The sequence below is a fragment of the Puccinia triticina genome, chromosome 7A (assembly GCF_026914185.1).
Source record: "Puccinia triticina chromosome 7A, complete sequence".
NCBI lineage: Eukaryota > Fungi > Basidiomycota > Pucciniomycetes > Pucciniales > Pucciniaceae > Puccinia > Puccinia triticina.
This window is the reverse complement of record NC_070564.1, coordinates 6331362-6473485: the sequence shown is the minus strand read 5'-3', so window position 1 is coordinate 6473485 and position 142124 is coordinate 6331362. Positions and strand designations below refer to the sequence as shown.

The 142124-nt window shown below is 47.9% G+C and overlaps 16 protein-coding genes across 16 annotated transcripts; 7 read left to right on the top strand and 9 right to left on the bottom strand.

The window, feature by feature from the left end:
* Positions 1–30023: 30023 nt before the first annotated feature.
* Positions 30024–33149, top strand: PtA15_7A721 (uncharacterized protein; the record flags this gene model as incomplete). The annotated part of the gene is made up of 4 exons (XM_053171358.1): positions 30024–30072; positions 30177–32233; positions 32310–32867; positions 32979–33149. 4 exons carry the CDS (start codon positions 30024–30026, stop codon positions 33147–33149), a joined length of 2835 nt encoding a protein of 944 aa, XP_053022547.1.
* A 5459-nt stretch (positions 33150–38608) lies between these two features.
* Positions 38609–40406, bottom strand: PtA15_7A720 (uncharacterized protein; the record flags this gene model as incomplete). Its single annotated transcript, XM_053171357.1, has 5 exons — positions 38609–38988; positions 39072–39462; positions 39627–39828; positions 39918–40212; positions 40292–40406. The coding sequence occupies 5 exons, from the start codon at positions 40404–40406 to the stop codon at positions 38609–38611; spliced, it is 1383 nt and encodes a 460-aa protein (XP_053022546.1).
* A 193-nt stretch (positions 40407–40599) lies between these two features.
* PtA15_7A719 (uncharacterized protein) lies at positions 40600–42209 on the top strand (the record flags this gene model as incomplete). The annotated part of the gene is made up of 3 exons (XM_053171355.1): positions 40600–41091; positions 41176–41550; positions 41646–42209. 3 exons carry the CDS (start codon positions 40600–40602, stop codon positions 42207–42209), a joined length of 1431 nt encoding a protein of 476 aa, XP_053022545.1.
* A 698-nt stretch (positions 42210–42907) lies between these two features.
* Positions 42908–46539, bottom strand: PtA15_7A718 (uncharacterized protein; the record flags this gene model as incomplete). Its single annotated transcript, XM_053171354.1, has 6 exons — positions 42908–42994; positions 43064–43426; positions 43496–43579; positions 43648–44366; positions 44445–46083; positions 46192–46539. The coding sequence occupies 6 exons, from the start codon at positions 46537–46539 to the stop codon at positions 42908–42910; spliced, it is 3240 nt and encodes a 1079-aa protein (XP_053022544.1).
* A 418-nt stretch (positions 46540–46957) lies between these two features.
* PtA15_7A717 (uncharacterized protein) lies at positions 46958–48510 on the bottom strand (the record flags this gene model as incomplete). The annotated part of the gene is made up of 2 exons (XM_053171353.1): positions 46958–48362; positions 48467–48510. 2 exons carry the CDS (start codon positions 48508–48510, stop codon positions 46958–46960), a joined length of 1449 nt encoding a protein of 482 aa, XP_053022543.1.
* A 1330-nt stretch (positions 48511–49840) lies between these two features.
* Positions 49841–51620, bottom strand: PtA15_7A716 (uncharacterized protein; the record flags this gene model as incomplete). Its single annotated transcript, XM_053171352.1, has 9 exons — positions 49841–49882; positions 49952–50179; positions 50259–50444; positions 50523–50624; positions 50732–50849; positions 50921–51179; positions 51261–51366; positions 51461–51469; positions 51567–51620. 9 exons carry the CDS (start codon positions 51618–51620, stop codon positions 49841–49843), a joined length of 1104 nt encoding a protein of 367 aa, XP_053022542.1.
* A 957-nt stretch (positions 51621–52577) lies between these two features.
* PtA15_7A715 (uncharacterized protein) lies at positions 52578–54376 on the bottom strand (the record flags this gene model as incomplete). The annotated part of the gene is made up of 8 exons (XM_053171351.1): positions 52578–52625; positions 52714–52941; positions 53013–53198; positions 53273–53374; positions 53467–53584; positions 53654–53912; positions 54014–54119; positions 54323–54376. 8 exons carry the CDS (start codon positions 54374–54376, stop codon positions 52578–52580), a joined length of 1101 nt encoding a protein of 366 aa, XP_053022541.1.
* A 747-nt stretch (positions 54377–55123) lies between these two features.
* PtA15_7A714 (uncharacterized protein) lies at positions 55124–56931 on the top strand (the record flags this gene model as incomplete). The annotated part of the gene is made up of 9 exons (XM_053171350.1): positions 55124–55177; positions 55300–55308; positions 55396–55501; positions 55582–55840; positions 55936–56053; positions 56125–56226; positions 56296–56481; positions 56583–56810; positions 56890–56931. The coding sequence occupies 9 exons, from the start codon at positions 55124–55126 to the stop codon at positions 56929–56931; spliced, it is 1104 nt and encodes a 367-aa protein (XP_053022540.1).
* A 1300-nt stretch (positions 56932–58231) lies between these two features.
* PtA15_7A713 (uncharacterized protein) lies at positions 58232–59995 on the bottom strand (the record flags this gene model as incomplete). The annotated part of the gene is made up of 5 exons (XM_053171349.1): positions 58232–58416; positions 58493–58499; positions 58562–58674; positions 59544–59726; positions 59833–59995. The coding sequence occupies 5 exons, from the start codon at positions 59993–59995 to the stop codon at positions 58232–58234; spliced, it is 651 nt and encodes a 216-aa protein (XP_053022539.1).
* Positions 59996–60928: 933 nt separating this feature from the next.
* Positions 60929–62199, bottom strand: PtA15_7A712 (uncharacterized protein; the record flags this gene model as incomplete). Its single annotated transcript, XM_053171348.1, has 4 exons — positions 60929–61327; positions 61399–61491; positions 61570–61933; positions 62024–62199. 4 exons carry the CDS (start codon positions 62197–62199, stop codon positions 60929–60931), a joined length of 1032 nt encoding a protein of 343 aa, XP_053022538.1.
* A 185-nt stretch (positions 62200–62384) lies between these two features.
* Positions 62385–63703, top strand: PtA15_7A711 (uncharacterized protein; the record flags this gene model as incomplete). The annotated part of the gene is made up of 5 exons (XM_053171347.1): positions 62385–62480; positions 62833–63033; positions 63107–63340; positions 63512–63565; positions 63638–63703. 5 exons carry the CDS (start codon positions 62385–62387, stop codon positions 63701–63703), a joined length of 651 nt encoding a protein of 216 aa, XP_053022537.1.
* An 11925-nt stretch (positions 63704–75628) lies between these two features.
* On the top strand, positions 75629–77921 carry PtA15_7A710 (uncharacterized protein; the record flags this gene model as incomplete). Its single annotated transcript, XM_053171346.1, has 6 exons — positions 75629–75818; positions 75889–76472; positions 76565–77134; positions 77212–77278; positions 77355–77513; positions 77602–77921. The coding sequence occupies 6 exons, from the start codon at positions 75629–75631 to the stop codon at positions 77919–77921; spliced, it is 1890 nt and encodes a 629-aa protein (XP_053022536.1).
* Positions 77922–79318: 1397 nt separating this feature from the next.
* PtA15_7A709 (uncharacterized protein) lies at positions 79319–81703 on the bottom strand (the record flags this gene model as incomplete). Its single annotated transcript, XM_053171344.1, has 7 exons — positions 79319–79584; positions 79673–80132; positions 80223–80849; positions 80938–81090; positions 81219–81252; positions 81357–81436; positions 81512–81703. 7 exons carry the CDS (start codon positions 81701–81703, stop codon positions 79319–79321), a joined length of 1812 nt encoding a protein of 603 aa, XP_053022535.1.
* Positions 81704–108276: 26573 nt separating this feature from the next.
* PtA15_7A708 (uncharacterized protein) lies at positions 108277–108969 on the top strand (the record flags this gene model as incomplete). Its single annotated transcript, XM_053171343.1, has 2 exons — positions 108277–108282; positions 108700–108969. 2 exons carry the CDS (start codon positions 108277–108279, stop codon positions 108967–108969), a joined length of 276 nt encoding a protein of 91 aa, XP_053022534.1.
* A 25715-nt stretch (positions 108970–134684) lies between these two features.
* Positions 134685–135396, bottom strand: PtA15_7A707 (uncharacterized protein; the record flags this gene model as incomplete). The annotated part of the gene is made up of 3 exons (XM_053171342.1): positions 134685–134871; positions 134983–135110; positions 135190–135396. The coding sequence occupies 3 exons, from the start codon at positions 135394–135396 to the stop codon at positions 134685–134687; spliced, it is 522 nt and encodes a 173-aa protein (XP_053022533.1).
* A 244-nt stretch (positions 135397–135640) lies between these two features.
* Positions 135641–137321, top strand: PtA15_7A706 (uncharacterized protein; the record flags this gene model as incomplete). Its single annotated transcript, XM_053171341.1, has 8 exons — positions 135641–135839; positions 135923–135948; positions 136009–136209; positions 136301–136449; positions 136539–136579; positions 136651–136741; positions 136829–137135; positions 137229–137321. The coding sequence occupies 8 exons, from the start codon at positions 135641–135643 to the stop codon at positions 137319–137321; spliced, it is 1107 nt and encodes a 368-aa protein (XP_053022532.1).
* Positions 137322–142124: the final 4803 nt, after the last annotated feature.

Below are 142124 nucleotides of genomic sequence, written 5' to 3'. Positions count from 1 at the left end.
GAGGACCGTGCCCGCGCTCGACCATGCCCTGTCCCTCTGGGTAGTAAGGTGTAGAGACTCTATGCTTCCCTGGCAAGGCTCGCAGCATCTCTGCTAGTGCGCCACCGAATTCGGAACCTCCGTCAGTCGAATATGCCTGCGCCAATCCGTAGCGCATCGTCCAATGCTCCTGAAGGAAGGCGGCGACCCCCTCCGAAGTGAGATTGTTGATGATTTTCGCCTCAACCCAGCCCGAGAAATCATCTCAAGCGACAATCAAATACTTGGCGCCACTCCCCTTCAGGTGAACCGCATCCATGGATACTCGCCCAAAAACCGTCGCCTCGCCCGTTGGGTAGCGTATTTCCTGAGGGTGTCGCAAATCCTTCTTCTGACACGCTTCGCAAGTTTGACACCACTTGACCACCGCTTCCTTCAGCAAAGGCCACCAAAAACGCTCGGCCACCCGCCGGTACGTTTCTGTGGAGCCCCTATCAACACTGGGTCGCTACGCTACGCTACGCTATTTCAGCGCTACGCGTTAGCGTAGCGGCAAAAAGCGCCCATCTATTTTGCATAGCGTTAGCGCGCTGTTAGCGCCGCTACGCTGCGCTAATTTTCAGCGGCGCTAACAGCGCGCCAATTCTTTGTTAGCGTTAGCGCGCCGCTATAGTCGCTACGCTACGCTGCGCTGCGCTACAGCGCTTTTAGCGGAAAAAAGCCCTTTTTTCCCGCTAGAGGCGCTGTAGCGCAGCGTAGCGCGCGCTCTTTTGCGCCCTGCATGTGTAGTGTTAGCGCAATTGCGCGCATCTGCGCTAACGCTACGCTATCAGCTAAAATAGCTGCGCACCGCGTGCGCGTAGCGTTAGCGCATATGCGTGCAATTGCGCTAACGCTACGCTAAAAAATAGCGCATTTGCGCTGCGCTACGCTACGCTAACCGCTATGGTTAGCGTAGCGACCCAGTGTTGCCCCTATGGCCCAAATCCTCATGAAGCTTCATCAGTATTTCGTGCTGCTTTGACAGGATGGTCACCACAATTCTAGGCAGGGGACTTCCCCTCTTCATCAGACGTCCGGCTTGTAGAAAGAAATCCGCAGACCGCCGCTTCAGTGCCCTAAATTCTTTGGGACCCATTCCCTCTGGCTTGAGCAAGGTGCCCAGAAAGCGTTCGAGATCGCGCCAATACCCTTGCTGGTATCCCTCGTAGCGACCCTCCTTTTCCAGCGCAGAGTATGAATGCCTTGCCCGGATATTGGGGGCCTCCTCGTCGAAATCCGATGGCGGGTCTGAGTCGCCATCCTCCCACGGACCGCGCGAGAGTCCATCTGGCCTAGTGAATGATTTTACCGGTTTGTGGACGATATCGAAGGAAAAGAGCTGAATAAAGGCTACCCAACGAGTCATGGGGGCGTTGGGAAGACTAGGAGCATTGATCATTTCAATCAGTGAATGGGCATCCACCTGTAGTTCGAAGCACTGCCCCCATAAGATTGTCTGAAGCTTCTTGAGCACCCGGGCGACGCCGCACAGCTCGAGCTTGGGCTGAGAATAGCGGGATTCCACATCCGAAAAGAGCAAAGATTCGTAAAGGGCGGGCCTGTCTAAGCCGTTCTCATCTTCTTGGGTAAGTACTGCACCTGCCGTGTGAAAACTCGAGTCCACGGCCAGCTTGATCTTGCCTGCCTCAGGCCCGTATTGAATCTTAATCAAAACTATATCACGGCCTACCGTGACCTTAAGCTTCTGAAACGCTGCTTCGCACTCCGCCGTCCAGTCCCAATCAGTGTCCTTGCGCGTCAAACGTCGTAATGGCAGGCAAATCTCAGATAGAGACGGGATAAAAATTCGCACGTAGACTACGACTCCCAAGAAGCCCCGCACCTCTGTCGCGTTTACTGGGGTTGGCCAGGAGAGAATCTTGTTAATCTTCGCTTTCGCCATTCGTCTCCCTTCCTTGCATACTACATGCCCCACAATGTCCAATGCTGGCACACATGCGGCCAGTTTCGACGCCGAGACCGTCAACCCAGACTCTTCGATACGAAAGAGGACCCGCTCCAGTGTTGTTGCGTACTCCCATATAAAACGCCGAATTCCCGGGTGCCAAGGGAGCCGCTCGTTATCATAGTCAGACGGTGGGCCCTTGATGCCCCCATCGTCTATGAAGATTCCCGCATGATCTGGAATCTCCTCCTGGAGGATCCACACCATCTGTGCCTGGTAGATGGCTACAGAGTTGGTGGCTCCTTGAGGTAGACGCGTGAGCTGGAATCATCCGAGTGGTGTATCAAAAGTCGTGAGCGGTTGAGAAATCGGGTCCAAGGCGCGCTCGTCGTAGCCGCCCATCATGTCCCCCAAACCGTAGCAGGACCTTCCAGCAAACAACTCCACAAATTCCTCCGTGGCGGGTGGCACACCCGCGTCTTTGATAGTCACTTTATTAAGGGCTTGGAGGTCGTGTACTACTCGAATTTTGCCGTTGCTCTTCAGGACACAAAAGACCGGACTTGTGTAGCTTGATGTGGATTGCTCGTACAATCCAGTCTCGACGCGTTCCCGGATGACCCTAATGTACTCTTCCAGTTTTGCGGCCGGTATTGGAATGCGCTTCTTCTGCCAGGGTAAGTGCTCTACTACGGGGATGATGTAGGGTAACCCATAAGAGTCCTTTAACAACCCCCGCTCTCGTTCCGTGAATGCTATAGCGCGGTTCCTCTTGGCTAAGACGTTAAGCTTGTCGGGGTATAACCACCCATTGGGTCCAAAGTTCACGACCCGCAGACGCTCCTCGGTTACGCGTCCCTTAGGAACAAAAGCTCCCGCCATTGATCTCGGCAATTTGCGGTACGGGTCCCGGGACAGTGGCGGCCTACGGAGCGGCGGGTTAATTTCCTGGGGCATCGGTTGGTTGACAGGCCGGACCTTGCGAGCTACCGGTTTATATTTGGCCGCAAACACCAGGAATTCTCCCGCCCTCCATGAGTCCAGCAACGCCAACTGCTCCTGATAGCGCAGTCCGCTCTCCATCAACGCCCAAGTTCGATGCTCCCTCCAATCTTCAAACGGCGATTTATCTGAATAGAAAAAGCCGGAATTTTGGGGACCGCTCACGACTGTGGCACGTGATAGTGTCTCGAAAGCTTTGGTAGCAAGTACCCTCGGAGGTGCATATTGGTAAGAACTTACTTCTATTCCAATATCTCCCCACGGCAACCCAAACTCCAACCTTCCTCTGTCACAATCCAAGACTAAGGGCAATAGTTTACCCTCTTTGCGGAGAAAGTCCTTGACCGCCAAGCCGGGCTCCGCATCTGCAGGGGGTACATGGCAAAAGCGTCCAAGGCTCACATGTGTGGCGACGTAATGTTTTTGACTTGGTGTAGAAGGACCCTCGGAGGTGCATAACTGGGAGGAACTTACTTCTAGTTCTCCCAACCTCTGCACCACTACTCTTCCCTCCTCCGTTGTTCCATAATTTGCTAGTTTCACCTCATTGCGGAGGATCTTTAGTTTTCCCTCGTTGCAGAGGCTCGGGAGTTTAGACTCATCGCGCAGTATAACTAGATTAATCTCATTGCAGAGGACGTCATAGGACGTATATAGTTTATTCTTGTTACGGTGTGGTGTTCTGTGCCTGTTGCAATGCCAAGAGCATGTATACAGAGGTATTGTAACAGTACAGTTACATATATGTGAAACCCATTAAAAGAGGAGGAGATAATCTTACACAACAGTTACAACATTTACATACATACACTCTTTGGTAGCCACAGCGGATTGGACGGAAGAATACACGACGTGGATACAAGGACAAGGGAGGAGGAAGGAAGGAGGAACAGAAAGAGGCTTTGACCCCCAAATCCTGGAAAGGAGGAGTATTCTAGTTGGGTGCAGAGTGCATGGAAGGTGGCTTGGTTACATAGCAACACATTCTGAAGGATATGGAAGGTGGCTTGGGTACATAGCAATGCATGAAATCAGGCAGTGCAATATATGCAGGCAGATAAGGTGTACAAATAGTGTCACTGCAGCATAATTCCCTCATTGTTTGTGTGGCTGTGCAGTACAGGTGTACATATGCTGTGCAACTGAGATTCCCTGCAGCTAAATTCCCTCAAACACATTCCCCTGGAGCTAAAATCCCTCACTCTTCAATATAAAAGAAGCTCTTCTCCCCCCCATAATTTCTCTTTTCACCATCAGCCTACAGAGGTTTGGTCACAGTAGTAGTTTAGTAGTAGTAGTTTGGCAGTAGTAGTATTGAGTAGCGTAGAGTCAGTCAGTCAGTAGAGTGTTAGTGCAGTAGTAGAACCAACAATCAACAACCAACCAACCAACCAACCAACCAACAACCCATTCTCCTTATTAGCATATTAGTAGTAGTAGTAGTAGTAGAAGTAGTAGTACAAATTATAACATCAACAACAGTAGAGGAACTTCACCATAACAAACCACGTTATCCTTAGTTATAACCGGTCTAAAAACACATTGAATTAGATATTTAGGTCTGATAGAGATTACTATATAAAAGTAAGAGCTATCTTGGAATCTGCCACATTTTCTTAAATATTGATTACAAGACTCTTGGTTATTTGCATAGTACTATTAGAGGGGCAGGTCTTTCAAACCACCCGTAGATTGTAATAGCCTTTCAACCTATCATACAATTTATTTCCCCCTCAAAGGAACTTCGATTACCCATCCATCCCTGGAGTCCTACAACGGAGCCGTGAAAGAACTGAATCCGACAATAGTTTTCCCTCATTCCGGAGGCGTGAGGTAGCGGCTAGTTTATTCTCGCCGCGGAGACGTGTCGACTGAATGGCCGAGCCATCTAGAAGCAAAAAGCGCGAAGGAAAACCGGTGGGGCTCACAACTGTGGCGCATGGTAGAGTTTTTGACGAGGATGTGGCATCTTGCCCGGAGGTGCACAACTGGGAGGAACTTACTTCTAGTTCTCCCTGCCTCCGTGGGCATCCATCCTCCTCCCTTTTTCCCTTCACCATTGGAGCGGCGCCCAAACCACCGGAAACTTGAATAGACTTGAGGGAAACTTGAGGTAACTTGAGAGAGTCGGTTGAAAGAGCTGAATCGGCCGCAGGAAATATTTTTGCTGAGTTTTGAGTAATTTTCAAATGTTTTTTGAATTTTCCGGATTGGTTTTCTTGTTGAGCATGGGAAGACAAAGAGAAATAGGGCCTGTGAGTTCCTTGAGAGGAAGTTGATCCAGCGGCAAGATTTCGGAACTTTAGATTAGATCTGCCGCCTCCCGGATCAACCGTATCTACAAAAAATGACGGCCCTCCGAAGGGTCGTCGCGAGCCTTTCCTTTATGGGAAAGAACCGCCTTGCGTCCGTGGCCAGGAAATTCGCGCTCCCAGCGTCCGGAGTCCACCGAGCATAAAGAGACTTCGATCTTGTGGCCCATCGAATCCGGCAAAAGGATCCGCTTGCCCGTTTGGTTGTCAAAATTCAAGGTTGCATTGAAATCCATGAGAAACGGTCGACCGAAAATGAGGGGCCCATCCATACGTGTGATCCAGAAATGACACGAGCCAACAATTGTCTTTCCCACTTGGATTGGGACATCTTCCGCGACCCCAACGAGTTCACACGCCTGGTTTCCGATCCCGTACCCTGCAGAACTGAAATTCACGCGAGGACTAATGTTAAATTTATTAGCCATGGCGTCCGAAATCAAATTTAACTGGGAACCCGAGTCGATTAACAGAAGGGTGTTACTCTCCTCGTCGCCGACCAAACACGGCATATAACCTAGTGGACAGGAATAAAGCCTCATCCCGTCGATCCGCCCTTCGCCTTCCGAGTCCTCTGCCAGCGTTCCAGACGACACCCTCATCTCATCCGCCCCGACCTCGACGCGCCGTCGCGAAACCCACTTCTTCATACCTTCGGCTACTGACGGAGCCACGGCCAACAACTCGGATACAGTGACGTTTGGCACGTTGACGTCAAACATCTTCTTGAGTATCACGTCCGCCGCATTGGGGTGATCCTTGGAGATGCCACACTCAAAGCGCACCTTGGGGGGCGGCGGGATCATCTTGGACGCTTCCGGAGCGGCTGGGCTGTCCTTCGGCGTATCTTCAGTGGGAGGAGCCGCAGGCACCCGCTCAAACAACTCGGATTCAGCATCCATTCCATCCGTATCTGACCCTGATTTCGGGGCTGGAACCTTACGCATCGGTCGCTGCGCCGCAGAGGGAGGGACCGCTGGAGCCTTGAAATGCTTGGGAGCCTCGTGCTTCTTCTTTGCGGGATCAGACTGATACGTTCCCAAGAACGACTGAGAGGAAATTGAAGGTGGTTGCCATGGGTCCAGAGAACCGCACGCCGCTCGAAACTCCTGGTCTGGGGCGCTAGCCGTTGCTGCCTTTGGGTTGTACGAGGCTACCACATGACGGATCGGGCGCGATGAATCGACGGGAATAAGCGCGCCATTGGGGAGGAAGAAACTGCCCCCCCTCTGCTCCACCAATTTTTCTTCCTTGTCCTTCTGTAGTTTGACACAACGGCCAAGACCGTGGCCCTCCCTATGACAATAATAACAGACTATAGGGCCGCGGGGCGTCGAAGGTCTTGCCTGAGCTGCAAACTTTTGCTCCAACCGCTGTTCAAAGGACTGGAGCATACGTTTGATCTCGTCCACCGTAGCGGGTGCCCTTACTTGACCCGGGGCCTCCTTAGGACGTCGATCAGACTCCATCTTCTGCATTACATCGTTCGCTTGCTTGAAGGAGCCGACTAGAACGGGAACTTCAGCACGCGAGCCTTTGAACGTAAGCGCCGTCTGAGTCTTCATCACCTCCTCGACGGCTTCCTTCAAGATCTCGAAGGTTGGTAACTTGAATCTGTTATCCTGAGTCGTGATCATGGTCTTGTCCTTGATTAGCTGATCGCGAATCCTCTCCTGAACACCGGCCAAAAACGATTGATAGTAGAGACGTTTAATTTCTTCTACCGAGTCAATAGGGTCCTTGCGCAGTAGATATGACTGGATTGGCTGCCAGGTTTTGCGAAATCCCTGAAAGTCCACAACTGACGCGACTCCGCCCTTGGCCTTCCATCCCTGAACCAACTCCTCCAGATCCTGCGTCGTGAAGCGGGCCGTATTGATCCTGCCCCAGTGCGACAACATGGCCGCCTTCAGCAGTGTCCAGTTTGGCGGCTCAAAGCCATCAAGAGTCTCGACGATGTCCTTGACCTCAGCTCCTCAAATAAAGAAACGCACTTGTTGCGCCATGTCGAGCTCAGAAGCGCCGTCGAGCCTAGCCGCTAGCTGATAGTCGGCCAAGAAACGTTCTACGTTGGTACCATCAAATCCCAGAGTTTTATCCTGGGGTTTGATCTTGATCATCCTAGAATCTTCGGCCATCGAGGGAATCCTAAAGAGAAGGTGGAATTTTCTGGCTCACAGGTGTGGCGGCGTAATGTTGCGACTTGTAGTAGTGAGAACCCGGGAGGTGCACAATTGGAGGGACTTACTTCTAGTCTTCTTGCCCTCGCCAAAGAACCCTAAAAAAAAGAAAAAGAAAAGAAACCAAAAATTGAAAACAAAGACTGCCAAGCGTCTTGAAAACCGTCCAGATTGGCGACTGTAAATCTTGAGGTCGCTGGTTCGATCCCGGCTCGGGGGACCAAATGAGGAACTCTGTCCGGTGCTAGGCCGGCAGCAGTTTGGGGAGGGGAATGAAAAAAGAAAAGGAAACTAGTAAGTATGCCCTCCGGGGTGATTGGCCGATAAAGAGCGCGGTGTGTCGTGTAGCGTTGGGGGGGGGGATTGATTTTACGACGGCTGGAATTGCGCGTCGGCGGTGTTTGAGTTTGAGATGGAGCCGGGGATACTGCCGGCGGGGTTGTGATCAAAACCAGAAGCTGGGAGAGATTGGTGTTGCGGAGTAAAACAAACTTAGAAGCTGTGAGATTCTGAGAAGTACGGGCGGAAGGCGCCAAGAAAAATAAACTTTTGAACTTTGATGGATGACTGAAAATTACGGTTCAGAGTAGGTCCATGCCGCTCCAAAGCCGGAGTTTGAACTGAACTCAAACTCTGGAGCTTGTGACATCTAACAGACAGCTCATCACAACCTAGCGCGCACACGCGCACTACAATAAGACAAGAAACAGAAACAAAACAAAAAGAACACAAAACAAACAACAAAAACCAACCCTTCTCATCCAAAACCCTAACCAACGCGCGCAGAATGGAAAACAAAAATTACAACACTTGATGAAAAGAAAATTAACAGGAAAACCAAACCACTAGCACAGAAACAAAGAAAAGAAAGGAGGAAAGAGAAGAAAAACCTGAAACGCCTTGAGGATGCGCGCCACGCCGCGTCACTGAATCTTGAGGAAGCCTTGAGGGCTGGGAACTTGATGCCTTGATGTCTTGAATCCTGACTTCCTCCGGCCGCGCCATGCGCGGCAAAAAGCTTGATTCCTCCACGTGTACCAGATTGTCCACCACACCGTCCGCTGCGCTACCGCTTTTTGGGTCGGGGAAAAAGCAGCCCCCCGCTATTTTCAGCGGTAGCGCAGCGGGACTGGCGTCGCGCTACCGCTTTTTGGGCTTACCGCGCAGCGGTTCCCCGCTGCGCTGCGCTAAAAGACCGCTTTTTTGTAGCGCAGCGCAGCGTTTCAGCCTTGGTATGTGGCTGTCCTTGGCGTGGGGTTTCTTGCGGGCTGAAACGGAGGGGTTGATGGATGTGGCTGGTGGGCAGGGTGATGTGTTGTGTGCTTGGCAACAGTGAGTATGGTCGAGTTGTGAGGGGGGACCTGAGAAGGCTATATAACACGGCCACAAAGCAGTGGCAAATGTCCTTCAGGGCATCCCCCGTTGCACTTGCGCGGGTTGATGGCCTCACAGCCCCGACTTTTGCTTCTCACACTTGTGCCAGGCTGAGCGGGTTAACTCCGGTCTCTTTTCACCTGTGGCATGTCACAGGCTGGGAGTTCGTTAAATCTTTGGGACTTCTTGTAAATACTTTCTTTTATAATTTGTATTTTTTGTTTGTTTATAGCTTGTATCTTTTTTTTTTTGTTATTGCATGTCTATAGGGGAAACCCTTGATTTTTTTCTTGGTGAAACTGTGGTTTTAATAAACTTAGATTTCCCTGACTCTGTCACATGACATGTTTATAACCAATTGTCATGTGAAAGAGCTTCAGTAGAAGTCTACATAATACTTTCACGGAGTATTTTTACACAAGTAATATTACTCTTTAATGTACAACAGTTTATTTTTATGTACTTTGTTTATTTTACTAATTTTTTGTATGTAATACTATTTTTGGGCGCTTTCTGGGGCCAATTCTTATTAGGGGGGTTCACAATAGGATAAAAATAAAACTTTAGAGCTAATTTTAAGGCCTTTATGAACAATGTTTTAAAAAATGAAGAAGTTGCTCTGATTCTCAGGGGACACCCAGTCCTGCAGATCTTGCCAGATTTTTGGAAATTTGTTTATAAAGGCCTTAAAATTGACTCTAAAATTTTATTTTTATCCTATTGTGAACCCCCCTATTTATACAATGTCTCACATGCATTTCCACCCGTGCTACAGACAAGTGGGAATTCCATCAACCTGTGCTCATATAAACCATCACACCAAGTACAGGTTGTGGACTGTACCACGCATCCCAAAGTCTTGTAACCTGGCGCTCCGGGTATGGGTTCCAGCACTGGTGGGGGAGAGAAATGAATCACCGTGATGCATGCAATGCTGTGCTCTAAGAACTAAGGACTGATGCCTTGGTTGGATGTGACAGCCTTATGGAATGGGCTCCATTTGAATTTGGTAAGACACATCTGTCTGTCTATGGATGGAGCAGTGGCATAGAAGTGTGCCAGAGGATATGAAGTTGAGCCAAAGATTTTGGCAAGTTAAGAGCACGTGACATGACTATCAACGGTGAAACAGTACAGTACATGTATTGGTATTTTTTTTGAGTCCAATACACTGTATTGGTATTGGATCAAGTCACCATGGTATTGCATTGCCCATACATTCTGATACAATACAATACAAGTGTATTGCTGGGAGGGGCCATTGGATTGAGCACCAATTTCCCAGAAAAGGTGTTGTTTTTTTAGATACAATACCATATCCTATCTTTTTTTCAATACAATACATGTATGGTGTTCAAAGTTGGTTTGCATAATTTTATGCATGCATAAATCATAAAATCATAAAAATATTTTGGTGAGGAAATTTTGTATTACATAATCAGACAGTCATATCCCCTGCAAAAAAGATTTTATGATTTTATGATTTATGCATGCATAAAATTATGCAAACCAACTTTGAACACCATAATGGTATTGAATTCTGATCTATCAAAAAAAACAATACTATATGCAGTATTGGCCAATGCCAATCCTGTATTGTATTGGTTCACCTTTGTGACTATAGATGAGCCAGCGTAGCTAATTTTCATTCTTCCTGATGTTAAAGCTCACCCATTTGCAATGCCATGTCTGATTTTTCTCCAGGCTCCAGAGTGGGTGTATGATACCATTGACCCCAGTTTTCTAAATACACAGGCCAAGTTTGTGTATACAAAGCTGTTTGTTACCATCATAAGGGACCACCAAGGCATTCACAGCAGATTAAGTATGAGGACATTCTTGGTCACATTGCTTTTTCTTTCCCAGGGCGCAGAAGCTATATTTCATCTGATCAATGAGATTAAAACGCTGTGGAATGTGGACCATTTAGTCCTTCACTTCTTGGTGGCCCTTTCATTATTCAGATAGAATTTGTCCCATCTGAGCTCCAAACATGACAAGAACTGCCCTCTGGATGAGGAAGCTTACACCCAACTTTGCCCAACCTCAATTGTCTCTGCAGCATTTGCAAAATATAGCTGAACCTGCTGTGAAAATAGTACTAACAAAACATGGTTTGGGGCGTTGCTGTGCATTGCCCCTTCTGGGCAAGAATGAAAAGGAGTTGGCCGCCGTTTGTAAAACATCATCAAAAATAGGGGGTTTCAAAGTTGGCCAGATACAACTTGCATACACTTTTGCAAGTTGGTGTTCAAAATTGCATAAGATTTTTTTACATAAAATCATAAACTGCAATTTTGGCTGGGAGATGTAAGAGTCCGCTATAGAGGGGCGGAGCTCTTCACTGGGACAGGGACTCAGGGGCACAGAGGCAGGGCCTCAAGCGGTTTCTAGAACCGCGGTGGGGTGAATTGCTGGCTCGGGAGAGATGGGAAGGCAATCTCTCGTCAGACTATTTACAATGAGGTGAGGAAAAGGAAGGGAAAAGAAGAAATTGGGATGAGAGCTTACCTGGCTCGGGAGAGATGGGAAGGCAATCTCTACCGAGCCAGAAGGGGCGGGGGCGTGACTGAGTTAAGTAGGGGATCCTTTGGGATCCTGTGATCCTGCTTGTGACACCTCCAAGGGGAGGGGTTACAATCTCCTCCACTATGAAAAAAAAGGGAACAACGGTTTAGAGGGGCGTTGTGGAACTACTCAAAGGGGAGAATAGAGCTTGGAAGGGAAATGGATAGCAACAATAGTACTAATGTAAGCTATGCAAGGGTGCTGATGAGGCTGCCTTCCTGACTAATGCTGAGGGGATGAGAGTAACACTAAGAAAAAGAAGAAAAGGTGTGGCTGATTTCTACTTGATCTTAGGAGCTAGTACTATGAGCTTAACTACTGACTACTGAGGGTAAGAGAGTTGGAGGAGTGATGAGAGAGGGGAATGCAATGGCAAGATTCAATAGCAATGGGTTCAGGAGCAACTGCACTGATATCAATGGGTGATGAGTAATTTCTAACTTATAATTTCTGTATATAGAATTCTGCATAAGGTACAAGTGAGGGGGGGGGAAAGACAGTTCTTATATGAAGGAAGGATGAGCACAGACAATGAAGAGTTCTGGCTATGGGAAGAAAGGTTGTACAAATAGGGAAGAGTGATGTGAACATAGTAACAACTTGTAATGATGAGCACTACTGGAAAGGGTAAGCACAGATCCAAATGAGGTAATGTATACAATAGCCATAGTACATAATGAGAAATGTATGTAAAGGGTTTAGTATGTGAAATTAATTATGTAAAAGGAATTTACTGTAATGATTCAAGTAAGTTACTAATGAATTGAGTATTGTAACTAATGAAGACTGTAGGTTATCTGTAAGTCTTATATCCTCTATAACTACTGAACCATTGAAGATAAGGGGGTACTATGTAGGAGTGAATATATGTGAAATTTGATGTAGAACCTGAATATGTAATAATAATGAGGTATTTGTGAAGGGTGAAGGGGAGATGGGATATGTAATGATGAATATATGTAAAAAGAAGCAATAAAATACTACTTATGGTTTGGAATGGAGCACCACAGCGTTCTTGGGCGATACTGATGAGCAGGGGTGGTCGAGGGCATTATTTCCCAGTGAGGTCCGCGGATGAGGGAGTCTGTGTTTTGCTCCTGTTGTCGATATCTTGTTAACATGCGAAGCTGGTGAGTCCAATTTCTGGCAATTATTGGGTCGCGGTACATGTTTGAGTGGGGTGGAGGCGCATAGGAGGAAGGAGGGGAGTGTCAAGTGCACGGGAATGAGAAAAACGTGATTTGCGGGCAATTTTTGTTGATGTAGAGTTTGGCTAAGCTGTGGTTGCTGGTCCTGAGGTCGTCTTGCTTGTGCCTGAGGAACTCGCACTGTGTGTATGCGACCCCGTAAGCACCTGCCTCTGTGGAAAGAATGGAGTCGGCCTGCAGTTGAGAGTGAGGGTTGTACGTACAGCTCATCCGACGGGGGGCCTAGGATGGCTGCTATACGGGCTTCAAGAGCCGGGTCGACGAAGGGCGCGGAGTTTGTGAATTCTTGTACTGCGGCCGCTTTGGTCTCCTCAGTGATCAGGGCCTCAGTCTTGTCGGCGGTGTACGGAATGTGCGCATCGATGTCTTGCAGCGCTGCGGCGGAGGTTAGATCTAGATGCGGTGTAAGACTCAAAAGTGGTAATGAAACCCTTTTGCTGAATGGTGAAGGGTATGGTGGAGTTGCAAGCTCTGCCCTTCTGTTATCAGTCAACAAGACCCACCAAGCTCAGCTTGGCAAGTTTTATTAAGTGATAGGTCTGGTCTGTTCCAGATGAAATCTGTTTGACTGGCAACGTGTAAGTGTTTCAATTACTTTGTTATAAGGGTTGAATTGTTGTTAAAAGGGTTGATTTATTGTTATAAGGGTTTTAGGATTTGAGTGTGGATGAGTGTTGGGTGACTTGTGAGTTCTGGGTGAGGAACTGGGGAGCAGACCACTGGGGGTGGAGAGAGCTCCTTTTATAGACAAAAGTGGAGCCCCAAAGGGGCTTGTGGGTTAGGGTTTCAGCTAATCTAGACAACAGGGTGAGAGATTTTAGCTGGTGGGAGTAGATACAAATGATGTCATAACCCCTCAGGGGCGCATGAATGGTGTCAGAATATACAACAGAACATTCTAAACATGCCAGGGGTGCATACATGATGTCAGAATATACAACAGAACATTCTAACGCATGCATAAGGTGACAGTAGACTGCATGAGCTGTCATACAGGGGGAATTAGTGTATACACAAAGTCTGAGGCTGCAGAAACAGTGTAAATGATGTCATACTATGTATATAAACGAGTGTATTTAGCTAATATGTAATGAGTGTAGCCTGACAGGGAGATGTATGTTTGTATCCTGTGATATGTATAAGTGTACTACTGTGAAACTTGGTCCGGGCAGGTGACAGCTGGGTTACTGGGGCTGGCCATGTGATAGGTGTTTGGTGGGGTCCACAGAGGTGTAACTTCTTATCCAGTGGGGTTGTAATGACCGTTCCAGTGGTGACTAGGGGTGAAATTGGCCGTAGAATCCATTTCTGGGGTCCATTTGATGGTATCCTGAGGCCTAGTATGAGTAATTATGTAGCATAGAAAAAACTTTTTATTTTTCCACTTTTCCGTCTACCACAGCGGGAATAAGTGTCAGAATACAGAGGCTGATGCTCTAGGCGCCAAAAGGCGCAGGGGAAAAACAGACTCTGATTCAACGCATCGTAAGCCCCGAGTTTCATCCCTTCAGACTTAAGCCACAGAAGCTAACCCTGCTGTCTTGTCATCCCTACAAACAGATGAAACGAGCAGCAACTCCCCGAGGGCGCAAGGCACAGACAGACAACGTAGCAACATCAGGGCAGCTCCGAGTTCCAAATCTTTGATCTTGTGAGTATTTAAGAGGCAGCTCCCAAGCTTCAGTCGAGACATCAGACTAACACTCACTTGATCTCATAGCTCACTGTCACACAGAATATCCACCAGCCCCACAGACCTAGCATCTCGAATAAGTCCTTCGACTAACGAGTAAGCATAGCAGCGTTGAACTAAAACAGCAGTAAAGCAAATCGCTGATAAATAGATGTTGTCTCATAACAGCCGCAACAGGACCAACCCAACATATCGCCAAGACGCTCAACACTGCTGAAGCAAGCGTGCGGAACACAAGAGGTACTTGTCCTCGTGCAGCATTAGAACATATCAAGGCATAAAGCTAACGCAATGCATACGCCATTGCAGTTACCCATTCTCATTGTTCCTAGCCGATCCCTTCTTCATTTGCCCTCTCAAAGACTTCGTGTCCAACCTTTCACATCACTTTTCTCACTTCATCTTAATAACTCAGTAGCGCAGCAATCTTGCCTGCTCTTAGGTGAATAGCCTTTTCACTTCTTCATCAGTCAAGACTCTAAGACCAATGCACTTTTCATTGTATATAATTCTGGATATAAATTTTCTAATCTGAAATCAATCTTAGTTGTCACAAATTTTACAGATTTACAGTCTCGAACGCTCAAAGCAACCTCACCGATAATATCAGCAACTAGGAGCAGGAACGAACGATGCCGTCTGCCACTCGACAAGGATCTCTCCCACCAGTCTCCACCTCAAACACTGGAACGGCAATCACCGCCGCAAAGAAGGAGGAAAAGGAGATTATTGTCATACCGACGTTCAACGGGAGCAATTACGCGAACTGGCAGAACACCATTAGTGCGTATCTTGAATTCAAGAAATTATGGCCTGTCGTCAAGAAAGACACCAAAGGCTCAACCAATGAGAAAGTCAAGGAACAGAAGCTCAAAGCCTGGCTCATCCTTAACTCGAAAATTGTCCCAGAAATCCTCACAAGCTTAACCAGTACCTGTGGCCGCGATCCACACAAAATATGGACGAGATTGAAAACCAACTATGCCACCGCAACAATCTACGGAATCTACCGAGTCTGGTTGCAATATCTTCGAATCTCTTACAATGACGACTTACTGAACTATGTCATCAAGGTTGAAGCCGCTCTTGCCGAAATTAGCACGATTGGTCTTAACGTCATGAACGAGCTCATCAGTGTCAGCATAATTGAAACCATCACTGAAAAGCGCCCTATAGTTATGGAAAGAATTTTAGGCGACATGGAAACGCTCGCCAACCCATTTCTCCTCTTGGATAAACTCAGACTCATTGCTAATCACGAACAAGTCACCAGATTGAAAACCATCACCGCTTCGCCATCAGGAAATCCAGAAGGAAACCCGCCTTCAGGGACCGCGTTGGCCACCACCGCCGGTAGAAAACGCCAGTACATAGCGTGCAAGAACGGGAGACACAACCCCAATGCGTACCACGAAGAGCACCAGTGTTGGACACTGCACCCTGAATTGAGACCAGCCAAGAAGCAAAGAGCCACTAACCTCGCCACCACCACGGGAGGATCATCCGAGCAACCTAGCGCGTCTCAAAGCTATGCCTACCAAACCTCGGCGCAGCAAGTCAGAAAGAACGCAGTCATTCTTGACTCGGGCGCTAGTCAGCACATGTTCAACTTGCTCAAATATTTCACCGACTCAACTGAAACTAGCGTCTTCATTGTGACCAGATCGGGTAAAGAGACGTCTGAAATGGTGGCAACTCGTCAAGGCACTGTCAAGCTTGAATTCGACAATGGCCCATCAATAATTCTTCGAAATGCGCTCTTTGTTCCTAACCTTTCCACGAATCTCGTGTCGTTTGCTCAACTAATTAAAGAAAAGGCCGAGATAACAAATCACAAAGGAAAGATGGTCGTGCGGCTGAACGGAGAACACAGTCTGAGGATCAACACCAAACAAAATCTCTTCCAGATCAAAGGTGTCAAGCGCGTTGAAGAAACTTCATTGAGCACCACGGTTACAGCGAACTCACTCATGACCTGGCATTGTCGGCTCGGACATGCAAGCGCTGCACGCATCAAAGCAGTCATTGGCACTGAAGAATTATCCAGAGAAAAAGTCGCATGCTCCCCCTGTATGCAGGGCAAGATGGTAAAATTACCATTCAAAGGGCACTTCACACCAACAGAGGTGGCACTTGAAGTTATCCACGGCGACCTGGTCGGACCCATTTGACCTGCAACAAACAGCGGCTTCAGATATTTTCTCACGATCGTGGACCAACACACCGGATTCATTCACATCAGCCTCCTCAAAGAAAAATCCGATGCCTCCGCATTCATACTCGAGTTCAAGACAAAATTTGAGAAACAGACCGGACAGACTATCAAGAAGATTGTTACCGATGGAGGCGGCGAGTTCTGCAACAACTCACTAAGTGAAATCCTGTTGCAAGAAGGTATACAACACAATATCTCACCCCCTTACACGCCACAGCACAACGGGATTGCGGAGCGTGCAAACAGGACGATAATTGAAATGACCAGATGTATCCTTCTCCAATCCAACCTTGCCGCCAAATGGTGGGGAGAGGCAGTGATGACCGCAGCGGCAATCACCAATTCTCTTCCATCTCTTTCCAAGTCTCGCACTCCGCCCATCACCCTTCTTTTGAAAACTCGTCCCAATATGAACTTCTTCAAGCCATTCGGATGCAGGGCATGGATCCTAAAAGACAAAGTCAAGAGGGATCAGAAATTTGATGCGATTGCCTGGGAAGGAACTTTGATTGGATACACCAACGACTTCTCCGCCTACCGTGTTCTCAGGCATGAAGACAAAGCAATCATCGTGTCTCGACATGTTTGCTTTGAAGAAAATGTATTTCCAACGTGTGCGGCAATCAACAAGGGCCTGAACAACGCCTTGGATGCTGAGACGGCAATTCCCATCTTCAAATCCGAACCTATTCTTCCTTTTGATGAAACCTCTGATCTGAATCAGGAAGAACCCGCAGCGCTCGAAGAAGTAGACGAAGACCTCTCCTCGTCTCCAGTTGACACGCATCCCATCAGTCCAGAAACAGGCAAGCGTTGGGTCTACGTCAAGAACTTTGAACCTTCCGACAACATTGACAGCACCATCTCCGCTGACAACATTGTCACTGGCAAGCAAACAAGAAAACCGGTCTGCTACATTGCAACTTCAACCGATCCGAAGTCTCATCATCATGCAATGAAGAGCCACGACTCGCAGCACTGGATAGAAGCTGAACTCAAAGAAATCAACAACATGCGCAAGTACAAGGTATGGACCGAGCGCAAGCAAAGAGCTTCTGACAACCCCATTGCGTCAACCTGGGCCTACAGAAAAAAGCTTGGTCCCAACAACCAAGTAATCGAGTACAAGGCAAGGATCTGCGCCCAAGGCTTTCGCCAAACATTTGGCGTCAATTTCGAGCTCAAATATGCGCCTGCTGGGAAAGCAGCGTCGCTACGGCTTCTTCTTTCTTTTGCAGTCAACTGCGGTCTCCAAATCCATCAACTTGATGTTCGAAGTGCTTTCCTCACCTGTCCACTCGAGGACACAGTGACTCTTCTACCGCCTCAAGGTTACAATTGCCCCACGGGAACGGTCTTTGAGCTAAAAAAGGCTATCTATGGCCTCAAACAGGCCTCGCTCGTTTGGTACAAGCGCCTCAGTCAGTACCTTCAGAAGATCGGATTCAGCATCTCCGTGTCCGATCCTTGTGTATTCTTTTGGCTGTTGACCCCGGCAACATAGTTATACTGCCATGTAGATGACATTGTGATTGTCAGCAGTGACCTGTCCGTCTTCAAAACTGAAATGGAAATCGAGTTTGAAATCAAGTACCTTGGAGCAGCCGCCTTCCTTCTCGGCATGAACATCGATCGATCCGACAACTACCTCCATATTCATCAAACTCAGTACATCGAGAGAAAGCTGCTTGAATTTGGGCTTGACACGGCGACACCAGCGTCGTGCCCAATGAATCCAAAATCACACCTCAAGGCTGCAACAATCACGGAAATCGAGGAATTCTCAAAACTGGATGTGAACTACCGAGCGCTCATAGGTTCACTCAACTGTCTCAGCGTCCTAACCCGGCCCGACATCTCATACGCCGTCAGCGTACTCTCGCAGCACCTTGAAAAGCCCGGAATTCAGCACTTTCGTGCTGCTCAACAGGTGTTTCGTTACCTGCTTGGCACGAAACATGTGGGCCTTGTATTCACTAAGTCACCCAGCCTAGAGATCCGAGCGCATGTCGACTCCGACTGGGGCGACTGCCCGGACACGAGAAGATCAGCAACTGGTTATGCGGTATTAACCCGATCTCAGCTTCTCTCATGGAAAGCATGCCAACAATCGACTGTTTCCCTTTCATCGACTGAAGCCGAATATAAAGCACTCTCGGACCTTGGCAGAGAACTGGCCTGGCTGAGCAGTCTCATCAAGGAGATAAACTTGGACTACATTCCTCATCAGATCTTTGTTGGTGTCGACAATCAAGGAGCTATCGACTTGGCAAAAAGCGAGATATCTCAGAACGGATTTCGAACAAAGCACATGGATATACGACTCCATTTCGTTAGGGAACTAGTCATCTCCAAACTCATAGCCTTACAATACATTCGGACTATCAAAAACTTTGCAGATTTTCTGACCAAACCAACTGGAAGATGCGGCATCAGAAGATCCCTTCAAGCAATCGGAGTAACCACTGCTCCTTCCTCTGCCTCGAGCCTAGCGGCTCAAGGCAACCCAGCCTGTCAGAATACAGAGGCTGATGCTCTAGGCGCCAAAAGGCGCAGGGGAAAAACAGACTCTGATGCAACGCATTGTAAGCCCCGAGTTTCATCCCTTCAGACTTAAGCCACAGAAGCTAACCCTGCTGTCTTGTCATCCCTACAAACAGATGAAACGAGCAGCAACTCCCCAAGGGCGCAAGGCACAGACAGACAACGTAGCAACATCAGGGCAGCTCCGAGTTCCAAATCTTTGATCTTGTGAGTATTTAAGAGGCAGCTCCCAAGCTTGAGTTGAGACATCAGACTAACACTCACTTGATCTCATAGCTCACTGTCACACAGAATATCCACCAGCCCCACAGACCTAGCATCTCGAATAAGTCCTTCGACTAACGAGTAAGCATAGCAGCGTTGAACTAAAACAGCAGTAAAGCAAATCGCTGATAAATAGATGTTGTCTCATAACAGCCGTAACAGGACCAACCCGACATATTGCCAAGACGCTCAACACTGCTGAAGCAAGCATGCGGAACACAAGAGGTACTTGTCCTTGTGCAGCATTAGAACATATCAAGGCATAAAGCTAACGCAATGCATACGCCATTGCAGTTACCCATTCTCATTGTTCCTAGCCGATCCCTTCTTCATTTGCCCTCTCAAAGACTTCGTGTCCAACCTTTCACATCACTTTTCTCACTTCATCTTAATAACTCAGTAGTGCGGCAATCTCGCCTGCTCTTAGGTGAATAGCCTTTTCACTTCTTCATCAGTCAAGACTCTAAGACCAATGCACTTTTCATTGTATATAATTCTGGATATAAATTTTCTAATCTGAAATCAATCTTAGTTGTCACAAATTTTACAATAAGTCGTCATCGTCTTCCTCCCAGCCGTCTTCCTCCGCTACTCCCGCCACGCCTGCCGGGCCTCCTGTGGGTCGTTCTGGTCCGGTGTTGGTCCGCGCTCCTTGGGCGGGTCCTTGGGGGCCGCTCCACGCCTTAGGTCTCGTGTAAGCGGTGGGTTTTGGTGGGGGTTTGAAGTTGGTAGGGACATTGACGCGTGCGCGATCCATCGGCCCGGGGCAGTTGCCCGGCGCTGTGCCGCAGTGGCGCTTGCAGAAATGAAAGAGTCCCACGGAGTCGAGGTACGCATGGATTCTCCAGAGGTACTCCTCTCTGGATACTCCATTGTATCTGCTTTCCGTGGTCCCGGGGGTGTCTGTGTTTGCAAGATGTGCGGCTGTTGTGGTCCGTCGAGGCATGGCATCGTAGATTGTGCGAGTCCGCCGGGCGAAGTGGTCGTAGTCGAAGGGGTCTGCCTCGAGGAGTTTGAACATGTGCACTTGTCCTCTCAAGTTGGCCGGGAGTCCTTGGACGATCCAGTCCGCTAGCTCCTCATCCGTCATGACGGGGGGGTCGACGCCGAAATTGACCATCCGTTGGAGTGTGCGTCCCCAGGACTCGAACTGAACGAAGGTCTTGTTCTCTGCCATCCGTAGTCCTCTGATCTGGCTTTTTATTTCCCTGCGCCAACGAAGGGGCAGCGCCGCAGGGAAGAGAGCCGATTTAAAGGCTACCCAGGAGCGGGAAAGGTAGCTGGCGGCCTGGTTTGAGTAGAAGGATAGCAAATTTGCTTCCTTGATCAGTGTTCCGGCGATGCGGATCTTGTCAGAGTCCAGCGTGACCGCCTTGGTCTCGAAGAAGACCTCGAGGCCGTAGATCCAGGTTAAGAAGACTTCGATGTCTTGGAATGGTCCCGTGAATGTGGGGCCGTCTGACGTCCGGAAGCGTTGTAGGTCGATCCTCCCGTCGCAAGGGGGAGCTATTGGTGAGGGGTTCCCAGTTGGCGTGTTAGTCAGAGCGTGGGTGACTGCCTCTTCCAGCCGTCGCAAACGGTTACGGTCCGCGGCTTGTCGGGCATCGAGGTTGGCCTGTTGCATTTGTAGGGTCATCCTCTGCATTTCCATGAAGATCCCCAAGATGGATCTGTCGGTAACTGTCCCCGGAAGGATAGGAACTGCGCTGTTTGTTGGGTGGCCGGCCGTTGGTTCGGGGGGGTGTGTTCCTCGAGGTTGGTTTGGGTGGTTGCGGGATCGGCATGTGTAAAAAATGGTAGAAAGTTACTTTGTTGAAACAGTTAATTACAAAGAACTCAATAAAAGTAAATACACTTTAAGAATATAAAGACAATAGTTAGAGCTCGTTATCGGTTTGATTGTTTAACAAAGATAGAAAAAATACCTGAAAGAAAAACCCAGATCGAAAAACAAATCTTGAACAAGGTCAACAGACGACGATAACAAACACGAGGAATTATCACAACGAGCTAGCCTAGAGTAACAGTTAAAATAAGATGTCAATACATGTGATCTATTAACAATTTTTAGATAGAATTATAAATTAACTACCTGCCCAGAGACTAGTTCTAGCTCCTCCTGAGTGTTTGAGATTGACGATGGTTGAGATTGATCTTTGATCTGATCAAAAGGGTCCGAAGGAGACTGTCTTCGAGTAGTTTTAGTGGTTGATGATTTGGTGAATGTGATTGACCAGTTGAGTAGTGATGAGATGGAAAAGATACGGAAGGGGGAAGGAAGGGGAAAGAAGGTTATCGGCGAGTTGAATGTTGATGATCAGAGTTTTTCAGGAGCGGAGCTTGATCGATTGTCATAGCGCATGCACATCGGTTACATATGCATAACTGCATGCATGGACAATTATACTCAATTGTACGAGTTTAAAACTCGACACTCCTCCTAAACACGCACATTGAGCAGATGTAATTGTTTGTATACCGCTTGAAGTTTGATTTTTCCGAGTGGTTTTGTTAAAACATCCGCAATCATGTCATGCGTTGATACTTGCTCAATTTGCAGAACCTTCATGATCATGAGCTGCCGGACATATTGAAATCGAATTTCGATATGTTTTGTGTTTGGATTGAGCTGTGCCTCTTTGCTTATAGTCACTGCACCAGAGTTATTGTTGCATATAGTCGGAAGATCAACGCTTATGCTCAGCGAAGTGCACAAATTCGACATCCAGCGTAGCTGTTTTGAGCATTTGTTGATAGAAATGAACTCGGCCTCAGTCGTAGATTGCGCTACGACAGATTGCTTTTTTGTTGTCCAAGAGATCGGATTGCCGAAAAAGGTAATAACATAACCGGACATAGATTTTTTTGTTACCAAAGAAATTCTGTAGTCAGCGTTGGCCCATCCACACAAAGCATTCGAATGTTCCCCTTTCATGAAATGAATCCCGAGTTCTGTTGATCCTTGAAGATAACGCAAAAGATGCTTGATCAAGGACCAATGCGCAAGAGTGGGAGAAGACGCAAACTGTGCCAAAACGTTTACAGTGAATGCTATGTCTGGGCGAGTGTGGAGAGCAAGGTAATTTAGCATTCCAATAGCCTTTTGCATGGTCTTCACATCAAATGGAGGCGATTTGGAGGATACAATTCGATGGAAATTCAATGGAGATGGAGCTTTCACGGCCGTTGAGTTGGCCATGCCGAATTCATTGATGATCTTGTGCTCAAAATCCGATTGATGAATTATCAACGATCCATCAGTTCGCCAGTCGAATGTGTATCCGAGATGCTGATTTGGGTGTTCCTTTATCTTCAAGACATATGACTTCTTTAAGTCACCGAGAAATGCCAAAATCTTGTCTCGAGATTGACCAACAATCAATCCGTCATCAACATGCATGTGTAGAAGAATTGAGTTATTGGCGTTGTGGAACAGAGCATCGTCCAAAAGCAATGGTTCAAAACCAATGGACCCTAGCGTAGAAACGAGATGAGCCTTCCACATCCTTGGGGCTTGTTTTGTGCCATATAGGGACTTGTTCAGCTTCCAAACCCAACCTTTCTTGACCGGATTGGGATCTTCAAAACCAAGCACCTGAGAGACGTAAATTGAAGCATCGATGTCGCCGTATAAAAATGCAGTTTCAACATTGAATTGAAACACAGACATTCGCTTGTTGACAGCAAGAGACAGAATCATTTTTAGTGACTCGTTCCGCGCCACCAAAGAGTAAGTTTCAAAGTAGTGCAACATATGTTCTTGGTGATTGCCAAAAACGACCCAACGAGCCTTGTAACGCACAACCTCGTTGAATTCGTTGAGTTTTTTGGTGAGCAACCACATCCCGCCAATGGTCTTGTCGTCAGATGGAGGTGGAGCAAGGGTTCCGGTGTTTTTAGACTGAAGAGAATTGAACTCCGATGACAGCGCTTCTTCCCAGTGTGGCAAGGCGCCCTTGTCATTCATGGCCTCGTTTATGCTTACTGCCTGATTTAAACTGAGCTCTGGAAATTCAGAAAGTACAATCAATAGATCCGGCAAGTTCGGGTCACGTTGCCTTGAGCCTTCCACAATATTTGAGGGATCAATTGTCGAGGTGATTTTTTTCGGAGCAAGATGATCTTTTGATTGCCACTCATAAGTGAACCGCTTGGTTGGAAGCTGTTTCGAGGTTGAAGAAGATGAGTCAGTCTGAGCAGTTGGTACATTCAAAGCGGGAGAGGAAGGAATGGGCGGAAGAATCGGTGGAGAGGAAGGAACAGGCGAAAGGATCGGTGGTAAAGATGACGGTGATGGTGAAGACGGAACAGAGAGTGAAAGCGGACAAGGTATGGCTAGATTCAAAGAATGTTTTTTCTGTTGATTTCCATACATATTGATGGCAACATGTTCGTCTTTGGGAACCAAATTTGTACATGATGTGGGCAAAGTTGAAGGTAACTTCATCATGGCAGATTTGGATTTATAAGGAAAGGAGAGTATGGAAGGTGTAAAATCCCGACTAATTATTGTTTTGCGAGATACAGGATCGAAAAAACGCATTGCATCTGATCTGGGTTCATAGCCGAGAAATAGCAACGGTTTCGAGGGAGGAAGAACTTTGGAAGAGGGGGACTGGGTGTGTACGTAGACCTTAAGACCGAATGGCAATAGCGTATGAACATGTCTTACCTGTTCAATTTCAGCTTGCGCATCAACTAAGACTGAGTTCAGAGAACACCAATCAAGTGCAGACGTCGGAAGCATATTGATTAAGGATGAGGCGAATTTAGCGGCTTTGTCCCAATAGTTTAAAGGAACAGCGCACTGAGCAAGCATACATCTCATTTTCATGAGGAGTGTCTGATTGAAACGTTCAGCTAGACCGTTTGTTTGAGGAGAGTTTGCTGGTCCTTGCTCCAGGCATATGCCACGTTGGGATAGGAAGGCTTTGAAGATGGTTGAACTAAATTCTCTGCCGCAATCAGTATGAAGGATTGCTGGTGTCACGTTGAGTTGATTTTTGATCTCGTTTATGAAAGACATAATTTTCGATTTGGACTCCAATTTCTTCTGCATTAAATAAATGCAATTGAACCAAGAGAAATCGTTGATTAACACCAGTATGTAAAGAAAAAATCCTCGAGAGTTTGGAGAAATCTGTAACACGTCCATATGAATCATTTTGAATGGAGAAGCAGCTGATGGAAGAGGATTGCTATGTGAAGAACGCTTAAGTTTAGCCATTCTACACACCTCACAATTTATCAAAGATACAGATTTTTTGTTTGGCGCAATCTTCATTAAAGCAAAAAACTTTTTTAGATAAACGTCCGATGGATGACCAAGAATAATATGCCAGTCTTTCAGCGCGTTGCTTTCGTTGATCAAAAAAAGCGTTCTAGAAGTAATCACGCTCGATCCAGAAGAAATGTACAGATCTCCAGTGCGTGGAAAACGCTCGATAATTGTCATTCCCATATAGACCAAGAACAATTTGTTCTTGTGAACGCATCAAAACCCGTGATCTTCTAGTTGAGACACTGATATCAGGTTACACTTTCCTGATGGTGCAAGGTAAACCGGAAAGATATTGTATTTTCCGAATTGCATTGAACCAATATGAGTGATATCAACTGATCCAGAATAAGTTTGCATTGACTTGGTTATTGGTTGGAGATTTGACAACAATTGAATGTCGGATACGGTTGACTTTGAAGCACCGGTATCAAGGACTAAACAAATTTTCTCATTATCGATTGGGCCCACGTGAAACGTATGTTTGTCTTCAACAAAAAATCCAGTATCTTCAGCTTCTGCATTTGAGATCTCGGAGACAGCCTTGGCAACGTCTTCATCATCCGATTCCTCAATTGAATTTAAACGCTGAGTTCGAAGCTTTGTTAAGGATTGAATTAACTGATCAATCTCTTGATTGGTCATGTTGACTTTAGAACTCGAATTGCTTGATGAATTTGAACGGTTTTTTTTTCGGTACAACATTCCTAAACTTTTTGTCGATAGCCTTGAATTTGTCGTTATTAGGACAAACAAAAGGTTTGGAGGACAACGCATTGATTGACGCAGCAGAACCAGTTTGTTCAATTCAACTATGTTCAAGACTCATTCGTGTAGCAAGTTTTTCAAATGTAAATGGATCGATATTGTAGAGATTTTGAATCAGACCATTTAACAATTTGTCAAATCAAAAACTTTTGAGGAAGAAAATTCCAGCCATCGCCGTGTTGATTTGCGTATTTGGTGTAGATATTTGCGCAGATTTTAACGAAGTGTACATAGATTGAAATTTACCAATGTGATCCGCAATTGAGGAACGGGGAACAAAATCGAGATGAATGAGTGCATAAAGCTTATCACCGAGCTTAATTAATGATTTTTCGCCACAGGCATCAGCTAGATTCACCATTGCTTGAGAGAATGTATTGACTGCTTGTACGACGGGGTATAAATTGGGAGAAACACATAGCTCAAGTAGAGTATATGCGTTCGAGGTCTTCTTGCGGAATTTCTTTTTGGTCTTGTGCGCTTTGCACCAAATCGGATTAAAAACCTCTTCATCACCACAACCAGTGACAAGATGATTGAATGATTTCTTCCACTCCGGCCAGTTGTCGCGGCGAAGCTTAGTTATTTGAATTTTGTCACTTCGATGATTGTTATCACTTGACAATGAGTCATCGACCTTAGGGACTACCGGAAGGTTTTCCATCTCATTCGTATTTATCTAGAGTGATTTCTTATTTTGAGCTCTTTATAACTGTCAAGTAATGACTCTTGCTACCATGTAAAAAATGGTAGAAAGTTACTTTGTTGAAACAGTTAATTACAAAGAACTCAATAAAAGTAAATACACTTTAAGAATATAAAGACAATAGTTAGAGCTTGTTATCGGTTTGATTGTTTAACAAAGATAGAAAAAATACCTGAAAGAAAAACCCAGATTGAAAAACAAATCTTGAACAAGGTCAACAGACAACGATAACAAACACGAGGAATTATCACAACAAGCTAGCCTAGAGTAACAGTTAAAATAAGATGTCAATACATGTGATCTATTAACAATTTTTAGATAGAATTATAAATTAACTACCTGCCCGGAGACTAGTTCTAGCTCCTCCTGAGTGTTTGAGATTGATCTTTGATCTGATCAAAAGGGTCCGAAGGAGACTGTCTTCAAGTAGTTTTAGTGGTTAATGATTTGGTGAATGTGATTGACCAGTTGAGTAGTGATGAGATGGAAAAGATACGGAAGGGGGAAGGAAGGGGAAAGAAGGTTATCGGCAAGTTGAATGTTGATGATCAGAGTTTTTCAGGAGCGGAGCTCGATCGATTGTCATAGCGCATGCACATTGGTTACATATGCATAACTGCATGCATGGACAATTATACTCAATTGTACGAGTTTAAAACTTGACAGCATGTGTCGGCGTGTCTGATTGCGAGTCTGTCGGTGGTGGCGGCTCAATCAGATGTGGCGCCGGTCCCCGGGGGGCATTTGAGGTGTCCATTTCCTTCTGGGAAGTCAGCGGTTTGTTGGGGGGCGGTAGCGCGATGGGGGGTGAGATCAAGGGGTATAAGGGTTCTTTCGGGGGAGGGGGTGGTCGAATCTCGTGCGGAGGAATGATTCCCCAGGCTCAGACAGTTGAAGGGTCCGGAGGGGTGGAGGAAAACAGAGATGATTTCGGAGGGGCTCGAAATCCAATTGCTGGAGGGAGCACAAAGGAAGACGCAAGCGACGCAGGGCAAGAGTTTGTCTCTCTAGGCTTGGTTGGTGTGGCTGATGCGCCCGAGGTCGTGGCGATAGCGGTAGGGGCTGGCTGAGTGTTCTTTGCCGCGAGACGCTTTGCTTTGTTTGCAGCTCGGATGAGGGCCTCGGTGTCAGTGAGCGCAAGCAGTTTGTCCAATGAGACAGTGCGCCTCGTGGACATAGGAGTGCAGGGTTCAGGTTCAGATTTGGTTCAGGGCAGGGTTCAGGCTTGTTGGTTCAGGGCAGGATTCAGGCTCAGGTCAGGGGCAGGCTTAGGTTGTTGGGTCAGGGCAGGGTTCAGGTTCAGATCAGAGGATGTAGTCGAGCGTTAGGTGTATGCGGTCCAATCCGTATCGGTGTGGGAGGTTCTAGAAAAAAAAAGTGTAAGAGTCCGCTACAGAGGGGCGGAGCTCTTCACTGGGACAGGGACTCAGGGGCACAGAGGCAGGGCCTCGAGCGGTTTCTAGAACCGCGGTGGGGTGAATTGCTGGCTCGGGAGAGATGGGAAAGCGATCTCTTGTCAGACTATTTACAATGAGGTGAGGAAAAGAAAGGGAAAAGAGGAAATCGGGATGAGAGCTTACCTGGCTCGGGAGAGATGGGATGGCAATCTCTACCGAGCCAGAAGGGGCGGGGGCGTGACTGAGTTAAGTAGGGGATCCTTTGGGATCCTGTATCCTGCTTGTGACACCTCCAAGGGGAGGGGTTACAGATGTCACTTTAAGTTTTATGCACGCTGACATCTCCCAGCCAAAATTAGCTTTATGATTTTATGTAAACCGTGACGTATGCAATTTTGAACACCATAAAAGAACTTGAACACCAAGTTGCAAAAGTGCATGCAAGCCACACTGTCCTAAGCCTGCTTGAATGTTTTTTTGAAATTTGGCAAGTTGTGCATGGCCAACTTTGAATCCCCCTTCATGGCTGTATGAGTAGAGCTGCAGCCTTGGACACATAATATTGAAACAAGGGAAGAAAGGACAGTTGTCTCCTCCAGCTGTTGCATTGATGCAATACATGCAACACGTACCGCTCATGACTGGGGCTATGGGAGGTTGGTCTCGACTCTCGACGGCTGGAGGGACTCTCATCCTCCGGGAGACCAAAGCAAGCCATTATTGGAGACGGCGAAATCGTACGAAGATCTTGCGGAATTCGGCCTTCTCCATCCGACGTTTTCTCGTAGTTGGAGTAGGTGGAACTTGGCGTGACTCAAATCTCATCTTCAGATCGGATCGCCATATTTATATTGACCTCGGTCCTCTAGCACTGCGCCACCAGATACAGGCACATAATTTGTGCTCTTGTGCTCCTTTGTGCTGAGATTCGGTACACATCCGATAGGTTTCATGACTCAAGTCCCACTCCGGCTTCCCAGCCGCGGAAGGGTCGTTTTCGGAGATAGGCATGAGGCTCGAGCCTGTCTACGACCAATCATGAAGAATACATATAACGTCACGCGTAGACGGTAAAAAATCTTTTCCTTATGTATCTGATTCTTGGTCAGCCCGAGTTTTATCCGCATACCTCCCAGCTGGGTAATGTTATACACGCTACATGCGGAAATGTCGATCTTGCGTGTTAGGCTTTTGCAATGCGGCATTGGCTGGTAGTTTTTCACTTTCTCAGAATATGTACTCACAGGCGTGTGCTAGCCTGCCAGGAGAGGCCAGGAGTGAACATTTATGTATCACTTGAGTCTACAAAGGGAGACACGGGTTGGCCAACCGCTAGGGTAGAAGCTAAAATCCCCCCTTCATCGGAACAGCTTCGGCGAATTCGCCAACTCGGTGCAAGCTGAAGCCGACGGCAGACTAATTTAGCGCTGAAGCCGACGGGAAACTATAATCTATTAGCCTGTGTGGTACTGGTAATCCTGGAATGTGAAAATTCAAGATTGACATGTTTGTAAGCTTTGGCGCTTCTCTGCCGATCGGGTGCCTCGAATACCTTCCCATTATCACTTCTGCCGGTAGCTTCGATGGCCTAAATTTTATATAAAACAACATTCTACAACCAGCGATGGTTTGATGGAGCGAGCGGGGTCGGAGCGTGTAAATTTTCCTCTTGTAACTGTTGGCCCGCCCAAGTTTGCGAGCCAAATAAGCTTCGTCGGCTGACTCGGGCGCATCGCCTGTGTTGTTTTTCTAGTCTTGTTTTCTGCAGTTCCTGCTCTACTCCAGCCACAGAGCGAAAAAGAATATGCTTAGTATTATGTATCGCTTTCGCGGCGGCAGAATGATGCATGGAAAGCCTTAGCGTAACTCGTCAAACCTTCCGGTTGTCAATTCTCACTCTTCTGTATGAGATAGGGGCCAAAATCTATGCACTTGGAGCACTGAGAGATTGCCATCTTGGTCTGACGCTGCCTGCCAGCTCAGGAGGGAATCTTCACTACCACTGATGTTCGATCTTATTCCTCTTGAGCGAACCGTGTATGTATACAAACCAGACCCCTTCGCGATGGACGGCTCCCTGCTCAGTCAGGCAGTTTCCCCACGTCGTCGCCCCTTCAGTTTTCAACTTTTCGCTGCGTCTTTAACTTTCCCAATGAAACTTAGATGCGAGTAATCTTTATCGTAAATACTTCCAAGTGAAATATCCTATACTCCTTGTCACCCGGAGACCGACGGGTGCTTCCCGGCATTCTCTCCGTAACACCCACTGATCCCCCATCGTATTTCGCATCCTTTCACTCCGCGACCAAGGGCTGGTAACGTGGTAAATAGATTGAAGTATGAATTTTGGTTCCATTGCTTGGCCCAATGTTCAAGAAATGATAATCTTGTCGCTGACTTAGCTTCCTCCTCCCGCCAGCTCTTTGCAAGTATCCAGTAGTGTTATTACTGATAACATCCTTGTGCTTGGTCACTCGATCTGTTTCAACATCGTCTATATTCTTGAAATAAATTCTTCCACGGCCGTATCGGCAACTTCAACTTCACCACCATCCCCACTTCCATTCGGCCGCGCGCTTAACGCAAAATGGCAGAGCTTCAGATACATCTGACTGAACCCTGTCTAATCTTACCCGGTAAGGCTATTTTCTTGCTGTCTCTCTCTCACAACCTCCACGATATGTATGAGGGTCCGCTGTGTGCTACCGTCACTAAATCAGTCAATTGTACTTCGCACAAGGTGCCTCTCCCAATGAGGCAGTTGCAGAGCCTCGAAATGATGTCGACAGCATACGGACATCGTCTGGTACTGGTACTGCTGGTTCAAATCTGATCAACCTGATAAAACAGCGACCAAGATTGAGCAGTTCCACCAGTCAGTTTTCTAATCTGTGCCCTGCCGACGTGCCCGTTCAGCTTCCCGGGGAAGGCGAAGAAAGCTTTCCACCTATGGTCGAGTTGAGCTCAGGAAAGACTTCAATGATCCGTGGCTTTGTGGTACTTCATGTCTCACAGGCCATCAATCTCAGCCGGCTTTCAATTAAATTTTCGGGCAGCACTCACACCACCGGGCCAGATTCCGCTGCCTTGGCTCCGTCCGGCAACAGCACAATCCTTATCGCCGAAGAATATACCATCACGGATGCAAGTCTGATCTCAGCCGAAACATATCCCCGGGCTCCCCCTTACAAATCGGATTCCAGCGCTTCATTGAACCCCAGCTCGAGTCGTGGTCACTCACTATTTTCAGTTCACCTGAGCCAAACAGAAAACAATGAACTGGATTATGGCCGAGGAACTGGGACCCCAAACCGTATGGATCAAGCTTTATCCGGTACATCTATTAGCCATTGCAATGCAAAAATATCTGCCCTCACATTTGAGAATTCAGTACAGCCACTAGAACTGGAGCGCGGAAGGCGACCGCGCAGTGCCAGTAACCCGAGAAGCTCGTTATTACTAAGCGCGAGCGTTTCGCACTATTTTCATCGTCGAAGTCGTAGCGCCAGCTCGTTGGACAAACGCACAACGATTCCTTTAGAGGCAGATACGCAGACAGGCAGTCCCACTGAGCGCAGTAGTTTCGTCATGGTCAACAAAATTCAAGAGCCTGAAGATTTGTACCCAATGTATCAAGACTCAGTTTTTCACGACATGTTGGCCAACCAGTACAACTTATTGTCGGAGGAGGGCTTCATCTCCAACGAGCAATCGAAATCGCCCTCTTATGAAGCCCATTATCACGCCCCACTCTCACCAGAAGCCGTTGGAAAAGACTCTCCGGGGGCTGCTGATTTGAGTATCAAACCCCCGTCCAAGAATAGGCTCCAAAGCAACGAGCGGAGTCGAAACTCAACGTCCTTCAAGAATAGCATCGCTCAATTCATGGGTGCTTTCAAATTGAAGAGATCCTCTTCGCTCTCCAACTCGCTCAATCTCCGAAAGACTACTACTTCCATCGCCTCCAGAAAAAGTGGCATTCCCTCTGGCGAATCTGCCCGACCTTGCCGACCGCATTCGACCATAGGTCAACCATCAAAAGAGGTGTATAAGTACAATGGCGATGCTAAGACTGGGTCAGATTTGGCGCGCTCAAACTCAAATTCATTTGGATTACAAAGATTTGGATGGGGTCGATCGAGTTCCAGGAGGCGTAGCTCCCCATCAAGCAAGGTCAACAACACCTTGAAGAAAGCGGATCCTAAGAAAAACAAGAGCGAGGCCAAGGAAGCATGCTCTTTTCCGATTGCCGCTTCCGATGAACAAACGAGCGCCAAAAGGGATTCGTTCGTAAGCGAAGACCCCTTTGGAGTTTCTCACTCTTCGAGTATCATAAATGTTCCCGATTTACCGAAAGCGACTTTCTTGAAGCCCGGAGTTTATAAGTATCCTGTTGTCGTCCCAGTTCCCAACCATCTCCCTCCCAGCATGACTTGTAAACATGGATCTATTTCTTACTCTTTGGAAGCACGACTGGCGTACCAAGACGTACAAGATTCAACTTTGCTTGCCACTCATCAGCAAATCCCAATCGATCTGGTAGACCCATTGGCCGGCAGTCCGAGTTTGAACCCTTCCTACCGAGCTCAACTTTCCGGAGAAGAAGATGCGGTCAACGAAGTCTATAGTAGCTATAGTGGTGTCAACATTGAACGAACATGGGAGGACCAGCTTTACTATCAAATTCGAATGGATAGCAGGAAATTCTTGGTCGGCGGAAAGATTGGATTCGAAATCCAATTCAATCCTCTCTCGCGCATGAAAATTTACAAGTTCCAAGCGGACATTGAAGAGAAGGTGCGTGTTTTTGCTTTTCTTTATCTTCTGTGATGCATTTATGTGGCAAATCCACTCATCCAACTTATTCAAACAGACCCAATACTTTATGGATCACGAGAAACAGTACTTGAGGCATTGCGATAGCCAATCTTTCAACCTCGTCAAACTAGAGCAAACTTCGCCGATAGTCATCATCAAAAAAGAAGCCGAGGATAAATTTGCTGCTTCAAAATTACGGGCGAGCGATGTTCCATTGCTGCCAATAATCTCAGCGGACGATTTGTTTGTCAGCAAATCGCCGCTGCTTCCGTACATCCAAGCGAACCCGACGACTCGGAGACCGAATGGAAATGGATCATCAAACACACCGAAAGCCGATGCGATTTCAGAACTGTCGAGCTGGTCCGACCAATCCGGTCCGTGGAATCTTAGATTTGATCTGAGGCTTCCGCGATGTCATTCCTCCTCCAAAACTCCAGACGGAGATAAGAGCCTAGAAAAGCATCCAAAAGGGTTGAACTTCACTTGTCAACATTCTAGAAGTCCGATCGTAGTCAAACACTATCTGAGACTTCGTATGAGGGTCGAGCGCGGGGACGATCTAGCATTGGATAAACGAGGTCGTCGTAAGAAATATGACATTATCCTATCTGTGAGCATTTTATTTCAGATTATTAGACCCTTTGCGTCTGTCTTCCATTTGCTTGTAGTTCTACTATTAGGACTGACCCCAACTCGTTTTCTTTTGGCAAAATGAATGCAGAGCCCGATACAAATTCTGAGCTGCCAATGTAAACCATATAGTTTACCAGCATATGCGTCGTCTGACCCCACAGACATGACGGAAATACTCAACATCTTCAAGGAAATTAATGCCGCCAAGGAAAGCTCAACGCCTTCGCTTCAATGTAATTGCATTGCAAGGGTTGAATAGGATATCCAATTCGAAAATTGGCCATTGACCACCTGCTCGTAAAATTAGTCTTGTCCACCACTCGTAATTCCAATGTAGTTATATCGAAACCCGTATATTCTCATTTTTTCCATCCATCCATTTTGTTAATATGTGTACCAGTTAACATAGTATAGTGACATTCGATGTATTATGATATGCTAAATTATCTAATTTATTTTAATAAGTACAGATTTAATCCCTTTTGGCATTTCATGCATCAGTTAATTTGTTTTTAATCTTCAGACATCCAACGTGGTTAATATTAGCCTTCCCGACTTGACACAGTTCTCCCGCTGCGGCGGGTGCACCAGCAAGCAAAGACTACTTACACGTCCAAGCACAACTTCCATCGACATTAGCCCGACAAATTCTGATAGTTTTCCCTCTCATTCCTTAGCTTGGTTTCTGTTTGACACACGCCTAGGTGTTCTACTAGATGGAAAGTGGCCTTTCATCTGCTGTTCCAGTGCAACATCCAAACATTTTTCCTCTAGCAGGGCGGAAGGTAACATCAAAAATTCACCAGTCAGATCAACTTTGGAAATATGTATGTGAAGATACTCAACCTGTAAGCGAGGTTGACTTGGGGTTAGAAGGACAGTAAAACAGTAGGATCTCTCAAACAGATAGCTCGGGATCCAAGGAAAAGGACGATGGGGTGCATACATGGGCCGAGAAAGCTATCTGGCTAGAGATAGGATGAGGGGGAGATAAGGAAAGAGTGGAATGGAGAACCAGGTGGGAGGGTGTAAGTTGGCTCCGCTTGAACTCACAACAAGAGTCGTGGCTACTGGAATCCACTTGCAATCTGGACCGGAGCGGACTTCCCCGCCCGTCACATCTGGGAACCTTGCAGTGGTGGATATGGAGGACTTCCCATCAATCTGGAAATCCAGATCTGAACCAGATTTCAGATTTCACAGTGAAATCTTGGTCCCCAAAACTCCCCAAAGTGATCCAGAGTTCAAGATTCCAGATTCCCCTGCAAAATGTATCTATTCAAATATGGTGTTCAAAGTTGGTTTGCATAATTTTATGCATGCATAAGAGCATCCACCACCGTCTCTGTAAACCCGCTCGGTAAGGCATATTTACCAAGTATGTAAGCAATTTTCTACCCCCGTGCCCTCTTTAGGGCTCTTTAGCTAAATAGTTGTTTGGTAAATCTTTAAGGCTTGCTAGATTTACCAACGGCTACAGAGCCTCTGTAAGGAAAAAATTGATGAGCCTCCCAATGCTAAACACAAGTACATACCGCGTGTACAAAACATATATAGTACCAACCCCTCTCTACCCCCCACCCCCCACCAACAAAAACATAAGCAATAATAAAAAAATTTGATTGACCGGTCCTTGATCAACCGGTCAATGATAGGATGGCGGGACATCAATAGACCGGTCATTGTTCAACAGGTTAATGATAGGATTGCTGGACATTGATAGACTGGTCATCAATGGGATGGGTCATTGATCAATTGGTCAATGATGGGATGGCCGGACATTGATAGACCGGTCATCAATGGGATGTCTGGACATCAATAGACCGGTCATCAATGGGATGTCTGGACATCAATGGACCGGTCATTGGATAGGACGACCGGACATCAATATGATGACGTGTCTATAAGATGATCAATAGGATGACCAGTCATCCAATAGCACAACCGGTCATTGGGTTGTCCTATTTCCGAATATGTGGGCTGTGTTGTGTTGCTTAAATACATACATACATATTTAAGTAGACACAAGGGTGGCGGCGGTGTCTTTATCTAAATCTGTGGAGGCTTAGCCTACCAAGCGGCTACCTAGCAATGAGGGTGGGTTTTTTCTTTAGCTAAGCAACCAAGCCTCGCAGGACTTGCTGGCTACCTAAAGATTTACCGCAACAAGGGTGGATGCTCTAAATCATAAAATCATGAAATCTTTTTTGCAGGAGATATGACTGTCTGATTATGTAATACAAAATTTCCTCACCAAAATATTCTTATGATTTTATGATTTATGCATGCATAAAATTATGCAAACCAACTTTGAACACCATAAAAGTCAACAGGAAGTCCTTCATGACCCAAAAAGTCTAGATTTCCACAGGGAAAACTAGCTTTTGGGGCTCTGAGTCCAGATCACTTCTGGGAGGCCCTCAGATCTTGACAAGAAGTCACCCAGTCTGGTAGCCTCCCAGATCTCAATTCACACACCCAAACTGGAGGACTTCCCGTTGAGTCTGGGAACCTCCCAGATCTCAATTTACATAACCAAACTCTTAATTTCCAGGATAAAGGAAGATGTTTTCCTAAGCCTGTAGCAACAATGGGCCTTTACTTTACAGTTATTGGTAAAGTAAAGATATAGTAGATGTTTTTGGCTCAATACTATAACAGATAGCTCTCCAATCAGTAAGGAATTTTTCTTTACTATAACACATATTTGATTTTTTAATTTTTTTATACAGGTACAGTATCAGTTAAAGTGATTTGTTTTGTTTTGTTGATGGAAGCTTACAAAATGCTTATTATAACCACAAAAATGACATTTGCACCTAGTTTTGCCCCTTTGTATTTCAATAAGCAGGGGTAAAAGTACATTTAAACCTGCTTTTACTCCTGGTTATTGAAATAACTAGGGTTGAAACATGTTTAATAGGGCTCTCTACTACATCAGCCCATTGGAAAAAATTCCTTTACTATAACCAGTCAAGTAACAGAGATGATAAAAACATCTATACTCTACTGGAAGGGCCTGGTTATAGTACAGTATAGTAAAGGCCCACTGTTGCCTGTAGTTTTTTGCTCCATGTGTGGAATTAGAGGGGCATCTAGAGCTCTCTAAATGCCAAAGGGAAGTCCTCCATTTGTAATTTTCAGCAAAAAAAGGACAGTATTTTCATAAGCCTGTGGTTCATTGTGTTCATTGTGGTTTTGGCAGGTGTTGTAATTTGGGAGTTGAAAAATCGACTCCCAAGAGTTAATAAATCGACTCCCAAAAGTCGTTTACGTTGCGCGGACCGTCTGAGGACGTCCCCCCTGGGTCCTCGGGACCTCGCGCGGCCCCAAAAGCATTTTGGGAGTCGATTAATTAATTCCCCTCTCGAGAATGGGAGTTGATATATTAATTTAACAAAAAATGACGGAATATACAAAAAAATTTATATCTTGTCACTGTTGTACCCAAACACCCTAAAAATTTTACAGAAATCTAAATAAACTCTTTAGAGGATATTGTGAGCTTCACAGCATTATTAATCCTCAGGGATAACCTGTGTAGCCGGGGGCGGATTTGGCGGATTTCCTACTAAGGCAAACCGCCAAAACCTTATCTACAGTGCTCCAAACAGCCCTAAATTTTTTCTGCTATAAGAATAAACTCTTTGAAACATATGGTAATCTTCACGGCATTAGCCCTCCACAGGGAGACCCTGTGTAGCCGGGAGGCGGATTTGGCGGATTTCCTACTAGGGCAAACCGCCGAAACCTTATCTACGGTGCTCCAAATGGCCCCAAATTTTTTCTGCTAAAAGAATAAACTCTTTAAGACATATGTTAAGCTTCACGGCATTAGAAATCCTCAGGGAGACCCTGTGTAGCCGGGGGGCGTATTTGGCGGATTTCCTACTAAGGCAAACCCCCGAAACCTTATCTATGGTGCTCCAAACAGCCCCAAATTTTTTATGCTATAAAAATACACTCTCTAGAAAACATTATAGGCTCCAAGGAGGTATTACACATCAGGCACACCTTCTATCAACCGTGGTGTAGCATAGCGCAGCGCAAACACACTATTTTTTAGCGTAGCGTTAGTGCAATCACGCGCATCTGCGCTAAAGCTACGCGCACATGGTGCAAAGCTATTTCAGCTTTTAGTTTAGTTTTAGCGCAGATACACGCATTTGCACTAATGCTACGCTAAAAAATAGCACATTTGCGCTGCGCTACGCTACACCACGGTTGATAGAAGGTGTGCCTGATGTGTAATACCTCATTGGATCTTATCATGTTTTCTAGGGAGTGTATTCTTATAGCAGAAAAAATTTGGGGCTGTTTGGAGCACCACAGATAAGGTTTTGGGGGTTTGCCTTAGTAGGAAATCCGCCAAATACGCCCCCCGGCTACACAGGGTCTCCCTGAGGATTTCTAATGCCGTGAAGCTTAACATATGTCTTGAAGAGTTTATTCTTATAGAAGAAAAAACTTGGGGCCGTTTGGAGCACCATAGATAAGGTTTTGGGGGTTTGCCTTAGTAGGAAATCCGCCAAATCCGCCTCCCGGCTACACAGGGTCTCCCTGTGGAGGGCTAATGCCGTGAAGATTACCATATGTTTCAAAGAGTTTATTCTTATAGCAGAAAGAATTTGGGGCTGTTTGGAGCACCGTAGATAAGGTTTTGGGGGTTTGCCTTAGTAGGAAATCCGCCCAATCCGCCCCCGGCTACACAGGTTATCCCTGAGGAGTAATAATGCCGTGAAGCTCACAATATTCTCTAAAGAGTGTATTTAGATTGCTGTAAAAGTTTTAGGGTGTTTGGGTACAACAGTGACAAGATATAATTTTTTTTGTATATTCCATCATTTTTTGTTAAATTAATATATCGACTCCCATTCTCAAGAGGGGAATTAATTAATCGACTCCCACAATGCTTTTGGGGCCGCGCGAGGTCCCGAGGACCCAGGTGGGACGTCCCCAGACGGTCCGCGCGACGTGGACGACTTTTGGGAGTCGATTTATTAATTCTTGGGAGTTGATTTTTCAACTCCCTATAATTTAGGATTTAAAGGGGCATCTAGAGCTCTCTTAATGCCAACAGGGAAAGTCATCCAACAAATGTATCACCAACACCCAAACCTCTCTGTGACTGTCCCTGGTGTACAACATGCCCTCCTTGATTGGCCAACTGGAGGACTTTCCTTTGGTTTAGAAGACCAGCTCAATGCTATTTTTTTTTTTTTTTTAGAATAGAAACCACTTTTGCTCCTCTTTGAAAATATAAAATAGAAAACAGCATTTAGCTGGTCTTCTGAACCAAAGGGAAGTCCTCCAGTGTTTAGAAGAGTTGATGTTTGTTTTGATGCAGCTCTATAGTTTCATGGCAGTTGCACATATCGCCTCAGCCAATCATCAGCATTTGCTGGATGTGTATGAAGCCAGACACTGATCGGCTCACGTTATCGTTGGAATGCCCGAGGCATACTCCCCTCCCTCTCTCTATGCATAATTTGTATATTCTATATTAATATCTACTAAGAGAACAAGCAAACACAAAGAACAAAAAGGCCGAAAAAAAATGCAATGCTCAGGGGAAGAACAGGACACGGTGCCGGGAAAGTTTGTTTGAGACTGGTCACTACATAGACATCGAGTGGGCAAGTGTTTTTGTTTTTGTTGCTGCTGTTGTTGTTGTTTTTGTGGAGATACGCCGATCAAGAAAGGGGAGAGAGGAGGATTCTAGATGTTACCGATAGCCTGACCGACGCGAACGGGCTCTCCTTTCTTCACGGAGAACTGGAACTGTTCGGGGGCCTCGAAGACGAGGACGATGGTGCTTCCGAGGGAGAACGCGCCGACCTCAGCGCCCTTGGCCAGGATCTGTCCGTCGAGGAGGCCGGTGGCCGCATAGACCACTTCCTCGTGGCAGCGCCGGTCCACTCGGTTCGTCCGCAGCTCGCGGTCGAAGTTGATGAGGATAGAGCCCACGTTGGTTGCGCCGACCGGGGTCATCGAAAAGAAGCCGTGCCGCCACCTGCCCAGCAAGGCTACCCGCTCATTCAACACGAACAGATCCGCGAGCTTGCCCGCCATCCAGGGCGAGACGGAAAAGAGCTCTCCTGTTGGGACATATGCCACCAGTGGGAAGTGATGGCTGTTAGAATCAAAGTGAGGAGGGGAAGGAGTGTTGTTTCGGGCTGACCAGCAAAGTGACGCCGACGCTCGACCTTCCAGTCGGCGGGGGAATGGAAGCGATGGTAGTCCCCGGGGGCGAGATAGACGACGAAGAAGAACATGCGGTTGCCTGAGCTAGGCAGGTTTTCGAGCTGCCCGCGGACGATATCGGCGTGGACCTTGACGGCGGAAGCGAGCCCGGGGCCAGCGCCGACGGGCGGGGAGGAGGCCACCTGGTCTTCCTCCTGCGCCTTCTCCGAGCTGCCCATCAGCTCATCCACCGAGTACGAAATGTCGTTGATGTTCGCAAAGCGCACGTCCGAGACTTGGCTTTCTTCTGACGACCGCTCCTTCCCTGCGATACCGTCAGTTATCTGCTTCCGCTCGTTCTGCCCGAGCAACAATGCATCAACGGAATACTACGCTTTGTATAATAATAATAATAATAATAATAAAAGTGGCGGCATTGGGGACCCCATCAATCACAGATTGGAGAATGACGAGAAAAAGAAAAGGGGGGGGGGGAACTGATTGAGCTAGAATGTGCCATATGTCCAGGACAGAAAGGAGGAAAATAGCTTGCCGATAGGCCTTTGACCGAGCCGACTCGTCTGCCTTCGATCGTCCCGAAGTTGATGATTTTGCCGTCGGAGGGAGAGGTGAGGATGGCATGAGGGTCGATCGGGCGACAGTCGGCCTTCAACTTGCGCATGAAAAAGTCGTTCAGTGATTTGTATTCCTTCAAGTCCTCAACCTCGGCTTCCTCGAGATTGACGCCGAATATCCTGGATCACGGCGCACAGTGAGTGCTGGATGGTGCTGATAGCAGGGAGGGAGTAAAGTCCGAGGGAAGGGAGGCCACAGACAGACAAACCAAGAATAGAGTTTGTAGCCCGGGACGCGGAACCAGATGGGCAGGGTGTAGCTATTGATGAGGCCGTAGAGTCTGGAGATGGTTCTGAGGGGGAGGGCGCCGAGGACATGGACCTGCCATGGCCCTTCGATCTTGACGGGCGCTGGGGGTGGGCGGCTGGCGACGGCTTGCTGGTGCTGGTCCTGGCCGGAGTGTTTCTTGAGGAGGGCGAGGACTCCGAGGAGGGATGCGCCGATCCAGAGCGGGATGGGCTTCCAGTTCGTCTTGGTGTTCTTTAGCCTGGCCCGCAGCCGATCTGTGTGAGCCGGGGAGCGGAGTCCGTCAGCGCTTTCTTGTGAGTTCTTTATGTGGTTGTGAGAGAGGGGCGTGCGTACTCAGGGCGTGCTGCTGGTCCGAGTAGGCTCGGCTGGTGAGGCTGGTGTGCTGGGCGGGGCGGATCGCTGGCCGTGGTGGGGTGCGGCTGAGCTGGAGCAGGCGAGGGTGGTTCATCGTGGCCTGGTCTGCCGGCGGAGGGCGGCGGAGGGGGGGAGATGGAGGGGCACCTCCCCCGGGGCAGCTGCGGGGACCCGTTGGGGGGAAGCCCTCCCGGAGGGTCGGGGGCCCGACCCCGCCACCCGAAATCCAAAGGGAGTCGGGTCAGCTGCACCACTTCCCACTTAACACTTTCCACTTTCCTCAGACGATGGTCAACAGCAGCACCCAGCATCCCGCCAACCTCCCGCTGAGCCAGGCAGTCGCCGCCACCCAGCCAACACACTGGACGTACATCGCCGAAGGGGCCGCCAACCTGATCCTGGCGTACCGGCCGGCACCGGGCAGCCCGGCCGAGGAAAGCCTGCGCGGGAAGTGTCTGCGTCTGGCCAAGCGCATCCAGGCCCACCCGCCCGCCATCGCCACTGATCAGCATCCCACCCAGGTCTCCTTCTTCGACTTCCACCACCACATCCTCCGCGCATTGCTCCCCCAGGAACAGCTGCTCCGCTTCGACCTCGTCACTCTCGCCGTCCCTCAGCCCTGGCTCGACCAGCTCGCCGCCGCCGTCGAGCCCCGCCGCCCCCCCTCCAAGCGGGGCCAGTCCCGCATCGACTGCGCAGCCCCGCTGGCCGTCCTCATGGACAACCTGGCACGCGAGAGCGACGGCGATCAGCAGCACACCATCGCGGTCGAGATCAAGGTATAGAGGAAACACCCATCCCCCATCTGGCGCCGTCCCGAACACTAAACACCACCCTCCCTGCCTCCTCGTCACAACGATAAGCCCAAGTGGGCCTGGCTGCCCCACTCCCCCATCCTCCTCGACCCAACGACCCGAGAGACGAAGAGCCAGTTCTGTCGGACATGCGTCTTCCGCGCCGTCCGCGCCCTCGGCCCAGACACCGCGCCGCTGGATCCCTACTACCTCTCCCCCGCCCGCTTCTGTGCCCTCCAGCTCTTCAGCACCCAACACCCTGCTCACTTGCGAAGCGCACTCGACCGCCTCCGCGCCGAGTGGCAACACCAGATACCCTCCGCTTCTCTTCCAACACCCCCCCCTGACGCTGCAACCGGCCCACCCAAATCCACGAGCAGCCAGTCCCACAATAACTTCAAGATCTTCCGCCACGGCCTCCTGCTCGATCCTTCATCCGTCGAGGTAAGTGAAGAAGATCAAGAAAACCTCCCGGTGATCGTCACCGTGCCATCCAGCTAACGATTTATCCCCACCAAACCAAACCCGCCGCGGTCCAGGTAGATCCCCAGTTGATTGAAGTCTTGGCCGCCACCCTCGAGCGATCGGGCGTGTTAGGACGCCTAGCCGACCTCCAACGCCGGCTGGACATGTTCGACATCGAGGGGGTGTTCGGGGAGGTGACAGGAAGCGACCCGGCGGGGCTAGGGACGCTAGAGGCGCCGATCACGCTTGCCGAGCTGGTGGCGCTAGTCCCGCTGCTCTCCGAGCCTCTGTCGCCGACGGCTATGGCCGAGCGTGTCGCCCGGCTGTTGCCGCGGACCAAGGCGGTGATGTATGCGCTGTCGATGACCTTCAAGGACTGCTCCATCTTCGTCCGTCTCCCCGTACACCACTTCCCCGAGAACCCGGCCCGCCTCTCCCCCCTCCCTCTCGCCCCCACTCCTCCCTCATCCGACGATCTCGTCAAGATCATCGACTTGGACCTCAAGCCTATCGCCCGCTTGCATAAGTACTTCAAGGCCGACCGCGCTTCGTTTTCCGGCTTCATCAACCTCTTACGCTCCGCTCATTCCCCTCCTACAACGTGTCTCGAGCTCTGCAACAACTCTGCCTCTGCGTAGTAGACCACCTACCCACCACACTAAACTAAATGATCTTGTATCATATTCGAATTACTCAAGACATACCACAGCACAAAATCACTCTCCCCCCTTCTTGGGCTTAGTAGCCGTTGATGGTCATTGCTGGGCATGGCTAACAACCCAGTTTTATCCATTCTTTCTCATCCACGCTCATGTCATCCATTGTAGCTCTAGACCAGGAAGTCATGGAATCATCTGCCCCACCAGCGCTTGGGCGTCATATGTCACTAGGGTCGATCCAGACTCTGCATCATGTACCTTCATGTGGTCGATTGATACCTGTTCCACTGTGATGCATCTGAGAAGAGAAGGCGAAGAATGCGGAATATTCAAAAAGGAAATACGCAGTACAATTTCAGCACGCCTTGATGTTCAATTTCCGAACCAGCCAACAAGCTGAGGGAAATATATGAAAGAGCGTCTTGTTTTTCATTTTAAGTATCTCGTTCATATATAACTCAACAACAAAAAACGATATAGAATGACCAAGATTGTTATAATAGAATAAAACGAGTGAACATGAGAGATGAGAGAAAGATAAGCCTAATTTTACCGACGTGATAACGGCTTGTCGAAGATCTAGAACAAAACAAAGTCAGAAAGGGAATGCTATCAAAGGGAAACAAGGAGCGAGTTCATCTGTAAAATTTATAGAAAAAAAAGGAGGAGAGAGGGGGTCATAAGAGGGCAGAAAAGGAAGGGTCGGCAGTCGCTTCGTCGAGGCTGAACACATTCATAGCTTGAGGATTCGGAAAGCCTTCGTTCTACGTGCAAAGAAAATAAGTAAGTCCTGAGCAAGTACTTATTTTTGGAGAAGGAGACAGGAGACGAACAAGACGGTCCAAGTCGGCTGAGAACCTAACAGAGGCGCGCAAGTCGACCGGGATGATAGACGGGAAGAAGAGACAATGGACGGCGAGGCGGCGGCGGTGGTGGTGGCTTGACGGCGGCGAGGGGCCGTGAAAGAGGGGGGGCAGGGAGGAGACGGCGAGCGAGTGGGCGAGGCGCAGCGCGTTCCGGGTGTCGGCGGCCCGGGATGGCGAGGTGTTGCTGGATGGGGAGGAAGGGACAAGGACGAAGAGTTCGAGCCCGGTCCAGATCACCGACACGGATGTCCCTGAGACCCGGGCGAGGCTGGTGCCCTGGCTGTCGAGGACCATGCCGGACATCGGGACCAGCTCTTTGTATCGCCAATGCTACACATCCATCATCGCGGTCAGTCATCAGCTGCTTCCCATCACATTTGAGAGAGATGAGAGACGCACGTATGAGCGGGCAATGGTGGCGGCTCCTAGCATCGATAGGAACCTCTCCGACTCGTTTCCTTCTTCAACCATCTCGACATCCGTCTATAGAAACAAGTGAACAGGGCCATTAAGCGACGTTGAGTAAAGAGGAGGAGGAGGAGGCTCCTCACCTTTGAGGCCCCGAATTCGGTGCGGACTTGGGCGGCCAAGAGCTTGCATTCGTCGACCTCGACGGGATCGGAGGCGCGGCCTTTCCACAGAAACAGACTGAGTTTAGGGGGCTGTTGGGAGCAGATCTTGACCAGGGAAGGGTAGCCGGTGCACAGGACGGTAGAAACAGTAGGATGGTTGAGGAAGAGTTCCTCGATGACGACGACCCGATGAGGAGAGTGAGAGTGTGGAGTGGGAAGCGGGAAGCTCTTGCAGGTGAGGACGGCGTCGAGGCCGCGCTGGTAGACGGAGTCGAACCGGTCGCCGGTCCTGAGCAAGAGTCTGCCGCCCAAGGCCTGGACGAGCTCCGGGGGCTCGTAGCCCTGGTGGACGATCACCAGCCGGGCCTGGCCATCGATTCCGTACTTCTTCAACAGCCGCCCAATCCGGCCCTCCGTCTCCCCATCGTCTTCTTCCGTCCCCACATCCCGCCCCCGCCACACCATCAACACCATCCGCGAGCCCTTCATCGTGCAGATGATCAACAGACTCTCTTGGCTGTAGAACGTCCCGTACTCGTCCGTGTCGAGCATCGTCGTACTCAACTCGTCCGTCTGGTTCCGGTTCAGTTGGAATATCTCCAGTTGGACGACTTTCCCCGCCTGGCCCAGAGCCGCCAAACTCTGCTGCCTTTCGGCGTACGAAGCCCATATCTTGGACGCATCAATCTGGGAAGGCGCTGTGTACATTGGAAAAGACGATCTACGCTCAGATTCATCGAAGCGGAGGGAGAGAGGATAAGCACATCTGAACTTACGAGCTACCTGCTTGTCTTGGGCAGGTTTTGGAAGAGTAGTGGGTTCGGCTTTGAGTTGAGGGGTAGGCAGTGGCCGAGTTCTGGCGCGAGGTTCGGGACTCAGAGGGGTGGTGGCGGGGGCAACAGCCGAGGGAGGGACGGGCAAGGGGCGACTGTCGGTTGTGGTTGCGGTTTTAGGACGACCAGGGGTAATGGGAGCTCGGGGAGGAGGAGGGGTGGGCAGGGGTCTGTGAGAATTCAAAGGACTTGCCAGAGGCGGGGAAGGTTTCTTGGGAATGGAGTCGGGCTCAATAACTTTCTTGGTCGGGTTGGCGAGCTGGGTGCCCCACACCGCGGCCAGCTCGCTGGTGCCCTTCTTCATCAGGGGCGAGAAAGATGGGAGTGAGGGCAGTTGGCGGCTTGCCAGTGCACCGCCGGGCGAAGAACAGAGCTTGGTCGCCTCGGCACGCCACTTGGTCGGTGACGAGCCGGAGGGCCGGCGTGGGGTTCGAGCGCGACTCTTGTGAGACAAGCGCAAGGGGGAAGTCACGCCGGGCTGGACATCAGCAGCAACAGCAGCAGTTCGAGTGACATGGCCCTCATTCTCTTTCTTGTCCGGGGATGAGCCTCTGAGCTGGCCAATATTCTTCTTGTTTCGCTTGTTGATCCCGAATCGCTGGTCATCGTCCTCGTCGGATCGGGTGCTCTTGTTGTATTGATTGAGCTGCTTCTTAATGCAGCCTGGTTCGGTTTGCTTGGGGCCAGTATTTTCTCTGTGAACGGAATGCAGGCGTGTTTGTGATGAGCTGCGAGAGGCCGGTTCGGTCGGGGTGTCGTTCGAGTTTTTGGAATGCTCTGAGAGTACAGGGTTTTGGTTGATCGATTGGGAAGGCAAGACCGGTGAGGGGATTTGTGAGTTGAGAGCTGAGGAAGTGCTGATAGGAGACGCCTCGAGGAGCGGGCTGCCGAACTCATCCATCGTACCAAGCTGCTCTTTCTGCTTGGACCACTCCAAACGTTGTGCAACGATATTGGATCCAGCCAGCCGGGACAGGGAGGCGGTAAGTGCCTTATTGGGGACACCCAGAGTAGCCCCAGCGCCCTCTGTGGATATGTGAGGTGCATGAGGGAGAGCTGACTGGGGCCGAGTGTTCCTTTTGTAAGAAGGGCCAGTGGTGGGCTGAGATAGATCATTAGGACGGACGCTGCGCACGGGCTCCTTGGGTGGGTGGATCTGAGGTGATGGAGTAATTCTGGGTTGAGGGTTAGGGGTTGGTGGTAGCGCGCGTGGAGTGGGGTTGATGTGCAGACTGAGTGGACGCTGTTGCTGTTTGCCATCAGGCTTCTCCTCAGATGAGTTTTGCAGAGGGGTCGTGTTGAAGGTTGGGCTGCTAGCCTTGGTGATCCGGTTGAATTTCTTGGTCAGGTCACTTTGGCCGAGCTCATGGGCTTCTGGTAGTTGTTGCTTGGGCTGATCGATCGGGAACTTGTCTGCCCTTGGCGAGGAAGCAGCCAGATAGGAAGGAGTGGTGATATTGCTGGTCTTGATTGTCTGGACATCGTTTGAGACGCCGAGCTGTGCCAAGCGATCGGCCAGCGACTTTGGCTTGAGATATGAGGCGGCGTGTGAGGTGGCAGCCTGAGAGGAAAGGTTTTTGGGCTGATCGTGGTTGGATTTCGAGGAGACGGAGTGCTTGATGGTGTCTCGTTGTTGCTGTTGTTGCTGCTTTCCGTGTTGACTGTTGCTATTGATCCGATCCTGTGGTACCATCCCGGGCAGGGCGCGCTTGGCGAGGTTCCCGGCATGGCTGGATATCGCTGTATTCGATCGGCTGGCACCAGGGCCGGCGAGGAGGCTGGCGAGTGAGCTGAGGCCGGGGTTGGACTGGGCCTGCTGGAACCTCTTCTCGGCGGATTCCCATCCGTCCGGCCTGATCTCCTTCTCGTCGACGCGTTGTTTGGTGAGCACGGGTCCGTTGAGGTCCCGACGAGCGCCCATGAAGTGCGCCAGAGGGACTGGCTTGGAGGGGTCAGCTGCAGTGAATCTGGAGGAGTACTGGATGGTGTTGTGCTGGTTGGGCCTGTTCTCGGCTGGGTTGCTGATGTTGTTGTCCATGGTGGCAGTCGTCGTCGATTGGGAAAGTGGATGGTTCGTAGCAAGATAGCCGAGCAGGAGCTTGCTGACCCTCGGGGTGGCTCAAGCCGAGCACGTGACAGGGGGTGTGACAGTCACAGCCAGCCTCAACCCCGCCTACACAATCCTAATCCATTCAGTGAGAAAAAAGAAAAAAAAAACATTATTATTTCTAATTCAATCATGATAAATATATACAAGAAAAACAAAAACATCTTTACATCTATCAATGAGTGTCTATATGAGGGGAGGTATTGCACCAGGGCTGAAAGTCCCATGGATGCTGACAAAAGGACAGACTATCAAACAATGCGATAATTACAATCCGATGGAAGGGTATATAAGCAAGAATATGCTGAGTTTTACCATGAAGGCTCTGCCAACAGACCGGCGATTAGTATTACAGATTTGGGAATTCCGAAGGGTACGCGGACTGGTTATATACGTTTGGGTTATACGAGCCTCCAGTGCTGTATTGGGAGTCTGGGTAAGTAGGCAGAAGATTACCATCAAGTCCAAAGGCATTACTGGCGGTGCTGTACGACTGGCTTGAAAGGGTGCTATCCCAATTGGTGCCGAGGGAGAAATCTGAGTTGGGATCGACGGGAAGGAGCCCAGCGGGAAGAGAGCCATCCACTGGGTTAAGAGCGGGAAAGTCATTCATTTGCAGCTGCTGCTGCGGCTGCATGTTAATGTTAGCTAGTTGTTGCATGCCGGATAAGGGCGGCAAGTCAGACAAGGGCTGGAAGCCAGTCGATAGGCTCAAGTCAGGTATGAATGGTTCGTAGCCCGTCGATGGCTGCACTAAGTCAGGGTACGACAGCAAACCAGTCGGTGGCTGTGTCATGTCCGGGACTGATTGGAAGCCCGTCGATGGTTGGTAGCCTGATTGGTAGCCAGCCAAGGGCTGGAAGCCAAGGTCAGTAAACTGGGACAGATCATGCTGGGAGTAGATGCCGGCGTTGTTCTGCAAAGTGATCTCATCGTTTACGGCCTGAACAGCTGACAAGAATTTCAGATCCGCCGAGTTCTGGCTATCGGCCAAGTTGGGCAACTGGTAGTTGAAGGCGGAATTCCCCTGAGGCTGGGCGGATGGTGGGAAGAGCATATCTTGAAGGGCGCTGTAGCTCTGGCTCGGAACTTGCTCGGGGAGAGGTTCTTCCGGGATTGTGGGAAAAGTGGATGGTCCGGGTGCAGGCTTGGACTTGACATCAGATGAGACGGAGCTCTTTGATTTTCGGCTGGACCTCCTCACTCCGGACCTTCTGGCGATCGCTTCGCCGCCCTTGACTTCGTTCAAAGACTTGGCCGGCCCATGGAGAGTGATGCCCTTGAGCGCATACATGTCGACCTCCACGCCCGCCAGCTTGTACTCCTTCTTCGAAGGCCGGCCTCGTTTGATCTTACCGTTGGCTCCAGGCAGTTGACGGAAGCCGGTCCGGTGCTGTTTCCGGGGGCCTTTGGGGGGCAAGAAACGCGGCTTGGACGAGGTGGTGGACGACTCTGGCTTGGCCGGGGCAGCAGCCTGCGTGGGCGCGGGATCAAGGGACTCGGATAAGCTGTTGAACACGGCTAGGTTGTTCTGGCTGAGTCCAGTACTTTGAGAGCCCGTAGTGGTACCGGGCTGGTAATCTACTTGAAGTCCTGGCAGAGTGGTCATGGGATCCAGAGAAGCAGTGAAGAAAGACTGCGTATGGTCGTTGGAAATGGACCCCCAAAAGTCCAGGTCAAATGAAGGGGAAGCATAGTCCGGGAGGGTGTTGGACGCCACGCTTGAATTCTCGACTGTTGGCGGCGGAATGCCTCTAAAGTTCGGAAAAAAAAGATCAGTGCTTCAGACTCGGCGGGGATGCATAGCCAAGGATATAATTGATAGCTCTGTAAAAAGGAAAAGAAGACAAGTACTTACAACAAGTGGTCAAACTCGGCCAAGAAATTGCTACCACTGTCCATGCTTGAATCGAATTATGTGGATGATGTTTTGAAGAAAAATTTCTAATAAGGAAAGTTGGGTGTATGCACAGCAGTTGGTTTAATGAATGACTTGTGCCACTGGTAAAGAACCTGGTGGGTAAGATAACGATAGGATGTGTGCGAGATGATAATAAGAAAGAAGAAAGTGGGCACAGGTTTTCTGCGTCTTTGCTTATTATACTCCACTCTCTGGTCCCTTGCGAAGCGAGCAACTGGCTCTGCCGTCGCGAACAAAAGCTTTCTTTTGTGTTCACTCTTGCCAGAGGTTTTTTTGTTGTGCTCACTGTTCCCATCGTTCTTTTGCCTCCGTGAGCATTTCGGCACAGAAATGTAGATCAGCTTTTAACGGAAACAAAAGAGACTTGGGCCGATCAATTCAACCCGTGCCGATGCTACATATTGTTGCCATCGCAAAAGGAAACTCTCAACATCAACGCCCACACGTAAGGTCAAACTGAACACCAGTCCCCCGAAGCGCGAAGCCCAGGAGGGACTTGGGTAGTGAAGTTCGATGTCGGGCCCTACAGATCCCAAAACTCACCGCGCACTTGTGATTCTTGCCGTGCGTTTTGCACCATTGCAATCACCAACTTGCACAGGACTGCACTTCTTTTTGGAGTGCACGTGGTAATTATTGGTAGTGCGTAAATCCTGCCCCGTATCATATCCTCATAGATTTGAGCTGCAACCGGCCGAGTGGTTCATCCTTTCCGCCCAGAAAATCTTAACTTGTAATTCACACTGCCAAGGGGTCTGCCAGCAAGAGGTTTGTCAATGGGAGACGGAACGAGGTCATGCGAGTACTGGCCGCAATGGCTTAGAGCCACTCAATCAGACGATTCACACGACCAATGGTTTTTTGGCCAGACACCGACTTGGCACTTTCCTGGTCAATTTGGGACATCACTGCGGGCAAGGCTCAAAAACCTGTGAATCCAATAATCAAGGGAAAAGAAGAAGAAATAAATAGAAAACAAATCCATGAGTATATGTACATGTGTAGGGATGTGACGTAAGGAGGTTGTGGATTGGGATAGAATTCCGGAGCTGAAAAAAACAAGGCGCAAGATACTATTCCTTCAAGAATTCCTTAAGCGAGATGTAGCAGACAAGATAGTTAAGAGCAGAAGATGACTCGCTTCCAGGATGAGGTGTTTTGATAATAAAAGTTGAACCAAATCAATAGAGCATGAGACCCGTCCGCTTCAAAAAGCAAGAAGGATGAATTGTCATCATTGTAAGACAGGGAATCATCTCGCAGGCAATCTCAGGGATAGCAATGGATCGGAAGGCCGTTTCGATGGTATCGTCATCTCGGACTCAACTCGCTGGCACTTTGCGCCAAACGAGCCTAGACGAAAAGAGGCATGCAGCACAGTTTCAGTTAGAGCACATTCATAAAAAGATTGCTTGCTCTCACCTCCATGTTTCTAAGGCTTTCTTCTCTCGCCAAGAGTTCTTGGCGTTTCTCGCTGATTTCACGTTGGACGCGGAGCTCGATCTCTTTCAACTTTTCTTCTTCTTTCCTGAGCTGTTCTTCTTTGAGCTTAAAGGACCGATTGACGATATCATCGGGTGGGATGGACTCGTCTGCTGGATTAGCAGTCCCTCGGCTCAAAGCCTTTTCTCGGTAGTTCTCGTACAAGAACTGAAAGCCATGAGATTGTGATCAGCAAGCTGATCCTTCAGGCGAGCATACCACGGAGTAGAGAAACGAGCGAGCTCACATCAACGGTGATTTCTTTGAGATCAGTCAGATGAGTCGATAGCAGAGTGTTCCTCAATTTCAGGAAGTCCGTGTGAGCCGGGTTGTCGATTTCAACGATCCCCCACGGGTACCTCCTCGCTCGGATCATTTCGCCACCCACTTCGACTTCCTCCTCTGAGCCTACCAGTGCAAACGGTAGAGAGGCCTGAACAACGATAGTGGAATTAGATCCTCAGGTTCATCACACTCCTCAGTAGTGCGACAATTGGGGATCAAGACCCACCCTCAGCTCCGAGTTTTCTGCGATCACATCGTCATCATCCTCTTCTGGGTCGAAGGGAAAGTTGTAGATCGGGATTTCATAATGTTCAATATCTTGCATAATCTGGGTTACACGTTTCCAAAGAGAGGTCAAAATCAGTAGCTGCAACGACGGAAAGCGATTTTTCTCTTTTTTTGAAAGAAAAGCTGGAGACCCAGAAAGTCACAAACTCGTTCTTTGAAGCCTTTCAGTTCACTGAGAGTGAGGCTGTCAGCCTTCCCAATGACCGGAATGACGTTAACCAGTGGGGACAGGCGCTTCATCAACTCAATGTCCATCTCTCTCAAGCTGGGGTACGAGTTACATAAGTTGTTAAGACACACACAGCGTATGGTACGAGAAAGAGCAGGCAGTCTCACCTATGCCCCGTGGGGGGGATAAAGTAAAGCAAAGCGTGGACCCGGTTATCCTCAAGCCTAGCATTTCGTTTGATTCGCGACTCCTCGCCCAAGATGTCGTGGCATTGTTTTTCCAAGTAATCAGAGATCGTCGAAAAGGCCATTTCGTTATCGATGTTATCGCCAAATCCAGGGGTATCACAGACCGTTAAGCGCACAGGGATACCATCCTGCTCCAATTCGATGGTCTGTTTGTGGACTTTGATGAAAGGCCGTGGCTCTTGAAGGTGGGGGTGGGTTATATTTGTGAAGGTTTAATACAAGTCAAGTTTGCTCAGGTGATGAGTGATTATCGACTAACCGTGGGCTGTGGCGGGGTCACTGGGTTCGGAATGATTCAACCATCCTTTTTGCTCTACCAGGGTATTAACAAAGGTGGTGCGACCGGAACCTGAGGCGCCGACGACCTACAGACACACAAGGTTGGTTATAATGAGGGTTAACTATCTACGGATCTGCGAGCTGAGAAACGTTCCGAGTATATGCTGATAAGCTACATACCATTAAGGTCTGGAGATAAGCGAGACAAGAATGGAAGGTGTGAATGAGTGTGCAGATCGACAGTCATAAACGTTATGGAAAGAGAGAGCAAGTTCCGAAGACTAACGAATTGGATGCCCTTCTTGACCGATTTCTGACGCCTGTGAGGTGGTGGAGGCATTTCGATGATGTCTTGTGGGGGGAGGGGGTATGGTTTGACTGTTCTGAGGAGGAAAGTCAAAGGCGACGGCAGGTGGCGGCGGTCGGCTGTTGGCTGCGCAACCTCGGGCCCGGGACAAAGACCGGCGGCCGGGCGCGCGCTGCCGACAGATGAGCAGCCACTTTGCGGACTGTGCCGGGTCAAAGACTTGTACAGAACCACACGATAATTTGGAATATGCTCCAGTCCGCAATTTTGTCACAAGTGAACACATTCATCACCCACTTCTACCAAACCACTGATGACCACCTTCTATGTGAACAGCAATATCAGTCCTCCAGATGTTTGAGGGTCTAGCGATTACAACATACTTGCCAGAGATACTAGAGAAGATTTCAAGCAGAAAGAAGAGCTGATGCGGGGAAAATTGGGCGAGAGAGCACAGCTGCTTGATAAAATGCCACTCAGCCTTCTACCACAATTCAAAAGCAACACTGGCCCAGTGGTAGTTGAACGTTCAAATCGGCCACGGTCTAAACGGCCTACTATTTTCGTAAATGAGACAAAGCCAGTTTTATTTAACAGCTTCCACAATATCAATTGATTCATCCAATCCTTTTGTGGTCGAGATCACCATACAAACAATAAACAGTCACAGAATAAGTACAGGAAAAACGAGCTAAACGAGAAAGTATTCTTACACTGGTAGTTGATAACGAGATAAACTAAGCAACGGCTAACTACTACAAAACAAGATACGATTTTTTCAAGCATTCCAAAAATTGTTCCATGATGACAAGCCCAAAAATATAGACAAAAGAGAAGAAAGCGGTCAAGAAAGAAGGACGAGTGTGTGAGGGTGGGGCTATGTCAAAAACTTATGCGGGACATGTAAGAACATGAAAGAAATTGAGAGAAAAAATTGTCTGCAAGATGCGGAGAAGGCGACAAGATAATCCATAGCCCTACGTATTTTTTTCAATTCGATCGTCTTGGACTCTCGCTTAGACCTTGTGCCAGGCGAGCCTGTACGAAGCGACGAAGAGAAGCAAAAAGAAGATCAGACGAAGGCGATTGATCGAGAAGGTGGGAGTTTTGCGGCGGAGAAACTGACCTCCATGTTTCGCAGACTCTCTTCTTTAGCGATCAGTTCTTGGCGCTTCTCGCTCATCTCACGTTGCACACGGATCTCGATCTCCTTCAACTTCTCGGCCTCCTTCCTGAGCTGTTCTTCCTTGACTTTGAACGCCCGATTTGCCAGGTCGGCCGACGGAGTCGGCTCATCAATCGCGTGAGGCGCCCCGCGACTCAACGCTTGTTCTCGGTAATTCTCATACAGGAACTGCATCATGAATGATAATCATCAACACCACACTTCTGGTCAGCGGAATGAGGGCGTTGGATGGAACGTACATCATGGGTAATTTCCTTGAGGTCCGTCAGATGTGTCGCTAAGAGGGCGTCCCTGAGCTTCGCAAAGTCGGTATGGGCCGGGTTGTCGATTTCAACGATCCCCCACGGGTACTTTCGCGCTCGGATCATTCTCCCTCCGACTTCGACTTCATCCTCTGATCCCACAATGGCAAAAGGTAACAGGGCCTGGAAAACACGCACAGTTAAATTATCTGAACTGGAAGAGCGCTTGTTCCAGCTAATTGAGAAATGGTAATTACCCTCAATTCCGAGTTTTGAGTGATTACTTCATCATCATCTTCTTCCGGGTCGAACGGGAAATTATAGATTGGGATTTGGTAATGCTCGATGTCCTGCATGACCTACGTTAGATGCGGCGAAAAAAACAAAGTAAAATTAGATGGAGTCGGTAGCAAGAGAGAGAAAAAGAATATTCAGAACCGGTGCCACCAACCCGCTCTTTGAAGCCCTTCAATTCGCTACAGGTGAAGCTGTCCGCCTTGCCGATGATTGGGATGACGTTGACCCGAGGAGAGAGTCGCCTCATCAACTCGATATCCAGTTCCCTCAAGCTGTAAATCGAAAGAGGTCAATAAAACTGTGCTTGCATTCGCTGGGACCATATAGGAGGAAGGGCTCACCTATGGCCGGTGGGGGTGATGAAGTAGAGCAAAGCGTGCACTCGACTATCCTCGAGCCTGGCGTTTCGCTTGATGCGTGATTCTTCGGCCAAGAGATCGTCGTATTGTTTTTCGAGATAGTCTGAAATCACCGCAAAGGACGCTTCGTTGTCCATGTTGTCGCCAAATCCAGGGGTATCACAGACTGTCAATCGCACGGGAATACTACCTTGCTCTAATTCGACAGAGTGTTTCTGAACTTGGATGAATGGGCGTGGTTCTTCAGGAATTCGCGGGAAAAGAAATAACCATTCGTTTGCATATTAGTGATTTTTGAGATGAAGGTGGGGGACGTGAGGCAGAGTGGATGGATGAACTGACGATGTGCAGCGGAGGGATCGCTGGGGTCGGGATGTTGTAACCACGCCTTTTGCTCAACAAGGGTGTTGACGAAGGTTGTGCGACCAGAACCTGAGGCACCTACGACCTGGACGCCAGATTTGCGATGAAATAGTCAGTGGTGCTACCCATACCCCGATGTTCGCCAGATGAAGATTCTGATTGATTAAAAGACCTACCATCAGGTTCTAGGGGCGGCAAGCAAACATAAACAAGTAGTCAGTCAGTGCGCACTAGATAGTCAAGGGTCTCAAGAGATATTGTTTAGGCATGAAACGGTTTGCGACGAACGAATTGGATGCCCTTCTTGACAGCCTTGGTACGCCTTTGAGGTGTTGGTGGCATTTTGGAAGTGGTATGAGAGGCTCGAATTGTGTTTCTTTCAGGCGGGCGAAGGATGGAGAGGTGGAGTGGAGCCGAGGGGGGGTGTGGTTGATGGATTTTTATAGGACAGCCGACATGAGGTGTTGTTGACAGGCGGATGGTGAAGCTTGACAGGGGTCGTCAAGGTCGAGCCGAGACTCCCAGCCGAGACCGCGGCCATCGAGCCATGCCCCACTCCCGACGATTGCAGATGAAACTTCCCTGATCACCATCTCATGAGCAAGCCGGACTTGCCTTATCCCCGGAAAGACCCAGCAAGAGCCGAATTGAGAGATCGCTCGGGAGCAAAATCCTTGCTGGCTGGGTTGACCAGCCAGAGCACCCTCTATACGTCCCGAGCTCGAAATTGGTTAGCAAGATATCCACTCATCTTTCCTTGGGAGGTAGCAAGGTTTGGTATATGAAGACCACATCATCACTCCACAACCATCCACTGAAGCCTTAACTGACTATGCAAACCGGCCAAGTGTGAGGGGAGCTGTGGCTAGGTACTTTAACCTACCAGGATCTACACAGATGGCAAGTTACCACAAAGCTCCCGAATCTCTGTAACTCCTTGGGTCGAGTCGCACCCCTTTACTGGGAAGGTTGTTGCTGCTGACCGCTTTATCCTCTGGACTGTCAACTCTCGATCGAAGAAACCAACATCTTGTGTCCTTCTGATCGCGACCCCATCAATTCACTTCCAAGCTCATCCTTGAGAGAAAGATGCCTCCGGGACCTGCAAGACGCAAAAAGTCGGTCAAGAAGGGACTCGGATTCGTGAGTGCATACATACACCCTTCACTCCTATCCTTCATCTCCTCTTATATGGACCTGCAGTAGGCATCTGTGTAAGGAAAGCCACTGAGTAGGGTCGTTGACTTACTTTTCTGCGATCACAGACCTTGATGGTACGTAAACATGATGTTTTTATTTGGCAGTCTGCTTTGCACTGCGATCGTACGCCCAACTCAAGAGCGAATGATTTCTTTGTGTAGGTGGTCGGTGCTTCTGGTACAGGTCGCACAACGTTTGTCAACACATTGGTCGACCAAAAGGGATGGTTACCACATGCTGATTCGAGTGACCCGATCGCCGCTGCTGGTAAGCTTCACATCCGTTAGAGACAGCTGATGGCCAACGTCCGTCAAAACTAACTTAACCTGTTTTCTTTTAACTCCCAGAAGGCACCTCGCACATCAAAGTGGAGAAGAAGACGATCGAATTAGACGAAGATGGGGTCACCATCCGTCTCACGGTATGTGATGCGCCCGGGTTCGGCGACAACATCGACAATGAATCGGCGTTCTCTACAATCATCGGCTATCTCGAGAAGCAGTACGATGATATCCTTGCCGAGGAATCGCGAATCAAGCGTAACCCCAGGTTTGAAGACCAGCGCATCCACGCCTTGCTCTACTTCATTCCTCCCACCGGTCACAGGTAAGCTCCATCACTCTTCCTCCCCCGCCCTTCAGCATCGTTTTGCTGATCTGCTACATGGGTTCATATGTCAAACATCATCATATTTCACTTAGTTTGAGGGAGATGGATATCGAATTGATGAGGCGATTGTCTCCTCGAGTCAACGTCATCCCAGTCATCGGTAAAGCGGACACGCTCACTCCGAGCGAATTAAAGGGTTTCAAGGACAGAGTCAGCAGCAAATCTCGATTCATTTCCTACCCTCACAGGTAACTCATCATATCTTCGAACATTTTGCATAGATCATGCAAGATATTGAACACTACGAAATACCAATCTACAACTTTCCGTTTGATGCCGAAGAGGACGACGATGAAGTGGTTGCCGAAAACTCTGAATTAAGGGTATCACCCGAACCCATCGCATCTGAGTTTTTATTCACTGCATTCTGATCTCCAATCTTTTTCTAACAGGCGCTATTACCGTTTGCGATCGTGGGATCTGAGAATGAAATCGAGGTCGGAGGCGAACTGGTTCGAGCTAGAGAGTATCCGTGGGGGGTTGTTGAGGTCGACAACCCCGCTCACAGTGATTTTCTGCGGTTAAGAACCGCCTTATTATCGAGCCATCTAACGGATCTCAAAGAAATCACTCACGATGTGCGTATATTCCGCGATCCATTGGTGTTTTTTCTTTGTCGACCTTGACCGCCTGATCGTGATTTATGTGGTGTTTTATTTGGGTGGAATGATGGGCACAGTTCTTGTACGAGAACTACAGAACTCAAACGTTGAGCCGAGGCGACGCGGACCAATTGGACCAATCGATCCAACCAGAAGATATGGCGAACCAATCCTTCAGATTAAAGGAAGAGCAATTGAAGAAGGAAGAAGAAAAATTGAAGGAGATCGAGTTGCGTGTGCAACGTGAGATCAGCGAGAAGCGCCAAGAACTCTTGGCTAAAGAGGAAAGTCTACGAAACATGGAGGTACGTCTGCTCTCCAGCTCCACTCAACACGTTTTTTCTCTCAGAATTCACAGTTCTTTTGTTTTGTTGTTCTGTCTAGGCCCGTTTGGCGCATGCTTCGAGCGGCCCCTTGGATGGATAGCAGCCGAAAATCCCAGTCAGTTTTGTGTGAGGGCGAAGGTACAGGGAGGACAGTTTTCTCTACAGCTTAAATTATTATTATTATTTTATTATTATTATTGAACAAATTCTAAATATGAGCACAACTTTTTGTTCAGGCCAAATGCTCAACTTTTTACTGTTCTGCACCAGTCGGATGCCTCTTTCCTGAACAGTTAGGACGTTTTGACCCTTTGTCCATTGCGTTTCCATTAAATCCACTCCGAGCCAGTGTGAGCAAAACCCTTATGATTTCTCAGACTCCACAGGTTTTTCTTTTCGCCTACAAACTTGTTTATTGTTGAGTTAGGTTGTGTAGGTGAGTCTTGCAGCATGCACATCGCCAGGTCAGAACACACCTTTGATGGACTCATGGATATCCACTATTTGTCACTACCTCTCTGAAATATGTGCCCTTGTGCCAATCTTTTGAAAAGAAACATCAAATCGAGGGGCACAAGAACTAGTGTGCATCTACATGTCAAGAAAATTGGTCCAAAATGCTGCCAAGGAGAGGTGAAGGCATATTGTACACTTCCGGAAGATTAGCTTGATTGGGAAGAACATTTTATCTTAGGTTGAACCCTCTACATTGGACACAAGTGTCAATTTGATTCACACGGAGAGCAATTGACAAGAAAGCAGTAACACAAATGCAAGCTGACGTTGCGATTCAATACTTTTTGACCCAGGTACAACTTGAGTAGAGTAGAAAAACCAAGAGATGTTCCGCAGTAGTAAGGATTTATTGGCACTGATTTGGGTGTTTTTTTCATCTCATTTTTCCAAAGAGTTTGAGGTGCATTGACTCAGAGGCAAGAATAGGGTTTTGTAAGAGGGTCAGGAATCAATTTTGCAGATCGATTATAAAGAATGATTCAGATGTCATATGGAAAACTTCAGGAAGTCAGAAGCACAAGAATGATCATGAAAACCAATATCTGTTGCCTGAATCGGAGAATACGCCACCAGCCATGAGCTATCTTATGAATGATAAGAATTTTAACCAACGGGGAGCCCAAAATGATTTAGAAAACTACGCCAATAAATTTAATGAAATCATGCGCGTCGAGGTGGCTAGTCCAAGAACAACAAAGAGAATCAACAGGTGTCGGGGAGAGCAAGCGTCATCAGAATCGTCAGGCCATCAATTGAAATTGTCTCCGGATATTTTCCTGAGTAAGGTCAAGTCAGCGTTATCGGATCGTTGGAAACAAGGCAGCGATCTCAAAGGGAAAGAGAAGGCGATCGGTTACCTTGTTATGGACTTCTCCCAGCGTTTATCAACAGCAAAACCTTTTACTGCAATATTCACATCGGGGTTCATCGCGAGGTGGTTCAGGTTCGAAGGGCTTTGGGTGGCGAGCAGGGGCGGGAACGGGTGTTGGGGAACCGAGGGTAGCTTGCAAGAGGATTAATAATCCAACAGGGATCACTAGAAAGTTTTGCATCCTCGAGAATCTGACTCCTATATTGAGGAAAAAGCAGATACTGTTTCATGTGAGTCAGGGCAAGTGCCAGAGGGCTTTGCACACCAAACTTACTACGAATCTAGAGAAAAATAACACGATATGAGTCAAGGGAAGTACAAAAGGACGCGGAGTGGAACACACCTGGGCAAGCACGTTGGAGATCAAGAACTTGAAGCAGCAGTGGATACGATTGAGGGATTGATGGGTGCAATGATGATGGATGTGGTAGCTTTTGAAGGGTTGTAGGTTGGAAGCTTGTCACGGAGAATCGTTGAAATCAGCAACAAGCTGCTTCAGACCGGGCACTAAGTTGTACAGCCCGCCTCTCCGACGTGCTCGCCTGTCATTTTTCTGGCGCATGGGTTCTGTTCTTTCACCGCGCCGGCGTCACCTATGACCCGGAATGGCAGGGACCACTCCCTATACTAGAGTACAGCCAAGTCTTAGAGCATCTGCAACGGTGCGAGGGGCGGTTGGCCTAGCGGCTTGAAGGTGGGTGACCCTTGAATTCCTTTTTTGTGACTGACAGTGGACACATGTGTTCTGCTTCATCCCGTATTACACATCTTGCACTGCACAGAATTCAAAATCAATGATGTCACAACAGTGATCAAAGCTCAACAAAAGGGGATTTCAGGGTGAGAAAAGATAGTGGAAAGATGAGGGCAGCTTGGGCCATCCCAGAAATGAAAACTAGAGCAAAAGTGGTGAAGATAATCACAGGTGATATATTGATTTTAAAAAAATCCCCGCAACAAGGGTTAATTCTCTTTTCCTGCCAGACAGAAATAGCTGCAAGTCCTTTCTTCAGAAAGTCCCTGGTGGACGGTGTCCCCCCTCTGACTAGGGATGTGGTACCTATACCCGCAAGAGTGCTGTGATATACCCTGCGACCCAGGTCACAGACTTTTGAAGCTGCAACTGTGATCTGCTGCAAAGCTGACTACAATCCCCTACCATAGAGGCTCAGTCAAGCATCATTGTCAGCATCACCATCCTAGTTACCACTTGCCAGGTGGTGTTTCCCAAACCTCACAGTCTCCACAAAACACTCTAGGTGACTACAGCACTGGGAATTCTCTGATGCCAGGGTCTGAGGCTTGTATGTACATATCTGACTGACATGATTTGGAAAAATGTACCAATAAGTTATGTAATTGCGTGTTCGTGTTGGCGATGTGAGGTGTCAAGTTCAAGAACAGATGAGATGAATCGGCAGAATCAGGACTGATCTGGTGGAGAAAGACGTGTTGAGCAAGCAAGATGTGAATAATCAGGCTGGCCGTTGAATCGGTTCCGGATGTGTCTGAGAAGGGTCAAGGCGGGGTTGTCAGATAGGCGTTGGGAAAATAGCAGTGATCTTAAGGGGAAAGAGAATGTGACTGTTTACCTTTTCATGAGCTCTTCTCAACGTGTATAACAGCATCCCTCACGGCAGCATGGACATTTGTCTCTGGGATTTTCAACATAAGGGTTTGGGAATGGTTTCCCTGCTCCGGGGATAGGTGTTGGGCAGCCGAGGGTGGCTTGCAAGAGGATCGACAAGCCAACAAGGATCGCTAGGAAGCGTTGCATTCTGGAGAAGCTGGCTGCGTAGGGAGCGGAAGCTGAGGTCAAGTCAGGGCGAGGCATTTGTACGATGGGCAAAGCAATCACGTCATGACGAACCTGGAGAGCAATGAGGGATCGATGGGTGGAGTGATCGTCGATTGGGTAGGCAATTGTGAACTTTGAAGGATTCTAGTGGCGGCTTTTCCTGGCACCGCTGTTTCCTGGAGGGTTCACTGAGGAAAGCCCTTCTATAGCCTTCTATACTTCGCCCTACTTCGCCCCCTCGTTTATAGGAAAGTGCAATGGAAAGCGGGGCTGTCCATGGCGCACAGAACATTCGATTCGCGGCGGAAGAGGCGCCGACATGATTTCTACAGAAAATCATACTGTGTGGCGAAGCCACAGCAGTAGTACAGCCGGCATCGGCGCGGTGGCCGATCCTGGGATTCTACTGTGCCGGTCTCACTGCTTTCCCGCCGAAGCTTTCTGCATCTCGCCTTCCAAGAGAGACACACCAACACACCCGGTGCGGGGGGCTATGTAGTAGCCACTGCTGTTATCCCGGAGACGGCTGCGTGCGCCCTCCGACCGGCTTCTCGCTCCGATAGGCACCCGGCCCTAAGGTCCCCCACCCACGATCGGAGTGAAAGTTGGAAAACGGATAATGTCTGTACCTTCTTTTTCTTTCTCAAGAACAAAAAAGGTGGAGAGGTCATGGAACAGATACAATGTAGTAATCACTAATCGGGACAGAGTATAGAGTTATAGGAGTGTCTAGTTGAAGTTTAGAAAGTATTTTCTATTGATTCTTCTGAGCTTGATTGGACGGATAAGATACTAATTTGACTTTCGTTAGTATCTGCTTTAAAAACACACATGCAGATTTGTTCACAGCTATCGTGATGATGAAGAGGAGAGAAAAAGAGGTTTTTTTCTTTTTCTTTTTCTTTTTCCCTTTCAGGAGACCATTTGACCGGTGACGCCGACTTTACTAGCGAGCCATCTGGCGAGCTCGCCGTTCAACCAATTGAGCCGACTGGCCATGACGAGGGGAAGGACGTGGGAGAGGGGCCAGATGACGCCGGCCTGTTCGGCATCGACGGCGTGTTTGATCCTCTGGGCCATCTGGTTGGCGTCGGCGAGGCCGAAGCTGGGCATCGATGAGCCCGCGGCCAGCATGTCCCCCGTCATGCCCGACTCGATAAAGCCCGGACAGATCACGCTGACTCGGACGCCGTAGGGGGTCGACAGGGCTCGGAGGGACTGGGCGAACGATAAGAGGTTCGCCTTGGTGGCTGCATAGACCGCAAATTGCGGGGGCCCTTGGAAGGCTACCGATGATGAGATGATGCAGATCTGACATCGATATTTGTCATCAGGCTCTCAACTTCGTCTTGGATGTTGGTGATGATCAGTATGTAGCTTACGTTTCCAGATCGTTGCTTCTTCATGATTTCCCACGCAGTCATGATGAACGAATAGGTGGAAGTGACGTTGATTTTGGTCAACCTTTTAACGGTCTGTTTTTATTTATTTATATATATATATATATGTATTAGCCAGACAAGAAATCAGCAACTGTTAGAGGGGGGACGCACGTTTTCGCCCCATTGTTCTGGTCCGCGGGGATCGTCATCGGTGAAGGTGACTGTGCCGGCGACGCTCAAGACGAGGTCGATGGATCCGTACTTCTGGTGAGCAGACTGGATGACCTGTTTGATTGAGGTTTCGGCGCCCTCGTGGGCGTAGTCGATCGAGTGGGTCTCTACGGCCCTGCAGCCGGCGTTCCTGGCCACCTTGGCGATCTGGTTGAGTCTCGCCGGGTTCCTGGCGAGGAGGACGAGGATGGTGTTCGGGCCGGCATAGGTCTGGACCAAGCTGGCGCCGATGCCCGAGCTGGCGCCCGAGAGGATGACGACTCTGGGTTGTTGTTGTTGCTCGGCCTGGGCGGGGGCGAGCAGTCTGAGGAGGGGCTGGATGATGTTCTGGGAGAGGCTGCGGATGAGGCCGAGGGGGATCCAGAGGTAGAGGGTCAGGATGCAGTCAGCCAGCGCGGTGAGGAGGGTGGCGATGGAGATGATCAGGTTTTCGAGCACATAGCTGAGCTCGGGGAGGGCGGAGAGGGTCTTGAAGGGGAACTGGGGTGGCTCGAGGCTGTTGATGGCGATCGTGCTCGTCGATGGGGGGTGGGATGCCTTGGGCAGCTCTTCCCGGTTGTTTGTGCGCATTGCGTGGCGGGAAGTGGTGGCTACTGCTACTGGTTGGGCAGGTGGGCGGAAGGGAGTCGAGCAGGCACGATGCCTTTTCATCCACCCCAGCCCCTCCAGCCTCGGCCAGCCGCTGCTGATAACTGTGTGGATCCAAGCCGAGGGATTTCCACCAGCAAGCAACACCACATGAAAGAAATCGGGAGATGCGCGGATCCCAGTGTGAACTGAAATCAGGTGTGGTCGCCCAGCTTGCAAGGGGGGCCCGATCAGACCGTCACCGGTTAATTACTGCAAGCACTGTGGCGCTGTCCGATGTCCGATGTTCGGTGTCCGATGTCCGGTGTCCGGTGTCCGGGAGAGCTCTCTCAGTGTCGCCGTGTGCTCGTCGGCAGTGCTCATCCATCTCCAAGTGTTTACTTCCGGATTGGTTTTCTGGGAGTGGCGACTCAGACTGTGCGCCGGCCACCTCTTTATTCTGCAAGTGATTCTTCAATATCCGCACCCCCCCGGCCACTAGACAGCCGCCTCACCAACATGCCCACCGCCCCCAGCCCAGCGTACTACCTCACAACACCCAGCCCCAGCCGCCCGGCCCCCGCCGCACCCCCTGCATTCCAATATTCAACCCTCGCCCGCCGCCACCCCTCCCAGATACTCACCCGCCCACTCACACCCCTCCTCACCCTCGCCGCATACGGCTCGCTCATCATCTCCGCCTTCTCCGCACTCATCGCCCTCATCCTCGCCAGCTACGGCCTCTCCGCCTGGGACGACGCCAAGCACAAGCTCATCGGCGTCCGCGCGCTCATCGGCAAAGGCCTCGATGTCGGAAAGGAGATCGTCGGCGCCGTCGTCAGTCCCCCCCTCCCCCCCTCTCTCTCTTTGCTGCAACTCAACCTGTTGACGAGAACATCCCTCTGTTCAGACCTCAACGGCCTTCCACCAGCCTCTTGAACCCAATGGCAGCAGCAGGGCGACGACGATGCCAAGACGCGCACCTGACCATGCCGATCGGCCAGCACCCACCAGCGCCGCCTCCGATCGATTGAGTGCTTGTTCACCCAAACAGTCCCGTCCAACCACAGGATACGATGTGCCCTCGATGGACGACGACGAGCAACCAGAAGCGGAGCACCATCCGACCAGGAGTGGAAGGAGCGCGGATTGGTCCAAGAAACGTTACAACAACACTCCACCACCACCACCACCACCACCACCACAGTCAAGACTGCCCCCTCGCCCCCCGCTCTCGGTCCTCATCGCCAGCCTCTTCCTCACCCTCATCGTCCTCTCCGCTCGCCTGATGGTCGTCTGGTGGATGGGCCAACAGGCACAGAAAAACCCCACCAACGCTTTCCGGAACGCCCAGCGTGCTTACAACCAGGCCGCCCATCAAGAACAGCAGCAGCGGCAGCATCATCATCCCCACTCGACCTTCTCCTCTCCCCCGCTTCAGAGACCTAGCATCCTCCGAAAGAGCTCTTCTTATGCGGCCCATCCGTACTCTTCGCCCACTCGTTGAATCTCCTTTCCCCCACCACCACTCAAACCTCAAAACCTTGCTCATCCCCCACTCAAGAAAACACCAAATGCTTGGCTACATAGCCATCCAGACATCCAACCCTGTCCACTCAGTCCTTATCCCGCCGTGTTTTTTTTTTTGTCTCTTGACGCCCGGCATACGACCGCCGATCCCCACTCGCCCCCGTTCTCAGTTTTGTTTGTTGTGCTATCACAGCACTTTTTATTATCGTCTTTGTGTCCGAAAACCTTCCCTGTAGACATCCTACCGCTATCCTCCCCCACCACACACTAAAAAAAGAAACCGCCGTATCCATACAGAGAATTCCCCGCTGTTTGTTGTCCTCCTTCTGCTCTCCATGCTCGGTCTCATGACCTCTATACGTACACGCACACCAACATATATTATTAATGACTTCCTGTACAAACTCTTTGCCGTTCTGCGTCCTCTTTCCCCGAGGGGAAGTGGATCCCGGCATTATCCAGGGGTGGGACACTGTGTGGCCTCTGTTTCAACACTGTAATGCATTATCCAGAGGTAATTCTCATTACATTATCTTGTTTTGGAAGCATAAAACACTCTGTCACCATTATGGTACTGGTGCTGGAAAAAGCATGACATTACAGCAGTAAGAAAGTGGTATGGAAAATGATACACTATGCTATTGAGATAGTCCAGATAACGCAGCATGACATAATTACCCGCTGTTGGTGTGTGGACCCAAAACCTGCAAGACAGCTTTTCACAAGTTTGGTGGGGACTCAAAACCTGCAAGGCAGTTTTGTGCAAGTTTTGTGCGGAACTCAAACCTGCAAGAAAGCTTTTTGCAAGTTTTATGTGGACCCAAAGCCTGCAAGACACCAGGGAGGAAAGTGTTAGAGTGCCAGGCTGTAACTTTGTGTGTGATTTGGTCCGATGTGAGTTCAATGTTAAATTGAACTCTTTGTTCACTTTCTTCCCAATGCAAGTGTAACTGTAGGCCAAGGTTTTGTGAAACAGTTGGTCACTCAATACCAACACACAAGCATCTCTCTGCTGAAGTTTTGTGTTTGTTTCATCATGATCACAATTGGAGGAGTGAGCTTGATTGCACACACACACTTTGCCAAGAATCAACATAGGGTAGTTACGTTACTATACGTTATCCGCCCTATTTGAGTAACGTAAATATCCCCGTTATCCACTGCGGCCCGTTACGCTATTAGTAACGGGCCTTTTTCTTATCACCTGGGTAGCGTAACGGGTTCTGTTTTGGTTTTTCCCCTAAGATGTGATAAAGTAACTGGAAAAATGGCTTGTAACGCGGATAACACGTCGGAAGGTGTGTTTCATCCCTTGCCTTTGCAAGGATAGACCGAAAAAAAAAAAAATCTCCCTGTGTGGCGCCTTGGTGGCTTGCCTGACCCGTCAGGCACCCCTGTCCAATACATTTTCCCTTCTTCCCACCTGAAATCAACCTCATCCATCAATCACCATGGATCTGAGTCCAACCAGTCAACTGCAAGCGGACGAAGCTGACGGCAATGGTGAGCAACCTGACAAATCCCTGCTGCGTCGCTCTAGACGTGCCTCCTTGGCATCCATCAGGCCAGATATGATCCCCACGCCGTCAGACTCTCGAGCACGAGCCACCAAGCCACAATCTCAAAAAAGGCCTCCAGCTCCTTCGTCGGAATCTGGAGAATCAATTGTGACTGGTAAAACCCCTCGGAAAACCAAAGCAAAAGCGGCAAAGAAGCCTCGACAAGTTGTATCTTCTGGCGCTGCTGGCGCCACCGAGAAGGGGGATCTGGCTGCTAAGAAGACCCCAAAGAGAAAGACCAACAATACTGTTCCCGATAAAACCGTGAGCCCCTTGAATGTTAATGTTATGTGCAACATTGCTGGTTCTAGAATTGACACATGTGTTTTTAATTTTGGTTTGTACGTTTAGAAGGAAGCTACAGCGCAGGTTCCTGATACTGTCAATTACGCCGATGAAGCTTATGACTACGACCAAGTTTTGGACGACGGCTCAGTCAAAATTCAATCGGGAAAAACAAAAGAGAAGAAGGAAATAAAGGAAAAGTTTGCCAATGTGGCTGATTATTTCCATGAGCCTTATTTTAAGGACGGCGAGCGCGAAAAGGGGGACGTCCCTGTGAATTACAAATGTAAATGGTGCCATAAGACCTACCGTGGTCATGGCTCGACAGACGGAAATCTAACGATGCATCGCGATGGATCGAATCAAGCTGGAAGGAACGCGAAGGGCTGTCCCAACCGCAACGAAGCCAAGGCCGCTGGCGTGAAGCTACCGCCTTCTATTGCCGAGAAGAGACTAATCGACGCAAAACAAGCTCCAATGAGCTCATTCCTTCAGCCCAAGCCTGTTTTTGTCAATCGTGTGCTAAACCAGATCATCATGATCTGGCAAATAAGACACGCATTACCGTGGTACTGGATTGAAGACTGTTATCTGCGTGCTGCGTTTCTATATGCGAACCCAAAGGCGCTCCTCTACGGCAAACAATGGTCGGCCGACGAGTCCAAGAAGCTCTATTTAGGGCTCAAGGCAACTGTCTTTGATGATTTGAAGGTGAAATTGATTAGTTTCGTTGTTGGGCTGCGGTAAATGTGCTCATGTCGAATTCTTCCTTGTCATTGAATAGAAACTCAACACAAAATTTACCCTCATCCACGATGTTTGGACGACAAAGGGTAATAGGTTCGCCTTTATTGGTGCGGCAGTGGCGTACATTGACTCAGACTGGAACTATGTTGTCCGTCATCTGGCCCTCAAAATGATACCTTGGAAGCACCAAGGCAATCTACTAGCCCGTCCGATTGCTGCTCTCCTCAAGAAGCACAATCTCTACAAGAAGATGTTGGCTCAGACCACAGATTCTGGCTCAAATAACAACACCATGGCCAGTACCATGTATCAACTCCTCAAGAATAGTGACGCCGCTAACCAATCCGAACACGCATGGGACCCAGCGAGCATGCACATTCGGTGCTTCTGCCATAAGCTAGCGTTGATTGTAAATTCCGGTTTGAATGCGCTTTCTCTGAAGACTTTGCCTCCTGGGAAGGCAAAGGAATCCGTTCTTGGGTTCTTCCCTGTGCTTGGAAAGGTCCTTGAAGAAGACGAGGCAGAATTGTTTGAGGTCGCCCCGGAAGTTGAACTAGCCCCCGCTCCAAGCACGAAGACAAACTCAGTTGAGCCTGATCCTGAACAAGCTGATGATGACAAAGATTGGCAAAGCGACTACGGTAACGCCGACAAGCTTTCAGATGATGAGGCAGCTGCTGCTGCAAATGAGAAGCAGTCCGATTACGCGGCCGAAAGCGCAGACGACTCAGCTAGTCAATCCCAACACACAAAGGCTGTAAAACTCAAAGAGCTTCTCACTAAACTCGATGTTGTCATCAAGCAGATTACTCGATCAGCAGCCCAGCGGGCAAATTTTGATCGAGTTGCAAAAGAATTGAATTTGAAAGTGGCCCCGTTGATTGCCGGCTATGGCATCCGGTGGAACATTAAGTACCAGAGCTACCGGAAGGCGATTGACGCGAGGGAGGTTATTGACCATTTGCTCAAGGAAGACCAGGGATCAAACCAGCCTGGGTACTTTGACGATGTCTTCTTCATACCTCGCGACTGGAATGAGATTGAGAAACTCGACCGTGAGCTTGAGGTGTGTACATATTTGCTCCAATCACATCAACATCACTAGTGGATCTAACTTGCTTTCTGTTTTTTTTTTTGCCAGGTTTTTGTTGATCTGACCTCGCAAATGGAAGGCAATCACTCAAGTGGTTCCCATGTCATTCCAAGGTACTTGGAACTTAAGGACCAGCTTTCTGAAAAGCTCCACCGCTCCAATCCCGAGGACGCCTTGTATCCGATGTTCTATGTGATGATTCCAAAGGTTGATAAATATTTGGATGAAGCAATGGCCTGCGAGACCCTAGTACTAGCCACGATTTTGCATCCCTGCTACCGGATGCTCATCTTTGAGCTTGGCTTTGGATCAGAGAGCAGTGAGGTCGCCAACTGCCTCGATCTTCTCAATCGACGCTTTGAAATATACAAAACGGAAAAAAATTCAAACACTCAGCCTTCCATACCCAAATCTGAAGTAGTCGAAATTAAAAGGCCACACACCGCTGAGCCTCAGTCACTCAGGGCACGTCTGGCGTTGAGGATGGCCAAGACACCAACCCCACATGAAGATGAGGTCGAAGCGTACTTGCAAGTTGAAGGCTGATTTGTCCTTCAAGAACAATGCCATCGACCGCAAATCAACACCATTGCAATGGTGGAAGATGAATGCCAACACACACCCAACCCTCTCGCAGATGGCCCGAGCGTACTTGGGGGCATCTGGAAGCTCGTGTGCTGTTGAGCGCCTCTTCTTGGCGGCAGCAGACGTATGCACTAGCAATCTGTTAGAATTCTCACCGAAGAGGGTAAGAGAAAAGGGAGAGAGGGTGTTTTTGGTGAACATTCTTGAGATCCTTGGAGGGGGCACAAGGTGGTCAACTCAGGAAAAGAGGAGAACTGTTGATGTGATTACTTGTAAAAATAAAGTAATATATACATGATTTTTGATAATGAATAAAAAATGTATGTATAATGAATAAAATAATAAGGAGACATGTTTTGAATAAGAAATAGTACTAGAGGCTATTCCTCAGGGTTCTAGACTACAAGAGGCTGCCATAAAGGCTAAGATCAGATCAAAAAACAGGCTACAATATTAAGTAAACATTAACATCGAATAAGGGATTTTTGGGGTAAGTAAAGAGAAGAAGCTGAAATTCCAACACAATCGAGGGCGCTTGCTCCCATCAACCATGTCACGCTGCGTAAGCAGCATGATGTGGTTGCGGGAGGAAGTGCCTCTCACCGGAGCTTTTGAGGAGGTGGGGAAGGCATTGAAGGCTTTGGTCCCCTCAAACCAAAATAAATAGTCTATCTATAGTACTAGTACATATCTCTTGTTGCTTGACTTGCGCGTTATTCGTAAAAAAATCCCATAGTTGTTGTGCGATAACGTAAAAAAAAAACATTGCCGCACATTGATAAAGTAAAGAACCACCCAAGCAAATAAGAACAAAAATGCGACACCGTAACTTGATTCCGTTACGCGTAACGCGTAGATAACTGATAAAATTTCGTTACGTTACCGTTACTTTAGCGTTATCCGTAGCGTAACTAACCTATGTTGCAAGAATGTATCTAACTTGATGCCCAAATATATCCTTAGCCAAAGGCCAGGGAACATTTTTGATTGCATATTTTTTTGTTCAAAACCCACATGACATCACATGATGGAACATCCTTGGAAGATATAGCAACTTCAGAGGATCAGCCAACTGGTGGATGAATCCTTGTGGTGTGTTTCTGACATGCCAATTTCCACATCAAACTGGGAGGAAAGTGGGTTGACATAAGAGCATTTCCACTGTGGGCCGTAGTTGTAATTTTCAGGAATTCACCATCTCAACCCAACCCACTGGGGGCACTATTTGGGTCTGAAATTTATGGCTGACCCTAGATTTTGTGCTTGAGTCCTTACATGTAGGGACTCCAAAAGACTCACCACCAACTCCTCCATCCCCCCTCAACTCCTGCTGTGGAACTCCTGAAAAATCAGGAAAGAGTTGTGAGGGGAAATAGTCAACTACACTACTGATAATGTAGAAGAGGCTACAGGTGCTGGTGAGGCTGCCCTCTTTACTAATGCTGATGGAGAGAGGGTCACACTAATAAAAAGAAAAAGGTGTGGCTTATGATATATTTGACTCAGATGGCTTTAAAACTAATGGGTTTAAGGTGTGTATCAATCCTACTGGGTGAAAGAGGAAAAGTGAGATGGGGGGAAAAGGCAGAAGCCCTTGAGACACTGTGAGATGGTTCAAGGCTCTGAAGGTAAAAGGTAAAGATATATATGCTGGGAGATATATTTCAATGGGGTGAAAGAGTTATCTAAGTGAGGTGTGTAAAAGGGTAGCTACAGAGTGTATGTCAGGGGAAGGTGCATACAGAGTGTAGTGGGTGAAAGTGCATATAAGGGTGATGTAAAAAGGTGCTACAGAGGGGATGTAGTAGAAAGTGCATGATGGGGATACAACATCTAGAGGGGTGTTTATATATGTGAGAAGTACTACAGGGGGGGTAATATATGATAAGCACATAGTAACAAAATCTAAAGATGAGCAGTAATGATGAAGGTACAATAACCAAGGAGTATATATGAAATGTAACTATGTAGAAGATGAAATAATGATGAGCAGAAGTAACTGATATAAGGTCCAAAAAAAAGGTACATAATGAAGATGAGCATTTGGTAATAGCTACAAGAACTATGAAGGAATGTACTGCTGATATCATATGAGGGAAGAATTTGTAATGAAACTATGTATAATCTTTAGTCCTATGTAGCTATGATACTAATGAATGATTTTTGTAATAATGCTAAGGATATGTATGAAGAAAATACCTGCCAAAACTATGAATGCCAATAACTGCTGATCCATTTGTAAATCATAGGTAGAATGAGTGGGTGACTAGGGGTGAAATGGTGTAGAATTTGAATATGAAGTAATAATGGGATATTTTGGAGGGGTTTATGTGATATGAAAGTGATTTTATGAACAGGAACAGGGTTACCACACCGCTCATGTAACAAATGTCACATGAAACTACAGCTCATCCTGTTGGTCACACCCCCAAACACATATCCCTCACTTGATGGCCAAGGCAGGCCAGCAATCAAGAAGTACACACCTCTTGATGGCTAATCAATTAGTACTGGCCACATTTTCAATGGCTGGTCCATTGTAATCATTGAGGGGAGTACATATTCCCCTTAATGACCAGTTTGTTCCAGAAATTGAGAGAAGTAAGTCCTCCCCTCAATGACAAAAAACCAGTCATTGAGAGGAGTACATACTCCCCTCAATGGCCTGTTTGCTCCTGTCATTGAGAGGTGTACATACTCCCCTGGAAGGCTGGTTCCTTCCAGTCATTGAGAGGAGTAGTACTCCCCATGATTAAAGGAACGGACTGTCTTGTTCTAATCATAAGGGGGGGAAATAATCCCCTTGATGGCCAGTTGGCTCCAGTTATTGAGAGGAGCATATGCTCCCCACAATTACTGGAACAACCCGGCTTGTTCCAATCTAGAGATGGCACTTGGCACCCGCCGGCGGGTACCTGTCACACTTTAGCACATAATTCTATGTGCTTGCAGGCGCCCATGGCGGGTGCCAGGGGTTCCATTTTAGTAAGAATAAATACAGGGAGCTGCACACGCGCAATGGGTACACTACCTGCAAGTGCATATAATTATGTGCTGAAGTGTGGCAGGTGCCAAATGCCATCCCTATTCCAATCTTTGAGAGGAGTATATGCTCCCCTCAATGAAAAGGTTGACAGGGATGCCTTTCATGGATTTAGACTCACTTTGGAGGCTTGCACTGTATTCTGAAGCAGTTTGAGGCGGTAAAACCGGCTGCACAGTCCCAAAGTTCACATTTTGGCACCCCAAAACTAGGGCCCATGGTAGAAGTGCTCTGAAATTTCTATTCTTCAAGAATAAAACTTTGTCAAAGCTAAGAAAACCTGTGGAGCATGGAATTTTCCTCTGAGCAACATGAAATGTGAAAATACCTCATTCAGTTTCCCTTTCCATTTTGACCAAGGGATGAACCATTTTTTTCTTCTTCTTTTTTCATCAATAGCTTTTAATTTTGCAATATGTGTCTTGCTAAGTACATGACTGAAAATTGTATGATTTTGTAAATTTAACTAAAAATGACTGAAAAATGCAGTCAGGAATCCTACACAAAGCTTCTCAAGGGAAAGGGGGTAGACTTTTGGATATTATAAGGCACACCAATTTTCCCTTGCTCCTAGAACCAGATGGAAAAATAATTCAACTGCTGGTCCAAGAACTCCAAAGTGAACAGTGATTTTTGCAAGTTTTGTGTGGACCCAAAACCTTCAAGGAAGCTTTGTGCAAGTTCTGTGTGGACCCAAAAACTTTCAAGGCAGCTTTTCACAAGTTGTGTGTGGACCCAAAACCTGTGAGGAAGCTTTTTGCCAGTTTTTTGTGGACACAAAATCTGCAAGTTTTCTGTGGACCCCAAACCTAGTGAAAGGCAGATTTTGGCAAGGTTGTGTGGACACAAAACCCGCAAGGCAGCTTTTTGCAAGTTTTGACCCAAAGCCTGAAAGGCAGCTTTTTGCAAGTTTTGTGTGGACCCTAAACCTGCAAGGAGCTTTTTGAAAGTTTTATGCACTACAAGAAAAACTCTGGAAACTGCTAGCAGTTGAGATGCAGAAGCTCAAAGAAAGCTTGAGGTGATACTCAAGCCTTTCTCAAAGTTTATTTCAACCAAGGGTGAATGCAAAGTCACTGTGCAACGTGCACAGTGACTGTGCATGAAAGGGTATGATGTACTTACACTCCCCTCAATGACCAGTGCTGACCGCTGTCTGGGGGAAAAGCACTCCTCTTGATGAGCACCACTCATTGAGGGCTCATGGTGTGCTCTGGTTGACGGGTCAGATCAATGGCCAGTGCTGACCGGTCATCAAGGGGATCACTGTACATGGTCCCTCAACGGGGCTGGTCATTTGTGCCGGGCGTTGGAGGAGGTGCGGACCAGTCTGTGCTGGCCAGCCATCAAGGGAATCATGGACTCCTCTCAATGACCAGTAACACCTGGCTGTCAAGGGGAGTGTGTACTCCTTGCAATGACCAGTCGGTGCCAACTATCAAGGGGAGTGTTGTGTACTCCTCTTGATGACCACTAGGGATGAAAGTGGGTTGGGTTGACCCGGCGGGTACCCGGCCCGTGTCGGGTCTGGGGCCGGTTTTGGGTTGGCTTTTGTCTCAAAAACTGGTTTTTGACCCAACCCGCCCCAGACCCGCTATATTTTTGGGTTGGGTTTGGGCAGCCTATTTTCTAATCAGGTTGGCCTGCAACCCAACTAAGACGTCTACAACAGTAAATTTGGGGGTTTTTTGGCACCTAATAGGACCCAAGACCTGTTGGGTCAGAAACTGACCCAACCCAAAACAGTAAGACATTGGGTTGGGTTTGGGCAGCATATCTCAAAATCTGACCCAACCCGCACTAAATTCCGGGCCGGGTTCAGGCACTGTTTTCCGACCCAAACCCGACCCGGTTTCATCCCTAATGACCACTGGACCAGTCGCCATTGGTGCCAACCATCAAGGGGAGTGTGTACTCCTCTTGATAGTTGGTGCCAACCATTGAGGGGAGTGTGTACTCCTCTCAACAGTTGGTCCCAACCATTGAGGGGAGTGTGTACTACTCTCAATAGTTGGTGCCAACCATCAAGAGGAGTGTGCACTGTGTGACCTCTTGATGGCCCATTTGTACTGGCCATTGAGGGGTGAATACATACTATGTACATACATACTCCGCTCAATGTCTAGCCTGCAGCAGCCATTGGGGTGGTTTGTGGGCTTATGTAGTTGTTGCTTCAACTGACAAATGCACATCCTTATGCAGCGTTATGATGTTGCTGCAGCCCGCAGCAACATCAAGGTGCCCACTGTAGGACTCAAAAGTAGCTGTGAAACCCTTTTGCTGAAAGGAGAAAGGTATGATGGAGGTGCAAACTTTGCCCTTCTATACTATCAGTCAACAAGACCCACCAAGCTATGCTTGGAAAGTTTTAATCAAGTAACAGGGTAGGTTGGTTCAAGATGACTTTTGATTGATTGACAATGTATAGAGCTGATGATTTATATAAGGATTGGTTATGATTGGTAAGGGTGACTGTTGTGGTGACTGTGATTTGGTGAGTGATGAACTGGAGATCAGACCACTGGGGATGGAGAGAGCCCCTTTTATACGCCATACTGTGGTGATACATCATGGTAGCAGATTAACAGACAACTCAACAGGGGGCCCAAAGTCTTGAGGGACTTAGTTAAGTTTGTAGTATGTACCACTGGGTGTCAAAATATAACAAATTAATGACACCAGGGGAGATATGTTCCCACTCCCCAGGGAGTGCCTTACCGTAACCTTTTTCCATAACTGTGCTGGAGGCCTTTGGTAAAGAAATATTGGATAGGTATGAACAAGACTGGAAGTCAGCTTGAAATCAGTTGGAAATCATTCTGAAATAAACCATAACTTACCAAGGAATCATCCGGAACTCATCTGCAATTCATCCAGAACTCATCCAAAATATAGACCTTTCTTGGCTCCATGACCGGTGTGTCCTTTTCATGGGGATGTGAAAGGCGCAGTATGTCATATTGTCCCCCTCATGTACTCGCGTACATCAGGGGGACAATTGGTGTCTCAACACAAACTTTTTACTTTTCATGTGGCTGTGAAAGGCCCATCCTGTGATATTTCCACCTCAATGTACTCGCGGACATTAGGGTGACTATTAGCAAAGTGCAAAAAAGTTCACTTGCATGTGCACATGTGGATTTTGAAAAGCCAAAAAAAACAAAAAATCACACAATCATTTTTGTGAAGAGGCCAGGATATGTGGCCAAACTGGGGTGGCACTGCAATCCAACCTTGACTTACCTCAGACTTTCACCCCAATACAATAGTTTATCACCATTTTTTTAGCCAAATTCAAATTAATTACAGCATTTCCAAGAAAATGGGTTTCACTCATTTTACTGCAACATGACCACATTCTGAAATTCTAAACCCAATAATATCAAGTTGACTTTTACTTTAATTTTGTACATGAGGGCATACACTGTGAAAAAAACTCAAGAAACTGCTGACAGTTGAGATGCAATATTACAAAGGCGCCCAGTGATATAATGTGAATTACAAGAAAATAATTTGGTTTACAGGAATTACATTCAAGAATGGCAATTTTGCTTTCCTATCCTTTGACATCATCAAACAGGAGCAATTGATGAGTTGGACTGGGTGAAATATCATTTCATCATATTTTTTCCTCTAGTTGTACCTAGAAAACAAAAGAATTCTACACAACATTGTGTTGACTCCCAAATCAATTCTGACTGACTTTTGACTCACTTCTGCATCCACTTCAATTCATTTAGGGATGAGTTAATGATGCACATCAGGCTCACATCCAACCAAAACTCACATCAAATTCAGCTCTGGCACTCCCTGGGGAGTGGGAACATATCTCTCCTGGTGTGATGCACTTCTTGAGGAAAATAATAATATATGGTAATCAAATTCTGCCCCTTTTCTCATGTAGGAAACCATGATAAAAAGGCCCAATAGGGGGGTTCACAATTGAATCTTGCTAAACTTTGGAGCCAAATTTAAGGCCTTTATGAACAAAATTTTAAAATTTTGGGAAAATGCATAGCAGCAGTTGATGCTGATCTTTGTCAGACTTTCAAAACCTCAGGACCCGCCTGAGGTGGTCTTGACTGGAAGTAAAAAAAAATGCCATGAAACTGACGTGGTCTCCACGCGTGCCAGGAAGGTACATCATGGAACCGATGGGAAAAGTGTGAAGCCCATCGGTTCCACGTGGAAAAAAAGCGTTTTGTGGAACCGACGAGCTTACCGAGGGGTTACCAAGCCGAGCCTCGTCGGTCCCACGGATTACCCTCCTGTTGTTGGTTCCACGAACGGGCGTGGCAGGAAGTACCCCCGCCGTGTAGGTGGGCTCAAAAATTAACTTTTCAATGGTCTACACCCTGCAAAGTGTAGGAAATGAATTTAAGATTTTGAAAAAGGCTTAAAACTAAGCTGTGAAAAATTAAATAAAAAACTGTGTGTATTTTGTGGTAGCTTAGACGTCGCCAGGTCATCGAACCGCTCTTTTCCGCGGAAAACCCGTTTTTTTAAGGCCCAAAGTCTATTATTTCAGCTGCTCAGACTAGTGACAGGTGGGGGCGTGACAGTGCTGTGACTGTTTGAGCGTATCCTCGGATGCCCTGTCGACCTCGCCCACTGACTGCAACCACTCTTGACCATCCCAGCCATCATCAACAAGCAAGCATCACCATGTCCAGCCCATTCATCGGATTGCCCATCAGTGCCGAACTATCCAACGGAACAGTCGTCGAAGGAGTCATACACGACATCGATCCATCCACTGGCAAACTCAACCTGGCACAAGGTCAGCAGCACCAGCAGAACAATCTCAATCAACCATACTTACCCTTGTCTGCATATCACCCCATCCACAGCTCGTTTTGTAAGGTACGATGGATCCTTCTCTGAAATCCAACCTACATTTGTCCTCGAAAAGGATTTCGTCAAAGATCTCATGCTCCTCAGCACCACCCGACAACCCTCATCATCCTCATCAGCATCGTCATCAAACAACAGTCCTACACACAACAAGTCCAACCATCAGAACAACGGAACCCAACCAAGATTCGCCGATCTATCGATAAACGAGTCGAATCAGAAGACTGCTTTCACTCAAACCGAACTCACTGCCCAACCGAACCCGCAGAACCCCCAACCGCCGTCCCGCAGACGACGGCGAGACCGAGACCAACCAAAGAAGCAACAGCCTGACCAAGCAAATCATAATCATAACCATCATTTTAGCAGTCATCCTTTCAACCCTCACACACGCGATCGTCCTCATAGCGCTGTTTCGGCTCATGAAGATACGGATGGGATACCTACTCCTGAACTGTCACCCCCACTCACTACCACTACTCAGCCTCAAACTTCTGCTTCTCCCCCTCCAATTGTTCGATCAGATTTTAATCAGGATTTCGACTTCCAAGCTGGGTTGATGGCTTTTGATAAGGCCAAGGTACGAACTGTACTTACAGGATCATTGATTTCCTTTCGTGAAACTTCTACCACTCATTTTGTTTCTTTCTTTTTTTCGTTCTCATCAAAAAGCTTTGGGCGGAGATCGCATCAACCGATTCAACCGATCCCAAGGACCGCCTGGTAGCCCACAACCGGAAAAAGACCAATGGGGTTCACTTTGGTCAAGCGAGGCAAGAGGAAGACTATCCACGACACCGGAACCTAGGACCCACAGAAATGGTATTATCAGCACAAGAACAAGTGACCAATGGATCAACAGTCTCTAATCCATGGCTCCAATCGCCCAACAACAAGTCATCGAACTCCTGCATTATTTCTAACGATGGACACCCGATATATCCAGTTCGTTTTGACCGATTGAATCAAGCGCTGTCGGCTGCTTCGGTCGAATACGGCCCGAGTCTCATCCAACGAGTCGAAAATGCGGGCCGTTCGATGGCCGATTATATCATCAAATTGCTGCGCCAATCTCTCTCGTCCCCCAAATCTTACAAACAATCCACAATCTCTATCCTTGTCGGCTCTCACGGTACCAAAGCATCTTGTGCCATTCGGACTGGCGCACTCCTGGCTCTCAAGGGATTCAAAGTCTTCTTAATTCTGAGCACACCCAATCGAAAATCGACCAAAGCCAGAAATGTAAGCTATGAATTCGAAAAAAAATGCCATGTTTCTTTTGTTTCTTTTACTTTTGCTCATGAATATCGGAATCCCAGGACGCATTCGAATTTCAACTGCGGCTTTTCAGCTCGGCAGGGGCGCTGATCTGTCCCCACGTTCGAGGTTAGCCCACTCGAACCTTCTCACAAAGCTTGCTTCCTGTTTATCATCCTCAGACTACTAACTTCATGCCCAACAGATCTCCCCTCCTCGCCGACACTGATCATCGAGGCACTCGCCGAAAACTCGATCACCTCTGTCCCCAATCACCTGCTCATTGACAAGTCTTTGGTCGACTATACCCATTGCGCACCAACGCTCAGTATCGACATCTCAAGTTATTTAAACTACGATACTGGTAGGATTCCTTTCTGCACTGCCCCGACGTGGTTCTTGACACGAAATAAAATGAATTGATAATCCTGGATGAACATCGCTTTGTTTAGGTGAACCTTTAGTGGCAGCAGCGCACATACCTTCTCATCAGTATCTAGTATGTCTCGGAGCCTTGCCGCAAGGTGTCTTAAAATCCTCAACAACACCCATGGAGGTGTGTCTGATCGACCTCACTTTAAGCGAGTCGTGCTGGATCTCGACCGATAAAGACAGCGATGAAGAATACGAGCAGCCCGGTTCATCCACCAATCAATCCGGGGTCACCAACGGCAACCATCAGTCTCGAATCAATCTCTCATCTAATCGTCAACCATCGCTCCCTCCCGCTTCGTGGGGAGATGAATGGTACACAATCCTCAAGATTCGTTGACCCCGTCCAATCTTCTGACCCCGCCGCCGTTACCACAAACTCTCTTTGTTCAATAAATTTTTTTCGGGGACGACGAAAAAAAAAGAAAGTGTACCGTGCCTTTTCTTGGGGGACATTTTCTGTGTAGCATATATGAATTACTTGAAAGTTAGTCACCCCGCAAGAAAGAAAAAAATCTTTCTCCTTGTTCGTGGTCACTGTGTGTAGCGCAGTCAGCTATCTCTTATCGCACCTCTCATGCTTCTTCCTTTGATTCCCTACACCGATTCATCCTCCAAACATACACTTAAGACTCCTTTTACACGACGTCCACACACATACACACACATGACTATCCATGAATTGTCCGCTGATCAATCCATCCTTCTATCCTCTATTCTTGGCCTGTCTTTCTTTCCTTACATCTTTGTGCATGAAAAAACGTTATTTTTTCCACTTAATTTGATCCTTGAGAAGAACCTGCCTTGAAGCTTGGTTACCCTGCTCTCAATCCATTTCATGTATGTACTCATGTCTGGAGAACAAAGGACGTAGATCTAGTGTTATTTTTTTCTTCTCTTCATTGTGTTCTACAATCCTTTCCTTCCTTTGATGATGTCATACATAAACACATGATCTTTAGTGGGTGTGCGTTTGAAATGCGTGCTGTCTTCCCTGCTTTATCCTGACCAGCCAGCGCCATACTACATATTTGCATAGTTTCATACAACCAATCCTCTTTACTACCTATATGATACCTGCACTACGATTTACATATTCAACCCAGACCAAAAAAATCCCTGTCCCCTCCTACCGCGTTGTTACTTGTCGGTGCATGTCTTTGGAGATTATGTATAGCTTGGGTTCTAGAAATGTGAAATGAACTTGTAGTGGATTTTACTTGATTTCTTCGAACCCTTGTGGGTACCTCGTGAACTCCTCGCCCACTCTACCCACGTCTTGATACACGTAAAAAGTAAAGAGACGACGTGCTTGTGACTCCTGATGATGACGGCCAGAAAGGCCTTCAGCTGTCAGCATGCGGTACAGACCTCTATCGAGTTTGTTACGCCGTTGAAGGTATGGTAAATTTGTTTGGACAAACACGGATGGGGAATGTTACAAGCAGGAATCAAGCTCTGGATATGAATAGGGGATAGCAATACATATGCCCAAGTGGTTTGTGCGCAGCTTGGATGATGATGCTTAATGGACTTGGTAGTTTTAATTGAGACATTTGTTTGAGTACATGAGGAGAGAGAGGGGAGAAGGGAGGAAAAGAGGAAAGATGCTGGAATGAAAAGGCTAGAACTCTTTTCAAGAAAGTGAGACTGCTATGATAATCACAATAATAACGATGCTAATTTAGTAGGGAGGATAGAAGTCGAAAGACTTAATGCCTTTTAGGTATGAATGGATTAAAGGGAATCATCCGACATGAGGGGATATTGTGAATGGTCAGAACCGATGGGAGCGAATTTGAACAAGACCGAAGCATGGACAGCCAATCTGAGCTTGATCTTCCCTTGGAAGCTAACCACTCCGAGTGTTTCTCTCCTCCACAAGTCTCGAACTAGATACCACCGTTCTTCTCCTTGTTGTCCGTTATCATTCTTGCGCATGGACTGCAGGGTTCCTTGAAATTTTTCTAGCTCACTTAGCTGGATTTCAACTTCTACCGGCACTGATATTTCAGTGGAATGAGGACAAATATATTTGATCAATAATATGCTTCAACAAAAAAAAACTAGCTTCATGAAATGTGAACTGACTGTCAAACGGATTTTGGCCGCCGGCATTAACGATGGCCAAGAAGAGAACGCCATCATGATGTTCCAAGACCCAAAATTGAAGACTCCATTCACTATTTTCCTGCGTATCGGGACGGGAGTAGGCTCGGGGAGGATTGATAGGAAGAGATCTAGACTGATTGATTTGAGTTTTCAAGCATTGACGGAGGTCGTGAACAGGGTCGACTTTCTGATGGAGGGACAGTTCGACGACCATCCGCCGCTTCTCGACAAGCCTCTCACATTCTTCAATGTTCACCTGGTTTCTATCTCCTTGCCACATTGTGCGGGATTCCTCGAGTCGAGTCTGATTGAATCGCTCGAGTCGGGCGGGGTTCCAGCTCGCCAAGCGGGCGACTTCGAGCACTTCAGCGTTCTGCACCAACGCTTTTCGTGATTCGGGTAGCCTCGTCAAGTCATCTCCCAAATAAAATGGCGAGCCCTATAGGATCGACAGAACGCACGGACTCAGATTTGATCATTCTACAGGGATAAGTGGGTGAGATCGGCAGGGGCGGGGTGGATGACGTACAAGGACTGCCCAGAGGGTGACGGTACTCTGGGATTCCTCGTAAGTCATGTCGCTGACGAGGAGGGAATCGAGGTCGATGAGACCCCTCCATGCGCGGTTTTCTTCAACGGAGGTCCAGAGGGCAGCGGTCTTGATATTACGAATGACGCGATCAAAGGTGGTCATCCGTTCTCCATAGGCCTCTATGTCTTGTTCGACCCGCCAGCTGTCCGCGTTCAGATCCATTGTGGGGCCTTCGATCGTGGGGATTGCCCAGCTGGCCACCAGCCAGATCCGCTCCCGACCCGCATACTGCCACTCCTCTTCGTAGCGCGAATCGATCGCTCTCCGCCACGCTGCTAGATCCGCCCGAGTGTCACACTTGGGGTAATCCTCCGGGTCGAACGAGGAACCAGGGACGAGGGCATCCAGCTTCACGAAGCTTACGTTCCAACTATACAGCCCATCGACCACGCTGTTGATGTACATTTGACTACCTGGATGACTGTAGTTCAAAGAATAGCCAGCGTTGAATGCATTAGCCATCGGCCGGTGGCACTTCGTCCTTCGTTTGCTGTCTAACGGGTGATGAATGACAGGGCATTGGATAATTTGGTCGGCCGTGTATTCCGTGTTCATCACCGGATGCTGTGTTATAAGCGAAAGTAATAGGGTCGTCAACCGACCAGCCCTTATCGTGTTTTTCTCCCTTACGAGAAGAATGGGGAGTCCTTACTTGGTTTTCCACTGCTCGAGAATCAATCCCCGGTAGATAATATAAACCTAGCTTGAGATTTCTTCGCGCTAGATAGGACTGCAGATGATGAATCCCGCTAGGGAAGGTCCTAGTATTGAGAATCGTTCGACCATATTGATCGAGTTCAGCATCCTACATAGCAAAATAGAACAGCTCAGTCAGAGAAAAACAGGCAACTGGGGAGTATGTTTTCATTTATTTATTTTAAGCAATTTGCCCATGAATAGATTAGAGCGAAGATACATGGTCTGCTACTCAACTTGCCATCCAGAATCCAAGTTGATGCGGTCATACCTGGAAAATTTCCCATGGTCAATGATTATTTGGCAATAGCGATGCAGCACAAACCAGTTGATGTTTTCCTTTAAAAAAAAAAGAAGAAAGAGCAATACGCTTACCCGAATGGAGAGAACTCTTTGGACAGTATGTCAGCTTGGGCCTTGACATTCCGCTCAGTCAACCAGTAGAAGCCATATCCCTGTGTTTTTTCAAGGCAAGGTTAGAATAACAGTTTCACACAGAAGAACATCACATCAGGCCCAATATGGTGCACCTCTCCTCTGTAGGCTTGTAAGCTCCAGCTAGACCAACCGAGATAGGTTCCAGGCGGACGATCGAAGGCGGACAGTTCTTGCTGATGCTGTTGGTGATGGTTTGGATCGAGGACGAGTTGCTGCTGGATGGTTCCTTGGCTGTTGGTGGTGATGAGGAATAAGCTGGACAAGACTGCCAGCCTGACTTGCATCTTTCTCTTTTGCTGTGCTGTGGTGTCTGTGGAGAAACCCGGGGCTGGAATGGAGTGGAATCTGAACTGCCCCGGGGTGCCCGAGTTTGGGTGATCAAGCTTTGGGGGACCAAACAATGCGCAACTGATCATGATCAGGAAGCAATTTCCCTGTTTTTGAAAAAAAAAATTCTTAGGTCTCTGAGTGCCATTTGGCTGCCTTCTTTCCTTTTTTCATTAATCTATGTCACAAACCATTTGTGCTGTACAGAATCCACAGATGTTGCAGGCATCCTTAACACTATGTGAATTTCTTCTAGGGTTCTGCTGTGCACTTGATCAATGCAACTCAGAATAAACCCAGCACTCTTCATTGAGATACACCATTTTTGCCCTTCAAAACAAAACCAAATCAACTGCATCCTGGGCCTCACCAGCTACACATGTATCACTGCTCAATTTCTTAGGATAATCAATGGTGAAACGGTACGGTACATATTTATTGGTATTGGTATTTTTTTTGAGACCAATACGCTGTATTGGTATTGGATCAAGTCAGCAAACCAATAATCCATGGTATTGTATTGCCAATACAATACAAGTGTATTGCTGGGAGTGGCCATTGGATTGTACACCAATTGCCCAGAAAAGGTGTTGTTTTTTTAGATACAATACCACTTGTAAAGCTCAAAAGTGTTCCTGAGAACCTTTTGCTGAGTGCGGAAAGGGATGAATGAGGTTACCTCTGCCTTTCCTGGGTCACTAGACACTAAAACAAGCCCCCCAATCTATGATTGGAAGGTTTATGTAGTGATAGTGGAGGTGTATCAAAAGACAGCCTACTTTGAGCAGGTGGCTTAAGGGTTATGGTGATGTAGCTGATGAGTAAGTGTTGTAATGAGGTTGTAATTTGTATGTAAGGGTGTAAAACCACAATATAGAGTGGGGCTAATACTTTAGAGTGAGCAAGTATTGTACTGTTATGGGGTAAGCTGAGTGCAAGTAGTTTGCTGCAAGAAATTACAACTGGGCGGAGGAGAGCCTCCTTAAATAGAAAAGGGTGAGACATTTTAGCTCCAGGGGAACAAGAGAATGAGGGGTTTTAGCTGCCCTGAAGACTACAATGAGGTATTTTGGCTGGTGGTTGACAGGTCACATGAGGTCATGATGTCATATGAGGGAATTTAGCTAGTGAGAAATAGGAGGTGAGATGTTTTAGCTGGCCTGGCCTGTCAAATGATGTCATCTGCAAGCTGCATGAGGGGTTTTTGCTATCTTGACACCTGCATGATGTCATCTGTCAACTGTCAGACTGCAGCCCCTATTACACTAGTCTGCATGCACCTGCATAAGACTGCAGAAGACTGCATAAGCCTGCATCAAGTGTGCATAACACTGCATGACACTGCATGACATGTGCAAAGCACAATGAAATGAGTGCAGCTGATGAGGTAAAGTATATGTAAAGGGTAGACAAGCTGTCAGGGTGGTCCATGTAACAGATTACATGTCCTGGGTAAGTGTGGTTCATGTAACAGATTACATGACCTGAGTATGGTGTTTGTGTGTGTGAAACTGACTGATGGTGTCTTGAAAGGGTTGTATCTTCTGATCCAGAGGGGTGTAAGATGTGTTGTCCATGGTGTCCTGTGTAGTTTTGGCCGTAGAATCCAGTGGTGCTGCCGTATTGGTTGATTTGAGAGTTTACTATGAGAAAAAAGGAAATTTTGAAATGGGCTTAGATGGGCAACCATAAAGCATACCACACCGTATTGTATCTTTTTTTCAATACAATACATGGTATTGAATTCTGATGTATCAAGAAAACAATACTATACGTAGTATTGGCCAATACCAATCCTGTATTGTATTGTTTCACCATTGGGATAATCAATACAATTCTTCAAAACATGACCAATGTGCTGTGCAATTATTTTGGCATATTGTGAAGCCCATGCTCCCCTTGGGTTTCACAATGTTACACAAGACTATCCCTGATTACATCAGCTTGTATTTGATTCTCAGGTATATAGTCTTCACTTCCCCACTTCCCACCTAGCTCAGTAGAGACCCCGGACTGATCCCTCTCTCACTGAGCTAGCTCTATGAAATAAAGCCCCCCAAGATTGTTTCTAGAACTGCTCCAAGGCCTCACTGCCTTGTCCCTCCGCCTCCAAACAGTGAAGGGTCTCCCAACCCTTACACATATATCACAACCACAAGCATTTCTAGAAAATCAACACCTAATTTGTATTGGAAATATTACCAAAAACTACAAAAAATGTTCACATTTACTTTAGATAGGAGACTATTTATCATCATCATCATGAGATGGTCACTTTGAACCCGCCGCAGGTACCTGCTTAGGCCTTTGGCATCAGGCTTATACTATGTACCATGGTCTCTGTAGTGTTATAGCTGTAGGCTTTAAGGGAAAGAATGATACTTTCAGTTTATTTTTTACCATTGAGCAGCTCGGAGGGACTTGACAAGGCTGACACAGCTTCCAGCAGTCCTTGGACCAGGGCAATCCAGCCACAAGGTATGATACGCTCAATGGGTATTATAAAGGATAAAAAGATAGGTAACACACCAAGGTTGTTGAAACTCACGCACAACGCGCGCATCTTGCAGCTGTCCATGCAGTCATCAACAGATTCAGATCTAATCAACCTAAACCTAATCTGACAAACGTACTCAGTACTGCTCATCCGGTCCTGTTAACATTATTGATCTTGGTCTTACTTTTCTCCAATTGATCATCAATCCTCTCAATCCTTTCAACATCAGATCAAGAGACTTTGTTGGCACTCCTCAGTTGTCATCTTCATTTCGCTCTGCGCTCACAAGTATTGGTCAAAGCCTTAACTCTGGACAGCCTGATTGGCTTCCAACTTGGTGATTAATGAAACCCATGATCTTGATTCTCAATGCTGTCCAAATCTCATTGATACTAACACTTGTTCCTTTTCTATAGTTCCTTATTGTCTTAGATTGTGTCACTCTTCCCTTTCCTCATTCCGATTGTCACCTATATCAATAGGGTTTGTTTATTATCTATTGTCAACTACTCACCTCCATTTCTTTGCTAATCACTCATCCTTGTTTCACAGTCTCATCTCAGTTTTCTCACAAATTACTCTCCATTTGTCCATCATATTTTTCTACACTGTCTCCAGGTTTGGTTCTTTTTATCACTTGTCTTCATCTTCTTATGTGTGATTCAATTGTCTTACTCCTTGTCTTTTAGCTCTGGTTTTGGTTCTTAGAAATAAACTTTAGATTCAAACAGAGGTACCTGAATTAGTTAGAACTTTTTTAAGACCCCAAAACTTCTTAGAAATACAACTGACCTTGGCCAAAATTTAGACCTGAGCCCAAATGTGAAGAATTTCAACAATTGGACCCTCCCCTAGTTTTCACTTTCTCTGTAGAGGGTAACAAAAGTAAGAATTTTTCCAAATTGAAGCCCATGGTACAGGCCCTTACTTGCACTGCTCACTCCCTGACATTTGAATACCCGCCAACATAAACCCAGGTCCCACCCCCCCCCCCCACCTCTACAACTGGAGGGCCGGATCCCTTACCATCATCAAGGTTTTATAACCCAGTAGCGGTGAGCAGATATGTTATCCAAAATTCCGTATTTTTGGTTTGTAAATTTGAATTTTGCACACAAACTTCAAGTTATCAGCAAGATTTAAAGATCAGGGCTTTGTAACACCATTATCTTCAATTTGTGCCAAAAATATCACATTTATATAGAGTAATTTTCTTCTGATCATTGATTACACAATAGATTTTCAGTTATCTGTAACTTAGTGTGCAAAATTCAAATTTACAAACCAAAAATGTGGAATTTTGGATAACGTATCTGCCCACCGCTGAAAACAGCAGTGCCTCTCCTTTTGTGGGCCAATCTTTATTGGCCATTGAGGTTTCAGAGGTTAAAAGCCTCTGCCACCAGAAGGAAATCCTCCTGGTTGCAGAGGTTATACATTCTCAGAGGAAATCCTCCTGGTCACAGAGGTTAGACAAACTCAGCAACCAAGAGGAAATCCTCCTGGCTTCAAAGTTCATATTGCAACCTGAAGAGTTTCCTTCTGGTCGCCAAAACAGACTCTTTCACAGGAAGAGATTGCTTCCCATTGCTGAGGGTATCCCTGCAGGTACCGGCCCACAGCCCAACCCACCAACAAGTGCAAGTGCGGGTGCGGATGCCAGGATTTCACCAAGAGTTTGTGGGGACCCATGTGTAACCTCCCCCTTCGGAGGTGTCACAAGCAGGATCACAGGATCCCAAATAATGATCCCGCTTATAGTCTTGCTCTTCCCCCGCCCCTCCTGACTCGGCAGAGATTGTCTTGACATCTCTCTTGAGTCAGGTAAGCTCAGCTCCTCCTATTGCTTCTTCCCCCCCTTATATTGTGTATTTAGACTAACACAGAGATTGTCTTGACATCTCTCCCGAGTCAGTAATTCACCCCACCCCGGCTCTAGAAACCGCTCGAGGCCCTGCCTCCGTGCCCCTGAGTTCCCCGTCCCAGTGAAGATCCCTGCCCCTCTGTAGCGGGCTCTCACACCATGTGAAAAGTGACTCTCTGTAGCAAAAACATTCAAAGACTGTATACCACACTCAGGAATATGAAAGGAACCCAAACAGGTCAGAAATCCACAATTCCCCACCAAGCAAAAGATAAAACAGATCAAAAAAGGGTGAAATCCAAGATATAAAAGACTGAAAACAAGTGTAATGTAGGGAGGAATGAGAAAGGAGAAAGAAGCAAAAGGGTGGTCAATATTCTCTTGTAATGAATAGATATACAGGAATTTTGAATAAGTATATAATAAGGGTGTTCAAAGTTGAACTGCATAGATTCATAAATTCATAAATCATAAAGTCCAAAAAGTTTTCTGTCTCTTTGCACATTCTTTCTGATGAAATATATAAGACTGAAGCAGCAGACACGAGATGGTGAGTGTGTTGGAAAGGATGATATATTTCATATGAATAAGGAAAAAGAAGAGAAAGAGAGAACTGACCTGAAGCAGCAGACACGAGATGGTGAGTGTGTTGGAAAGGATGAGGAAAGCCTTTCCACTGTCTGCTGCCCCAGGTTATGTAGTCGAGTGAGGAACTGAGAAACTGGTAACATGTGTGTGACAGGTGATGAACAGAGAGGAAATAAGATCAAAGCAGACAACAAGATGAGCCAATCTCAACACTTTCATCTTTGTTTTAAATGTTGTGTACATATCTGTGTAAATCAAGAAATAATTCATAGATGTAGAGAAGAACCCGCGCCGATAAAATGAACCAAAAAGCAAACATTGTGAGCTGTCTGGGTTGACAAGATTAGCAGTGAGTATAATGGCAGAGGCAAGTTGGAAGCAAGCCTGTCTCAATGATCCAAAACTGAAAGAGCTCCACAGTTACACAGTCAAACTTGTATCTTGCCTGCTTGAAATTGGTTTCATTTCAAGTAGACAATGGATGAAAAAAAAAAAACCAACAGACATAAGAGGATACCATTTTTTGGTTTTTTAATTGTTTTTGTTTTTTATTTGATTTTGGAGTTCTTTGAAAACAAACCCAAAGAGGAAGAATAAACAAGAGAAACTTAATGTTTGAGATTCCAAGGTTTGGTTTTTTATTGCTTTGATTTGATTATGTGTTTTTTTGTGGATTGTGAAGTTTTGTGAGAACAGATAGAACTAGAAAAAAGGGAAGTTGAATCAATCAGGTTCGAGGAAGCGGGTCGTCATGTTCAATGCGTCCTTGAGTGTCAGACCGGATTGCACAAAGTCCTGGACCATTTTGGCTTGGGCAAACGGCCCAGACAACAATTGTTTGGATTCTGCAATGCTGGCTTGGACACAAGCAATTTCCATCTTGCAAAATTGGATCTCAAGCCGCATCTGTTCGATCTGGAGTGTGTGGAGCTCAGGGTCACCCGTTTCGCCATCCAAGCAAGGAGGCAGTCAATGCTTTGTGTTGAGAGGGTAGCGCCGTTGTGCATTGGAAGGGGTGCTGCATGTAACTCCTTGGGTTGAGAGCTGCCATTGCAGTTCAGTGGTGAGGGTGGGTCAGTCTCCTTGATGGCATTATCAGGCTTGCCAAGGATGGGCGATTTTTCTCAAGTCCACTCAGACTGGGTGTATGTAATTATTACGGATCTACGAGGCAGGGAGGTTTGGTGTTTGGGGGGTGCATCAATGTTTTTTTCAAAAAATTTATGTTTATGAATTTATCAACTTTGAACACCCTTAATCCAAGTTTATTAAAGACACAGATTTGCCAGAACTTAAAAAAAAAATTCAAGGGTTTTGCCTACAATTTACAAAAAAATCACAAAAATGGCGACAAAAGTACCTATCCCCCAGCACAAAAATATGAATAACCTACAAATACAACCAATCTACAATCTACGGTTACATAAACAAATTAAAATTCATTCAAATTCAAGTAAAAAAATTAAAATAGCCTTCCAACATCAGCAGAAGTGCTGTGCCACAGACTCAGCCCCCAGCCCGCGTCAAGCGCACGGGTCAAAAGGACTGGACATGAAGGCCCCCGGCCCGCAGGAAATGCTGCAAGCCAGTGGGGGGCCCACTCTTCGCCCTTCAAACTGCGCACGTGCGACAGCGGAAGGGTTGAGGGAGGTGGTTAGCTTCACATTCAGCATCCCCAAACTCCCTGGGGAACAATCAAACACCCGCCGGTCCCAGCTATATACACGAATGCCGACTTGACTATTCTAACGTTGGACCCTGCATCATATGTACGCAAACCGAAAACCCAAATTCACCAGCAACAATATCCATGTGAAACATTCCTCCCCAATGGGCCATTTTCGCCAGGACACAGAAAATCAACAAATACACCAGTACTGCCAGGCCCACAAAACGTTGATTCCTTCGTTTCCCTATCCGATCGTTGAACCCTGCAGCGGTTTCCATAAAGGCAATCCCGCTTAATCTCCCCCCTTCGCGAGGACCCGAGTAAATCAAGGAACACACCAATACCGCAGCCCTCACAACAGGTCGTTTCCATTCCTCATCCGGCCAGCCCGTCGTCTCGTGTTGTGACGGTTCCGGCAGTACTTAGACCCTCAATTCAATTGACCGTTACACCCCACGTCAACTGTCACAAGGCGCGACTAATCGGGCCAAGGTGGGCCCAAGGTTACCGTTTCACCCAGGAGCGCGAATCCGGACAGACCTGACCGCCATTTTTCAATAACACCTTGGTATGAATCCTTTCGAACGTTGTCATGCGTGGCCAGTCCAGCCATTCGGAGCCAGTCCAGCGAGGCTAGGGCATTTCCTGAATGTCCACCCGACCAGACCCTCGACAACCGTCACCGTAAGCTTCAACGTCTACTTTATTTAAGATGAGCTTCGTGACTAACTTCCACTGTCCTCCATCCTCCCATCAAACAACTGATTTCAGCTCTTCTCAATCGTCTAATCAATTCCTACGTTAAAAACAGCTCGCCGCATAAGATCAACACTTATCAACAACTTTGAACTGTTAGCCCGTGCCCCCTAGCCAGACTCCTATCATTCGCATAAGTTCCCATTCTCGCACATCCGATACTCACCTTATTCCTTACCGTGACCTATAGCGTCAACATGTCTCTTCTCCGCACACCCAACCACCCAGCCGATTTCACCGGCCACTTCGCCCCCATTGAAGACGTAAGTAGTTCTGCCCAGCCATCAGTTTGATATCCTTTCCTTACTAAAATCTCGTTATCAAGTCCTCCGTTGACACCGTTCGCGCGAACCAATACGGATATGTCAAAACCCCCAGTTTTTTCCAATGCGGTGGCCTCGATGCTAACAAGCGCGAGAACTTTGAGGTTCAACTTCTCACGAACTCGGCGCTTAATAACACCTTAAGCCAAAACTCGATCTACGCGATTTCCGGTAAACTTATCGCAATGAACGATGGGTCAACGCCTATTTTATCTTACGCACACGAGACTGTGACCCGGATCGGTGAAAACGGCCCGGATCAACCTGATTTCAACTCGAAGACCAATGTCTCAAGCCTTGGAATGGTGGTCGACTGCCGCGAGATTGTGTCGGACCACGACGCTGGGACTCGGCTAGAGGTGACTGTAGCTCACTGTGATTGGGACGCGGAGGTAGGTTCCTAATAACACCTCTCCTCGATGTGTACCACAGCTAACCAGGATCCTCACGCAGCAACGATGCCACCGTCGTTTCAATATTAAGTACGTCGTCCCCGGTACAAAGAATTTAATTAAAACGCACACGTTGTATCAAGTTGGACGTGAAGTTTTCATCATAGGCCGACTGGTCGATTTCGATATGGATGGTCACACAGCGGTTGTTTTAGTTAGTCCGAATGATTACATAAATCTCGTTTTCGTGATATTGTAGGATTATTTATTCATATTCGTTCCCGGAACCGCAGGTCTCGTCGGTAAGCATAAGCAACGGGCATCAGATCGGGCGGAATGCAACGACGACCACTCCAAATGTTGCCTGTAGTAATGGACTCAAGATGTTTGTTACTTTAGCTGTATCAACTGACGGCATTTCCTCAAGACTAACGATATTTATTTACAGAACGAAATTCAGCCCGAGTCCGAAGAAGTCGCCGACTTACCAAAGTCAACCCAATCAATCCACATCAAAGGTGCCTGGGAAACCAACCGTTGCCTCCCCATCAGTCAACAAAACCCAACTTAAAGCGCCCGGGGCCAGCCAAACGAAAACAAAGCCTCGTGACCATACTCCTCAGGGTAACGGCGAAGTGAATCACGCAAACTCAAGCGTACATGATGCTCCCCGGGATGACTGTTCCTTTAAGGGCAAGGCAGTCGACCGATCTACGTCGAATAAATCGGATGATGATAACAAAGATTTTTCGAACGATGAGGTTACCGAGGAAGACGAAGGGACTGAGGACGAGGAAGAGACTATCCAACCAGCCAAACCAAAACGCGGCCGCCCACGCAAAGCCGTCCTCAAGGAGGCCGCCAAGCGTATGAAGAAATATTAGGTTCAGGATAAGCTACGTTCCTTTCGCCTCATACGTGAGCGCACATCAAGCATAAACATATGGACAATTGCAGCAAGTCCGCTTTCCTCAGGCTTTTAGAGCAACTCAAGATTTTTTTTCACCTTTCAATTGATCGTTCGTCGCAATCTAAGTGCCGCTGGCGGGCCTCTTGTAACTCTCAATTAAAATCCTTTTCATTACTTGTCAAAATTTGATCGATGAAACCAAAGCAATGTATATAGATGTAGATAAAAATTACACTTGTTGATTTGCCGGCAACTTGGAGGCAAAGCCGAGCTAGATAGAGGGTAACAAGAGGCATATTCAATGCGGTAAGTCTCTCGAAAGAGTAGCTTGTAGATTGAGATGATAGAGCTCAACCTGTTGTCCGGGGTTTTGACTTCAAATCAAAATTCTGGATATGATTCGTACATGATTCCCCGGGGAATTAAATAATAGTTTTCCCCGACGACCCCCGCGAGCCCTTAAGTGAAAGCTTATGTTTTGTTGGGTTAGACGTGAAGCCTATCGCGCCATATGTTGTGCCAAGTTCAATTTTGACTTCAATCGTGAGCGGATATGCCTTCCTCGAAGAAGAAGGTAGCGACCAGTACCCGGCAAGATTACAAATCCCTCACCCAAAACATTACCGAATACCAGTTTCCACATTACGTCGGGCCGTGCAAGAGCATTTGCAATGGATGTTACACATTTCACTGGAACGACGAATTGACTTTGGCCCACCGCAAGAAAGATACGAAACTCTACTCGATGTGTTGTCAAAAAAATAAAGTCTCGATACCATCCACGCACACCAGTGCAAAGCGATACCCGCGGCTCCTTCGCGGACTTCTTACCCAGAAAGATCAACGTAGGAAACTCTTTTTGATGTCCTTTTTATCCTTATTAACTCGCTATACCCTTTCTTGGATTCAGGTTCACTCGATTTCCAGCAATTGACGAGGATGTACAACAACGCCCTGTTGTTCACATCCTTAGGCACAAATATTGACTACTCCGTAGCCGGACCGATGGGGGTCAACGTCTTCAAGATATTGGGCGCGTCAACACATTGGATCTCAAGTTTGCAACCAACAACCGATAACGCCGGGTTCTGCCAAATCTACGTCGTGGGGAACCGGGGAATTGAAGAGGCTCAATTTCGGGTCACGCAAGCTCAAGGGAGGGGAGGCAATGCAGGACTTGCCGCACGAATGAATCCAGACCTCGTTCTCGAGCTTATGGATCTGCTTACCGAAATTAACCCATATGCTCAGCGATTTTGCTCGGCGATCGAAGTCCTCGAGAGGGCCGGTGCAAAAACCCTGAAGCTTCAAGGCGTACCAACACCCGGCGCCGATCCTAAACAATACAATTGCCCAACGATTGACGAGGTCGCGCTTGTTGTTCAAGGTAATGGCGACATTGTAGACGAACGTCAAATCTTGCTCCACCGTCACGACGATGGCTTCGAGTTTATATCTAATCTTCATTCAGCCTACTTACCTTTAAGGTACCCGTTGTTCTTTCCATATGGGGAACAGCAATGGGATAACCTCTATCAAGCAAATACCGCCCGAGGTGAGCATTGACCCACAACTAAGTCCCGCAAGTTACGGGGAGTATCAAGGAAACTAACATCTCTTGCCAGTTGATAACCGGAAAGTTGGGTCACTGGAGTGGTTTTCATTTATGCTATTCAGGCGTTGGAAAAAATTCTCGCCAATCCTAGCCGGCCGTTCCCTCTTCCAAGAGATCTTAGTCGATATGTACGCTTGCGTGGAGAACCAAAGGACGTCATTTATCGTCAACAGTCAATCAAAACTGAAAGCGTCCCAATACAACAAGCTGGTAAATTCCTTGGAAAACGAGAAAACCCCGTCGGGAAGGACTGTTATTTTACCATTGACTTTCATAGGAAGCCCGAGGTGTATGCAACAACTTTACCATGACGCGATGGCTCTCTGCCGGAAGTTTGGTCCACCGTCCTATTTCATAACGATGACGGCAAACCCTAACTGGAAAGAAATTGTCGATGAGACACCCTTAACAGAAAATTCTTTTGATCACCCGACAATTGTCGCTCGGATCTTTTACCTGAAGATGAAAGAGCTCATTTTTCAACTCGTCAAGCTTGAACGGTTTGGCCGCGTCGTCGCCTACGTATGGACAGTCGAGTTTCAGAAGCAAGGCTTGCCTCACCTGCATTTGATGATAACTGTTGACAAAAGTGATCAACCAGTCACTCCAGAAGAAATCGATAGGATGATCTCGGCCAAACTCCCAGACCCTGTCACTTCTCCGGTACTTCACAGACTGGTGTGCGAATTCGTGTTACATGGCCCTTGCGAAAGTTGCCCTTGCTGGAACGGGACGACATGCAAGAGTGGCTTCCCGAAACCTTTTTCTGAAAGAACAATTAACGTTGATGGGGCGTATCCGGTATACCTCCGGAGGAACAATGGCCGTACGGTAAAGAAACATGCGTCTACGTTTGACAATGGATCTGTGGTCCCTTATTCTCCATATTTGACGAGAATGTTCGAGTGTCACATTAACGTTGAAGTTCCAGTGAACACGACCGCGATAAAATATCTGTACAAATATATAACAAAAGGCCACGATCGATTATCCTTGGCCATCGACTCAAACGACAAAGTGAAGTCTTATGTTGAAGGAAGATACATCGGGCCATGCGAAGGTTAGACTTCACAATTCTATTATTCGAGTGAATCTGCTAACCTTGTTTTCTTTAGCTGCATGGAGGTTGTTTAAGATACCGTTATCCAATCGCTGGCCTTCCGTAACGCGCTTGGGAATACATGAAGAAGGGGAACAGCTTGTGTATTTTGAGAATCAGGAAGGCCTCGAAGGCCAAATCAACAACGGGAAAGCGACTCAAACGACGCTAACCGGCTTCATGTTGCTCAACTTGGAGGATGCAGTTGGCGCCGATGGTCGACGCGCCCGCGATTTGTTCTACAAGGATATTCCGGCTTATTTCTGGTGGAATAAGGCGGACAAATGTTGGATTCCACGGAAAACCAAAGATGAATGCGTCGGAAGGATATTCTCAGTATCCTACTTGGCAGGGGAGTGCTTTTACCTCAGAGTCTTACTTCTTTGTCGCAGAAGCTTCACGTCGTTTGTTGAGCTGAGGACAATCGACGGAGAAGTGTGCGAAAATTATCAGGAGGCTTGCAACGTCCTTGGTCTGCTTGTGAACGATTTTCTCTACGATGAAGCCTTACGCGAAGCCGCGATCATACGGACCGGTTACCAACTTGCTCAGATGTTTGCCATCATTTGCGTCCATTCACCTCCTTCGGATCCACTCAAATTGTTGGAGGATCATTACCTCTCATTTACAGATGACCAGTCGAGGATCGACATGCGGCAACGTTACAGCAAACGTCTCAATGATGCCGAGCGAAAAGTTATGGCCCTTTTTCGCCTGGAAGATATCCTCAGAGGCATGGGAAACACTTTAACCTCATGCGGCCTTATCCCTTCGAAGAAGGAGGCAAGGATGTTAGAAAATATGAAAGCGGACGAAGATGAGATTGAAGACATCTCGGTGACGGCTGCACGGTTATCAAAAGACAAACGTAAATTCAACCGCCAACAGCGTTGTTTCTACATGAAGGTTAAAAACGCTTTGAAAAAAGGTCGCCAGGGTCTATTTTACTTGGACGGGCCGGGTGGCACTGGAAAGACTTTCCTCCTCAACAGTCTCATTGATCTAGCCACAATCAACGAATTCGATAAAGTAGTAGTCGCGTCCTCCGGTGTAGCTGCGTTGCTCTTGAAGTTTGGCCAAACAGCGCACTCAGCCTTCAAGATCCCCATTGACACGCCTGTGGGTATCGATTGTCCCATCAATGAAGATACATACCTTGGGATGAAATTGAAGAATGCACGACTAATTGTTTGGGATGAGGTTGTAACAATCCACAAAAACGCCATTGACGCTGTTAACCGGACTTTGAAGAGGCTTTGTGATTCGAATGAAGACTTTGGGGGCAAAGCTGTCATATTTTCAGGTGATTTCCGGCAAATTCTGCCTGTTGTCAAGTATAACGAATTTCCACCGGCATATAATTCGACGATAAGGTCATCGACAATCTGGGAAAGCATCTCGCAATTCGGTCTAGACGAGAATATGGGCCTAGCAGACGCTATAGCGTCAGGTGACGGTGAAAAAAACATCGAGTTTGCTTCTTCATTGCTCTTGTTAGGAGAAGGCAAGCGACAAAAATCAGATTTCGCAGTTATAAAACTTTGGCACATATCAGTCAAGTCGTTGAAATCTCGAGATGAAATGAGATCGGCCTTGATTTCATTTGTTTATGGTGATATGGGCACACTACGTCCCGCGAATGATGCAACAACTTATCTCAACGAAAGATGTATCCTGGCGCCATTAAATAAAGATGTTGGTAAGATTAATGACGAAGTATTAGATAAATTGGAAGGCGATCCCGTAACTTTAACATCAATCAATACGCCGGACCCGGATTCAATCTCCAGTTTACCAGAAGAGTGTTTGAATAAACTGTCCTTCTTGGGTTTCCCGGAACACAAGATACGTATAAAAGCGGGAATGCCGCTTGTTATAATCCGAAATATGTCTATTGGAGCAGGTATTTGCAATGGTTCGAGGATAAGAGTAGTCGACTTTGGTTTAGGTTTTATTCAAGGGAGACTGATGTCGGGTCCTTGCGTGGGCGACGAGATAACTCTTCCAAGAATAAAACTACAAAACAAGTCGAACGCCAGATCAGGACTTTCATTCTTTCGTTACCAATTTCCTGTTGCGCCCGCTTATGCGATGTCGGTAAACAAGAGCCAGGGCCAAACTTTAAATAAAGTTGGCGTTTACCTTGAATCAGACGTATTCTCGCACGGCCAGCTTTACGTTGCAGTATCTAGAGTTTCAAATGTAAATAATCTACTCGTCGTCAAGCCAGAGTCAAGGAAAGGCATCGTCAATGTAGTGCATAAATCAATTTTTAAGCCTCTCCCTACACGGTACGTCTGAACCAGGCAACTTATAAATTTTTCCTGATTACTAACTGTGCGAACCATTAAAGACGGGTTTTATTCAACGCCGATGCTGAGCGTCTTCATAGCGCTATTAATCGACAGAATTGAGGTTTGGTTTACACATCAAATTCAATGTTGTTTTGATTCTTTTCGCCTTGTGACCTTGACAAATAAAGCAGCAGATGGTGTCTAATGCTCCTCGAAACGCTTGAAATGCATGACCTGTGATGATAAGCTAATCTCGCATGAGTTTATTTTTGTTAATGTTTGCCAGTGTCATGGATTGTTGCCATAGCCTAAATTCTTGTCAAGCTCATTCTCAAATGGATATTGGCGAGCCAGTCTGGGAAGGAGAGCATTCGTCATCTCTGGTTTCTCAGGGCGGACAATATGCTTGTTTTCTGGGCAACTCTTTCAATAAGGTGCTGAACTGATCTTCATTAGAATTTGATTATCAGGGGCAATGTAGCATCATGCGCATCTTGAAATTCGGACATTGAGTTCAAGCGATGATAGGCATGTCGAAAGATCGGTTTGCCTATTGTAAGGAAGCAGGGTTTTCGTTGAGTATATGAATGTACACAGCATTAATCTACACCTGGGGTCATTGAATTATCTTAAACGGAGGTGGTCATGACTTTCTACAGCATGGTGGACGACTCTCCATCAAACTGATCTTCTTTTTCCAGATGAGTGAAACAAATATGAACGCGCGAAGACGTCTTTGTCGAACACAAGCGTTCTATCAAGGCACCGCCTACGGTGAATGGAAGTGTATGGTCGCTAAGACAACTAGCTCGGACCCGTGAACCTTGGTGCGACGCAGGCCGCTCGGTGGCGCGGCGAATGGGGATTATGATACTTCGACTAACTTGAATCCCTGGCATGGCGTACACGATGTGCCTTGGTTCTCTCTCCTCTTGGGGGCCTTTTTGACGTTGTGAATGGCAACCTAATCTTCGCTCTGCCAGAGAAGAAGGCCGGGAATGCCACCGACCCTTTTTCAGTTCACACTGAGTTTATGGTGAGCATGGCAACGCCTGGTGACCAAGGCGAACCCTGTGCGCAAGGAGTCGTTTTTCCGGAATTTCGAACTATATTAGGTGTTAGTTTACTTTGTCCCAGTCTCCAAACGCATAAGATTATAGTTTGAACTACTCGGTTATCATCAAGGAATTCATCAGGAGAATCATTGCCCGAAATCACTCGATAAGCGAGCTAACGTGGAATTATGGTTCAGAGCAACCGAGCGCTAAAGTCAACCAAAAACTCACTGGGCGATAAAGACCGCCTCGGTTTTTGGGGGGATGTTTACGTAGAATTCGACGTGAGTAAATTCAGCCTTTTCTAAATTGACACCACTGACATTCTTGCGCAGGTTTTGGACGATATCGATAGGCTCGGTGTCGTGGAGACTAATCTTCTTTGGGCTTCTCTCCGGTCGAGCGCGCCTGGGCCGGAGCTACTTTTTCCAGTTAACCTGAGCGCGAGCTCGTTCAACGGAAAGAACATATTGTCTCGGCGGAATTACTCAATGAAAGGTTCAATTTCTGGCTTCAGTCGCGATGGATCACTCAAACTTGACTTCAGGTCGGCGACGCCACTCCCGACTCCGGACTCGACTTCTTATTCAGGTGTTAATCACCTAACGGTAAACGCAATTGGGACTATCGTAGAACTCTCAATGTCATTTGGCAATCACCCTGGTCTGGGACCTGAATATTCAATTATGACAGTTCACGAGGTGTGTAGTTCTGACTATTTAGGCGAGTCGATTAGAACTAATACATGTATATATGTCAACTTTAAGCGTGTCCATGTAAACTTCGTCATTTCTCCAACCCTAGCTACAACATTAGGCTTGAACTCGAGTCTCTTAGGGTGTCGGGCGTGGTTTTCGGGCTTGCTGATTGGTGTTGATCGGCGGACTAGCCGGTGTATTGTTAAGGTGAGATTACCTTCTAAGGGCTGAGATTATTGGATTCCAATTGATCTTGATATTGTGATTAGGTTCATTCAGGCCGCGTCGCCGGCGCTCTGGATATTGACTAGGGGTCCAAAGGGGCCGGGCTTGTAAGATTGGCTCCCTTTGTTACATTGTGATTAGGTTCCTTCAGGCCGTGTCGCCGGCACCGCTATGTTGAATAGCGTTTCAGAGTGGCCGGGCTTAAGTGGTTAGTTCTCTACGTTTTCGATAACACCCATTGGGCGTGTCGAGTTGTTTTTTGGAAGAAGGCCTACCATGTGTTCAAGTGTAGGCGAGATGTTGACTGTATTCGTGATAAAGACGAATCTTATCTCAGATTGGCGGCATGTTGAGCTGTTATCCCGATTTTGCCATGAGTGTGACATTAATTTGAATGTTGTTATAGCCAAAAAAAATCATTTGCGCGTTGGCTATAGGAAAACTTTTGTAAATAGATTTCTGTAGGTACTGGGCCTTCCCTTGGTCCCCCCGGACGGTTTCACAATCGTGGTTTGACCTACTATAAGCTGTTAAACTTTTACAGAGATAAGATGGCGGCGATGCAAAAGGCCCTACACAATTATGGTTGGGACATCTTAGTCTTTGTAATATGGGTTTATTGGTGCCGTGCTTTGATTCTTTCGGCATTTGACCTGGAGTTGGTGTTGCATAGAGTTTGACTTTTTTGGTGGTAGGGTTAACTTTGGGTTGAACCCCCCAGCGGCGGAGCCGCCTTGGCCTCTAGTAATAGCTAGTTTCAGAGATCTGGTAACCTCTGATTTGAGAAATTTGCATTGAATTATATCACTTCAAGGATAATTAAATTTCCCAAAACAAATACTCACAGTTTGAGGTTGGGAAAATCATTGAAAAAAATCACTCCATACTGAAAAAAAATGTGAACTGAGCGTGCTCAGCCAAAAAAATAAAAATGTGTCAGACTGAGTAAAAAACAATGGGGAACATTTTTGGGTTGATTGGTTGGATGGGCCTGCACAAGGCCCGCATGGGCCCCTAACAGGCCCGTTGGGCCCATCGAAAAAGTAGTATTTGTTTGGAATTCCCATGCTCTGCTAAAATGTGAAATGGGTTGAAATGAATGAAAAATGAGGGGGTACATTTTTGGGGAGATGTTTTGGACGGGCCTGAATGAGGCCCACATGGCCCCCACAAAGCCCACTGGGCCCATTGAAAGAGTAGCCTTGGTCAAGAATGCCTATGCTCAGCTAAGAAACAAAAATGTGTCAACCTGAATGTGTCAACCTGAGTAGAAAACATGGGGCAACACTTTTGGGGAGGGCTTATTGACAGACCTGCATCAGGCCCATCAGGGCCCACCCAAAGCTGGTTTGGCCAACCCAAAAGTAGTATTGCTTAAGAATGCCCATATGATGTTTGAGAACAGCACCAATTGACCACTAATCAACAGAAGATATTGAAGGGCTTCTGACATCTGCATGACATTTGTGCACTCACAGAATGTATGTCCAGGCCCTTTCCTTCCCTTGGAAATCTGTTGGCCCATACGGGCCTGATGCAGGCCTGTCCAAAAAGCCTCCCCAACAATGTGCCCCTAGGGTTTTTACTCAGTCTGACACATTTTTATTTCTTAGCTGAGCATATGCTTTCTTAACCAGGGCTACTCTTTCAATGGGCCCAGTGGGCTTTGTGGGGCCCATGTGGGCCTCATTCAGGCCCGTCTAAAAAATCTCCCCAAAAATGTACCCCCATGTTTTTTATTCAGTTTGACCCATTTCACATTTTAGCAGAGCATTGGAATTCCAAACAATTACTACTTTTTCAATGGGCCCAACGGGCCTGTTAGGGGCCCATGCGGGCCTTGTGCAGGCCTGTCCAACAAATCACCCTAAAAATGTGCCCCATTTTTTTTTACTCAGTCTGACACATTTTTATTTTTTTGGCTGAGCACGCTCAGTTCACATTTTTTTTCAGTACAGAGTGATTTTTTTTCAATGATTTTCCCAACCTCAAACTTTGAGTATTTGTTTTGGGAAATTTAATTATCCTTGAAGTGTATAAACTAGAGACCAAGGCGGCTTTGCGGCAGTACCTTTAGGGGTTCAGCTTAATTTACATGGCAAGAATCTGCATCAAAAAATCTACATGACAGCTTGGAACCCAACACAAAGATGTGAAATGATTGTTTTGAAATTTTAGTGAAAGTTTGGGCTTGCCACCCATTCCTATCTCCATCCTGTCTCCTGGATGCTTGAACTTAGCCAGGCAGTTGAATCATATTTCAGCATAGAAGCTTTTTTATAAATAGTGTTAATTAATATCATTGTCCCTCTTATTGTCAACCAGCTACCTAGACAAATAAAATAAAATAGACAGACATAAATATTTAAGAATAAACAAAAGAAAAGGAGCACAAGCATAACAAGTAGTCTCTCAAACATGTTGACAAAAAGTCATTAAAAAGACTACAAAAGTTTGAATAAGTAAAAGACTTTTCAACTGTCCGTTGCAATACTTCAAAGAATCTTGCAATAGTTGCGCTGACCTCGCCGCAGCTAGGTGCGATAAGCAGAGGAAGCCCGCGGCTAACATGTGTGCACAAAGTAGCGCTGATTTTGCAGCAGCAAGGGTTAGCATCCCTTATGTAAAGTTTGGCTGAAGGGTGGGTGGCTTTGGTGGCTTGAAGTTGGAGTTTCGCCACCAGCGGAAAGGGGGAGCAACTTGAGGTTAGGCGCAGTCAAGAGGGGGTGGCTTTGATAAACGCACACCCCGTTTTGGGGGCACACCCACGCCCACTCCCTTGAAAAAAGTGTGTGCGCCAACACACCCACTTTGGGACATGTTGTGGCGTGCACACGTCCTTCTTAGCAATCCTTGCTAAACAGGCATTCAAGGTTGCACGCTCTTGTGTTGGGCGTGTTATGGCCTGGTGTTATACCTCTCCGGGGGAGAGTTGATACCCGCTACAATCGTGTAGTCAGGTGGTACCTTTTCTTCCTTCCCCGGGGATTTTACAGGTTATGAGCCCAGTGTTCCCTCTGTCGCGTGTTCAATTCCCATTGCCTACATCTCGCACATGTCACACCTCCCCAGCTTGTCTCACATAACATGACATAACTGTGTTAGCTGCTCCTAGTCTTATATATAAGGCCCCGTTTGGCACCAATATAATCAGTGAAATAATCACGAGAGATATAATCTGTGACATGCTGATTATTACACCCAAAATAAAAATTAAATTAATATATTGCTAGCGTTTGTCAGTACATGCGGAATAATTATTATGTACACTTCACCCCGGTCCGACGCAGATTGTACACCTTTGGGATGACCATTCCAAAAAGTCATCCCTGCCAGGAACTTTTCCCTCTTGATGACTGCTCAACCGGTCGTCAAAAGCAAAAACAAAAACAGGAAACTTGACCTCTTTAAACTGGTCTCTGGTGGATTTCACCCTTTCAATGACCGGTCAACCGGTCATCAAAAGGTTGAAGTCCTCTTGATTGATCTCAATGAACGGTCAACAAGATCAACCGGTCAATCTCTGTGACCGGTCAAACAAGCCATCAAGAGGCTTTGGGATGGCCTGTTTGAACGGTCATCCAGAGGAACCCAACCTCTTGATGACCGGTTGACTGGTCATCAAGAAGGAATATACAACACCTGGATGACTTGTGTGACCCGTCATCTATTAGAAGGTGTATGTATCCTCCTTCTTAATGACCAGTCGACTGGTCATCGAGATCATCGAGAGGTGGTGTACACATTGAGCACTGGTCAATCCCCTTTATGACCAGTGGAGAGGGTGTATGATATGTATGTGTGTGCCGGGTCTGAGCTGCCGATATATCAAGGGGTAGTAATGTAATTACAGGAAATTGGATATATTGCTCCGCCAAACACCATTGGTATTTCACCAATATAATCTGTGAAATATATCGCTGATTATATTGGTGCCAAACAGGGCCTAAGCATATTATTGATTATTGGTTTAGGAGTGTGGTTGCCTTAAAATAGTTCCACGATTCATGGGTGCCAAAAGTCCCATTTTAAGATAAATCATAGTATAGTCTTTAAGAAATAGCATTAGTATAGTAACCAGTATGCGTGAAAGTTGACAGTTAACAAGTCTGTCGGGGAGTAACACTTAGATTTGTATGTAGTTTCACACCAGCCCATTTGGTGTTCAACTCTGTTATCAGTGATATTGGCTTGCGGGGGAGTGTTATGGCCTGGTGTTATACCTCTCCGGGGGAGAGTTGATGCCCGCTATGATCGTGTAGTCGGGTGGTACCTTTTCTTCCTTCCCCGGGGTTTTTACAGGGCGTACAGCTCAGCTGTAAAGAGGTGTGCGAGGCCGTACGTTGTGGAACTCTCACGCAGGGCGTAAGCAGAGCTTGGAGGGGAAATGTAAAGATCAAAGATTTGACAGTTTACACGGGTGCTTGAAGGGATGCCCTCCTGTAATTAAGCTCTGGGAGATACACTATTAATTTAGTGTGGCGCAATCTTCCTGAATTAAGCTATTTAAATCTTGTTGCTATTTATAAACCTTGTAATATGTAATTTTGATGTAATGTTATAATTTAGAAGAGTTTGGCGTGATGATTACTCTGGGAGATTCCTGAATTTAAATTAATAAGTCAGATTTTCGAGTCAAAGTGAGAAGTTGAGGCAATATTTGATAAGGGGCAATTTTATAAGACAATGTTGGAAGGGGGCAATTTTTGAAGTGATGTCTGCTGAATGATATCAATTTTCATTCACTAATGCAAGCATGAGGGGGAAAGAAAACAAGAAGGAGCAAGAGAGGCCTCCTTTTATAGGAAAAATCACGTCTGAGAGTGATTTACAATGTAGTGAAATAAATGTACTAATGAGGAAAGCTGTTCAATGTAATGTGAAATAAATGTACCAGTTGGGAAAGATTTACATATGTAATGAAAACAATTTTCCTCTTTGGGTTAAGATCACTTGGCTTGGACTAATTGGGAAGGAAAATTACGTCTAAGAAGTGATTTGCTACATGTGATTGAAGATCAAAGTGGGGAAAATATGACCTAATTCAGGTGATTGCCAAGATATGAGTGGTTTTTAAGTGAACTTGTGATAAAATAAACACCATGTGAAAACAAAATTGTGTACATGTGATTTCAAGGGTGTTCAGCGCTTTTGAGCGCTTTAAGATAAACAGTTCTTGTGTAATTTGTATGTAATAGCCTTATGACTTGTAAACTGAATTCTTCCACGCTTTTTGACGGTATGTATATAAATTTAATGTATGTGAAATGTATTTTTAACCTATTTTAAAAGATTTTGGTTTTGATTGGTCTTACCACAACGTCCCCTTCCCCGGTAAAAGAATGGGGCCATTGCTCCTCTTTGACCGGCGAGAGGAGAGCCCTCCTCTTTGACCGGCAAGAGGAGAGCCCTCCTCTTTGACCGGCGAGAGGAGAGCCCTCCTCTTTGTCCGGTGAGATGAGGAGGGAGGGAGGGCCTCGCCTCCTGCCCTTTTCAAGCGGGGGGAAGGAGGGATACGGCTAATACTCGCACCAGGAGGAATTCCCTTGTTTCCTCTTGGCAAGGAGGATACAATATGTATCCTTCTTGCCAAGAGTTTTCCCGCTTGAAAAGGGCAGGAGGGAAGGCCGAGAGGAAACCTCTTGGCGAGGAGGATACATATATCCTCCTTGCCGGAAGGAAATCTCTTGGCAAGCCTGGATTATGTGTCCTACTCGCCGGGGAAACCCCTTGGCAAGCCTGGGTACAATCTAGGCTCCCCAGGAGCTCCTCTTTGACCGGCGAGATGGGAGAGGGAGGTGGGCCTTCCCTCCTGGGGGGAGAGGGGATGTGGCTAATGCTAGCACCGGTGTGGTAAGCCAATCCTGAATATGGCACCAAAATCAAAGTCTTTTTCCCTCAATATAACCCTCTCTGGAATACTCAAGCACCCACCTCCCTTAAGGATCAAGGCCAGGACAACTCATACCCATCAACAGGCCCCCCATTCTCTCTTCACCCTTTTTCCCCACCTTCTGGATACCCACCTACACCAACTCAGTATTTCTCAAGCACACAGCTAGGCACAAGTGGGAGAAAGTCACCCATCAGACAGAGCCGGACTATTAGGAAAGACCCTGGATATTCATCATCTTTTCCTCCCTTCCCAATCCAGTATAACAACCCCAATTTGGAATTAGCCACACATGTAATAACCATGGAGATCCCATCTTGGTTAACCCTTGTACCCTTTGGTTTCAGCCCTTCCCTTTTCAGACTCTCATATGATATGTAATCCCTTTCTTCTGATGTTTCATTGTCTCTCCACATTCCAGCCTCATTCCAGAACTTTCCATCCCCATAGCAGTTTCAGCCTCAGCCCCTTGATTGAGAATTTTCACTTTTTCATCTTTTCTTCCAACCACAACTCAGCCCCATAATATTTTGTATATAGTCTGCCCTCTTTGGCCCTGCCTTTTGTTCCCCATCAGATCCTGCCCCAGAAATTCAGATAACTGGTCACCATTCACTAGCCTAGCTTACGCCATTAAATCAGAGTGGACAAGCTTGATAAGTCTATGCCAAATATATCAGGTTGGACAGACTTTACATTACCTTTAACTTGCTATTAGATTAGTAGAAATTAAACCGTTAGACATACCTCAAGAATCTCCATAGCCACACCTTTCCTTAAGAGTCCATACTCTTATATTCTTTTTCTTGTTCCCCTGAGAGGCAGCCCTTCAAGCACCAAATCCCTCTCAAGCTCTATTCTTCCCTCAGAGTAGTTCCACACCGGGAGGAATCCCCTTGTTTCCTCTTGACGAGCAGCATAAGTACATGTATCCCCCCTCCGGAGGGTAACCTCTCTGCAAGCCTGGATTATGTATCCTATGCACGCGCCGGGCGGAAAATTCTTGGCGAGCCTGGATATGTGCATGTTATCCAGGCTCGCCGACTAAAAAAGGCGTGTATTTTTGGGTGTATACATGCCAAAACCCGCCCAAAAGTGGATGTGTTTGGCGGCACACCCATTTTTCAAGGGTGTGGGCGTGGGTGTGCCCCCAAAATAGGGGGTGTGGGTTTATCAGCACCCAAGCGGAGGGCGTGTTGTGAGGCCCCGTTTGGCACCAATATAATGGAGGACTTCCCGTCAATCTGGAAAGTCAGATCTGAGCCGCCAGATTTCAGATTTTGCAGCAGAATCTAGGTCCCCGAAGATCCCCAAAGCAATCCAGAGTCCCAAATTCCAGATTTCCCTGCGAAATCTGAAATTCCAGATTTATTCAAAAATGACGGGAAGTCCTCCAATCAGTGAAATAATCACGAGCAATATAATCTGTGACATGCTGATTATTACACCCAAAATAAAAATTAAATTAATATATTGCTAGCCTTTGTCAGTACATGCGGAATAATTCTGTATTCGAGGGGGTTACTCCGCACGGGGAAAAACCTTGTTCCAGGGGCCGGGGGACTGGCGCGCCAGGGGCGCCTCGCGAAGCGAGCCTCTGGAAGAGGGGCTTGCAACTTAGGTGCCCGTCCTGAGGTGAGAGATTTCCCATTTTTGCTGTATTTTGGGTAATATTAGAGATTGTCATTTGGCACCTGTTGGGGGGTACCTGCCACACTTCAGAACAAGCGCTGCACACTTTTAGCCACCAGCCAAGCAGATGAAGGGTCCAGGACTTAACCTTGAGGATTACTGCACCCTCTGCTTGCATTGCTGGTGCCTGGTTGTGTGGATAGCATGGTTTGAAGTGTGACAGGTACCCCCCAACAGGTGCCAAATGACAATCTCTAGGTAATATTCACTTCAACCGTGGATAGTGTCTTCATATGAGCTCCCCCTTGGATGAGATGCACATTTCCCAGCAGGCGAGCATCTTGCCTTCCTGCTGGTATTTTTTATTATTAAACATTCTTCACAAAAACCTCACTTTCCTGAGACTTGAAAGCTGGAGCTGAGCTCGGAGCAGGAAGGAATGGGAATCCACATGGAGCTGTACTATAGAAGATACAGCCCGTCAGGTTTTTTTAGATCATTGACGGCCGCAATTCATGGCATCCGACTGGCAGGCTTGATTACAGTGCAAGCCCTGAACAATCTGCTGGTCACTTGTCTCAAAAATGTAAAACTTCAAAGGGCCATGGCCACCAGATGGTTTGCTGAGTTTTATCCATGCTTGGGCATGGGAAGGGCCGGATGTAGGCCTTTCAATTGGTGTAACAGGCCTCCAAAAATTCCCTCTGCAAGATAGGGAACAAGTGGAGACAAATTCCTCCCACCTAAATTTCAAAACCGCTCACACCAAAAGTCAGGGATACCCCACAATCCCCTCTTTCAGAGGCTCGCTCCGCGAGAGGCGCCCGGCGGTGTTTCACCCGCCTCCCTCTGAAACAAGGGGTTTGTGTTAAGCTAGAGGTTCCCTCTGCAATAGGAGCTTGGGTTGCCCGCAATTGTCCAGGGTGGAAAGCTCGTGCGTTGAAGACCCAAAGTGACGGTGTTACATATTGTGTTTTGAAATAACCTTGGTCTTTTTCATATTTTTGGATTTCTGAGGTATGCGCTTAGTAAGCATATCACAGTTTCTGCCCAACACAGTAGTTATATCATCACATCCAATCCGGGCAGTTGGAATATCCTCCAGCCAACCCTCACCAACAGCAACTCCATCCCCTTTCCCATCAACACTAACCTCACCAAACCTCTTGGTCCTACCAAAACTAGCCTCAATGGCCTACCTCACCCACCCCCCCAAAACAAAAATCACCATAATCTGAATGTCCCAGCAAGGCCTCTCTGTCCAGTCAATCCAGCAATTACTGGTTATTCAGTTCTCACCCCAGTCATTCCGCTGATGGAAGCGCCTCTTTGAAGAAACTCAATGCGTCATCAAGGATCCAATTGACTACGAGAGACGTGGTCGCCCTGCGGGACTCACCCAAGACAAGTGCGCCTTCATGATAGAGCTTGTTCATACTGAGCCCAGCCTCTTCCTGGATGAAATCCAAGAGAAATTGTATGAGTCTTCTGTAGGGTTGTTGGCGCCACCTTTTCAAAAGTTGCGCGTCCAGGGGCGCCAGCTGAGCGCCCAAAGGATGGTGCCTTTGGCTGGTGGCGCCCCAATGAGCTCGGCACCACCTAGTTTTAACTTTTTTTGAATCACATCACATATTTAATTGACATGTATGTTAAATTTCATGAAATTGGACAGCTGAAGAAGTACAGGCATTAACAGAGCCCTTGTTGAGAAGCTTTTCATCATGTTAAAGAAACCAGACACAAAGAATATCCGCAAGTCCCTTGCAGTGAAGTATGCGTACGTTGAACACATGGAATTCTTCCCTGCAGATTTCTTGGTATTCACCGGTAAGCCCTTAATCTTTACTTTTTCATCAATATTGGCTGGCAATTCTTCCCTTGGGTGTTTTCCAGATGAATGCTCTTTTGTTGAAAAGGATCTTCTCTGATCTTTTTCAAGGTCCGAAAAAGGGACCCCCTTGGCAAGGTTTCTTGTCAACCAGAACCCTGATTGGATCAGCCTACTCCCAGCCATCTTAATTGATGGGCTTTTGGACCTCACCACTATGCTTGGCACCTTTACTGGTGAGAAATTTGAACATTTGAGTTCAGCTTGGTGAGTCCATCATGTTCCTCATCCTCATCCTTTTCAAGCTGACAGCCTATCTTTTCTAGCTCCCCTGAATGAACAGATACCCTGATGCGTGCTCAGTCATTGTGCTAGACAACGCCAAGATCCACCGCGGTGACCGCCTCAGAGAGCTGTGCAACGCTGCTGGGGTATGAATCCTTTTTCTGCCACCCTACTGCCCAAAGTTGAACCCAATTGAACTGTGTTTTGCTGGAACCAAGCAACAGTTTAGGGCTACGCAGCTTCTAAACCAAGCCAACGACCTGGAATGGGAGATCCGCCAAGTAGCCGCTGAAATCATGACAGCGGAGCTGTGCCATAAAGTCTACCGTCACTGTGGATACGGTGTTCCAAACCAATCCAAGTTTATTAAAGCCTCTGAATCACAAAACAAAAATTCAAGGGTTTCCCATAAAAATCACAAAAAAAAAAATCAAGGGTTTCCCCTCTACAACTTCCAGAAAAATAAACTTAGGGTTTTTCCTCTACAAATATCAAAATTAACAAAAAAAAACCACAATATTATAACAGCCAAAAAAAGGACAATGATCTGCACCCAGCCACCTAACATCAGCAAGCTGATTCACTGTGGCCCACCATCCATCCCTGTCTAGCAGGGTTAAAAAATGGTGAGAGGATGACCCCCAGCACGCCGCATTGGAGGCATTATGCAAAGGGGGGCCAACAATTTTAACCCCTCAAACTGCGCAAGTGCAACAGCGGAGGGGGTGAGGACAAACCGCACGCTGGAAGTACAGCGGCAGAGGACGCCCTGGGGATTTATTGAACCCAAGGACCTCCTTTTTATACCCACCTACCAAATCAATACAGCAGCTCCACCGCATCCCATGCAACAACAAAAAGCCACCGCCACGCTACTGCCCCAGTTACAAACCATGCAGCCCTGAAGATGAAGGTAGATTCCACTGCAATCTCTCCCTCGCCATCACTTCAACGCTGTTGGCCGGCCGACTGTCTCCCACTCCACGTTCCAACAACTGGCCAACTATCTTCCCAAGAAGGTGTTGAACTGCCAGATTGAGCTCGAAACCTGGTGCGTACCGCCCCCACCTCTGCCCCTTCATCCAAACAAAAGAGACAACGCTGATGCAGGCCTGCCTGTTTTTTCAGGGCCGAGACACTGACCTCGCACGGAGCGCTTCAACCCGTAGGACGATGGTGCTGACTGCCTTGGCATATTCAAATGCAGCGGCAATCAGGATGATAGCCGGCAACCCGTCTTTGTCCCCAGAATTGAGCTCAATCCACTGTCTTGGCTGTCCCTGCCTTCCAAACACCCCTCCTCAATTCTCACCTCCCACCTCCACCGCAGCGTCTTGTCATCCTGCCCCACCTCAACCTACGCCGGCTCAGACACCCGCTCACTTGCCCCAAGCAACCGCAACTCCGCCTCCAGGTCTCCGAGCTCAAGCTGGTTGAGCAGCTGCACTCCTCCTTTCCCTCCTTGCTGTCGAGTCCAACCAAGGGAACAACGAAGCCAAAGAAGGAAGAAGGATTGGCTCAGGCAATCACTGCCATCGACCGGGCCTTTGGGAGCAAAGATGAGGAGGCATGGGAGCTACGAGCCCCCAGTGGCCCCTGAGTGTCTCGGCGGGCTGCTTGACTGGCGAGAGATGCTGCCCTCCTCGACGGAGGTTTTGCTCCGGTTCAGGAAAACCGGGCAGACTTGCCTCATCCCTGATGAGCTGAAGCCTGGCAGTCAGTGGCGGCATACCGCTAATAGGGCCAATGATAGACCCCTAGATGTGCAACCTGACATGCATGTTTTTTTGGCCCTGCAATGTTTTCTTCTTTGCCCCGTTCTCTCCCAGATCATGTTGTGCCAATTATTTTTCCAGGGCCCAATCAATCTCCATTTGTCTAGCATCCCGACCTTAACCATCCCAATTGTCCGACATCCAAAGTCTTGTACGACACTCATGCAAATATCAGGTTTCTCTTGCTCTTTGAATCACGCTAATCCGAATGCATCACCCGATTCCCAGGCGACCGTGTTGGAGAAGAGCAATATCTATGAGGGCAGCCGCTTGGACAAGGACAGCCTGTATGCAGAATGGAAACTTAGGAACTACAGCACCGCCGCACATCAGAGCAAGATGGGACATAAATTAGAGCAGCAAAGATTCATCAAGTTTTTATCCGCTCAATTTGTGTGGTGTGGATACATGAAGACACACTTATGTTGGAGCTGTAGCACATTTTCTGATAAAGGTACAATTGCAACAGCAATTCTATTCAACTGATGAGTCTTCTATGGCAAACCTCCATACATCACCTTTGCATACTCTTACAAACCATTCATTTACCTTGCCACATAGAACCTTATACAAGAGGCAACAATTATTCATTCAGGTCATATGTACTTTTCCCTTCCTACACAAAATGTGAGTGTGACTTGGCCACCAATGGATGTGTTAATGATTAATCTGCTAGCTACTAGATTACATTTGATCAGATGAAAATCCATAATCAACAATGGGTTGCTACATTACGCTACATTATCTGGGTGTTCCAGTTGTGTAATTATACAAATGAGTGCCCCACTACTTTACCGCTATCCGTAGTGGGTAATTTACATCTTGAGCCGTGGCGTAATGCCAGGGATAATTCTTTCCCCCAGAAATCCGGTAGCGTAGCGTGTTTTGGCCCTGGATAACGGGTCCACTCATTTTCCATGGCTTTCAGGCCGAAAGGGGGACCCAGCACCTGGCTAGTGCTGGCAGTGCACTCACGGGTACCGGCAGAGTACTGGCGGGTGCCAGCAGAGTACTGGCGGGTGCCAGCGGAGTACTGGCGGTTGCCAGCGGAGTACAGGCGGGTGCCAGCAGAGTACAGGCGGGTATCACCCAGTTTATTACCTTTGCCTGGTAGACAAGATTTCACAACCGGCACTGTCTGGCAGATGTGAAGTGGGTACCCACCCCGGGTCCACAGAGAGATTCTCTATCCAGGGGGGGAAACATCCCTTTTGGGCGCTGGTCATGCCCCTGATAGCGTAGTTGCAGTTAAACTGTATTAAATAAATTTGCAAATAATGTAGTGCATAAAAATTACGTGTAAAGTAGCGGTAGCGACCCATTAAAATTTGCTACTTTATCATCACACTACCGCTACAGGTAGTGTAGTCACCCATTGTTGCCATAATGCATGGCTTACTTGTTACCAATCACAAGACTGAATTGCCCAAGGCACAATCACAACCCCAAATGATCAATATTTGCCTCATGTTCACTGAAGATTACTCTTCATATCACCTCCATCTGGACCCCAACTCAAATTTTACTCCAAATGAATATGGTGCTGCTTGTTCTTCAGAGCTTAAAACCCTGCAGCGGCGCAGCCGCCTTGGCCTCTAGTGATCATCCAAATTCTGAATAGTCCAGCAGCATCCAAATTCCGAATAGTCCAGCATCGTCCCAATTCCAAATAGTCCAGCTGTGAAGCCCCCCTCATCAATGGGGCTCCACACAAAGGGTCACGGGATTACGTGACCCCTGCGCATCGAATTACTTAGTCCGAGCTGCTCGCTTCCGTCCGGCAGAGAGTTCCTCCTCTCTCTAACTTAACTAAGTCCCTCCCGAGGGAGGCCTTCGGCCTCCCTCTGGGAGGGACTTAAGCCTTACAGGTGATTTTGGCCTGAGAGGTACATCAACATTCAGGGCCTCTGGGTGGTTCTGTTTTTGTGTAATCACCCTCTACATTGAGACTTAGAATCATCAGAAGGCTTGGTATATCATACCCTTTTCTGGTGGCTCTTGCTGGTGCCCAATCGTACAATGTGGTCAATGTAGAATTGAGAAAACCCCATGACAGCTAAGACAGCTGAGTTTTTGATGTTTTTTTTAAGAGGTGGGGCAGGTAGAAATGTGACATGAAAGTGCATCAAAAATTAGCCAAGATGTATGGCTTTCAGATTATCCAAAAACTTTGGTGGAAACACCGGGGGTTATGGAGCTATAGCAACATTTGTTGGGGAGTTGGTTTTTGGCCGTTGCTCTCAGCCCTAAATCACCGATACCGCATAAGTCCCTCCGGTGGAGGCGCTTCGCGCCTCCAACTTCGGACTTAGTTAAGTTAGCTCCTCTCTCCCGGCTAGGTAAGCTCAATCACATTTCTTCTCTTCACTCTATTTCCTATTTTTCATGATGGCTTGTATTTAGACTAACGAGAGAGTTCCTCCTCTCTCCCGGCTAGTGCAATCAAATCGCCCCAGAGTTTGGACCCAGAAACACTCCAGGCGTACCGCCTTGTCCCCAAGCCCCCTTTTCCGAGTCATTCCCCAGTGAGGGTCCACCGGACCCTCACACTTTTTTTTTCTTGTTCCAAACAAACCGACCATCGTAATCTTATCACCGGCTTGCACGTACTCGCCGACCTCGCCAACTCTCTGGTTCATCATCCAGCTCCAGTACCCTCTGACCTCGCCTTCGCCCTCGCTATCGCCTTCTGTCCTCGCCTTCGCCCTCGCTCTTTGGAGCCTTGACCTCTGCCTTTGACCTCGCAATCCGCAGTACATTCTTATATTCGACCTTGTAACCTGAAGCCCTTTGAACTCATATCTGATCCTCGACCTCGTCTTCTTCGCCCCTTGCCCTTCGGACTCATACGCGCCCGCCACGTGGTTTTGCACCAGTTCCCTTGCCCCTCTCCTTCCCGCCGACCAATTGTATACGCGCTCGTCATTGGTTAATGACCACGAGGAGAGCTAACAAGCCCCTCCTCCCGGCCGCAGACTCAGAAGAAATCCTCCGTGCAGCCCGTCGACGTGCTCAATTAGACGCCCTCCGCACAAACCCCAACCCAATCTCGGTTCCCTTACCGCCATCCCCGACACTGGACGCTAGGACACAAGCCTTCCCTCGCACTTCAATGGCTGACCCCAACCCCCCGGCCCAGGAAGCCGAAGAGATGTCGATGGCTGAGTGCTTTGAAGCCTTGATGGCAATTCAGAAGACTACCGCCTTGCAACTCCAGAGTGTACAGCAACAAGCGGAGCAGGCTCAAGCAAGGGCAGATGAACAACGCCGCTCCGACCGGGAGCGAACAAAAGCTTTGGAAAAGGCTATTCTGTCTTCTTCGATAAAAAGAGAAGCTTCTGTCTCCTCTACGGCTCCGGCAGATGATCGCATCGATCTCGCGAAGTTCAGGACCTCCGATGGACCCCGTTTCAAGGGCCCCATTCAAGAGGCAGAGCTCTTCTTGACCTGGATGCGCAGCGTCTCGATTTTCTTCTTAACCAAAGGAGTCAAACACTCCAACGACAAGATTCCGGTACTTGGCTCCCTCATTGACGATACCATACTACTTGCATTCTACGAAAGCAAGTCGCCCAAATTTATAGGCAAGACTTGGGACGAATTTAAGTCTCGGCTCTTTGGGTTCTGCTTACCAGAGGACTGGCGTGCCAACGTTCGCCAATCAATTGTCCGCCTTGAGATGTCAAACACCAAAAGTTTTCAAGAGTATAGCAATTGAGCTTGTACCCTCCAAAGCCTGATCAACTTCGACATGATCATATTCGACGACTTCTCCATAGCCGAATTCGTCGTCCTCGGCCTACCTCACGCACTCAGAGTGAAGGTCAAAGACTTCCAACTCCTGAAGCAAAAACCGTTCAACTACGGCGATTTTGAGACCCGAACAAACGGGTTCTATGCCGATCTCCTAAAGACCCGTCAGCCCTCCTATCGGTCCGTTGCCACGGGAGCAAACGCCACTCCACTTGGCTCAAATCGACTCGAACCGGATGTGTACCTGTGGAAGATGCATGCGTACCTCGACTCTGTAGGGAAATGCCACTTCTGCAAGAAACATTGTGGCAATGTGAGCCGCGATCCTCGCGAACTCACAAGAAGGTTCACAGAGATATCACGCACCGTCACCGAGCACCATACATAGTCCCTCCAGTCCCGCCTCTCCCAGCTCGGCAGGGAAGTACTGAGACTTCCCCCGAGCTAGGTGAGTGACCCCCTTTCTCCTCCACTTCTGTTCTCGTTTCTTTCTTTCTTTCTCAAAGTTGTATATGGCCGGGAAGTACTGAGACTTCCCCCAAGCTAGCTCCTTTTGCCCCATTTGCAATACAAGCTGAGGTTCTAGAACTGCTCGCGCCCTCGCCCTCGTCCTTGTCTCTTGCTCCTCGTCCTTGTCCTTGTCCCAGTGAAGCTCTCTGTGTCGAGAGCTTACAGGCAACCCTGCTGGAGCGTGCCCTGGCCCCCCAGATCAATCAAGAGTCTACATTCCGCCGGCATTCCAGGTTCCCCCGAAGCCCGCCAACTATGTGGCCCCACAAGCCTGGTCGAGCCCGCATCAAAAGCAAACTGGCCCTGCCACCGCTGGCAGACCAACGGGCAAACCAGCGGGGGTAGCGGGCATGGATGAAGCCCCGGCCTTCAGACACTCCCAAGTCTCCCTGATCTCTGCAATCGACGGCCAGCTTGAAGCAACTGTTCTGGCCTATGAGGACCCACTCGATGCAATCAAGACAGAGGAGGAGGTGGCCCCAAAATCTGATGAGGACTCTTACCTACTCCCGGAAGAACCCACCAACACGTCCGATCTCATGGACGTACACGCGGTTGACAACCAAGTTGAGTCTATCCTTGACAAGTGGTTCCCTGCCGACGACAACGGGACCACGGAGTACGTGAACCCTCCCACTGCTCCTTCCCCCCCCACTTTTCTCAAAGCCTTCATGAGTTTCATGCTGGCCGACGCTTACGCGTCCTCACCCCCACAGGCCCTCGGACAGCACTGAAGATTTTTCTATTGACCCTACCGGTACCCCCGCTGCGACCCAAGACCCCTGATTTTTTTTTCATTCCCCTTCATTCATCAGTTCCCACCTTCCTAATCTGTTCTACTGCTACCGACCCTGTTCTCCGTTCAACAAAAGTCCCTGACCAATGCCGGACCAACATTGCCTTCAATACACGACACATTCAAGACCAATCCCACAAATTGACAACAACAACGGCACGGTTGCATCGACACGGTTCCAGTTCCACGACCCCCAAATTGTTTCATCATTGTCGCCCATACTCCTATTCTCCTTCTATCAAGACTGCCCCTCCTGAATTTCCACGATTATCGATCTCTTTCGAGCTGTTCTCGAGACTTTGGAGGGGCATAAGCCGCCCGACTGGTCCAAACTGAAGGCAGCCATGCTCGCCTATTGGGCGGACGTGGACACGGCAGTTTTTACAGAGCGCAACGTTGCAAACCTAGTTGATAAATGGACGAAGAAGGGCGGTGTCTCCTCTGTAGCGGATTATCATGACTTCCGCAAATCGTGGGACCCTATTCAGGCCTATTTAGTCTCGAAAAATCATGTCAAATCCGAGGAAGAGCTGAAAAAGCAGTTCTATCAGGCGTTCTCAGCGGGTTTTCAAGGTCGCATTAGGGATGAACTAATCAAGGATAACACGCTGGTGGTGACAGTCGATAACCGCGCCAGGCTCTCATCCTTCAAAACCCTCCGCAGCGCTGTAGATACTGTCATGAAGGGACAGATCTCCCTCTCCTTTGAGGATACGCGATCATCAGCTCCTGTAGTGGCTCCCTTTCAGGAGGCGAACGAATCTATGAAGAAGATGCTCTCTGATCAGCGGCCCTCGGCCGCTTCTTCGTCCCCCAAACCGGAAACATCAATGGAAGACCTCACTAAAATGTTCAAAGAATTTGAGCAGTTCATGAAGCAAGGAGGCGCGAAGACAAGCTCGTCGACGGAAAGGGGTCCGATGATTTGTTATTACTGTCATCGAGAGAATCACGGAACCCTTCGCTGCGCCGAACTACAGAAGGATCAGGAGGCGGGTCTAGTCGAGAAGAAGGGTAATAACTTCTTCCTGCCCAACGGGGCGCTCATTCCTTTCGATCGCACTCGCCCAATCCGCCACGTAGTGGCCTCCTTTCCATCCAATCAGGCGTCAAGTTCTCGGGCTCAGTCTCCCGGGCCTCGTCCGACATCTCATTCGGCCTCCGTGGAGTTTAAGGCCAGCTGTGGGTCTTTGGAGCAATGGTACCCCCCTGCGGTTTCATCTCAATCGTTCTCGGGTGGGTACGACTCGGAAGCGGCAGGCAGGAAGAGACATGAGGGGTCAAGGCCTTACAAAGCTCCTTTGGCTCCGCCATCCCAGGCTAAACGGCCGCTTCGCAAGCCAGCAGCTGCCCCTAGCGGTCCCACGGAGCCTGATGTAGTGGACGAGCAGGAACTTTTCGAGCGGATTATGAAAGATCCCGATCCCCAGCCCTCTTCGCCGAAGGATTCTCCAGTCAGGCCAATCACACCGCCTAAGGGTGCGGGAGCGCAGCCGAAGGTCCGCTTCGAAAGGGACGTCTCACGGGACCACCCAGACGCGGTGGAGGGTTTCGTCAAGAAGATCTTTGAGCTTCCATTCACGACGACAGTAGCGGAAATCTGCTCAGTCTCTCCAGCGGTATCGGATGGCGTTAAAAAATGGGTCTCGCGGCGTCGCGTGGAGGTAGGCCCAGAAGAGTTGAAGGTGCATTCGGGCACTTTGGCGGAGGGTCGCGAGTTCAGAGAATCCTCGCCGGACCCCTGTCTATACTCCTGTCCATTAGGTTATCTAGCGTGTTTGGTCGGAGCAGGCGAGAATACGGCGTCTCCGTTGATTGACTCAGGCTCGCAGCTCAATATCATCTCAGACAGCCTGGCAAATCGTTTCAATCTCACACCGCGGGTCAATTTTAGCTCCGCGGTATATGGCATCAACAATCAGGCCTGCGAGTTGATCGGAGTCGCAGAGGACGTTCCGATCCGGGTAGGAAAGACCATTGTGGGCAACTGCCACTTCTGGATTACCCGCCAGGAGAGTCCTTTTATCCTAGGTCGGCCTTTCTTAATGGATTTCGAGGCAACCCTTTTGTTTTCCCCCACCGCAGGGGAGAGGATCATCCTTCCCGATTCCGAGGGCAGGAACATGGAGTTCTCACTCTGCCCGGTCGAGAAGGGTCGGTGGGAGCGGGAATTTCCGGCGCACGGTCGAAAGGCAGTCTTGACTCACTGCGGGCGCATTCTGGAGTTGCCCGAGGGGGCGGAGGACCCGTCTTTTTTATGAAGGGAGTTGGTCCACTAGCCGGCAGTTTTAATTTAGGGCCTTGCACTCTGTCAGCGGATTCAACTCGACCCCTAGAGGCCCACAGTGGTAGTTTCTTTTCCACTTGTCTTCAACCTCCGTCTTCCATTTCGTCCGCTCAAAACATCAAAGCTCAAAAACATCAGCAAAATCAAAACCCATCAAAAAAATTCGTTTCATTGGGCTTTCAGTCTCCGTTTCCGTCTCTCTCAAAATCGCCTTCTCTCGACTCTTCAAGAAGGACCCTCCGGCCGCGCGCTGCTAGCGCGGGAGTGGATGTGCAGCATGGGCTTTCCGCGGGGGCACAAGGTACAAAAGTAAGTCCCCTCCATGGTATGCATCTCCGGGTAGATTCTACCGCCAAATCGAAAACATTACCATTGGCCACATTCGTGAGCGACTCGCCGGGCCTTTGTTTGTTTCCCAGTCCAGGCAACTCCCTGCCTCTCTCGTCTCGTCTCCGCAACGAGACTAAACTAGCCCTCGACTCTTGTCTCCGCAATGAGAATAAACCAAATTCATCCCTCTACAGTCTCTGCGAAGAGAATAAACTACTCCCCCTCCGTGAAGAGGCTAAACTATTTACGTCTTGTGACGGCCTCCGCAATGAGGGTAAACTTCCGAGCCTCCGCGACGAGGATAAACTAAAGACAACGGTGGGCCGCTACGCTACATTTAGTCCGTAGTTCAGCGCAGCGTAGCGGATCTAAACTACAAATGACAGGGTTTTCCGTTAGCGGGCAGTGATTGCCCGCTACCGCTAACAGGCACCCCTTGAAACTACAGGGCCTCTATCGCCGCTATCAGCGCTAGCAGTGCTATTCAACCGCTAAAAAAGCTGATAGCCCTGTTAGCGCCCGTTAGCGTAGCGTAGCGTCCCGTAGCGGGCGCTACAACTAACGGCAATGTGTCAGGAACTACGCAACGCTAAACTAGCGGATAGCGCACGCTACGGATAGTTTAGCGTCGCGGCCCACCGTTGCTAAAGATCCTCCGCAATGAGGTGAAACTAGGTACTTACCGGCTGGAATGCAAGGGTGGCGTGTTGGAATTTGGTGTTCCGCGGAGGTTGGGAGACGTAGAAGTAAGTTCCTTCCATAGTTGCACCTCCGAGGGTTTCTCTGCACGTCGTAAAAACCCTACTCTAGCCACACTCGTGAGCCGCAAATCTCTTTTCGGTTCTTCGTTCTCAGAGAAAGCGGCGTTTGAAAATGGCGCGGAGCATCGGACTTGGCGTTTACTCGAGTATGGGCTCAATCACGGCGCGCAGTCAGTTCTGGTGGATGCGTGGAGGGAAGGCTCCTTTCTGTCTTTTGCCGCCAAATACAAGCCTGTGGCTCGGAAAGTCAAGCCCGTGAATCAACCCATGCCGCAAAACCTAAATCCTCCGCTTCAGCGCCCTCCTTTGTCTCGCAATCCATACCAGGAATTGCCTCGCTCGTTGGCAGGACGTTTTGTTCCCAAAGGAAGAGTTACGGCGGAGCGGCTCTCTGTCGTCAATTTCGGGCCCAAGGGTTGGCTGTACCCGGACGAGCTGAACCTCATCAAGAATGTTCTTGCGGAGCGCAATATGGCCATCGCTTTCACTGAAGGGGAGCGAGGGTTGCTGAAGGAGTCTTACGGGCTCCCGTACATCATTCCGGTCATCGAGCACGAGCCTTGGCAGAAGCGCAAGATCCCCATCCCGGCCGCAAAGCTCGACGAGTATACCAAGCTGATTTGAGAGCGAGTCAAGACCGGCCTATATGAGCAATCAACATCTTCTTACTCAAGCCCGGTATTCTGCGTCCTCAAGAGCAACGGCAAACTGCGCATCGTCCACGATCTTCAACCATTGAACAAGGTTACGGTTAAGGACGCCGGTGTTCCCCCGGCTATCGAAGAGTTTGTAGAGTCTTTTTCTGGTCAAGCATGCTACGGGCTTGGCGACATCATGGGCGGCTACGACGAGCGCGCGCTGGACCCTATTTCTCGCCCTCTCACGACCTTTGACACCCCTCTTGGTCGATTCCAGCTCACAAGTCTCCCTCAAGGAGCCACCAACTCTGTGGCCGTCTACCAGGCGCAGATGTTGTGGATTTTGCAGGAAGAGATCCCCGATCACGCGGGAATCTTCATCGACGATGGGGGCATAAAAGGCCCCGCTTCTGACTACGACAACGAGTTGCTCTCTTGGCATCCCGGCATTTGTCGGTTCATTTGGGAATACGCTGAGACATTGGAGCGAATTCTGTTCCGAATCGAGGAGTCAGGCTTGACGGTGTCCGCGTCAAAACTGGCCGCCTGTGTCCCCGCGCTGGAGATAGTTGGACATGTAGTGTGTAAGGAGGGTTGGAGGATGGCGAAGAGTAAGGTCAATAAGATACTCTCGTGGCCGACTCCGAAAGACGCGACAGAGGTGCGCGGGTTCTTGGGGGTGGTAGTGTATGTCCGCCTTTTCATCCCGTCCTTATCCCAAATCTGTCTACCGCTTCGACGTCTGCCGCGTAAAGACGCGGATTTTGTTTGGACTGCGGACTGCGAGGAGGCTTTTGAGACCTTGAAGACAATAGTGGGAAAGGATATTGTGTTGGCGAAGATCGACTACGGGCCGGAAGCAGGGCTGATTAAGCTTGCCGTGGATTTGAGTTCTCATGCTGCGGGAGCCGTGCTCACACAGGCGGATTCGGAGGGTCGGGATCGACCTGCCTTGTATGAATCTCTTCTGTTTTCGGACGTGGAGTCTCGCTATTCTCAACCCAAGCTGGAGCTCTGCGGGGTGGCTAGGATACTAAAAAAGCTACAGACGGTCCTGTGGGGTCTGCACTTCGAGCTCCAGGTCGATGCGCAGTCACTCATTCAAATGATTAACGCGCCGAGTTTGCCGCACGCGCCCATGACCCGTTGGGTTGCCTTCATCCAGCTCTTTTCCTTCTACATCGTCCATCGGCCTGGCAAGGTGTTCACATTGCCCGATAGTCTCTCTAGGCGCCCTCAAGGGGACGCTGACTCAGATCCACCTCTTTCTGACTTTGACGAAGACACGCCGCACGTTCGACCTCTACAAGCGTATTCAGTCGGCTCCAACCAGTCTTATGACGGGTATCAGGAGGGTTTCTGGCGGAAGCTTGAACAGTATCTCATGACGTTGGTTCGCCCGCCCGGCTTGAGCGCTAAGGAGTTTCAGGGGCTCAAGCGCAAATCCTCAGGTTTTTTTGTGCAGGCAAAACGACTCATGAAACGATCCAGTCCGCTACCTCAGGTTGTTGTTACCCTGTCTAGCAAGCAAGAGGAGATTTTGGAGAAACTACACAAGGGTCTTGGCCACCGTGGCGTTGCAGAGACCTATCGCCGGATTGCGGATCGATTTTGGTGGCCGACACTTAAACAGGCAGTTGCGCGTTGGTGTCAGAGCTGCAAAGCCTGTCAGAAGAGAGACGTACGGCGGCCTCTGGAGCCGCGCTATCCGACTGGAGAAGAAACGGTGTTCGGACGAGTATCAATGGACGCTGTCCACATCAAAGCGGGAGGTGCCAAGTACTTGATCGTTGCTCGAGACGATTTTTCCGGTTGGGTGGAGGCGAAGTTTCTCAATAATCTCACCTCCGAGGCGGTCGCAACTTTCCTCCAGGAAAACTGGACTATGCGCTACGGTTTGGCGCGCTCTTACTCAACGGATGGTGGCTCCGAATTCGGCGGAGCCCTAGCGGATATGCTGCGGTCATTGCCGGGTCAGCATCGAGTCTCCACGCCCTACTACCCCGAAGGACAGGGTATGGTTGAGCGGGGACACGGCCCTCTGAAAGCGGCGTTAGTCAAGCTGGCGGGCGAGTCGGGCAAGAACTGCCGGAAGTTCCTGCCTTTGGTCTTGTTTGCCGATCGTATCTCAACTAAGCGCACGACGGGTTATTCCCCGTATGAGCTTGTCTTCGGGCAGCGTGCGGCCCTGCCAATCAATTTGGACATCGAATCCTACCTCGGCGTCGACTGGGAAGAAGTCCGCGACATGACGGATCTCTTGGTAGCCCGGTCCAAGCAGCTTGAGAGGAGCGAAGATTCTCGGCGTCTTGCGTACGAGAGGATGATGAATTCGCGCAAAGAGTCTGTTCAATACTGGCAAGAGAAGAACTTCGGGAAATTTCAGCATCCGCTTCAGTCTGGCGACCTTGTCCTCGCCTACAACCGATCACTAGAAGTGCAATGGGGGCAGCTTTTCACCCACAATTGGAACGGGCCCTACAGAATTGTCAAGCAGGTTCAAGGGGGTTCTTACGTCCTCGCGGAGCTCGATGGGACGGAGCTCAAACGCCGTTTCGCGGCGGATCAGGTCAAGCGGTACTTTCCGCGCGGGGGCATTACTGATCAAATGTAAGTCCCCCTCCTTAGTATGCACCTTGGGTTCTACTACCATTAGTCGTAAGCATTACTTTAGCCACTGCCGTGAGCCGCCCGTGGGACCTCTGTTTCTATTTTCTGTTCAGATCTATCTACCTCTCTCTCGCCGCATGGAGTATCAAAGGAGTCTGGGGACAGACTCCAAGTGGTGGGTGGATGTGGTGGCCCCTCTCGTGGCCAGCTAGTCAGGAGCATCAAGACTCATCAAGGCATCAAGAATCCAAAACATCAAGATCCTCTCTCCTTCAAGATCCTCAAGACCTCAAGAATTCACCCTCTCCCCATCTCTCCTCATCTTTCACCTCTCTCTTCCATACTCCTTTCCTCCTTCCTTTTCCATCCTTCCATCTCATCTTTTTCTCTCCTTCCCAGTCCCCTTCACTTTTCTTGGTCCTAACACAGCATCTGCTGTGGGTTTATTCTCTGGTTTGTTTTTCTTTCTCTTCTTTTGTTTTTGTCTGTCTGCTCTTTCCTCTTTTCCTTTTGTTTTTTTTTTTTCTTCTTCTTTGGTTCTTTTCTTTCTGCCTCAGATCACTGTGTTTCCTTTTTTTTTGTGTTGTGTTTCCTTCTTCCCTGCTTCTCTTGTTTGTTGTGTGTGTGTGCGCGCGTAGCGCGCGGAGGATGTGATGAAATGTATGTGACATGTCACCCTGAGTCCAAGTTCAGCTTGAACTTGGATGATGGGTGGCTATGGCATTCTGATCCCCAGAATACGGACCATCACAGAGCTTATAGATCATATCTTCAGAGTTTCAGCTTACGGGCTCCGCCCGCCGATCGTCTTTCATCCAGAATTCCAGATCCCCGTTTCTTCCTCTCTTTAAGATCACTTCTCATCCCATCAACCACAAAAACAACCGCCGCCGAGGATCCAAAACCCGGCGAACCTCTCAAAACCACCCAACCAAGAAGCTATCCCAGATCCCCCTCCCATTTCAGCGCTCAATCCTCACGGACCACCCACCTCGAGGGCAGCCTAAACAGCATTTCTCCCCTCACACGACTGCCGCCGCTTAGCACGGACAGGAGTCCCTCAACGCAGAGTTGGTCAAGGCCTTCCTGCCCACGGTTGTCACCCCGGCCTTGATGAGGGGCCTCTACCAAGGCAGCGGTTATTCTGAGGGCGCACATTGATGGCAAGTCTGGGGCTCTTTCCGTTGTATCTGATGGGTTCTTAACCCTTCAGATGCGGGGTCACTCTTGTTCTTTTTTTGGTTTTGTCTATTTGTTCTTTCTATTATGGCCAATGAAGATATGATAATCTTCCCAACACAAGTCCCAGGGGTGCTGCCCTGGAGGGGAGAGCCACAACCGCTTAAGTCCGTGGGGCGGTCCGGCCGAACCGGCCAAAAGATAGGCATTAGGCCAAGTCACCGGTTTGCTTCCCTTAAGGGATATGGCCAAGTCCCCGGTTCCGTGGCGCGGTCCGGCCAAAAGATAGGGATTTGGCCAAGTCACCGGTTCGCTGCCCATACGCTGGTGCAATCATAAAAGGCTAAGTTGCATGTCCGCCCCAAGTTGAGAGAGGCATTGACTCCTGCCACGCGCTGGTGTCAATGCCTCTCTGAGTGGCAGCCAATCAAGGGGCTGCGCCTTGGGGTCACACATATGCCTGGGTGGCTTAACACCATCTCACAGGCTTCCCCTCTGCACCACGCTTTGCGGGGTGCAGATTGGCGGGGGAGGGGGCGCAAGCTTGTGAGGAATGTGTCTCATTGCTGTCGCGGCTGCTATAAGATGCAGCGATGGAAGGGAAAAACAATGATAACTATATAGCTAATCTAAAAACTTACCACGGGTCTAGTACCCGATTTACTTGAGCACAATTGGCCTACCTCAGACCTCCTGAGATGGTTCAGCTTGGGCCCGCAGGACCATACTATGGGATGGCTTGGATTCAGGTGAACCCGGGGCAGGTGCGCCTTTGGCGGAAGCGGCGGGGGGGGGCGATCGAGGGGTTGGTGGATCCAGGCTGGGGGGCGCCTACGGTATCAGGCGAGGCCAGAGCAGCTTTGCCAGTCTCCGCAGGGGGGAGGGAGATCAAGGGGTTGGTGTTTACCTGCGGGGCGCCTATCTTGCCCAAGAGCGGGGGCGCTTGCGTTTCCTCATGGGCGACGGACGGCATATGCTCGGCGGGGGTGGGGGATATCGCATGCGTTGGAATTAACCAGCGCGCTCCTTTCATGAGCTGGGACGCCACGGCCGGTGGGAAGTTCAGTTGTCTTAGCTGGGTGTCGTTGGTGTCCAAGAAGAAATCCCACCTCCCAATGTGGGCCAGTTTGATCAAACCGCGTGGGAGGGGATCATCGGCCTCGAAGTTGCAGAGGTCGAGGAACTGGTTCATTGTCAATTTCCTGCCCGCCTCGTTCAGTTGGAGTTGCGTGGTTGGGGACGAATTGCTGATCCAAGAGCTGAGACTGAGGGTGTTGGATTTAGGTGTGGGCACCTTTCTGGATCGAGCAAACAGGGGAGGCAACCTTGGTTGGGCCAACTCGAGCCGGCTAATCGTGTGCGTGATGCCATTGGCTCGGCCTCGAGGGACCTTTTGGGCTGGGGACCAATGAACATCTGCATCTTGGGCGTCTGGCGGTGACATGAGCTCAATTGAGCTCGTTGGACTGGGGGCCCTGGTAGCCGGGCTGACCATTTCGACTTTGTCGTCCGAGGGATCAGACTCTAGCTTGTCTGCTTGAGGGACGAGTTCAGCGAGTGCAGCCTCCCGCGCAGGAGCCGCCGTGCGCATGGCCGGGGTAGGGGTAGTCTGGTCGGTCGCAATGGCAGATGCAGCCCCACCCGCAGGGATTGCGGATGGCTTGGATAGCGCTGCGGATCGTGGACCAGGTTTAGGACCTGAAGGAGCTTGGGCAGCTGGACTCGCCACGGGGCGTGGCGGGGCGAATTGGCCTGACGGTAATCGGCGGGGAGGAGTGAAAATCTTTGCCGCTGTCCCAGGTTCCGAAAATTTAGAGAGAACAGCGGGATGGGCAGCCAAGTGGGCCTGCTTGAGTGGCGACCCAGCAACCATTGGCGCAGATGAAGGCGGACCGCCTGCAGAAACCCCCTTAGGCGTTGAAGGGGTGGAGGCCGACCTATGGACATCGAGGCGTGCCGTCTGTTTTTCCGCCAACTCCGCCAACGTGGGCGCCGGCCGCGGGTCCTTGGTGAAGAGATCAGGTACCTCAGGGGGATTGTCGAAATCGACCCCCTCGAGCTCATGGAGTAAGCATCTAATCCAACACCTCAACCCGTCCCGAGTCACGCGGATAGAGGTGGCGGGATCAGCCGGATTTTTGATTCGGAGTGACTCGTCATTCCCGCCGTATTTCCCCTTCAGGTAGAGCTGCAGCTCTGCGCAAATCTTGATGCGCTCAGCCAACCGTTTGCCCTCAGTCACGTCGGCATGCGGCTGGACCAAACACAAACGAAGTCAGTCAAGGCTCACAGACCCTCACCACACAATTCCGGAGCGGCTTACATTACGGGCCAGCCAAGTCGCCGTGCGTTCCAACGCCAATCGAGTATTGTTGGGCCTGTAGCCCATTTCCAAGCTATCACGCTGGGCGCGTTCCTGGGAAGGCCAGCGTGTGCAAGGAATAGTGGTTAGTGATGTACATGATCGAGAGGTGGGGAGGAGAAAAGAGTGAAGGAGCAGACTCACCACCTCTAGGGCCTTTGCCACCTTTCCCGGGTCCGCCATTGAGACCTTCACCGACACCTTGCGCAACGGGTTGCTGAGGCACGCATCAACGAATGCACGAAAATCATTGGGTGCCGTGATCATCGCGTTGACTCCCTTGCCGTACACCTCGTCCCTTGGGATAATCCCCTGCCACTTGAGCAGGCCTTCTTCCTCGCAAGCAAGGAGGGGGATCGTCGCATCAATTGCCGCGATGCAGTTCGTCTTGAAATCGGGCCAGGTGGTGTGCTGGAGGATTGTCTTCAGCACTGCCTTGCCCTTTGGAATGACCCGCTCCCAAATCTTGGTGGTTGAGGCGATGGGGGCGGTTGGATTGGCCAGAGCTAGCTGGCCAGCAGGGGTTCGGATGAACACATGATGCTCCACGGTGATCGCCCGGGTAGCTGGGGTGGAGGGTGGCCCGCGGCCGGGTTGATGGGGAGCGCCAGGAGTCGCTGGGACGGGTTGGCCCCCGTTGGGCGCGGGCGCGGTTTTTTCAGTGGAATTCTCTGCCGCCGCTGGTTCGCCATCCTCGAAGAACAACCGGCAGGCCTGCGCCTGAGAGTCAGGCGGCTGACTCGGCAGCAGGTATGACTCTTGCGGCTCGCCATGCACATTGGCGAACGGCAGCGGGTCCACTCGGCGGGTGACGCTGAATTGGTTGTTGGATGATGGAATTGACATCGTCTGGGGGTACGATTTGAGTCAGCAACGGTTTGCGGGGCGGGGTGGGGAGGATAAAAAACTACACTCACAATAATCAGGCAGCGGCTACGAAATTGGGCCGGGGACAAGGAGGGAGCGAACAACTACTGGTCAGTGGTTGATGCGGCGGTCAAAGGATGCGAAAAAGGCGGCTCACCGTTCAATTTTTTTGGGGGGCCGGGGGGGTGCTGGATGGGATCCTGGGTGGTGGCTGGGATGTCTTGCAGCGGCTGGGCAGTTGCAGAGCGGACGTGAGTGATCGAGATCGATCATGGATGCGGAAAAAGGGGGCCAACTCACCGGTGAAAAAAAAAAATTGGGCGGCTGCTGGATCGGTTCCTGGCTGGCGGCTGGGAGCGGCTGGGCAGTGGTTGGGTCCGGCGGGGGGGATTCGGTAGGGGGCCATTTCCAATGGCGGAGGTGGGAGGCGATATGGGATATGGTCAAGTGCGAAGGGGCTGGAAGTTGAGAAGATTTGGAAGAATACAGGGGGCGGGGCTGAAGCGAAAAATTTTGTCTGTCAGATTTTCAGCCTCGCCCACCCGCAAGCTTTTTCGCTATTGCTGTATATACTCAAGCTCAGCCCATCCATAGGCGGCAAGTCGTGATTCCCTTGAAGACTCCAGCCGTATCCGGCGTCATGGCCACCATATCCTTGCCAACGCCACACCTCCCAGTTCCACCCAACAAAAACCCTGCAGCTTCCCAAGCAAGCCTTGTTATTTGTGAAACGACCGTTGATAGACAATGCCGTTGTTGGATTGGATGGCCAGGCAACGGTAGTCACAACATGAATCTTCCTGGCAATCAGCCTTGAAAGGCCCTAGCCTATGTATTAACACAATCCCCTCGTTCCAGGGGCCAGGGGTCATCGAGGGGAGTAACGCCACCTTTTGATGACCGGTCCCGGTCATTGAGGGGAGTAACACCACCCCTTGATGACGGACCGGTCATCAAGGGGAGTAACACCACCCCTTGATGACGGACCGGTCATTGAAGGGAGTAACACCACCCCTCAATGACGGACCGGTCATTGAGGGGAGTAACACCACCTCTCAACGACCGGTCCCGGTCATTGAGGTGATTAAAACATCTCTCGATGACCAGACCGGTCATTGAGGTGAAAAACATCTCTTGATGACCAGACCGGTCATTGAGGTGAACAACATCTCTCGATGACCAGACCAGTCATCGAGGTGAATAACATCTCTCGATGGCCGGTGCGTGCCGGTCATCAAGCGGGCTCACCCCTCTCCGGTCATCGAGGGGAATTATGACCTGTCTATACTGGCCATTGAGGCAAGTAGCACCTACCCTCGATGACCGGTACATACCGGACATCGAGGGGTGTAGCACCTCTTGATGACCGGCACACACCGCACATCAAGGGGTGTAACACTACACCCCGACCATTGAGTGGGGTCTCCTATTGATTGGGGTGAGTAGGCCACTCAACAGCCGGTCATCGGGTGGGATCTACCGCTTGATGGCTGGTTATTGAGCAGAGAGTGTACTCTACTCGGTGGCCGGCCATTGAGTGGAGAGTGACTCTACTTGGTGGTCGGCCATTGAGTGGAGAGTGTACTCTACTTGGTGGTCGGCCATTGAGTGGAGAGTGTACTCTACTCGGTGGTCGGCCATTGAGTGGAGTGTGTCCTCTGCTTGATTGCTGGCCATCGAGGAGAGAGTGTACTCCACTCAATGGTTGGCCACCAAGTGGGGTGTGTACTTCCCCTGATTGTTGGTCATCATGTGGAGTGCAAACCCCACTCGATGGCCGGGGTGCGACGGTGCTTTACCCCCATGATGACCGACGCAGACCGGTCATCGAGAGGAGATGTTTTACCCCGCAATGACCGGCAGGGACCGGTCATCAAGGTGTGTTATGCCACTCCATGGCCCGTCATTGAGGTGGGGTGTGTACTCAACTCAATGGCCGGTGAGGACTTGAGTGCACCCCAATGCACTCCATTTGGTATTTGCCAGCTGGAGTGCAAAGCCAAAATCCTTTGCTGAAAAGGTGGAGTGCTTGGGCTTGCACTCCATTTTTATTGGAGTGCATCTAGCTGCGCTCCCCTATTTTGGTAAATTTTGGAGTACCAGTTGTGTACTCCAACAAACATGGAGTGCCCATCTGGAGACTCCATGTTTAAGGAGTACAAAATCAAGGCACTCCAGCTCTTTTGGAGTGCTGGCCCCCCAAAGCCAAAAAAGTGGAATGCACAAAGTAAAAGTTTGGAGTGCATTTAGGCTCACCCTAAATAAATTCAGCACGTCATCAAAATTTAATTCAAAGTATTTCCACAAGAAAAAAACCTCTTCACTGTCAAAGAGAGATAAAAACCAAAGGCAGGGAGCCATCTGGGTAGGGGACTATGCTTGCAGCGGCGAAGCCGCCTTGGCCTCTAGTAGTATTATCAAATGATGAATTTGTGGACGGAGCTTGGTCTGGCAGGGATTGGAGCAGAGCTTGGTCTGGCAGAGTTTGGAGTTCCATGTTATGATCAATGATGATGTGATATTGTATTGGCATTATCACTTATGATGACATCATGGTTTTTCAAGTCAGAATCAATAATGGAATTTAATTTAAAAATCCTAATTCTTGCGTTTTTGAGACCAAGGTTATTTCAAAACACAATACATAAATATCTCTGAGATGCTTTCAGAAGTTGACAGTATCTATTTGAGGAGTTGGGTGGTAATCCATAATGCTACTTGACCACAAATGATTGCTGTACATATTTACATACTGTTCCGCACCAAAAGCAACAGTGGGTCAGCTACGCTAACATAGCTGTTAGCGTAGTGTAGCGCAGCGCAAATGCGCTATTTTTTAGCGTAGCGTTAGCGCAATTGCGCGCCTCTGCGCTAACGCCACGCGCCAAGGATGCGTAGCTATTTTAGCTTGTAGCGTAGCGTTAGCGCAGATGCGCGCAATTGCGCTAATGCTAAGCACGCAAGGCGCAAAAGAGCGCGCGCTATGCTGCGCTAAAGCGTTTTTTGCGGCAAAAAAGTGCCTTTTTTCCGCTAAAAGCGCCTTAGCGCAACGTAGCGTAGGGTAGTAGCTGTAGCGCAGCGCTAACGCTAAACAAAAATTGGTATGCTGTTAGCGCCGCTGAAAATTAGCAAATCGTAGCGGCGCTAACAGCGCGCTAACGCTATTCAAAAAAGGTTGGCGCTTTTTGCCGCTACACTAAACATTAGGGCTAAAATAGCGTAGTTTAGCGTAGCGGCCCACTGTTGCCAAAAGCGGTTTGGCAACAGATTTTTTTGGGGAATGTGTTTCAAGTAGGGGCAGTGGACGGTGCATGTTCCACATAAATAGTGGTTCTTTGCCGGACAAACAGTCTGCACAGATTGAGTTCCCCTCTTGCACTTGCGGAGGTTGAGCTCAATCTGTTGGTTACCCTCTTCGCTCGTGCATTTGTGGGGGCTTGAGGGGGTTCAACCTATTCTATTCCTCCCCTGTTACACTTGCGCAGGCTGATGGAAACCCCTCCATCTTTTGCAGTTGCATTGGGCCCGAGGTGAAAGAACAATTTTATGCCTCCCTGCTGCGCTTGCAAAGGTTGGACCAAAAACTAAAAGAATTTCACCGCCTGAGTGTTCCCCACTATAAAAATTTACTTTAGCTCCCCTGCTGCACTTGCACAGGCTGATCAAATCTTTCAAAACCCATTAGCCCCCCTTTCTCCCCTTGCATTTGCAACAGGCAGAGGGCCCAAGGGGGGAGAATCCAGTCCCTTTTCATTCATGATTCATGAACTGGGGTATCAGTCCAAGGCTTTAATGTTTGGGGACTTTAAACTTAATTTCTACGGCAGCAAAGTCAAACATACTTCTGCCTGGAAAGATGGGAAATGGGGGAAACTGTGCCAAATTGGCCATGGCCATACTGGCAGGCGTTTTTTGGGCCCTTTTCAGAAAGGGGTAGGGAAAACCCATGATCCCAATTTCCACAAAAGTGTGAATTTAATATGCTTAGATAAAGTCTCTATACTGTTAGTATATTTCATATGTGTAACCAACCCAATCTTGAAATGCAATCAGAAACTTTATCTTGAAGTTGTCATATTGGTGTCGTTCTGCAGGCATAAAATTGGATTCAATATTGTTAATAAGAATACTTGAATCAGTAAGATTTTTTCAACTGATATGATTTTTGGATCATTTTCAGGATATTTGTGTCCATGACAATCCTCTAATGTATTAATGAGACTATCACTACCAAAAATTGAATTTGCCCATGAAAAGAAGCCCCTTTCAGTTGTTTGATTAATCACCTCCAATTGGTCAACTTCTTGCCTAAAATCAGTGATGTACTTGGTGTAAATGATTAGCTGTGATTTGAGAAAATCATAAATCACTCTTCTTTTTTGATCCTCATTTAAAACTTTTATAATTTGAAAAGATAGGAAGCCGGGATAAAATTATCAGTTCTTTATGAAGAACAGAAAAGCTGATCAGTGCAATTATTTTACTTACTTTTGGCCATGAGGTCCAAAGATACAACATTAGAAAGTATTTGTTTCAAAATGAAGCTACTTGGATCCTCTATGGCATTGCTTGGTTCTTCCATCAAGTGATCAAAAAGGCCTTGAGAACATGCATTGATAATGGAAAGTTCTCTTGTTTTGTCATCTTTGAAGAAGATTTCTAAATCTTTCCTTGTATTCAATTTGTTTCTGTGCAAGTACTTCAAAGTTGAAAAAATAATCTCTTGTAGTTTGATGGAAAGTTTATTTTGTAATTCTAAATTAACTTCTGCAATTTCCTTCAAATCTATACAGTGAAATAAATCCTTTAATTGTTGAATCAAATCTGAATTGGAGAGGCTTTTCTCTGAAATCTTTCTGAATAAGATTTCATAAATGAGTTCCAATTCTTTAAAACATGCCAAGTACTTCATATCATGAGCATGGTATTTTTGGGTTGCATCTTGAGAACCATTTTTAGTGAATGACCTTGCATATTTCCATAAAGAATGTAGCTCCTTCAACATGATTTGAGCTGTCGCTGTTAGGCAATCATAAGTAGTAAGAAATATTTTTGTTTATAAATGGTAATTCTGAACAATAATAGAAGAAGAGTTTACCATCTTTAGAATTATCACTGATTTCTGGTGATTTGGTTGTTGTGAAAATTCTTGAACATGACTGTGTCTCCTTTGATAGTTCATCATAGGAAAAAATAAATCTAAGAGACTGATCTTGCACTTTATGTCTGCTGGATTCTTCCTCCACGATTGCATGAACATTGCCTGCATCATTCATTCTAGATGTGGGTTTTAAACCAACTTGCATGGTATGATATGCCATACTACCTGATCCTATAGTGTCTTTACCTGCCAGCTCTTTTTCATTGTCAAAGAGTAAGTTCATCAGCTCTACTTTCTGGTCTTTTTTTTCTCCAAATGGTCATGTTCAAGAAACCTTACCTCTAGACACCATTGTAAAACCAAAATGAAGAGAATCTTCCATGCCTTGAGATGTTTTCAAGTAGTGCAAGGCTATGAACAGAAATTGGATGTGTACTATGGAAATCTGCATTTCAATAATCACAGCAGAATTTGCAGAAGAAGGGATAGATTGTTTTTATCTGCTGGTGGGTTCAACAGTAAAACATCAAATCTTTATCTAAATAGATTTTTGGAAAATGGTAGGTTCTGTTCAATTTTTTGCTGAGAAAATTGTATAACCTGTTCAATGCAGTTGGAATGAAATTCACCCTCACACTCCTAGAACATGGCTTGATTTAAGTTTGACTGGTGGCTTTTACAGGGGTTTAAACTTGGTTTGGCAGAAGCTCTGTAAATATGATCAGTGAATTTAAAGTTTTACAAACTGTACACCAAGGCCCTTTTTTCATACAAATAATAAACATTGGGAGCAAGCTGTATTACATGATCCATACATAGCTTGATGCAAGTGTGACAATAGGCCCAGTAAATATTCCATATGGAGTTGAAACATTGTGAGCATAAAATATTTTAAACTCAAGAAGACCTGTTCCTGGCACACAATTGTTAGTATTCATGTATTCTGGCTCTCAGTTTTTTCTCCAGTCTAAATTAGAAAAGCTTTATATTGTTTTTTACCAGTTTTGTAGCATATTTTTCTTACTATGTATAGCCTGAGTATGTTGATCCAGAAATAGAAACTAATTGAGTCTTTACCTCTTTCATTCATCCATTTACAACAATCGATTATCTCTTTTCTAAGCCTTGTTGATGCTAAGGACATCCTTTGGGAAAAAATGGGTGATGGATAAAGACTACAAGGGTTTGATCTGTTGTGAGACAGATAATGATAAAAGAAAATAAGACTTCCTAGTATCCACTTGTGGTAAAATGATTTAGAATTTAAAGGCTTTAGTACAGAAGACATGCAAGATTTCATGCCTGGGTGAACAACATCAATCTCACAAAGTGAGAAAGATATTGCAATCTGAACCAGCTGGGACAGAGGTAAGCTAATCAAACCATTTCCACAGTCCAAAGCCCGCACCAGAGTTGAAAAAACCAATTAAATCAAAATGATGCATGCAGGAACTTTTCTCAGCAGCAAGAACACCATTGTGATTCACCCATCACTTATTGAGTTAGAGATCTCCAAGTGGACCCGAGTACCCGCAGTTTTTTTTGTGATATTCAGACACCCGTACCTCTACAAGGCACCCGCGGTACTCTTTGCAGGTACCGCGGGTACTTGTGCTTTTTTTGACCCAACACCCCCACTTGATGACAGCGACAGACTATTCATTGGGAGTGATGGTTCCTCTTGATGACCGGGGTCTGTCCCAGTCATTGGGAGGGTTTTTTCCTCTCAATGTCTGGGACAGATCCTGGCCATTGGGAGGAATCAACCCTCTCAATGACCGGGATAGAACCCGGTCGTCAAGATAAAACAACACTCTTGATGACCGGGACAAGACCCGGTCATCAAGAGGAAACAACCCTCTCAATGACCGGGACTATCTCTCAATGACTGGTGTAAGACTCAAAAGTGATTATTAAATCTTTTTGCTGAATGGAGAAGGGGATGATGGAGGTGCAAACTCTTCCCTTCTATACTATCAGATAACAAGACCCACCAAGGTAAGCTTGGCAAGTTTTAATGAAGTGATAGGGTTGGTTGGTTTGAGATGAGATTGTTGATGACACTGAATAAATTGTTGTTTATTGTTATTGTAAGGGTTGTTATGTATGTAGGTTTGTTAAGTATATGTATGATTGTAAATGTAAATGTTGGGGTGACTGTAATTTGTGAGTAATGAACTGAGGTGAGAGATATGAGAATATTAGAGTGAGTTTAGTTGTTAGTGAGTTGGTAAGGGTTGTTATAATGTTTAAAGGTTTTGGATGGTATGTAATGTTGTGGGGTATGTGATAGGTGGGTACTGAACTGAGGAAAAGACAACTGAGGGGGGAGAGAGCTCCTTATATAGACAAATGTGAGGGAATTTAGCTACAAGGAAGCCCTGTATGAGTGATTTTAGCTGCAGGGAAACTGAATGAGTGAATGTGGTTGGACGGAAATGTACATGACGTGTAGAAGGTACAAAAATTTGAATGAGTGACTATGATTGGTCAGAACATGAGGGATTTAATGTGGTACTTCTATGATGTCACCTGCAGCTGTCAGTTGTGAAAATCCACTAGTTTCAAATGTATGTATATACTATGCAGTGTAAATGAGTATGTGTAGCTGTCCAGCAGCTGGGTTGTGTGTGTAAATGTGAGGTTGGATATATATGTAGCCTGCAAGTGTAGCATCTAGTCCTGTAGAGTCCTGTCCTTGAGCCATAGTCCATGATTCCTGATGAATAGTATGCAAGAAAAAGAAAATAAAGAAGTTTTTTTTTTTTTTTGATGTAGTGGAACCTTTCCATCTACCACACCGGGTCTTGTCCCAGTCATCAAGAGTGTGGTTTTCTCTCAACAACCAGGTTCTATCCCGGTAATGAAACAACCCTCTCAATGACCGGGACTATCCCGGTCATCCAGAGGGTTGTTTCTGATTTGCGGAGCAGATGAGGCTTCAAGAATTGGTGTGTGCAATCTTCCCTTTTGCTTAACATTGGGATTGGCAGACACCTCTCATTTTTTGGCTGCCAATCCCAATGTTCACACATTCTTCTTTTGTTGCTTTTTCCATATCTTATAATCTTTGGTCTGTATCACCTGTAAGCTTCTGGCTTTATTGAGTTGACTGAAACCAAATAATAGTGATAATCATGTTGCATATTTGTCAATTCATGCAATTGTGCCTGCTTGCTTTTTTTTGAAACACAAGCACCAATGGTAATGAGGTGTACAGTTCCCCAGATTATGTACAATTGTCAGTGTCTTATGGAAAGCTGATGGACTGGGCATCAGCCTTGACTGGAGTCAATCAGGAATCTGACCAATACATTTGCCTAGAGGTTTTTGAAAATGCTGCCAACTGAACCAAAATCTGATTAATTGGATCCAATGGACAAACATACCAGAGAAGACAAGATCTGAGCAAAAGCAAGAGCCAAGTCATGGTATGGTTTATCTTGATACAGATCAGTGCCAACTTGATGTATTGTCCAGAATGTATAAACCACCATCTCATCAAGCAGAATTTAATCTCTGCCCACACAATTTAGCATATGCATACAGTCTGCAAATATGGTTTTCAAATTTGAAGTTCATGCATGTATAAATGCATAAATCATATATTCATAAAACTTTGTTTGCAGGGGATTTCACCAATCTGCTTAAGTAATCTTTGGCTTTCCCAGCCAAAGAATTTTTATGAATTTATGAGTTACGCATTTATACATGCATGAATTCCAACTTTGAAAACCATAAAAGGAGCAAGAAAACTAGTACAATTTACCCTCTGGTGCTGCAGGTATCCTCATCCACCAACTGTTCCAACTATAATTTTCTCATCCTCTATCCATCTGATCATATTCGAAAAGATGGATATAAAATATCAAAATGTAGCAGCCATTTTATCAACAGTTCTTATTTGCACTTGAGCTCTGAGATTTCTCGGCACTTCCAGTATTGCACTCAAACCATCTTGTCAAAAGAATGGAAGCTCAGCTATTGGATCAGACCAGAGAATCCATTGGAATCATTCAAACAAAAGCTGAATTTGTTATCCAGAATTTTTCTCAGCTTGTTGTAATTATTGCCTGATCTCTGATAGATTCGATTGTGCTAGAGAGGAAGGCGAGATGATTTTGAGCCAAGTATAACCTTCCTCTTGACTTTCTTGTTCTCTATTGGCGATAGTTTTGTGTTTGACTGGGAAGAAGGCGTGGATGCAAGCTGGTCGATGGATGAGACCAAGAAAAAACCTCGATTGCTTTGATTTACAAGATGAGAACGAAGTGAGGAGGTTATAAATTATTTACAGACAGACTTAGAGTCTCCATTTACCAGATAGTTCCTTTTTCTCATCTTCTTCAGATTTCCATGCGGGTATCCTCTTGCTGTACTTCATCCTTTTGGCTCGGCTGAGTGGGAGCTGCTGGAAGGGTGTCTGCTTGGACGTGCTCGGAGCCCATCGGATCTGCGGTGGCATTGCCACTCGCTGTTGGCGTCGTCTCCTTGTTGCTCGGTAAGGTATCGCCCATAAATCTGAGTATTTCTCTTTTTTTACAATTTTTTGGTTCTCAGTTGATGGTCCATGCCCCTTTCTAGCAAGCAGTGGCTTTTTTTTGCGAGGTTGAGTTAAGCAGAAGGATGAGTGGGATGACGGACCTTTCGATCTGGATGCGTGATTCGAGTTTCTTAATCAGTTCCTGCTGGTCGAGCAGACTGAGATCACCGGCGGCGAGGAGGTTGATCTGACGCTCAAGCTTCGCGACTGTTTGTCTCAAGAGGTTAGCCTGGAAGAAAGGGCGGTCAGGTCTACACAACCATCGACCGAGAGCGTATGGAGCTATCTTGAGATGAGAAGGAACTGACCTGGCTGGAAATCTCCAGTCGACTCTCGGCCGAGCCGTTGGATGAGAGTGAGTTGATAAGCAGCTGCTTAAGTTGCTTGACTAGCGAAATCGCCATCGATTGGTCCAGTCTCTCGCCGGTCTCTCCGCCCAGCGTCAGCGCGTCAAGCCTCGGCTCCAGCAGCATCCGTTCTTCCTCCAGTCGTTCTGCGTTCATCGGGACCGGCATCGAGCGACTCCACTCCGGGCCGGTTTGGAAAGACTTGCAAGTTGCACGGCAAGAGGTTACAGACGGTTTGGCATCTCATGGGCCCCGAGCTCAGAAATGCATCGGGCCCCCGGCGCATTCCAGCCCAGAAGATGTATTTATTTAGGTTCCGCTAAGTTCACCGGTCTTGTAGCTCGAATTTCCTCCCTTGCCGCCCAGAGTGGTACACCGGACTGTGCTTGTAACGTCACCGAACTCGAATCCGATGTATCAACAGCTCGAGGCACTTGGCTATCAAGCAATCGACCGAGGATTGATACCCGACTGGATCCTCCGAAGACTGATCAGGTTCAGCTGTTCCTTACGCCTGAAAGAGCTAGACAGCCCATCATTGGAGGAACTCCATCGTCGTAAATTCTCCTTCATCGAATCGCTGCGATCGCTTCCAGTGGCCGTCCATCAAAGTATGGAGTTTCACTCGTCTTTTGCCGGTGCTATTGCTTGTCCACTCGTGTCTAAAGATTTTTTATCCCTGTCTCTTGAACAGAAAGTGCAAATGAGCAGCATTACGAAGTATCTACTGAATCTTTGTGTCTAGCAAACTTCGCGGAGACTGACTTTTGAAATGTGCAGGTGTCTACCGAGTTAATGAAATCATGTATGGGAGAATACATGAAGTACAGTTGCTGTTATTTCCCCCGAATGAACGAGACTCTCGACGAAGGCGAAATATTGATGCTTCAGGATTATTGTGAAAAGGCTAAGCTTGTAGATGGATTAGACATCTTGGATCTGGGGTGTGGTTGGGGAAGCCTCTCCCTTTTCTTAGCTCAGGTGCTTCACTTTTCCTATTGTCTGTCTCTTTTTTGACACATTTCAAACCGTGTTCTAATCTGATGATTATTTTTTCTTTCTGAAACCAAAGAAATATCCCAACTCTCGTATCACAGCTCTCAGTAATAGTCGCACTCAAAAAATCCACATCGATCAAGTCGCAAAACAAAGACAATTGAAAAACGTGACCGTTTTGACAGACGATGTGATGGTCTTTGATTTCCCTTCTGATCATCCTAGGTAAACCTACTCAACTGTGTCACTTCAAAGCGGTCTTCCAATCCATCATTCATATATTATTGGGGTTTTCTTTTTTGTACAAAACCTAGGTTCGATCGTGTCATCTCCATCGAAATGCTCGAACACATGAGTCAGTCCAATGATATACTAGATCATTTCCCCCGACCAAGTGTCGAAAAACTTATGACGATTTGCTATCAGAAAATTACGAATTTCTGTTTAAGAAAATATCCACTTGGTTAAAGCCTGAAGGCTTGTTTTTTGCTCATATTTTTTGCCACAAGGACCAACCGTAAGTCAATCCCTACTTTTTTGACGCCGCGCATGCTCAATAACCGTCAGACTTGTCCTCCGAAAATCATTATGGGCAAAAAAACAGGTACCATTTTGAAGAAAAAGATGGCTGGATGGCCCAGAATTTCTTCTCGGGGGGGACGATGCCATCTTTGGATCTGTTCGCGTACTTCCAACGGGATTTAAATATCGAACATTCCTGGTTCATCAATGGTACTCATTACTCCAGAACCGCTGAATTGTGGTTGAAGAAACTTGACCAAGCCCGGGGCATTTGGACGAGTGAGAATCAGTTACTTGAGGTCATGAAAGTTCAAGGGCTTGATGAAGATCTTGCGACCAAGGAGATATACAAAAATTTCTTTAAGTTTCGCACATTCTTCTTGGCAGTTGTAAGTCTATTTTCATTTATATCTGCCTTGTACTACTTGCAAATATGTTGACTGCGTCTCTCTGCTTCATTTGCCTTGCTTATCGATAATCAGGCCGAATTCTTTGGGCTCAATGAGGGTCAAACTTGGGGAGTTGGGCATTATCTCTTCTCAAAGAAAAATCTACTAGCCACAACAATGGATTAATCAATCTCCTGTCAGTCCATCACGAACAAGATAAATCGACTATCGAAAATGAACATTCGTGTCTGTAACATCTGCTATTTATCAAATGTCTCTATTACAAAAATAATAACGCGTGGTTTCTTGAAATACCAAAAACCAATTGTCTTGATGCTGATTGGCCCATCTCGAAACAAATTTTCTCGTGGATATCTTTGTATCTGATGGAAGAGACACCTTACTTACGATTGACTCGACCATGTGTTTAAAAATGTTCTTTCCTTGAGGCCTGTATTGGGGCCGAAAGTGGACGTGTTCAAATCACTATGCATGTGACATGTATGGGTTGAACATGGCGATCGTCCCAACCGAAACCAAATGATTATTCTGAAGGGGTTTTCCAAGTCATACTGCCGGCTTTCTGACCGCTCGTCTTCAACATATGTATCACTATTATTCCAAGGGTGTGGGAATGGGACTTGGCCGTGACATTTATGTTCTTGCTTTGTCCCGGACACTTCCGCAGGCAAGTGAAGTGTACAACTGATCAGCACGTTGTTGGTGATGGATATTTTTACCAATGGGCTCCCGTCGGTGGAAGCAATAAAGAGAATGTTCTACTTGGAAGAGAGCACTAATGACTCTCACAATACTGCCATGGGATCTTCCATCGAGCGGCCTGCTCCGGCCTGCCGTTTCGCTCACACTTTGATGTAGAAAATACCCGCAATATCCACGCTGCTCCGGGTTCAACTTCCAGGAATATTGGGTCTATCTACTTGGTGCAAGAAGTTGAACCGGGATTTTCGGCAAGGAGACTTGCCTCCATGGCGCGGGTCAAAGGCTGCACCGATTGAAGGTATATATAAAGCGCGCTTGTTGTGTTTCATCATCATCCAATCCACCGCACCAACACTCCAGCCTACCTAATCAACTCCAGATTTAGCCACTCCAATCCAAAAACAACCCGCTCCGTACAAATCCAAAATGGTCTCCTTAGCTTACCTCATCACCCTTCTCTCTGTGCTCGTCGCCACGTCTCGTGCGGAAGAAGTGAGCGGGGCGAAGAACGAAGACGTCGATGCGAAATGGCTTGGCGGATTCGGCGGGATGTACAACAGCTTTTACGCGCTGGGCGGGATGGGCCTGGGCATGTTTGGCTCCCCATGGATCAACAGCTTGGCCTGGTCGATGGGCGGCGCCTGCTTCGGGGGCGCTTTCTTCCCGATGAACATGGCCCTCGGCATGGGCGGGTTCTTTGCAAAGGCCTCCGAGCAGGAAGCGGCGCACTCCGTCAGTCGTCGGGCAATCCACCTCGATGCCGACCACCTCTTGCGTCGAACCGCCGCCGACAGCGTTACCTGCACCAGCAGCAAAGGCATCTCTGAAGTGTTCTCCAAATCGCAATGCCTGAAGTACGCCGATCACCGTCCTTCATCTCACTGTATTATTGTCAACTGACCTTGTTCCGCTCTTTTCTCCACTTCTTTTTTCCAACAGGGCAGCTCAAACATTACGCGAGAAGAGCGTACACTCTGCTTCCAACGGAAACTGCCAAGTAGGTCCCGCCGTGAGACTGTGTGCACTCGATAGAAGTCCACTCACTAGTTCGATTTTTGTGCTCCAGTTATCACTCCATAGTTCCAAGGACAAAGTGGTTGCAAAAGACATGTAAGCATTCACACCCTCCATCAGCCTGAACGTCTCCAAGACTGCTGACTGTGTGCATCTTGCTGGACATATAGCCCGGACCACATCCTCCAGAAGGCTGTCAACAGCATCTTCAGCACTTGCAATGAAAAGAGCACCCCCAAGGATGCCAAGACACACCACATCGACGACAAACAGGTCGCTATGATTCTCTCAAGGCATTGATTCTCTGATTCCGTCTCTAAAACTCTTGGCAGCTTGTTAATCTTGTTCAGAAATCGTGTCTCAATAGTGTCCATTCCTCATGTATCCAACTAATCCCGTTGAAAGCTCAATTAGTGTTGCTTATACTCATTGTAACTTTTCGTACATTATGTTTTTATTATTCCAAAAGTGACCCAAGCCTTCCAAGGTGAAACTCCCCTTGGTCCGAAAAGCTGTGGTGTCCTCCACACGCCGGCTCAAATTAAGTAAGGGGGAAGGTCTGCCCATGATGAGCTGGCAGCCGCTGCCTTTCTCTGGATCGGTCGAGTGCTGCATGATGCCTGCTACGAGTGCGTAGAAGTGCATCTCTTGATGCACGTAGCTCACCGAGGTGTCTATCCTGAACAAGGTGCCCTGGACGGAACAGTGCCAACAGCGGACCGGCGCCGGCAGGGAGCCATCCCTCTTCTCAAGATCGCCGGTCGTGAAAACCCCTTTTACGAGGAACAGCTGGACCAGATCAACAGCCTGCCGAGCCACAAGAAAAGACGCCAAGTTGCGTGGTGCCGGCCGGACCATTGAGAGGAACTACGCCTCAAGAACCCGCGTCTTGGTCAACCAGCACCTCCTGAGCCCATTCCCCACATCAGATGACGCTTATACCAGCGACCTGGGGATGAGACCTATGCAGGACATCTATACCATTAAAGATGTTATCCAAGCTTCCAAGCCTCGTCTTGCCCGGTGACTTCCGCGGGCAACCAACTGCACTCGTCCCGTGTTTGGTGGTGGGTATTTCTCACCGATATGGGCTTGTTTCTGTCGGGAGAAGCAACACAGAGAAAGGTCTGGGAAGAGAGCACTGGCGACTCTCGCAGCCTGGTTGGACAGAACATCTTCCATCTACCTACCGACCGGCCTCGTGCCACTTCTCACACCCAGCTTGGAGGTAGAAAATCCCCGCGATATCTGTGTGCACACGTTGCTCCGGGCCCCGGGTCGATTATCACTGATCAGCCAGTGCTGGACTTGCATCCAAAAAAACCAGCAGCGACTGAGTAAGGTATAAAGCGGGCTCGGTGTGCGCCTCCATGCCTCTCTCCTCATCATTCAATCCACCGCGCCAACACTCCAGCCTACCTAACCACTACTCCAGCATCACCCACTCCAACCCAACCTTCACCCAGCTCTGCGACAATCCAAGATGGTCTCCTTAGCCTACCTCATCACCCTTCTCTCTGTGCTCGTCGCCGCGTCTCGTGCGGAAGAAGTAAGCGGGGCGAAGAACGAAGACGTCGATGCGAAATGGCTTGGCGGATTCGGCGGGATGTACAACAGCTTTTACGCGCTGGGCGGGATGGGCCTGGGCATGTTTGGCTCCCCATGGATCAACAGCTTGGCCTGGTCGATGGGCAGCGCCTGCTTTGGGGGCGCTTTCTTCCCGATGAACATGGCCCTCGGCATGGGCGGCTTCTTTGCAAAGGCCTCTGAGCAGGAAGCGGCGCACTCCGTCAGTCGTCGGGCAATCCACCTCGATGCCGACCACCTCTTGCGTCGAACCTCCACCGACAGCGTTACCTGCACCAGCAGCAAAGGCGTCTCTGAAGTGTTCTCCAAATCGCAATGCCTGAAGTACGCCGATCACCGTCCTTTATCTCACTGTATTATTGTCAACTGACCTCGTTTCGCTCTTTTCTCCACTTCTTTTTTCCAACAGGGCAGCTCAAACATTACGCGAGAAGAGCGTACACTCTGCTTCCAACGGAAACTGCCAAGTAGGTCCCGCCGTGAGACTGCCGTGTGCGCTTGAGAGAAGTCCACTCACTAGTTCGATTTTCGTGCTCCAGTTATCACTCCACAGTTCCAAGGACAAAGTGGTTGCAAAAGACATGTAAGCATTCACACCTTCCATCAGCCCGAACGCCTGCAAGACTGCTGACCGTGTGCATCTTGCTGGACATATAGCCCGGACCACATCCTCCAGAAGGCTGTCAACAGCCTCTTGAGCACTTGCAATGACAAGAGCACCCCCAAGGATGTGAAGACACACCACATCGATGACAAACAGGTTGTCATAATTCTCTCAAGGCATTGATTCTCTTACTCCATCTCTAAAGCTCTTAGCAGCTTGTTAATCTTGTTCAAAAATAGCACCTCAGTTTTGTTTCCCCATGTATCCAACTAATCCTGTTGATATCTCAATTCTTGTTGACCTCTACTCATTGTAAATTTTGCTTTGCAATTGCTTGTGGATTATGTTTTTTTATACCAAAAGTTACTCTTGCACCCTGGCGAGGTGATGGTAGGTTTCACAACTGTAAATATATAGTTGTGTCGCAATGCTTCCCTCCTCCCCTCGGGCTTGAACCATTTAGGCTTCAGGGGGTGGTGACAGTCGTCAACCCTGCCGTGCCATGATTTCCTCCTTTTTGCATAGTATTAGAAGCCCCCGAAGCTGAAGACACCGCTTCTCTGCTTTCCCTTTTGGAAGATTGTTCATGGAAAACGGAACTTGGGCGGAAAAGTACAGGCTGCACTGGTTTACAACCCACCCTCAGAAATCGTGAAAAACAGCGCGGGTACCCGGACACGCGGCGCGTACCCGGGTCCACTTGGTGATCCTTACACTCCAAAAAAGGAGTGAACTTGTGTCTACTCCAATAAATGTTGGAGTGAACAAAGGTTCACTCCAAAAGTGGGCTAAATTGGAGTGTTCAGAAGTTCACCCCAATACATACTTGGAGTGAAGCTTTGTTGACTTACAAAGTGGGCTAAATTGGACTGTTCAGAATTCACTCCAATATTTATTGGAGTGAAAACTTGTGCACTCCAAAGAAAATGGAGCATAAAATTAGGCACTCAAACTGTGGAGTGGAGTTCAACCCACTCCATTTTTTTTGGAGCATGGACCACTAGGCACTTCAAAAAAGTGTGACCAGTGATTCCCATTGAAAAAGAGCAGGTCAAAAGGCT